The sequence below is a fragment of the Achroia grisella genome, unplaced genomic scaffold, assembly GCF_030625045.1.
Source record: "Achroia grisella isolate CSIRO2021 unplaced genomic scaffold, CSIRO_AGI_Agris_v1 utg319, whole genome shotgun sequence".
Lineage (NCBI taxonomy): Eukaryota > Metazoa > Arthropoda > Insecta > Lepidoptera > Pyralidae > Achroia > Achroia grisella.
This window is the reverse complement of record NW_026712795.1, coordinates 1,215,462-1,359,640: the sequence shown is the minus strand read 5'-3', so window position 1 is coordinate 1,359,640 and position 144,179 is coordinate 1,215,462. Positions and strand designations below refer to the sequence as shown.

At 34.3% G+C, this 144,179-nt stretch overlaps 8 protein-coding genes across 10 annotated transcripts; 6 read left to right on the top strand and 2 right to left on the bottom strand.

Moving 5' to 3' along the window:
• Positions 1-2,383: 2,383 nt before the first annotated feature.
• On the top strand, positions 2,384-2,782 carry LOC131843570 (uncharacterized). Its single transcript, XM_059192242.1, has one exon. The coding sequence runs from the start codon at positions 2,384-2,386 to the stop codon at positions 2,780-2,782; it is 399 nt and encodes a 132-aa protein (XP_059048225.1).
• A 29,919-nt stretch (positions 2,783-32,701) lies between these two features.
• LOC131843553 (uncharacterized) lies at positions 32,702-37,201 on the bottom strand. The gene is made up of 3 exons (XM_059192227.1): positions 36,815-37,201; positions 36,069-36,170; positions 32,702-34,893 (listed from the first exon to the last, which is right to left on the bottom strand). Exons 1-3 carry the CDS (start codon positions 36,953-36,955, stop codon positions 34,453-34,455), a joined length of 684 nt encoding a protein of 227 aa, XP_059048210.1. The 5' UTR covers positions 36,956-37,201; the 3' UTR covers positions 32,702-34,452.
• A 413-nt stretch (positions 37,202-37,614) lies between these two features.
• Positions 37,615-48,419, top strand: LOC131843545 (bleomycin hydrolase). 3 transcript variants are annotated; one of them, XM_059192217.1, is made up of 12 exons: positions 37,615-37,780; positions 38,510-38,667; positions 39,257-39,387; positions 41,534-41,648; positions 42,162-42,299; positions 42,679-42,799; positions 43,124-43,251; positions 43,621-43,748; positions 45,311-45,409; positions 46,349-46,469; positions 47,015-47,125; positions 47,540-48,419. In XM_059192217.1, exons 1-12 carry the CDS (start codon positions 37,693-37,695, stop codon positions 47,660-47,662), a joined length of 1,461 nt encoding a protein of 486 aa, XP_059048200.1. In that variant the 5' UTR covers positions 37,615-37,692; the 3' UTR covers positions 47,663-48,419. The 3 variants fall into 3 exon arrangements, with proteins under 3 accessions (XP_059048200.1, XP_059048199.1, XP_059048201.1); XM_059192216.1 differs by lacking the exon at positions 37,615-37,780 and adding an exon at positions 38,182-38,276; XM_059192218.1 differs by lacking the exon at positions 37,615-37,780 and adding an exon at positions 38,283-38,377.
• Positions 48,420-52,777: 4,358 nt separating this feature from the next.
• Positions 52,778-58,974, top strand: LOC131843556 (uncharacterized). Its single transcript, XM_059192230.1, has 4 exons — positions 52,778-52,862; positions 55,639-55,752; positions 56,347-56,543; positions 58,681-58,974. The coding sequence occupies exons 1-4, from the start codon at positions 52,793-52,795 to the stop codon at positions 58,816-58,818; spliced, it is 519 nt and encodes a 172-aa protein (XP_059048213.1). The 5' UTR covers positions 52,778-52,792; the 3' UTR covers positions 58,819-58,974.
• A 3,215-nt stretch (positions 58,975-62,189) lies between these two features.
• Positions 62,190-64,757, bottom strand: LOC131843552 (uncharacterized protein F58A4.6). Its single transcript, XM_059192226.1, has 3 exons — positions 64,173-64,757; positions 63,560-63,674; positions 62,190-63,004 (listed from the first exon to the last, which is right to left on the bottom strand). The coding sequence occupies exons 1-3, from the start codon at positions 64,520-64,522 to the stop codon at positions 62,690-62,692; spliced, it is 780 nt and encodes a 259-aa protein (XP_059048209.1). The 5' UTR covers positions 64,523-64,757; the 3' UTR covers positions 62,190-62,689.
• A 230-nt stretch (positions 64,758-64,987) lies between these two features.
• On the top strand, positions 64,988-84,755 carry LOC131843558 (eukaryotic translation initiation factor 3 subunit A-like). Its single transcript, XM_059192231.1, has 22 exons — positions 64,988-65,173; positions 65,397-65,625; positions 66,099-66,273; positions 67,465-67,653; positions 67,935-68,039; positions 69,802-70,010; positions 70,870-71,036; positions 71,393-71,530; positions 72,543-72,747; positions 73,234-73,333; positions 73,806-74,035; positions 74,972-75,164; positions 75,332-75,436; positions 76,061-76,190; positions 76,668-76,870; positions 77,274-77,425; positions 79,120-79,388; positions 80,346-80,412; positions 80,826-81,101; positions 81,377-81,461; positions 81,950-82,134; positions 82,657-84,755. The coding sequence occupies exons 1-22, from the start codon at positions 65,125-65,127 to the stop codon at positions 82,730-82,732; spliced, it is 3,537 nt and encodes a 1,178-aa protein (XP_059048214.1). The 5' UTR covers positions 64,988-65,124; the 3' UTR covers positions 82,733-84,755.
• A 2,488-nt stretch (positions 84,756-87,243) lies between these two features.
• On the top strand, positions 87,244-125,573 carry LOC131843548 (uncharacterized). The gene is made up of 2 exons (XM_059192221.1): positions 87,244-87,452; positions 124,387-125,573. Exons 1-2 carry the CDS (start codon positions 87,447-87,449, stop codon positions 125,362-125,364), a joined length of 984 nt encoding a protein of 327 aa, XP_059048204.1. The 5' UTR covers positions 87,244-87,446; the 3' UTR covers positions 125,365-125,573.
• Positions 125,574-127,183: 1,610 nt separating this feature from the next.
• LOC131843560 (phagocyte signaling-impaired protein) lies at positions 127,184-135,831 on the top strand. Its single transcript, XM_059192233.1, has 11 exons — positions 127,184-127,332; positions 127,429-127,653; positions 128,484-128,677; positions 129,234-129,926; positions 130,450-130,660; positions 131,203-131,325; positions 131,843-132,012; positions 132,170-132,360; positions 132,638-132,939; positions 133,315-133,544; positions 135,290-135,831. Exons 1-11 carry the CDS (start codon positions 127,266-127,268, stop codon positions 135,641-135,643), a joined length of 2,760 nt encoding a protein of 919 aa, XP_059048216.1. The 5' UTR covers positions 127,184-127,265; the 3' UTR covers positions 135,644-135,831.
• The last annotated feature ends 8,348 nt before the right edge of the window (positions 135,832-144,179 follow it).

Sequence of the window (144,179 nt, the reverse complement as noted above, 5' to 3'; positions counted from 1 at the left end):
TTACTCGTATTTAATACACATGCATGTTCCCTATATAACTTGGCGTGAAGATATAAAGAGATCTGTTACAACTATCTACCTACAACGCATTAACTATCATACATTACTATCTGGAGCCGCGGCTTTGTGCGAGTAAAATATAACATAATTTTTCTAAAATAAAACAAGCCTAAGTTACTCCTTATTCCATCAGTTACCTGCCAAAAAAGTCCCGTCAAAATCGGTCCAGTCATTTCAGAGATATGCATCAAAAGTAAATAATGTATTCCCAATACCACCTAAGCCTGGCCCATATCTCTTAGTCTAATTTCGATATAGAAGTTCTATTTTATTTATGTAATTCGAATGGCAAACGAAGCCGACGACATGATGGTAAATGGTAACTGTCATCTGCATAATATGTGCAGCATCGCATATGGTGACGCCAATGACTTCCTTCATAGGTTGCCGTTCTGGAGGACTAGGATATCAAGCGAATTCAATACAGACATGACGTCTATAATGAATTTACTAACAATGGTGGTAGTTGTTGTTCACCACCCGAAGATTACCCAAGTGCCTCTTCAAATGTATTATTTCCCCGCCAGCCACCATTTTCCCACCACCTATCGATGACGTAATGTGGGAGAGTCGTAGTCTAACATGACATAGAGGCATAACTGAAGGGCGCCCTCTATAATTTTTATTTCAATAGTTAGTGACAATTCACGTTTTGTTATTAATGAAACAATATCTAGAAAAATCGTAACATGTGATATATTATGGGTCGATATTTTAATTGTCAATATAGTAGGTACGTCAATATTACGTTGTACTGTATATCTAATTGTCTATGTCGTTGCCTGCTGTCTTGCTGAGAAGACGTATTTTATTTACCTACCATTACCTAGATATAGATTATTAAGTAACTTATAAAACTACTTATCTATCAATTTGTCGCTAGCATCTTTATTGGCAAGCTATTAGGAAGACAACAACAAGGTTGTCACGCTTGAGAAAATTAATTAGAAACAAAAGAAAAACTCTCCGATGGCCGGAGAAGAGCAAAAAGTTGATCGTTTGATACTTTTTGCGAAGCTGTTGATCACTTTATTTTGAAAAAAATAAATAAATGGCATTTAAAAAAATAGATGTAAAAAATTTGTATGTCTACTTGGCAACACAAATAGGAAAAGGGTTTTCTTCCTCGTAACTATTTCGTTTTAAATACAAAAAATAAGCTCTTTTTATTGTTTATATATGCAAGGACATATTAACTTAAATAGATTACATTATATTACATTGTAATATTTTTTAAGAATCATAGTTTCAGGTTTTTCAGTATGTATGTTTATTCTGAATCATAAAGAATCAAATAGATTAATTTTGAACATGGGTAGGTAGACACAATGTTTAGATTATTTTTTATGAAATGTATAATGATCCAGTTATGATATAAAAGCTATTACAGAACTTATAGGTTCAAACCCCGTCTGATTGGAAAATTTAATATTTTTTTAAGTACATTCGTACCTAATAACTATGTAAATAATAATAAAATAAAGCTATGTTACGGGTACAAACCCGCTAGGTCTATACAATTACCTACTTGCAGTTACACAATCGGTGTAGATACAACGATTGTTCTCGGAAAGTATGTCCCAATACTTTCCAACAGTGGATGGCTCAAAAGAAGGGCATCTAAGAGGTAGAACAACACGGGGTGGCAAGTGGAAGGACCCTCTAGATTTAGTCGCGAACGCGAATAGTTTGATAAAATTATAAGTCGAATCAATCGAGATTCTTAATTGTAATTAGAATTAAATAAAGAAGTTAATTGAACTTTCTTTGTATTTTTAAAGAACCCCTCACCGACCGTCAGTTCGTAATTGGTACATAAACACTAATTTTTAATGTTAATATTTATTATATGAATAATCATTTATTTTATATAATAATAATTAAATATATTTTTTCAAATATTTTTTATAAACCATTTTAACGTGTGTTTCTTTTTACGCAACTACTGCATAATATTAACAATGAATGTCATCTCACACAAATGTGTCATCTTTTCAGAACTTAATGCGTAATAGTTATACCTACTCGCATTGTTACCATTATCTGTACAAAATCCTTCTGTTTCAGACATCTTGTTAAGATGGAGTTAAAATTATTCATTCTTTCATTCATCAATTAAAATACAATGTTTATTTTATGTTTCAGTGTGTAGTTATGTTTGATGTTTATTTATATATGGTAGTGCCAGTGAAGTATATTAGTACCAGGAGTTAATTCGTGCTATGTACAGTCAACCTCGTACATATGTGCGGTTGCCCGCTGGAAACACCAGCGAGTTCAGTGTGGCTGTAGGCTTGCATCAGGGTACCTCTTTTTGTTGATAATGGATGCCTTGACGTCGGAGATACAAGAAGAGGCACCCTGGTGCTTGCTATTTGCAGATGACATTGTGCTCGTTGGTGAGGAGGAGGCTGGGATACAGAGTAGATTGGTGATGTGGCAGCAAAAGCTGGAAAGCGCGGGCTTAAAAATTAGTGTTTCCAAAATGGAATACATGTTTTGTGATTTTGGCGGTCTTTCCGGCTCTGCAGCCATATCACTAAATGGTGCTCCATTACCGATCTGCTCCGATTTCCGGTATCTAGGTTCTCTCCTCCAAAGCAATGGTGAATTAGACAGGACCATAAAGCATAGAATTAACGCAGGATGGATGAAGTGGTGGCAGGTTACAGCAACGACGTGTGACTCGCATGTTTCTCTTAAGCTTAAGGGGAAAATTTAGAAAACTATGATCCGACCTGCTGTCTTGTATGGACCAGAGTGCTGGCCCGTAAAGGCGATGGATGAAAGACGACTGCATGCAACTGAAATGAGAATGTTGAGGTGGATGTGTGGTGTGACAAGAATGGATAAGATAAAGAATGAACACCGGTGGCACCGGTGTTAGAGAGGTTGAAGAGTAATCGTCTATCATGGTATGGACATGTAATGCGTAGGAACGAGGATAATATTTTAAGAAAGGTGTTACATATGAATGTGGATGGTTATAAGGGTAGAGGAAGGCCGAAAAAGAGATGGATGGACTGTGTGAAAGATGATATGGTTAGAAAGGAAGTAAATAACGCGATGACTGCGAATAGGGATGAATGGAAGCGAAAAACATATTACACCGACCCCAAATAAATGGGATAAGGAAGAAGCAGATGATGATGATGATGGTGCCTCCACTGGTAAACCGTCCGTAAGTTTTACACCAGATGATGATGATGATGATGTTAGTCGTGACAAATTCACCAATAATTTATCACGATGGTTTCCAGAGGGAACCATCGTGATAGGATAGGAAGGGTCGTAAATGTTTACTCTGTGTTATCCGCCTAGATTTATGTATGTATAATACGCTTATTATTAGGATAACACTTTACAACTATATTTATTATATGAAGGTATCCGCAGAAAACCAGCGTCGTGGCACCCCGTCACGACATATACTGAGCGGAGACCTATTTGGTACTGTAAAATTAATATAAATTATTAATATAAAAATGTAAATTAAAATTTAAAAATTATTTTCAGTGTAACAAATAAACAATTTTCTTTCATTCTTTCTTTCTTTCTTTTTCTTTCAAAATAATATTTAATTCAATTAAATCTTATTTATTACAATTACTACTTACCTACGCTATCTATTGTAATAAAACCGGTGTAATGCATTTTTTTATTGTTAACCGGGTCTTAACAAAAATAATTTAATGGCAAATAATGTACTCTTATTTTCCTCTCTCGAAATGAGTGCAACTTACCGAAAAGTCGAGAGGGGTAAATTTATTTTATTTGATTTAGTATAAACATTGTAATTTATTTAAAGTATATAACATGTGCTTTCGGATAGGGACCTGGAGATCTGTATTACAGGTTATACCTATTTCAGAACCAGCTTCTCGCAACAATTGATTGTAGTAATAAATTTATGCAATGTTACTATCTAAAATACTACGCATTTGTTGCCAATGTGTTACCATACCTTTATTTGTTCACAACACTTAAATAAGGGCTAATATCGAAGAGGTGAAATTTCAGATTTAAGCGTTACCAGTTTTAGGTAGATCTGAATCTGCGTTAATAGTTAGTTGGTACAAACGACCTTCTTTATACTCGTAAGTATGGATTAATACTTGCAAAATTGTATTAGAATTCTCGATATCTTCCCCTTAACTGGTACAGATAGGAGTTTTGCGTCATAACTTGTCTCAAGCAGAGGACATTAAATTATGCATAACAGGACATACCTAACCTAAGGGATTGTTTACAAGCAAAAATAAACCCACGCGCTTTGTAAATGTAAAAGTTCTGGGACGTAACTGAAGCGAAACATATATATGTATCTTTACATGGTAGGTATAAAACAAAGTCACCGCCGTTGTCTGTTTGGTTATATATTTAAATTACGCAACAGATTTTAATGTACTTTTCAGCAATGGGAAAGTGATTTAAGGAGTTATATATAAAATATATAATACATGCAAGTTATAGTAGGTATAGATATTTAATATTATGTTATCTGTGGTATAGGTGAAGCCGAGAAATTCAAAGACTTGTAATGCTTCCTTGCGATACCTGGACGGGTCGCTAATATAAAATAAATCACATTTATTTTGATTTGATTAAAATTATATTATACTAGCTGTCCCCGCATATTATAAATTAAATGAAAATAATGGTCACGATTCCTCGCACGGCACAAACATTTGTATTCATGATTATGATTGTTTGTGTCGGTCTGGGTGTTTTCTATGTATATTAAGTATGTATTTATATCTATGTATTTGTATCAGTTATCTAGTACCCATAACACAAGCTTTAGCTATTATAATTATTAAAAAAATCATTATTAAAAAATAGGAATCGGTAATAGAATGGTGAAAATGTGGGGTAGTATGTATTATTTAATACCACATTATTAAAAAAAATGTGTATAAAATAAAAATAAAATGTTAGGGGTGGACAATCCTTATCATTTAGGATTATGAAAATAGACAGTAGCCGATTCTTAGACCTACTGAATATGCAAATAAAATTTCATAAAAATTGGTCAAGCTGTTTCGGAGGAGTATGGTAACTAGTATTGTGACACGGGAATGTTATATATATAAGAATTTCCGGTGTTATATAGAAACATGATGATTGTATATGGCATGTATTGGGTAGGGAAATTTCAATAGAATAAATTTATTATTAATGAATACAAATGACTATATACCACTAACTTATATTATTACAATAGTCAGTACAAGTGGACTCTTGCAGAATTATTTTACTATCATTATATTACACTAGCTAACCCGCATAACTTCGTCTGCGTTTCATTTCCCTACCTTTTGCAATATGTTTAATTGCAGCTCCGCTTTTATTGGTTGTAGCTTAATGTTATATAGCTTAAATTCCCTTCCCCGACAAATGGACTATCCAACACAAAAATAATTTTTCAATTCGAATCAGTAGTTCCTGAAATTAGCGCTTTAAAACAAACAAACTCTTCAGCTTTATAATACATAATATATATATTAGTATAGATTAAAAAAATAACTTTCTGTGACATATATCTAAATTTGAGTTTCAATCAAACAATTTCTAAAAGAATCATCAAAACTGTTCTGTCATTGAACTGTAAAATATTGATAAAATATACACAGAAAATTTGAAAATATCATTGTTTTTCAATATAATTTTAACTTCACGTGGCTTAATTAACAATATTTTTTTACCCTACTTTGTATCTTCGTTTAAAACATTTAAGGAATAAACTTAGTCACTAGATCTCATTCCTCCCATTTACATATGACATATCCCTGTTGATACCCAATAAAGTAGGTTATATACATAAATTAGGAATAAGAATTATGATACACATAATTTAAATTCAAATTCAAAATATCTTTATTCATGTAGGTCTATTACAGACTCTTACGATATGTCAAATCTACCGTCAGTTCGGAATGATATCGAGATGAGAAGAACTGACAAGAAACTCAGCTCATAAATTTATAGGTTATACATATAAATTAGGAATAATAATGATTCAAGTATTGGCCCTTTAGGCACACCCACATGTACAAGAAAATTATTAGATTTACTTACTTACTTCTAAAATTTGAATAAACAGAATAGAATTACATATGAAAAGGTCGTCGTTAGAATCTATTAAAACAGCGTTAGGAAAATTTGCCAAAACAGATGTAGCATAAATTTGGCAAGGGAAATCACTACTCATTATACTATTTTAGTTAATTGACAGGTTCCCGAGTCCTTGAGCAAAATTTTGCGATCTATTTCAAAGTTTATGTTATTAATGTTTTCCGCAAAGGTCGGTAGTGGAATGCCGTATAATAAACAATTATAATTCCTAGTTATTTAACTAATTGGTATTGGTAGTATATGCTCAAACGCATCCTTCGCCTTTCACTAAACGTTTCTGTGAAGGAGTATGTACTTATAGTATACACACCGTGTAATTCATAATAATAATAGTAAACGTAATCTTTTACAAAGTCTCTCCTTGTTTACAAGGGCTTGGTAATATGTAGTATTTATTATCTTATTTGTGGTAAAAAAGAGGAATAATTGCCCTATTGCTACAATGTGATATGTCAAGTTGACCACCACGCGGGCCCTGGAAACTATCGTGGCTAATTCCTGCTAAAATCCATCACAATAGGCTAAACTAGCATGACTTCATACTCATCCTATCATCCTCCTGGCGTCATCTTTACTCATACTTGTATTTGTACTCATGATCAAAACTCTTTTGATCATGAGTACAAAAAGGTAAGTAAAATTTACTATAGTAATGAAACTACAGATACTCTAATAATCGCAGCATATTATGCGCTATCGTGAAATGAAAATATTTTTTTCTTTTTAATGGGATAATATGACTGGAAATACTATGTTAAATATAGAAGATAACAGAAGAATTAAATTGATATATGAATATTTTACTATAGGTAATAAAAAACATAAACAATATATAAAAAGGTGCTGCCTACACGAGAAACAAATGATTCCGCGCAGGTATACCCGTGAGAAATAGTATAACTGTGGTGTACTATTGAGTAGTTTACGAACGAACTGATTCAAAAGAGCACACTCCGAAACGCGACTCAATTGCTCACCCGATCAGTCGAAATACAGCCTGTATTTCGACAACAAAGCAAGGTACTTGGCAGCCAAAATTCTCAGGTGACTATTGTACCCAAGTAGTTTTGCAAAGTCTACCTTGGTCTGAATAATGTTGTTCCCGTTAAATGTTTCTTCGTTAGCTGCTAATAACAAATTGAGGATTCTCATAGCTCTGCTTTTAAGAACTGGTCTGCTTTAATTTCTACTATAAAAAATAATACAATATTTACTTTACAAAGAGGGCCATTCGCTCCATTAATGGTATGGGTTCCAGGGAGTCATTGCGAGAGTTTTAAGGAATCACTAAGACTGATTTACTCTTATTTAGTTACTCAAGCAATTAGTTATGTCTTCATTATCTTGATAGTAATTAATGCTAGTTGGTAGTTTGTATTTATATTTTTTTTATTAAAAATGTAAAGTTACAACTATTGTATTTAAAAGAGCAACACGCAAGTTTCTTCCTCGTTCTTCTTATGATGAGACAGCTTTCCGAATGAGCGGTAAATTAATAAAAAGTAATGACTAGACAAAAGTGCTTCAATGTAAGTTTATGTGAATAAAGAATTTTCATTGTATTCTATTATAGAATAGAGAATAGTCCCTAGAGATTGTTCATTCTACTAATCCTTTTTAGGAGCCATCTAAAGGAACCATTAGTTCGAAAGAGTTGTGAACTAATATACAATGTTCTGAGTCTTAAACCATTATTCACAAGACTATCGTAGTGGGTTTAGGTGATTAGTAACACGGAACGTCCTCGGCATGTTCCCGCTAATTTAGGCAACCGTCTCCTTGTTCCCATCTGGTGTCCATAGTTCATTGAACTACACTTTAATTATTCCACTCATTTTTACTGCCAGTGAGTAATCACACAACGTTTTGTATACAGTTGTAACAATGTTACTAGACTAATATGTTTTACTAGGATTTGAGGTAAAATTTATTTTGCTTGGTAATTTTTAGTCACGTGTAAATTATCTTTTTTTTTATAACACAAGGGACAAACGAGCATGCGTCTCACCTGACGGTAAGTGATTACCGCCGCCCATTAGCACCCGCAATATCAAGGGAGTTGCAAGTACGTTGTCGGCCTTTTAAAAAGGAATAAGCTCTTTTCTTGAAGACTTCAATATCGTATCGGTTCGGAAATACCATTGCTGGAAGGTGATTCCACAATGTGGTTGTGCGTGGCAAAAAGTTTCTAGAAAACCGCTCTGTGGAGGATCGCCATTCATCCAGATGATCAGGATAGTATTTTAGCTTCTAGCGGGTGGTACGGTGGTGAAACTCAGCAGCTAGTATTAATCCGAACAATTCCTCAGAACGCTCCCCGTGATATATGCGGTAGAAAATGCACAGAGATGCAAAATTCACGCCGCTAAGCCAATGGGTCGAGTCTGTCATTTAGACGGTGATTAGCAATGATTCTGGTTGATCGGTTCTGAATATCATCATTTTTTAATAAGACGTACAACGGCATAGATGAGAGGCTGATTGCAGAGAATAAAGTCCAATTTAGATTATCAAGATTATCAATCGGGGAAGGTAAAATTACTATTTTATCCTCGTGTTATCAATCGTTTTTTTCACTGCCTAAGGTTCAAATAATCGAAATAATAAAGTATTAAGGATATTAATTTTATAGATTAAAAGCTGATTGTTATTCCAATTGACATTTAGTCAGTAAATTCTCAAGTACCTATAATCTTTTTTCACATAAATTGTATATATTTTTAATTCTTCTTCTTTCGAATCAATGGCAAACTAAATATATCACATTGTTCATGGACGTAAAAAAATTACATATTTTTTTTAATATCCCCACTTTTCAATTATTCTTTCAAGCTTAGAGCAAAATCGTATAAATAACTGGCAACACTGAGTTGTGGGACTCTTCTGAAAGTAACAGTACAGTGTGAAGACAAGGATTTCTTATTTAATACGTACAGGATGTTTATATCATGTTTAATATGAATGTCCCTGTCTTAACTTGTCAGTAATAACTGAGTAATCAGCTGCAATTTTGTATTTAGTATTTAAGTATATAAAAACAAGATACTATATATAAATATTGCTGACCTAGCAAACAGGACCAAAAAAACAGGGTTGATCATAAAAGGGTGAAAATTTTAAGTTGTTTGTAGATTTCAATGCAAATCGTAATAAAGTAAACAATAATTAAGGGTGGATAATACTGATTCTCAAAACTACTAAATATGCATATAAAATATCATAAAAATCAGTGAAGCCGTTTCGGAGAAGTGTGGTACATTGTGACACGGGAATTTTATATATAAATAATAATAATAATTTTTATTTTGCATCCAGTATTTACAATTTAAATTGTTCCCTGGTACCCAAACTTACTAGAAACTTGTGAAATAATGGTTAGAATTACAATTTATAAAAAGACAATCAAATAAGTTATTAACATAAGATTAATTAATATAAGATCTACTTTACAATAATAATGTCTCAGAACATATATTCACATGGCGCCATCCCTGATATTCTCATAGTCCCGAACGACAGAACTTGTGTTAAATGTACTAGACAACTGATATAAATACAGATATATTTTTTTTGTAAATACATACATAATGTACATAGAAAACTCCCAGACCAATAATCATACTCATCAATACAAATATGTTAAACCATGCGAGGAATAGAACCCGCGACCAACTGAAGTAAAGCAGTGTGCTAAACCGCTAGACTGCCGAACTTGTCATTTTAAACTCTATGGTAGTAAAGTAAAATGATGTTTAACAGTGCACAGGTGATATTTTTACACTTGAGCACTGTTGACGTGACTCAGTGTTGCCGGATATTTCGGTCTCAATAAGAGTACATCTCGACTGCAACACCAGTATTGCAATTGCTACATCACTATTAGCCTGCGTCTGGTCGCTGATATTTGTATCAAGTGGCCTGTTATTTTTAGCCGACTTCAAAAAGGAGGACGTTCCTAATTCGATTTTTTTAATGTCTTTGTAAGAAAATGAATTAACGGCCTTGGTGGTCTAGCGGTTTAGCAGAGCGCTTTACTTCCGATGGTCACAGGTGCGATTCCTCGCACAATGCAATCATTTGCATTCATGAGTACAATGATCAGATTCATGACGAAGATATATCGGTATGGGTGTTTTCTATGTATATAATGTATGTATTTAAATTTAAATAAAAATCTAAGTATTTATATCAGTTGTCTAGTACCCATAACACAAGCTCTCCAGATGGCGCTGTCTTAATTCACCAGGGTTATTTATTATTATTAAAGGAACTGACTTGAGTTATACTTATGTATTTCACGATTTACTGTATACTCTATAAGTATTTAGGCCACGCCTGGGAAACGGAGCCAAATCAATAAACCAAGATAAAAGGGCCAAGTTCTCTTAAATGTATGCGTTATGAATTGCACCTTACTCCGAATAAAATTTTCTTAACATTAAAGGAGTACCAAGGAATTTGTAAAAAGTCGTCTGAGCGGGTAATACAAACTATTATTTTGATTTGATTATTTTGAAATGGCTAAAACCACTTGAATATGAAAACTGTGAAACACTAGTGTCCCCGTATTAGTATTGGTATTAATATTTATCTCTCCTTCTTCTTTTCTTATCCTCTCTCTCACACATACACAACACACACACACACACGCACACACACACACACACACACACACACACACACACACACACACACACACACACTTTGCAAGTAAATAATGATAAGCTTGTGTTATTAACTTATTTAATTGTCTTATTATAAATTGTAATACCAAACATTGTGAATTGTAAGAGGAGGAAACTGGTACCTAAAATACAAGTTTCTACTTAGTTTAGGTACCAGGGAACAATTTAAATTGTAAATATTGGATGCAAAATAAAATTATTATTATTATTATACTAGCTTGCAAACAGCTTGTTTTGTTAACTATGTTTCGGTTGAAGGTGAGATAGATAATGCATTAAAATTAGAGGATACGTAATCCTTCGGAATAGCAACGCATAAATGATAATTATCACACCGCTCTACTTCCAATGGTCATGGATACAAATCCTCACGATGCAAACATTTGTATACAAGAGTTTGATTATTGTCAGTATTTACAAAACAAAACGTATTTAAATATTACTATCAGTTGTCTAGTAACTATAACACAAGCTCTGCTTAACCTAGGCTACATGGCGCTATGGAAGTTGTTTAGAGAAAAATAAATTACTTGTTACCTATAGGTAATAAAAATAAATGTGTTATAACACACTATAACACAAACTTGTTTAACTTGGTACTAGAGGTCGCTGTGTAAGCTGCCCTTGTTTATAGAAAAAAGAAATTCAGATCATCATTTTTCAGATCACTTGATAGAACTTACGTGAGTATGTACTTACATCGAATATTATGGGTTTTTTTGCCTACGCCAACGGTTTACGCTGGCGGGACAGCAATGGAGGATGATAAGATGAACATGAGGTCAGGTCAGTTAGCGCATCGTGACAAATTCACCAACAATTTATCACGATGGTTTCCAGGGTGAACCGCGTGGAGGTCAACTTGACATGGTATATTGCCACTAATAAGATCATCACAATCCCCTTTCCCCCCGTATTTTATTGGTTCATTTTGTGTTAATAATGTAAACATCCTCAATTGGGGAGAAACGGAGGTGATAATAGAACCTTATTTAAGGTGCAATGAGGGGTTGATATTTATAAGAAGCTTTTATAAGGTAAAATAAATAAATTATGGGTCCATCGACCCCAACGGTTTCGTTGTCGGAGCACCAATGGAGGATCGCTTAATTGCTCCGTACAACCGAAACAGCTTACAAAGCAAGCTGTTTGACGGCTGAAATAGGTAAAATTGTCGTACACAAATGACTGGTGTTAAATACTCTACTTGAAATAACCTATACAACGACATAAACTTGCCATGGCGTTTAGTTCTATCAAATGGTTTGAAACACGATATCCTTCAAGAATTTCTTTCAGTTTTTTTACTAGCTACTCGCCCCGGCTTCGCACGGGTGATCATGTATTATATATATAAAACTTCATCTAGAATCACTCTATCTATTAAAAAAAGTAAGTCAACTATGTAATGATGAAGCTATTCATAGATGTGAAGTGGAAGATTTATTTCACTTCAAACTAGCGGCAACTTACGGTTTTGTTAAGGTGTTGAAACGTGATGATAAACAGATCCGTAACAATTTCTTCAAAACACTACAATAGTGAATACATATAAAATCTGCGACTTTGTCTCCTATAAAAAAATAACAAATGGACAATTTCGTATTTACATATTAATAAGGATATAGTATATGTATACGTATAATATTTGATACAGAGAGAAGGCAACCAACCGTTTTGGATTATTTTTTATTTAATATATTTATATATAATATAGCATAAAGGAATTATTATACAAAACTATTAATATTTCAATTATAATTACATTTATAATGTTTTTTTTTTAATAAATTGATATTGAATAATGTAATTGATTGATAAGTAATATTTTATATAATCGGTAATATAGGAGCTTAGATTTAAATATTGACTAAGAAACTCAAATATAAATCTATGTTCATTCATTCATTCATAATTTAAGAGCTACGCTCTTGTCGGTGGAGCTCTTGCCACTTTCCGCGATCTTCCATCATGCTCTTTAATTCTTGATACGACACGACTCCCATTTTGTCCTCAATTTGTTTGATGTAGCTATTCCTTGATCTTCCCCTCCCCCTTTCCTTCTATTTTCCCCTCAATAATAATTTTCATGTAATCATCGTGCCGTATCAAGAGTCCTAACATTTTTCCTCGTCTATTTTCTATTGTGTTCAATATCTGCATTTTTTCTTTTAGCCTGTGTAGTACTTCTTCGTTTCTTACTTTATCCTTCCAGCTATATCTTTCCATCCTCCTCCAACACCACATTTCAAAAGCCTCCAGTTTGTCTCTTTCCTTTTAATTTAATGTCCACGTCTCACACGCATACAAGACTATACTCCAGATATAGGTTTTGTTAGTTTACATACATATATAAGGAGATTATTTATTTTTTAGATTTATGATATAGATATTATATTTAGTATATAAGTATAGATTTATTATTTATTATGAGATCTATATCATAATATATTTATGATATATTATGATATAGATCTCATAATAATACTTCTTCAATAATATAATATCAACCTATATAAATAAAATAAATACAGCACAGCTTATAATTTGGTCTACTATAGAAATCGATATAAAAAGTAAAACTGTTTCTGACACAACTTTGTGTATAACAATAGATATATATAAATAATAAAAATGAATTATTTTAGATCGATATATAATTAATTTTTTTTTTTTTTTCCATATTCGTCCATCTCCTTTTCAATGATGGAACAGGCAAAGATCCTTAGACCGTACAGCCTAGTCTACTTTTAAACTTCTTCATATTTGAACAAGTGATGAGGCCAAAGGCCAATTCTTATGTATATTTATTTATTATGTTTTCATTCGTGTTCAAAATTTAAGTCTTATCCGTAGTCCATATCCTTGTATCAATTATTTAAAGTTTCATCGATATCGAGGTAACGTATAAATATATAGGTATATATGTTTCAAAATTAGTTAGCATGTCTTGGATGTCGCGCGGGATTTTTTCCGGTTTCTTGTAAATGTTCAGTAAATTATCAATAAAGACCAAGCGTTGAATATTATAAGCGGAACATTCGAAAAATATGTGATTTAGGGTCTGACTGCTGTTATTGCACTCTTGACATGCATTTGAATCAATTATTTTCATTCGGCACAAATGACTATTGAATCTAGCGTGACCAAAACGAAGTCGTATAAGGAGTGTGTAAAATTTCCGGTTTTTATAAACTCTAGATTTAGTGAACCAGGGTGAGGAATGAATATTTTTGTTAATGTAGTAAAACCAATTACCCTTGGTCTTTAGCGAAAGTTGCCACTGTTCAATCCATTTTTGACGAAAACTCTTGTAAACTATAGAAAGAATGTCGGAATAAGGTATGGCAACATCCTTGACAACGCCAATGTCATTGTTGGTGATAGTTCTTGCCAGGAAATCTGCGTTTTCATTACCGAAAACACCAATATGTGATGGTGTCCATAATAAAATAATATCATAACACTCCAATGAGAGCTCATATAACATTTGCTTAATGCTATCTATGATATAATTGGTTTTATAATGTAGTTTGTTACTTTGAAGAGCAGTTAAAACGCTCATACTGTCTGTGACAATTAACCATTTTTTGCAATTGCCCCTATCATCTTTTATATAATGTGCATTTAAAATAGCCAAAGATTCTGCTGAAAAAATACTAAATTCTTTATGTATTCTAGTTCCATGACCGGTTCTGATACTTGGTAAGTATAGAGCAAAGGATGTTCTCGATTCGTTTTTAGAACCGTCTGTAAATATGGATTGATGAGTTGAAAATGTAGACAACTTGTTATAAACTTCTTGTTTGGTCCTTAACTCAGAGTCAATTACAATATTAATATTTGGAAATTTACTTTCAAATGGTCCATGGTAACAATTCCAAAATCTATTGCTTTTGTGAATTTTGTATTGCTGATCAATATTGATTGAGTCAGAGAAATCATGAAGTATATAGGGAACTGTTTTAGAATTAGAAAGGGGAAATAAAGAAGTAATATGTTTGAGCTTTTGTAAGAGTGGGTCTTCAGAAAAGGATAATAATTTTAGGATGAATCTTTGTTTTAAGTACCAGAATCTCAGGTTTAATGGTGGTATACAGCACTCTACTTGTAAGGAATTTATAGGGGTTGTTTTCATTGCACCAGTTATGTATCTTAAATTATTATTCTGAAGTACTTCAAGTTTATGAAGCTTGTTTTGGTCAGAACCAAAACATAGATAGCCATATTCAAAGTGGCTGCGAATCAAGGATTTGTACAGCATTAAAAGGATCTTAGGATCACATTTATATAGAGCTTTGATAATATTAAATGCTTTGGAAGCTTTACCTAGTAAATAATCAACATATTTGTTCCAAGACAAATTGCTACAAAAAATAACACCTAAAAATTTAACTTCAGCAGTAATAGGTAGTTGTGAATTATTATATAATATTTTAATGTTTTTGTATGATTTATTAGTTTTAGAAAATATTACTACTTTAGATTTGTCAGCGCTTACATCTAAATTGAGGTATTTAAAGTAATCTGTTAATCTTAACAATGCATTACTTATTATTTCTGTAACTTTATTAATGTCTGGGCCTGAAAAGTATATAACAAGGTCATCTGCAAATTGAAGATTCCTGACATGTGGTCCTAAAATTAAATTAAGTTTGTGTATGTAGAGGATAAAGAGTAATGGACTAAGTATTCCACCTTGACACACACCTTTATAAGAAAGACGAGGTCCTATTAACTGCTTGTTAACTTTAACAAAAACTTCTCTACCATTTAAAAAGTTATAGACCCAGTTTATAATTTTTCCAGGTATACCAATAGAAACAAGTTCCAGAGTGAGAATGTGATGATTGACATTATTGAATGCACCGATAATATCAAAGAATACCCCAATCAAAACTTCATTGCATTTAAGTGCTTTAAATATATCAATATGAAGATGAGTAACACTCTCAGAGGCAGATTTACCTCTACGAAAACCAAACTGATTTGCTGGTAATAAACAATTACTCTCTATGTAGAATTCTAGTCTTTGTTTTAATAATTGCTCAAATATTTTTCCCATGCAGGAGGTCAGAGTTATAGGTCTATAGGAATCTATTTCATTTGCATTTTTGTTTGGTTTTAAAATTGGAATAATACAATCTTTTTTCCAATCGGAAGGAATAAGTGAATCTTTCCACAGTGCATTATAAATACATAAAACAATATTTTTAGAGTTATAAGAGAGGTTTTTTAATAATTTATATGCTATGCCATCGAGACCAAATGCTGTATCTCTTCGGGTAGATATGGCTGCATTAAATTCATAAAAAGTGAAGGGTTTATTTAAATAATTTAATTTGTTACTATTTTCATTAATGTGTGATTTAAATTGGGTCTCGACAGTGTCAGGAGTATATTTTTTAAGAAAATTAGAAATCCAGTTATTATTATTTGAAATCTGACTATATACATAAGTTTTATTGAATTTTTTAACAGTATTCCAAATTTTGGAAATGGGTGTGGTGCGATTAAAATTTTCACAAAACTTATTCCAGCTAATTGATTGTTCTTTTTTAAGTATTAATTTTTTTTTGGCTTGTAACCTTTTAAAAGCAATATAATTTGCCTCTGATGAGTCGTTTTTAAAATTAATATATGCCTGTTTAGAGTTATCTACTGCAAGAGTACATTTTTGATTCCACCAAGGTAATGGAATCCTTTTATTTTTAAAAGAAATATCATTTGTAGAGCTTATGGGTTTTGATTTTGATATACAACATTTGTCTATAGCTAAATTTAAAATATCAATTAATTTAGTATAACACTGCAGGGGTGAATTACTATAAGTGTAAAGTGTAAAATCTTGTAACAAACTATCTGTGGTCTTCTTATACACAGTCCAATCTATAAGATTGTAATTATGAAATTTGGGATAATCTAAGGATTCTGGTAATCTAGAGCAATTGTTATTAATTACTATTTTTGTTATTACAGGTAAATGGTAGCTACCTAAGGGATCATTATGTACTATCCAATGTGAAGCAAGAGATATGCAAGGGGATGCAATAGTAAGGTCAAGCGCATTACTCTGCCATCTGTGTGATCCTACTGTAGTCGGTGTACCATCATTTAAGAGGACCAAGTTGTTACCATCAATACATTCAAGAATGTCACGACCGCGAGCATTAATAGACGAGCAACCCCATGCTGTGTGATGAGCATTAAAATCACCAGCAACCAACATGGGCTCTGGAATACTATTAAGAAGATTACTGAATTTATTTTTGTTAAAACGTGGACTACAATTATTTGGGCTATAAAAACTAACAACTGACATTTCTGTGTTTTTATATTTTAATCGTACCGCAATATTCTGTAAGGAATCATCACTATATGTATCAATTTTACTGAATTCTATACTTTTATGAACTAAAATTGCAACGCCGTTGTGGTCATTGCCTGAGTCTAATCTAACAATGTTAAAGCCTTTAATATTTAATTTATAGTAGGCTTTTAGCCAGGTTTCTGATATCAGAGCAATATGAATATTGTTCTCCAATAGAAAATGTGTAAAGATTTGTTGATTACTTACTAAACTTTGTGCATTCCACTGGACTATTACTATATGGTCCATAAAGAAGTAAAAAATTAAAGAAAGAAAGATTAATCTGGGTTTTTTTTATTCTGTAATGTCTCTAGGAGAACTTGTTTTATATTTTCTGTACATATTGTTTTGTCATTGGTTCTATTCAATGTTATAATTTTAACAATTGATTCTAATAGGGTATTTAAAATTTGGTCAGAATTAAGTAGGGATATAAATTGTGCCGAAGGTGAAGTTTTGGTACTGCCTAATTGAGGAAATGATTTCTCTCTAACAATATCAGCATAACTTTGTACTTTATTTTTATTCTCCTCTATTTTCTTTTTCTTAATAGGACACTGTGATGAAATGGCTATATGATTACCATTGCAGTGACAACATTTGGCTTCGTTAATATTTGCCGAACAGTTTCTGAAATTATGATTATTTCCGCATACTGAGCATCTTTCAGCGTTCTTACAAAACTTAGCGATGTGACCATACCTTAAACATTTAAGACACTGCTTTACAGGAGGTATGTAAGGCCTCACCACAAAGCGCCAGCTATTCAGGTCGACGGTGTCAGGAAGTACAGGACAGGAAAATGTGATGGAGACGGTTTTAGTTGGCTGCATTGTAAAGGTGTTATCATCACCTTTAATACGCCTCATGAATCTGCGTACACAAACAATATTTTTTGAGCTGGTTATATTAGAGTATATTTGTTCGTTCGATAGATGCGTAGGAACATGCTGAACTACTCCAGTTACTTCCGTGGCTGAAGCTGGTATACTTGCCTTTAATTTAAATCCGTCTAGAAATTTTTTATTAACTAAGGCTGCATTAGCTAAACCGGGGCGTTCAAAAATGACGCCGATCTTAAATTTATTCATCCTTAATAATTGCTTAACTCCTTTATTATATTTTTTCAAATTAGTAGCTAAGGACATCATATCCCTATCACCGATTGGCTTATTACTATCTGTACTCTCCATAAATACAATGTATTCAAAGTTTCCACCATCCTCAGGATAGTACCGAACATAATCTGGTATTTGAAATGCCTTATACTTATCCACATCCTCAGGTGCCGATTCCGAGTCAGACCCTAGAAAATTAATATCATCGGATGTATCATCCGATATTTCCTCTTTCTTTTTTCGCTTCTTCCCGCTCCTCTTCGTCATCTTTACTAGTTTTGACTAAAAAAACTCAATAAAATATTATTTTCCAAAACTAGCGCGAAAAAATACGTGTAGTCGCTTTGAAAGTTCCCGCGCTTTTTTCGATATATAATTAATATAGAGACGTGAACTGTCATCGTTACACTACAAAGAAATCAATGACAATTATATTAAAAATAGACAATTAAAAAATTATGTCATAGACAAAAACAAATTAATTTTTCAGTGGATAAAAACTGTTATAGTAATTCGGTTTACCGCTCATATACCTAGCATACGGTTTGTTTGTTTTATTCCCGGATTTAGAACTTTAAACCTTAAATAAATTAAACAATCGTAAATCGGGGTAAAGTCTAAATGTCAAGGTGACAGTAAAAACTTCATCCACGTGTATTGAGGCAAAGGAATAATTTTCAAACTTCCCGTAAACATATAACAAGGACATTCATTATAACTAAATAACGATTAAAGAACACTAAATCAAAATGAAAAGTATAGACCTATGCTATAAATACACCTATCATCACAAATGTGTCAATGTACCAATAACAATCATAAATTTCGTACTTTGATTTTAAAGCACCTACATAAATGGAGCTACTATTCAGTTTATTGAATTTCGGTATGTAGAGGCACAGATGTAGAGGTATGAATAATAACTTCAAGTTATTTTTCATATGCTTCGTAACTTCAATAATGATGCGTAAATGGGAGCACAACAATCACTATTTTTAATAAATGAAATATGTAACTACCATAAATTATATTTCACCTCACATGTGAGTATCGACTCACACTGAGCAAGTAATCACTATGGGTACACAGTAAATGTGTATCTACAGCATATACAAAAAATAGCGGTTTTTCGAGAGAGGAGTTAGCGACGTTCTATTTTTAAAAGAGCGAATTTGAATTTCGAATTGTATTCGGTCACCGTCGTGCTAAATATGCTGTATAGAGGGATGTCCAAAACGAAATCTAAAATTATAAAGTTATAAAGTTTTATTACTTACATCTTTATTTTAATTATTGTTTGGATTTAATGATAAATGTCTTATTTGAAATATTTCTCTGTTTTCTGGTCTACTATAAAGATCTATGTAGGTACTAACAGATTGTATACATCAATCAATGCTATACATATAATTCATTCGTATATTGCACAGTATTGTTTGTTACTCATAATTTTGTGATATGGGACTTTAACTAGTATACATATGTGTCTACTCAATTCCAGAGTCCTAAAATTTGCCAAATAAATTTAAACCCTGATCAGAGAAATTTCGAGAAATGGTATATTTAATCATTTTAATATTTTATGTATTTATTGATTTTAAAATTCGAGAATGTGTATCAGGTACTGGGAGTCTATCTACACACGGTGATTCATAATATTATTTCATTACATATAAATTATTATATTTAAAAAATGGGGTCATAAAATTTCAAGTTTTCAACTTAAGATTTGATGCAATAATATTGCCTAATAATAAGCACAGTATCATAATTATTATGGAAGCAAACACAGTTGTTGTCACCGATTTACAGTCAATTCATGTAAATTTTAAACGATCCAATTTGACTAAACAAACATTTGGTGTCGTGCAAACATTGCATTCAAAAACAGAACAAATAAAATTTTTGATCTTCTACACTAGCTACGTAGTCATAAAATACAATAATATACCTTATAATATAACGCCTAAAGTATATAATAGCATAAACAATACACATTTAAATAGAATCATAAAAGATGAGAAGGATCAAAATGGATTTGGGGTAAGATTTCCCGAACGCACCACAAGTTGAAATAGTTTCATGGACATTTGAATTTGGAATTATGGAACGGCGACATATTAAATTCCATATTTGAAATTCTATTGACCGTTACCCGAGAGTTCTTATTACCTACATTAAAAATCAATTGTATAATACATAGATTGTTCTTGTACTAGATTTGATAAATTATTTTGATGGAACCGTTAGGAGACCGTTAATGTAAACTATGCTCAAGGATTTGCCTAGAATTTTACAGTAATTGAATACATTACTTGTATTTAGAATTAGAAATGTGTCTACCGAAGATTCTAGTTCATTTTGTTATGCTCTGTTGCGTTTTAGTTAGTTTAGTATGTACCTACTATTTGTTATAAATCGTATATGTAAAATCATTAGCAAATGTTAAATATCATTATACTTAACATTTGCTAATAATTTTATAATCCTTTAAAATCGATCCCTCCTGGACTATTCAATAATGGCCTGATCCGAAATTCAAACCCCTAAAGATGTCCTCAGCTAAACATTTATCTTAAAATCACATTTTGTAAAGTTCACCTGCGGCAAATGCTATTAAAATAATTTGAAAAAACATTACATATTTTTTTACATATAATAAATGGTAATATATGTTGAAACAATGTTGATCAAATAATAATTTGAGTAAATAATACCTACATGAATACAAATAGTTACACAAATGTGTATAGTGTACGGGGATCGAATCTAGGAACAATATAAAATATTGCGCCACTGATTACTCCAAATACATAAATGCTTAGAAATACAGTTGAATTCGGTCGATTAAAAAAGCATGAAAGACACTTATTTCAATAGCAATTAAACGACACGTAATAAGGACATCTGCTATATACGTAGTGTTGCAATAATTCTATTGTCTCCATATAGGTTCATACATAATCAGTGCGATTTCCACATCCGACTTGCAATCTTCCGGGAGATCATTTATTCATTGCAGTTACGTAATCAATCGAATGTGATTACAATTTTAAAACTTTTCCAATACGTCTCGAATTTAATTTTATTATCCACTGTTTTTGAGATACGTCGTACTCGTGTACGACTGTTGCTGGTAGGGGGTAGTCTGCTCTAATCACTACGAGTGATTTAATCTTATTGTGTATTTATATTCGACCCTAATAAATTAATGATAGTTGGTAGTTTGTAATCACACGTTTAACTTAAAAATGTAAATTTACAACAATTATTTAAAAGAGTAACACACAAGTTTCTCGCTCTCGCTTGCTCGTTTTTCTTGTGATGAGACAGCATCTGAATGAGCGGTTAGATTAAAAAAATAAGTGATGACTATTCAAATGTGGTTAAAAGTAAGTTTACTTGATTATAATAATAGTTTATAGCTGTTTGGCGACTGAAATAAGTGAGACTGAGGTGCCCACGTGTATGTATGATTATATGTATGAGATACAGTAGGTACATGCACATCACCCACATATATGAACAGTATCAGAGGTGTCTGTGTGTTCTGGAGGACTATGTCATGTTAGTCCTCCTGTTTCTGTATACAGTAATTTCACTACTACCACCTAATGGGTTGTTTGAAATTTAATTTAAATGAAAAATACTGTAGTAATTATAAAATACTATATTATATATTCTTCTGTACCTACTGCTTTATTTTTTTTTAATATGATAGTATGAGATCTGGTTCTATCTAGTAACACGTCTGTATAAATTGTCACAACAAAATTAACATTAACCACAGAAAATACAGACTGCTTGGCACATATTAAAAGAAAAAATAGCTGATTCAAGGAAATAAATCATTCTTAGACGCAACTAAAATAGCAATGACATCGTGTGGGATACATAAACAATCTCTAAATTAAGAAAAGCAACTCACTATCCAATACAAACAATATAAGACACGACACAGCTTTCCGATCATGCTCGCCAACGCCACAACTAAACCGTTTAAAAATCATAAAGTTTAGACTGTAAGAAATAAAATCTTTTGTCTATAGCATAAAGTCTAAAATATAAAATTAAATAATGTGCAGTATTACGCATCGGAGTTTTTCTTGAGTAAATTATTTTTGGACGCCATTCATATTTTGTCACGAGTATAAATTATTTTTCATTAACAAAGTCATCAGTCGTACAGTTTCACTAAATTCTCAGTGTTGCCAACAATGCAAATCCACAAACAGGGAAAAATATATTAATGAAACCACAGTCAGGTCATCTTAAAATGTTTTTTTTTTATTTTTATAGAATTATGCATGAAATAATTCGTATTTTTGTATAATCAAACTACATAATAAATTTATTTTGTTTAATTATATAGATAATTCAAAATTCAGTTCTAAAAAGTAAACAATATATTCTAAGTAACTTATGCAGTGAAATGTATTTATTTTTTAATAACTAATGGTTAAGCCAAATTCTTTGTAACAAAATTATTAATGTTTTATACGGTACATTTAATTCCTTATTTCATTCCTTCTACCTACCCGCACACGTACGTAAAAATCATTCGCCCGCTCCGCCGCCGGCCGGACCTCGTCCGCCGCCGCTTCGTGTACGCTTACATACAACGTTACGAGTGTGTCGCACATAATTAACTGTAAAACCGCCGGAATACAATTGTGCTAATTAATATATATATCAACCGTGAGTACAATTGTGTTTCCCGAACTATTAATCCCGGACAATAAATTCTAGAAATTTTATAAGTGTCCGCGTCCCGCCTACGACGCAAAAAGGAATACGTGCTTTGACCATCTCGGACGCCCTTGTGCCTGAAGCTGAGGTCGAGGAGTGCTACTGAAGCAGACTCTAATGTACCAGGAGGTGCCGGGTCCGTCTACCAGGTACGTACGTGTGCTTTCCTTGTTCCCATTTCGCCCTTTTTTTGTCGTATGTACCTAACCAAAAAAAATATATGAAAAAATATAACCATAAAATTAAAAATCGAAGAATATATTGGCGCGACCAACTAATATACAGATTTTTCAATGCTACTAAAAATTCATTAAGCACCAGATAGAAAATACTAGCAATCACAGGAAAAAATCCTATCAGTTATAGTGGTAGTCCCACTACGAGAAACAAAAATATAACAAAAAAGATTGAGTAAAATACCAGAGTTCAGTCACAAACTGTATGGGGATGCAGTACATAAAAAGGTAAACAAAGCCAATTCAATGTCAACAACGTAACGTTAAGTTAATAAATTGCGAAATATTTTAATAACGTTATGGAAACACGATACCATGAGTCTATATATATGGACAAGATCGCGCGTTAAACTAAAAAAAGAATTGCCCACCAAACGGAAGTTAGTAGCTTTGGTGGTAATCATATTTAGATAGGAACACTGAAATTTCTAAATGCGACCGACTGGAAACACTTCCAGATATATTAACCCACCTTTCTTAAAATGTGTATCATTAATCATTTTCACTTAGAAGTACGCATGTAGTTACGTCAATCCGGAATACATTTTTAGGGATCCATATGCAAAACTCCTCAGATCGTACATTCAATCATCATTGGAATTGAACGGCAATTCAAACGATGATTGAAAGTACGATAGCTTGAGCCGTGGTTTGAACGCATAGCCTCAGTCTGAAGTCGTATCCGTCAAACGGGAGTCGATCTTTAGCCGCTCCATAAGTCCTTCCGCGGGTCTGAAGTGATCTGTGACCTGCACACTTTTTTTATTTTTATAAATGACAGTTCGTTAACATTACTTACTTTTACGTCTCAATGTCTAAATAAACATGCCGTGCATGAAAAATTGAAATAATTAGATACAGTTAATAAAGGAAAGCAAATAATTATAACTAGACAAATAAAATATGTTTCTAAGTAAAATCTAAAAATAAAACAGAAAGGTAGCAAGTCTGGAAATTGACATCCGGGGAAGTTGTTAAAACAAAATGAAAAAAACTAAATCTTGAGAAGTTTACAGAAACTTTCCACAAATAAAATAAGGCTTTTAAGACTGTATTTAGTCTAAATATTATATATTTCTTGTAGAAACATCATACTTATCTATTCCAAAATTGTACAGAACCTTCGATGCCTGAGTCTGACTCACAATGTATCTGTTTTATTCACATTTCATGAAAGTAATGTTCTAAATTTATATGCATTTATTCCACACATGTCTTATAATTCTGCCACAGGACAATGACAACTCAATCTAAGTGTTTTTGTGTTATAAACAGCAATAAATAAATATATAAATATTTTCTTTTACAATATAAAAGAACAACTACAATAATTACTAAATTAGTATAATCTTACAAAAATAATAAGTTCACGCTACAGAAGAATGACTTGAACCAGATTACTGAGTATAACACATAAAGTACTGGTCAGATCAAACAGATAAAGTACTTGATCAAATTTATATGTTATAACGTACATAAAGAACACCAGTTTTCAAATAAACAGGTATCATCAAATGTATTTCACATGGAATAAAGTTCTGAGGTAACACTTATAAAAAATAAAATCAAAATTAAGAACTTTCTCCATTTTTTGAAGCCGGTTTATAATATTCAATTGGTAAACATAGATAATATTTAAAAAAAATATAATTGACAATGATTTGTCTAGAAATTTATATTTTAAATCATTAATTACACTTAGATATATTAAAGGACACGACACGTGTATCTTTTGAAATCATGTTCACAGTATGTATAAATAATTTACCAAATTACGGACCACAGACTGTGATAAGTATATATCCTTGAAAGCGAGACGCCAGAATTACATTCATGTTGAAAATTAGCCTCAAATTATTATATATGTCATAATATTTGGACTCGTGTACGCCCACACGTTTAGTTATTCTGTAGATGAGTCTGATGGAAATTATTTAGATATTTTAAATTGAAATTAAAGTAATGGCTTGTAGACCATCAACTTCCTTACATTACATTCATAACAGCCATACAACACATTGACTGAAAAGGATATTATCAAAACGTCAAATTTATTCGCTTACTAATTATTGATTTGGTAAGTTGTTACATGTAATCTTATCTAAATATATATAACTCAAAGTGACTGATGTAGTGATCTATCAACGCACAGCCCAGACCACTGGATGGATCGGGCTGAAATTTGGTATGCAGGTAGATGTTATGACGTAGACATCCGCTAAGAAAGGATTTTGATTAATTCTACCCCCAAAGTGATAAAAATTGAAATTTTGTATGAAACTTTGTCAATTTTAAATCGATCGGGCTGAGACTTTGCATGCATAAAACTACTATAACGTAGGCATCCCCTAAGAAAGGATTTTGATAAATTCCACCCCTAAGGGGATAAATTAACGCGAGCGAAGCCGCGGGCAAAAGCTAGATATTATATATTATTTATATTGTGTACAATATTAATATTACATACCTCGTCACATATTAAATCTTGCATTAATCTCACTCCTTCTAATATCAACGCCAACCAAACCACAGGCTAATGTACAAAAATGTTTACGAGGTGAATGATTTCTTGTGTTACTGCACAACACTGCATCTAATAATTGTAATATAGCAGGACAATTATGACGATGCCATCTAGTCCCATGCTAAGCACAAGGTACTAGACAAGTAGTACTAGGCCAGCATAACGTCTTACACCTTCGGAATGGCAACATATGAGAAGTGTAACGGTTGTCACGTGATAACGTGCTATCGTGTTTATGCATATAGGCGATGGTTACCCCTTACCATAAAGCAGAACGTTACGTTGTCCATACTTCCAGAGATAATATGAAATTAAAATAAATAAAGTAGCCTAAATTACACCTCATAATATTAACTCTAGGAGAAAAAATCTCGTCAAAATCGGTTCAGCCGTTTCAGAGCTTAGCAAAAACAAACAGACAGACAGACAGATAGACCAAATATTTTTTTTTATTTTTTATATACGTAACATATATACTTTCATATGCATTTAGTGAAAAGCTGGTATTTTGAAATGACTTGGATTATATTTATTTACACAGGTGGATAAAAATCTGTGAGTCTTGTATGTATCTTACATATCTATCTCTATTTAGATAAATTTGAATCACGTTACTATTTATATTTTTTATATTTAGATATAGATTAAACAAACATTGACAAGAAAGTAAATGGTTTCGCTTTAAGGTACGGACTGTTGAATACTTTTTTTTAATTTACTAGGAATATAACTATACTTTAACATATATTACCCCTCCGATCGATCCCCCGTCCAATTCAAACGGGGATCGATATTACGACGGCCTGAGCCGAGCTTCGAACCCCTAGTGGTGCCCTCAGACTAAAGTCGTATCCGTCAGGCAGGAGTTGGCCCTCAGCCGCTCTATAAGTCCTTCCGCGGGTTTGGAGTGCCATCTGCACTCGCCCCCTAACGACCGGTGAAGCTGTAAAAGCCAGCTGCGGACAACAGCATTAGAGTAAACCGAAAAAAAAACATAAATAACAATTGAAATAAATGTACACACATTAACATTAGTCGTTAATGTTCCTATATAAAATATGAATACGGACTGATTTCGTATCTACGTGTACATTTTGCTGTTATGTGGGAGAAATTAAGACTAATTTAATGGTGAACGGTAGTATTAGTATATAATACTTTACCTATTACACAAACTTCAATACCACCCACGTTTTGTGTAACCTCTACAAACCCACACACGTTCTGTCAGGTCCAGCTCGATGCAAATCGATATAAATGTCATCTGAATGTCGAGCGAAAATAATAATAGTTACTATAATAAGTATATGTAGTTTCCCAGTAGCTTATAACCATATTGCCAAATGACTGTATAGTATTCATTCGAATTATTACCCCAAATTTTAGGAGAAATTCATCAGGCATCACTGTTTACAACTCGACTTAAATTACTACTACTAGAGCATCCTTAAACCAATGTCATTTGGCTGCAAGGGAATTTCCAGGGCCGTAAAACTACGTAATAAAAAACTCAACTATTAAGCAAACTAATTTGTTTTTGGCATCTTTAGATTTTTGATTTGAGCAATTTGAAGAATCTGAGCAAAGTTTCTTGTCAGTTCTTCTTAGTTCAAAGACACTCCGAACTGACGGTAGATTTGACATACCATAAGAGTCTGTAATAGACCTACATGAATAAAGATATTTTGATTTGATAGTGAAGTTTCATATTAAGGTTAAAATTAGATTAGGATTATAATGTGATTAAATAATGGAGGTGTGTTTAGACTCGAACGTTAATCAGTATTGTTTACATTACGGCCCACATGCAACTTTGTAGCTGACTTATGGTATGTGGGATTGATGCAAACTGTTATAAGTCATGATACGATATTATAAACACGTACAAATGGGAGGAATAGATTGTTGGTTATGTGAATTAGTGTTAATCATCATCATCACCATCAGTCACTAACAGTCACCATCAGCCCATTACAGTCCTCTGCTGGACATAGGCCTCTCCCAAGACACGCCACTGGGCACGATATTTAGCCCTTTTAATGTTAATAATAACTGCTATTACGTGTATTAGGTATAATCTGTCAGATACAACCCCACGAGACGTCGACTATCGTGGTTTATTCCTCACAGTACATTTATGAAAATATTATGTATACAAGGAAAAACTTAGATAGTTTCAAGAAATTTAAAGACTGTACAAGTAGAAACTTACGCAATAAAAATAAGCTAATTTTACCTAAATGCCGTCTACACAAAGTTAGTAATTCATTTTATGGTAATTGCGTAAGATTCTATAATAAACTGCCAGTATCTACGCTAAATCTGACAGAGAGGCAATTCAAATTTAACATTAAACAAATGTTATGTAAAAAAGCCTATTATAGGATAGATGAATTTATAGACGATTTTTCATACTGCTTTCTTGATATATGATAGCGTAGCGGCTTTTGTATTGATTGCCGCATGCATCCTCAAGTAAAGTGCGAATACTGTAACTACCATATAGTAATTTTGTTAGCTGTGACGTGGTCGAGTCGAATGAGTAGTCATACTCACTAAAATGTCCAAACATGTGGCGCCGTGGTGGGCCGGTCTAAAATATGGTTGAGCGCAGTAATGGCTGGGTCATCCGTCATACTCGTGAACGAGTGCTGCTTTTAGGGACTGGTCTGCTCTTATCACTACGACTGATTTAATCTTATTGTATAGTTATATTTGACCCAAAAAAAATAGTGCTGGTTGGTAGTTTGTATTCACACGTTTCGACTTGTAAATGTAAACTTACAAGGATTATTTAAAAGAGCAACACACAAGTTTCTTGCTCGTTCTTCTTGTGATGAGACAGCTTTAAAACGAGTGGTAGATAAAAAACAAACTGTTATGACTATTCAAAAGTGCTTAAATTAAGTTTATTTGAATAAATGATTTACTATTCTATTCTATTCTATTCCTGATGACTTTGTTATAGTGGGCTAATCGACCCAATCGATTTAAAAACACTGCAGAGGTAATCTGTTATAAGTCATCTGCATGGGTACTTCATTCTCACATATTCCAGCCGTAGCCTTGTTATGTATGTAGTCTTTCGTTGTTGGGTGCAATTAGGCAGTGACATTATGGGTAACATACCATCTTAGTCTTCTGAAATGGCAAGGCATGAGTGATAGGCGACTATACAGTTTACCATTAGGTAGGTCGGTAAATTGTTCGCCATTCAAATTACATAAAAAACGGGTAATAACAACCTTGTTACTTTTTTTATTGATTGTACACTAAAACCTGTAGAAAAGGCGAGCTTAATGCAACATGGTATTCTTTACCAGCTAACCTTTGGGTAGAAAAAAGTTATTAGCCGTCTCATTTTATTTTGTGGAACATAATAATTATTTCATTACTTTTATTACATTCCAGCAACATTGCTATGACAAATACGACAGGAGAGTGAGATGAATTCAAAAAATATATTTATACAAAAAAATATAGTTTTAGTTTTACTACTAAAGCTTGATTACATATATAATTGTACCATCCGAAAAAAACAAAAACAAAAAATACATTTTTATTACATTATTTATTGTACAATATTATCCACTTTATATTATTTGCGTTTATTTGACGAACCGCACTCTATGGAGCGAACCTTTTACCATATAGTGTCCTTACAACATTGTAGGAACTAGGGGATCTGCTTGAAACCCTTATCAATCAGTTACCCTATTAACTATAATAACAGTAATTAGTTGCAAACGATACAACACAGATCATTACAATTATTAAGACGACAAGGCGGGAAGAAGAAGGAAGCAAAGTGTTTGATTTTAATTAATTTTTATCTAATATATAATCTATTTATTAATTTTAATAAAATTGTAATATAAATTAATACAACTAAATTTCCTTTATTACCAAACTATAAGAATTCATTCTTTCTATTTGTTAATAAACATATGGTATTCTTATGCAATATTAATACGATATCTGACAACATTAACTAACGTCATCTAACATTATTCAGATGATTTATTTATTTATTTAAATATAACTCAACAAATAAATCAGCTAATATTTTTATTAAACTGTTATGTATTATTTTAACTACTTATTATTAATTGTTGCTGTATTACTTTAATATTAATATGGTATTACAGATTTGCATATTAACTTTAAGACGCTACAGCAGAATTATCGTCTGAATCATAATTATTATTATTGTTATCCCTATAATTACTTGCCTCATTTCGTATTTCTTCCTCGTTCATATCTTGTGCATTATCCTGAGAATCAGCAAAGAAAGCATCTTTCGAATTTCCTTGTGGTATATACTGAATTGCCTGTTGCGGGTACACTCTAACACCGTCATATACATAAGGCCTTAAAAATTTATATCTACTATAATCTACATTATTAACTGACTGAGATTCTTCATCATTATTTTCTTTTTGTACAGTATCACTATTTAAATTATATTCTGTCTCGGGACTATTAATATTTTCATTACTACTACTCCCATCAATCTCGTTTTCTTCGTCATCACTTTCTATGCGTTTATCTTCTTGTTCTATCGGATTACGTTGATATCCAGAATAATCATCGTTTCCATCATCATTATAGTCAGTGTTCACTTTCTCTTCATGTGCATATTTATAATAACTAGAACTTGCTTGCGTTGATTCAGCTTTGCTGTTTTGATTAATTTTGTTATCTTCATCTAAAGTATCTAAGTCTTCTGAACTATCATTTGGATCATCTTCTGAAACCTCATAAGAATTCTTGTCTTTACTGGTTGACTCTACACTATTAATACTTATTCCGTTATTATTTAAGACACTATTATCATTCGATACTGTCTGTATAGTCACTACAGCGTCATAAGGCACTCCCGTATTACCCATGAATACCAAAACAATGTATTTATAACCTGGACCACCATCAACTATATTAGCTTTCAAGTCTGTACCAAAATCTATGCCACTAACTCTCACATGAGTTATAAGATCACCATCTCCAACTGCAGGATACCTGAGTGCTAGAGATCCTCCCGGTATGGACACTCTAATCTGCTCCGAATTCGTTTTTTCCAATTCTTCATTACCAATGTCTAATAGAAAGACGTAAGGATATTTATGAAATGGATTAGCAGCAGCCAGTACGAGTAGATGAGAAACAATTAGTACAAATAACATTGCGGCTCGTCGAGATGAAACTATAATGATAGGTCATGGAACACTAATCAGATTCTTATATGAATTGATTTCACGGTCCGCACGCCCGGTTTTTATTCGACCGTGGTTATGCATGACAGGTCCAATGTCAAACACATCTTTGAAATAATTGAAAGAAACTTTAGGGAAATTAGTCTCGTTAAAAGTTTCCTTGTTATTGTCGACACCATATCACGTTTTACGTAGCAGGAAGTTCTATCGTGTTCAATTTTTTTTATTTAAATGTAGCACCCTACACGGAAGACCGACTATTTTCTAGTTATCTGTTTAGAGAATAAAGAAAGAGTTATAAAATAGTTCTCACATCATATTTATCGAAATTTTAGATAAATCTATAACTTCCTTTTGTTATATAGATGTCCGCACAGTAAAGATTTCCTGAGAAACAGGATATCGAATTCGTTCGCACACAGTCCCGTGAAATACCTGATATCTTTCGAAAATTATGTGTTATAATTTGTTTAACTAAACAGTTTGTAGACATGTGATTTAATAGAATAGACGAACTGTGTATAAAATTAAACTAGAATACAATATCTTTTGAAAGTAAACAATAGAATAATTAAATATTTTACACATTTTTTGAACTAAAATTCAATCCATCAAATCAATATTCAAATAATTTATATAAATTTTTAATGTAAGTACTACTCAAGTATCTAATATTTTTCTAATTAATTCCATAATAGTAGGCTGTTCTAAGAATATTACGAGACTAATTATTGCGAATCTATGGTATAGTGCAAAGGATACTTATATAATCTGTGTTGATGCATAGAAAATATTTAACTATTTACAATGAATATTTTTTCTAAGGAATTTATTTTAGACATGTTCCTAAAATTAATTCAGAAGTGAATAACTTGTTGAAATGAGGTATGTAAAAGCACCGATAATTATTAAAGAATGTATCACACTATTGCGGAATGAAATAAAGATACACTTCAAGTAAATCACAGCTTTATTTCATAATACACCGAAACTCATAAAATATACATAATTTGTGTTACACACCAAAATATATCACAATTGTGTAATAATTTGCGGTAAATTTAGTTACAACAATACATAATGGAAGCATTAACATTGAATATTTAAGGATAGCAAGATACATCTAGAGAAAAGATTTAAAGTTTACATTAATTATAAATAGATAAGAAATTTATGTATAGCACTCCCAAATATTATAAATTCTGTCTTTATTAAGAGTTAAACTAATTTATTGTCATTGAAGATTAAACATAAGAGTTCTTCTTAACATATTATATATATATATAAATATAGCGATTTAAGAAATCAAATAAGAAAACTGTAATATATAATTAGATAACTGTTTCCCAACGTGGAGTCCATTCGAAAATGGACTCTATATAGCAGCATATAGTGATAATATACGTACTACTATTTTATTAATAATTTTATAGTGATTTTTACTAAAACCTATTAAAAAGTTTTTAATTTTATAAATTATGTTAGTCTCATTTTTAAATACATGAATTCTCAAAGAGTATTCTGTCTACAAAATCTAGAATATACTTAATTAATATAAATAAATATTAGATTACAAATATTACATCAATTATCATAGCCCGTTGTGTAATTTAAGAGTGCTATAAATATATTCTTTAGAGAAGAGATAACGAGTTATATTAATATTGTCTGCAAGTAACAATAGGTAGCATACATTTCTTCCCACTCGAACAATGGATTGTAGGTACCTATATCATATTTTATCAAAGCACCAAAGTTATTCATTACCAATTAATTAATTAGGTATAAATACTACTTAAGCTTCATATATACCATATATAGTTGGTATAAGATTTAACATATACCTATTATTTTTCCCCTCCAATAGATCCCCCGACCGATTCAAATGGGGAACGAAATTACGACGGCCTGAGCCGAGGTTCGAACCCCTAGCGGTGCCCTCAGACTGAAGTCGTATCCGTCAGGCAGGAGTTAGCCTTAAGCCGTTCTATAAGTTCTTCCGCGGGTTTGGAATGCCATCTGCACTCGCCCTTATCGCCAATGAAGCTGTAAAGGCCGGCTAACAGCGGTCAACAGTAGGCCGAAAAGAAACCTATTATTTTTGTAGACAAAGTACTTGTCAAACAAACTATTGATACTTTTAATAGTGTTCCCCGCATCTGTCCTTTATCAGCCGAAAATATGGAGAACTGAGTTCAGAAGTGCAAACCCACGGAAGGATTCATGGAGCGGCTAAAAGTCAACTCCTTTTTTCCTTGGAGTTAGCTCCTGCCTGACGTATAAAAATCATAATAACGCCAATTGTACTGTATTACCAAGTGGTTTGCCGTTTCTTTCTCTGACTACCTCCTAGTAGGGTGTGACGTGTCCTAATTAAACTTTAGATTTATGTTGAATAACTTGAGTATAGAAATAATTACATATACTTACAATTCACAAAAAAAACAATCATTATAATCCAACGCGGTACGTTGAAGCCGCGTATCCAAGTTACTGGCAGCGATGCCTCTTTGAATGGCCTTACTTAACCTGATAACCTCTGGGCAAAGTAGCTACCAGCTCGCGGGTCATAAGAAACCTCGATGAGCCGCTCTGAAATACTTGTTAAAAACAATTTCGCTTCCAAACTCCATGTGCTCAACGTTTCGGCAAATAGCATATTTTACTATATTTTATTTTATACATACTTTTCTTTATATAGCCAGTTCAAAACATAACGCTTCTGCTGTTATAAACGATGAATTAACATTTAGAGAATTATTTCTCGTTCTAAACGTGCATTCTTATGTTCATACGCCTTCTTACACATTATGATACTATATATAAGCTTATTCACATACAATGACCGTCACTAATATAACATTTTCTACAGTACAACTGAGATAAAATTATTATGATAAATACAAATATTATTGTATACTTATAAATGCTCTAATACATACTTAAGTATGGACGCAAACATCGTGAAAATATTTTTGCCTTATTTAAAGTGAACAAAGCCCATTGCAGCAGTAAGAGAAAGAAATATCCAAACTGGATATGAAACATGCTTGTAATGGTAGTCAAGTAGGTCCTTATTTTACGGGACAATTCCTGTACACTGCAGTAGAATCTCAATGTTGAATTGATACTACGCTTAAGGACATTGAAAAGTTCATCTACAGATTTGTACTAAAAAACTGCTGATGATTCATTTTCGAGTTTAGGTATAACTATTAACATATTCTCTTATTATATCCCCGCGAGTATTCATTTTTAAAATATTTTGAAGTAGGTATACAACTTTAAATGTATATCAGCTGTAAGTATCGCAACGCCATAAGTTGAGCATAATTGAAGGTACAATATTCATGACACCAACTTTATCGAAGAAAGGACCTCATTTGTTTGTTCTGCTGATTCAAAGATGTCTGAGCTCTATCTGCTTGGCCAATCATCTGATCTAACTTACTCATCTGTGACGTCATCTGCTTACCTACATCCGCAAACGCCGCCTTACTTAATACAGAATTATCTTCACTTTTTTGCATTTCATTCAAAGTTTCAAGCGCAGAATTTATATCGCCGCCATTTTGCGATTTTCCCGGGCTACGACCGCCATTTTTATTAGTTTTGGCGCGCAATGACATTTCGTTGTCGTTGGGACCGAGGCCTTCGTTAATAGAGATTACCTCTGTGGTTGCTGGTATATAATCTTTATCATAATTTGTTTGTCCTACGTAGCTGGGTTCACTAGAATATGACAGGTTATCTCGAGATGTCAGTTTCAACCGGAAGAAATTTGTGAGACTGCCACATACTCCCTGAAATAAATAGATAATAAACTTTTTATGGTTTAATATGAAATGGTGCACCCTTTTGCGCGTACGATGTACACTGATGGGGTAACAAGTAACAGGGGAAAGATGTTATTATTTTAATCATCATCAGCCCACAGCAGTCCACTGCTGGACATAGGCTTCTCCCAAGTCACGCCACTGGGCACGCGATCTTCAGCCCTTCTCATCCAGTTACTACCGGAACCCTACTTATGACGTCACTCCACCTAGCTGCGGGGCGTCCTACATTACGTTTGCAAATTCGCGGTCTCCACTCTAGAACACGTATACTCCAGCGAGCATCGGTTCTGCGATAGATATGACCGGCCCACTGCCACTTTGACTTGCAAATACGAAAAGAATGTCGGTGACCTTAGTCGAATTACTTCGTTTCGGATTTGATCCCTTAGAGAACTCCAACCATAGCTCGTTGAGCGACTTTGAGTTGGTGGACCAGTCGTATCGTCAGTGTCCATGTTTCGGCATCGTAAGTCGTAACGCACTGGTTATAAACCTTGGTCTGAAGGCTTTGTGGTAGCGACGACGAGAAGACTTGACGAACTGTCCCAAAAGCTGCCCAGCCTAGCTGTATTCGTCTCTTGGCCTCCCTTTCAAAGTTGTTTTTACCTAGTTGGAGCGTTTGCCCTAGATAAATATACTCCTGAACAACTTCGAGAGGAGCTCCATTTATGGCGACCGGTGTCGTAATTTTTCCAGTCCAGCATTCCAGAGATATCCTCCAGCGCGGTTGTAAATAACTTAGGGGATATAATATCCCCTTGTCTTACACCACGCCTCAAGTGGATATGCTTAGTCTGCTGATTTTGTACTCGGATGGTCATTGTGGCAGTATTATTTTAATTCTAATTGCAAATTATGAGACTGCAATGCTTAATGTTTGTCAAAAGGCTCAGATGATATAGTTAAGCTACTTTTTTTTATATCCTTTATATTTAAAATGTATCATTACAACACTTGCACTGAAACTGTTCTACAATAAAAAAACTAACAAACAACACTTTCTTATTAATTTTGGTATCATAATACTGTATACTTTGATTTTATCCTCTGTTAGAAAATATATTATACCAAATTAAAAAACGCTACTCATAATTATTATTTAGTTATTTTCTTAAATTCATGTAATGGTGCATACATACCTTTAACTTGTTTAACTTCGTTTGAGTTGAATCCAAAATAGTATTTAATTCACTGAGACCACCCGTAGCTTCTTTCATTTGATCATCTAACATTGCTGTATTCTGAAAAAAAGTATTGCATATATATTTCTTTCAAATAATTATTACAAACTAAAGGTAGAATACCTTAGCACTCCAAAAAATATATGAGATGTTGAATTGTCTTCTATGTGTGTAGCTTATACTAATTAGAATAGAATCGTAGAATTATTTTAATATAAAATTTAGAGATTCAAATTGAATATTAAATTTCATAAATTACTAATTTTAATTTATTTTTAATATCAGTTAATTCGATTTCAACAATAACTGTTGGTTCTACTAGTTCCTAGGTAGAAGTTTAAAGTTTCTAAGAGGATCTTTGAATAATTAATATGTATACATTGTTTAATTTTGATAATTAATTTAAAAAATTAAATTAATTTAATAAAAAAATATACAATGAATAATATATATTAAATTGGACATAACGACATAATAATATAAAGAATGGGAAGTAACAATCTTTATTAATTAATATTATGTAAGACATTTGCGGGAATACTTATGGGGATTTTTCGTTCGTAACATGCAGCTGTTTCAATTCTTTACTTTGTCACAATAAAAACAATATTTAGTACTTTTTATAAATACAGGCAAAGGAGTAGAGAAAATTATAATAGTAAACTCATTTTTATTTTATTTAATAAAATATTTAAATTGCTCACCTCAGCAGTCTTAATTTCTACTTCTTCGAATTCCACCACATCTAAATGTTTATGTTTCTCCAAAAATTCTTCCTTATCAGGTTTTGGCTGACCAAATAATTCCGCTCTTGTACAAGCATCTTCATAGGCCTTCAATGACATTATTGCTAACACTGGTTTGTTGATTTCAGAGTATTTAAATACATCTAATGAACGTATTCTCAAGATGTCGACTCATTAATTAATCATACAACACTAGACTAAAACGCATTGATAATAGAAATCTATTTCCTACAAATGAACAACTGCTAGTAACTGTAGGAATAGTTAGCTTAGCTTAGCTTGTTGAAAGTATTGATTTTGATGTCCAAGATACAAGTGACTAAAATTTTATTCTCTTCTGTTCTGATTCTGATATCTCTCTTTGATTGGCAAATAATGAAAGTGATATCACCGTTATTTTTCTTTACCGTCAACAGATAACGATCAATTATTTTATGCATTCTATTAAATATTATCGTAACTTAATTCGTAAAAATTACAAATTAAAAATTGGCGCCAAAAATTGCTGGTGTTGCCAATACAAAACTCAAATATGTCACAACAAAACAGTTGTTCTTAAACATTCAAATTAGGGACCATTTTTAGAAATTTTAATACCTCAAATTACTTTTGATTAATTGTTTACTCATATATATAATATATAAATTGTATAAATAATATTACATTAGATTCATTTAAGATATAAATATCAATCAGCTGGTCTTCATACAAGGGCAATGACCGGTGCTGAACTTCGTTTACTAAAATCAAATATTGAATGAGACAAAGAGAGACAAACATATCACTGTATCTCAACGCCGACAGCCGTCAATTTTATAAATATAAATGCACAATAAATGTTCATAAAAATAGTATATTTAGCGGTTCGTAAGTCGTGTAAGACGCCTTATTTGTTGGAAATACCCTCTGCAGCCATGTCATCAAGTAAGAATTATATAGTTTTATTGTTCTATAGTGTAATATAGTGTAATTAAAACATAACCTTAAATTCTAGTTATTAAAAACTCTTTTGTAAACTAATTACTATTCTTATTTACTTTAAAAATTAAAAATAAACAGGTCGAATATATACGCGATAGTGAATAACTGTTGTCACGAAAAACAAAATATGCCTAGTCACTCAAAAGAAGTTATTTTTACTTTTAACAGCAAAAAGGTCAGCACATATTGATTTTTTTTACTGCCCTAATTACTGACTACTTGCTTACTGGTTCCAGAAGGAATACTAAAAAATAAAGATGTTTTCACTGTCATGGTATTGATATTGTCAACTGTTATAAATTTTCAGTATTTTTTACATATATTTAAATAGTTTCTATTCATCATGAAATGAATAAAATAAATAAGTCTACTGTCTTAAATGTTACATTAATAAATCTTATAAAATATTGTTCTCAATTTGTAGTGTCTTGTCACAAAAGTGAGTTGCATTTTTAAAACAAAGATATAAAATTTTTGTTCCTTTTAAAATATTCAAACTGGATTTTAGTAATGGAGACCAGTCAAAGATCTACATGGCCGGTTGGTATCCAAAATCAGTGTATGATTACTTATTATTTAGATTTTATTAGAAACAAAGTATGGCCTTTGCATTAGATATTATAAAAAAAAGTTGTTTTAGTGTCCGATACCTTTCTTTTTTTTTGTTTTTAGAACCATTGAGCTTAGACACTCTGAACAAATTCCGGAGCGATTTCTACGCAGACCCCAAAAATGAATTGGCACAAAATGTTTGTACACGATTTGACCCATTTGAGGTGGCAATCAGCAAGAAAAGAGTGGACAGCTCTCTTCACTACTATAATATTAAGGTAACTGTTATAAGGAAATATAATGTTGCAGTTCATTAAAAAACATAAAAAACCTCTATCTTGATATCCAGGCCTAATGTGTGTTATTTGAAAATAAATTTGCATTTCTTAGATATACAGAGTGTCCCATAAGTAGTAGACCAAAGGGTTATGGGGGGTAGTGAGACCTAATTATCTAACGCAAATACTAAAATTTATAGTCCTAGGTTGTGTAGTTTAAGTTATATCCATAAACTGAATATTAAATTTTACTATATTTCTTTTTTAATTTTATTATTGTTTTTTGTTCAAGTACAACGGGACACCCTGTATATATTTTTTAGCTGATCCAAGAAACTTTTTCTGTCATATAGAAGGGCTGTGTCTGTGACAGACATGTGTGTGTGTTTTTACAACTTTTTCACTAGCACTCAGCTCATATTAGTCATAGTATAATGTCCACAGTCTTTTTTATTAATATGCTATCAAACACTATAAGAATTACTTAATTAACCAATACAAATCTCTGGAACAAGTTCTGCTTAGCCTGGAAGAAGATGGTGCTGTATAAATTGTCCTGAGTTATTATGATTATTATATTATTTAATAGGTGGAATCTGAAGGGAAGCCGGTAACAAATCAAGAGAATTCTGGTCGATGCTGGCTGTTTGCTGCGCTGAATGTCATGCGCCTGCCGTTCATGAAGAAATATGGCATTGAAGAGTTTGAATTTTCTCAAAGGTAACAATTTTTTTTATTGGAATGGCAAACTAGCTGACTGGCCATCTGTCGGTAAATGATAATCGTCATCTATATCTTTGAATATAGATATCACATTATCACGTGATGCGTTTTCTTCTGGAGGACTAAGATGCCATTTCTCCGTATTCTGGTTATTTCAGTACCTCTTACCCTTCTACTGAAACCCATAAGAGAGCAAGCTGCTTGGCGGCTAAAATAATAATAATAATACAGGGAGATATATAAAACATATATTTAATAATAATAATAACTCTTTATTGCACATAACAATGAAATAAAAAACAATGAAAGTAAATGTTTTACAAAAGGTGGTCTTATCGCTATCAACAATCTCTTACAGACAACCTGGTGTTAACAGAGAGTATTTATATTAATAAGTTAGACAGAAGTACCCCTGCAGATGACTTTGTATAGCATATACTTCAATGTGACACACGCGTAACAAATCTAATGTATGTTTATTACCTACTGTAGTAATAAACGTTTATTTATTTTGTTAACGGCTGCGGCTGTGTTATCATTGTGATAGTAATATTTGTTTCGAAAATGTAGGTAATTTAGGAATCTTTGAGAGTATTTTATCAGAACCTGTATCAAAACAATCGGTACTAATTTATAAATTTGTAGATAAAAGTAGGTAAGATTTGTCTTTATAGTAATTAAAGTTTAAATGTAATGCAATTAATTAAGAAGTCAACACATGGCTAACATGCTCACTATTGTGCTAAGCTTCTAAAGAAATAAAGAGAAAAAAAAAGTAGGTATGCTTTTAAGACTATTACCACAGATGGGGTGGTCGGAGGCATGTAGCAATGGCGGTGGGCGCAATGCTTGACATTTACACATTTCGCATTGGACATCTCTCAATATATAGGCGGTAAGCCTACCGACAGCGGCTAGGGTCTAGGGTTAATTTGTTTTCGTCGCATTTAACGCAGTCGGACTAAATTATATGTATATTCCGTTTTTGGTGTTTTCTATATATATTGTCTAGAATCCATAACGCACGCTCTGCTTATCTTGGGACTTTGGCTTTGTGCGATAAATATTTTTATACATCAATCAGGCATGAATGTCAAACATAAAGTTATAACGTTGTGTTATATACCCTTATGTTTGTCATTCATGCTGTGCCTTTAAATGAACTGTTTGTTCGTATAAGATAACAAATATGCTGTTAATATTGCAATCAAAAGATACACATTTATATTCTTTTTATCTGATAACATTCACTTAGCATCAAATCCTGGTAATTTTAAATGATATGACAGACGATTATATTCTGTTTTATCATTATCCTTAATTTTTTATTCCTTTCCCCGTCTCAGGGAAAGGCAAAAGGACTCGGTTTATACAGCCATTGTCTTCGGTAAAAAAATATTTATTTTAAAAATGCTTTTACTCCGTATTTTTTGATGAATGACCGTTACTGTAGCTCAATTTGGAAATTATTATTGGTATTACTATTATTGATTTTATTGTTATTGGTATTATTATTTTGACATTGTTATTTTAAATTTAGATTTAATTTGTTATTTTGAAATTCGACAAAATAATTAATCGTTATGAATAAATAAATAAATAATATTTTGATATTATATTTCCTTCAATTCCTTATCTTCACAATTCATATATCTTCAAATGTTTATATGACATTCTCAAATATACATTTATAAGTTTCTAGGTTCTTGAATAACGTCACCCTTGATAATTGATGATGATCAAATGATTATTCAACGAATAGTTTGACATTGTAAACATATCATCATCTGCTTCTTCTTTATCCCATTTCTTTGGGGAGAAAAACATCTTACGCTGTAATATGTTTTTACTCCCTTTCTTGCCATATCATCTTTCACACGGTCCATCAACAACAACATAAATCCACAGACAACGTAAACATATATTATTACAAGCAGACCCGGCCACGCGCTGCTATGGCTAGGGTTCTGGAATAAAATAATATTGCGACTATAAATTTAGATTTAAACTATCCTATCTTTCAAGTTGGATCAAATTGCATACAATGTGCAAATCAAATTTGCAATAAGTTCAGTAGTTTAGGAATCCTTCGCGGACAAACACCGTGACACGTAATTTTTATATGTAAAGATGATTATTTCAGCTATCTCTTCTTCTGGGACAAGATTGAGCGGTCCCACTACTGGCTCAATAACATTGTAAGCACGGCGAAACAGGGTGAGAAGCTGGAAGGGAGATTAGTCAACTTTTTGCTCAAGGTACCTTTCATTAACCTAAAGATAAATCTTATTTTTTTTATTAAGGGTTTGGGCGTACTTGTTAGACTAGACTTGTAGCACTGCGACATGCATAGATCTATTGTGCTCGTCCGTTGTAGAGTTCGCTGCCTAGGCCCATCAGGGACAAAATGAGCGAGTAGTAACTTTACGAGAGTAAACTTTACAAAGGAGATATATCGTTTATGCATGAGTGGTCTATAACCAAAAAACTAAAAAATGTTTTTTATGTAACTGTAATGTTAATCAAGCTAGCATGTATTTCACTACGTATACCAACCAGCTTGGTTTGTAAGCTCTTAGTTAAAAAGTGAGACAGTGAATATAAGGTACCTTAAAAAAGACAATCATTAGTTTTTTTTTAATCTCATAACTCACACAGTGCCATCTAGTACCAAGTTAAGCAGAGCTTGTGAGTAGACTTGTGGGGACTAGATGACATTGTGTTGAGTGCTCATAGTCCAAGGGTATTATAATTTTTTTTTTTTCAATCAGGATCCCATAAACGACGGAGGACAATGGGACATGATCGTGAACCTCGTGAACAAGTATGGCGTGATACCTAAGAAGTGTTTCCCGGAGTCGTTCAGCTCACGGAAGAGTCTGCATATGAACGCCCTCATTAAAACTAAGGTTTTTTTTTTATTTTTATATACTTGGAATGACAAACAAGATGTAACAAGTAACTATCACGTATAAAATGATAGGGTTCCACCCGCCTGCGACGACAAAAAATTCATAACGCTGACAATATTATCTGATTGCACAAAGAATAAGTGCGTAGCGGTTTCTATATTGATTATCGCATGCCTCTTACTTGTTATTGTGTAATTATTAAATTAAAAAAACATTTATTCCATAGAGCAACACACTAGTTTCTTGTCTGCCTGTCATGGTCTATTGCTAGCAATAAGGCTATTAGTCCACATTGCCAACGGTCCTGTCCCCCTAAATATAAATAAGGATTATGTGTATTCAAATATATTAAACTTTACCTGTTATTACTCCACAGCTGCGTGAATACGCCAAGGAATTACGAGACAAAGTCGAGGCCAATGCGTCGGATGCAGAGATCCAAAACACAATTAGCAAACAGATCGCAGTCATTTACAATATTGTGGCAACTTGCTTAGGTACAGCTGATTGAAATATAAATGTGCTAACCGATCCAACAAATGTTGTTCTGTCACATAAATTAATATAGCTATTAAAAAATAGGGGTTGGTGATAGAAGGGTGAATTATATGTATTTTTGATGCCTTATTATAAATAGTTGTCCAAAATATAAAAAATGCTAAGGGTGGACAACCCTTATCACTTAGGGGTATGAAAATTATAAATTATAAAAAATTTGTATGTTCTCAAAAAAACATAATATTGGTAATAAAATCTCCAAGCTAAGCGCGGTCGCGCAGATACTAACCTTATAATTTATATTTATTATATGTGTCTAACAGGAACCCCACCAGAGAAGTTCACATTCGAATTCTACAACAAAGAGAAGGCCTACAATAATTTGGGACCCCTTACACCGTTGGAGTTCTACGACAAACACGTGCGACCGTTGTTCAACGTCGATGATAAGGTAAAACCGGGGTAGACTTTGCAAAAGTCTACTGGATACCTGTATTTTTTATTATTGAATACAATAATTTATACTTATAATTAGTAAAAATCACGGGTAATCAGTTTACCCGTGATCATGGTGGTTGAAACACATCGGGAACTCAGCAAATAAATATAAAACGTGGTAAGATCTCGTGGTTTTTACTAATTATATATATAAATAATGGCCGCGTCAAGTTTAAAACAGTATAATACAATAATTTACCCAAGAAAGTAGAATAAAAATTGTGTCGAGAATAAGGGATACAACACACGGGTAAATATGTATTATTTTTTGTTCTTATGTTTCTTGTTAGATTATATTTAATTACGTATGTTTTGTCCGTAGGTGTGTTTAGTGAGTGATCCACGCCAATCCAACCCGTTCGGCAACCTGTACACACTGCAATGCCTGGGCAATGTGGTCGGTGGCCGGCAGACTGCATACAACAATCAACCCATCGAGACGCTTATGAAGTTAGTTGTCGTTGCTTTATTCATCATCATTATTTCAGTCCGGAAGACATCCACTGCTGAACAAAGGCCTCCCCTAAAAATCTCTACGACGCACTATGGAAAATGGTAGAACAAAAGCATATCGTAAATGGTTTTTACGAATATCATAATCTGGGTGCTATTTTGATTTAAATAAATACTCAAATTGTTAAGTTATAATATTCAATAAGATTTTGTTACCGAATACGCAACATAATACTATTTTTCATAGTCACAAGTGCATTGAAGACAAAGAAGCCAAACTCAAGACTTTGGGTGTTCACGTTTCAAAACAATATTGTGAAAAAAATATTAGGCACAGATATGCAGTGTATTACATTTTTAGGATGGTAATTTTAATATAAACATCTTTTTAATTTTCATTTAATTTTGAGATATTTGAGAAAGTACTTAAAACAGAACATAAAATTTCATTGAAAGTTATGACTGTTACCCACGTCACACCATCCGCTACTTTTTGTATTAATGCAAGCATTAATGCAGTCTAACTATTCATTAGCAAGATACAAAAAAAATCAGCTGCTGATATTTGCGATTTTAGAAGATATGACAATAAATTGATAAAAGTCGGACGAAAAGTTATACCGGAACTTCCCATCCTAGTTGATTTGACGAATGACCTCTTTTTCAAAATTGGACCTTGGACCAACCTGGATAGTTTGCCCTAAGTGTATGTGTGATCGACAATTTCGAGTGTAGAATCTCTGATTTTTACGGGCGCAGGTACGACACTAGCGTTTTAACATGATTTTCGTCTTGTCAATTGTCGTCAATTGTCTTTATTACTGATCTATAATTTGTTTTCTGTAATTGGAATGAAAAATTGTACTTAGGTAGTGAGTATACCGATGAAATAATTGTATTATTTATTGTACATGAGTAAGTTTATTAGATAGTGTGCTTGCTACGTGGCTTATTAGCAGGGATGTTAGGGAGCTCCGTAACCGAATCCGAAATAAAAGCTTCGGATAATATCGGATAGTGGCGGAGCCTAATTGAGACACGTTATGTAACCATTTTAATAGCTACTTATATTTTACTTTTAAAGTCCTTAAAAAAATAATATCCGTAACCGAAATTATCCGAGACTAACGGATAATCCGAAATAATTTCATATCCGCATCCGTATCCGTATCCGGTATAATAATCATTCCTATATCCGAAACCTATCTGTATCCGAAATTTCATATCCATAACATCCCTGCTTATTAGTAACGCGTAATTCGACGCGGAGTCGTAACGTGGACTGACTTGACACTAAATATGAATCTATGTTATCTGGAGAGTTACTGGGATGGAATGGGATGGGATGGGAATGGAGGATCTCGAGTGTTGACAGAAATATTGTAATATTTCTGTCAACACTCGATCCGTGTAGACACAATACAATGCTATATATATAAATGGTTACTTTATTTATTTATATTTATAACACACACCTTCAATATAGATTGTATTTCTAGAATACAAGATGTCTAAGTCAAACAGTACATTTACAAACAGTATATTTGTATTTTCCTCAGGGCAGTTAAAGACAGCATTCAAGGCGGAGAAGCCGTATGGTTTGGATGTGAAGTCTCTAAGAGATTTGAGAGAAAGAGTGGCCTCGAAGATCTAGACGCGTGAGTGACATCTATTATTTTTAATTTTATTCACACAGCAGTCATATATATATAGTGACTAGCTGTGCCCGCGACTTCGTTCGCTCTTGCGTTGAGCTAGCGACGGAAGCTCAAATATGAATAACTTTCTTCGGTTTTACAATATTTTTCACTGATGCTTCGCTTCTATTGGTCGTAGCGTAATGTTATATAGCTTAAAGCCTTCCTCGACAAACACAAAAATAATTTTTCAATTCGAACCAGTAGTTCCTGAGATTAGCGCGTTCAAACAAACAAACAAACTCTTCAGCTTTATAATATTAGTAGGTACTAATAATTATAGTGGTACTAAGATATATTAAATCCACATCAAATTTCATATAGAAACTATCTGACCCCACAATCATTATTTTGCCATATAAATTAGAAACGCTATTAGAAGAAAGAGGTTGGTGATAGAAGGGTGAAAATTTGAGTTGTATGTATTTTTTTAATGCCACATTATAAAAAATGGCTGCATGGAAGACACTCAAAGCATCTACTCGACAATAAGTTGCTCATGTACAAAACAATCCCCAACTCAATCTGAATGTATGGGCTCCAGCTGTGGGGTTCTGCAAGTGCTACCAACATAAACAAAATTCAAAGAGCTCAAAACATACATACTTGGGGCGTTACCCCCTGGTAATTGAATAAATATTTGTTTATTTAATCGAATTTCTTGTTATTTTGCGGAGTCTATTTCACTACTTGATGGATTTATATTGTTTTGTTTAATTCCGACCGTTATTGAGTCTGCACCGATGCAATATGGGTCGGAATTTGATCGCCATTAGAGAAGGTCGTAACGGTAGTCAAGTTTCCACACCGAATATTTGTAGTCTCACACATGCCAATTGTAACGGAATTAAACAAAATAATATAACTCCATCAAGTAGTAAATGTTTGTTTATCATGCAGGCATGACTACCGGCTGGTGTTCAACACAGATGTGCAGATCGGGCTGGAGAAGGCGGACCGGCTCTTGTACGGCGACTCGTGCATGACCCACGCCATGGTCTTCACTGCCGTCGGCACTGACGTTAGTGGCACAATAGTACTATTTATAGTAAATTAGCAGACCCGGCCACGCGTTATTGTGCCTAACAGTTTCTTTAGATATAAAAATAATTTTCAATAAAATAATATTGCGACTATAAATTGAGTGTGATCCTTCCTATATTTCAAGTTGGATCAAATTGCACACAATGTGCAAATCAAATTTGGAACCGGTTCAGTAGTTTAAAAGTCCATCGCGGACAATCAGCGAACGTCACTAGTAATTTTTATATATAAATATGGACAACCGAGCTTTGCTAGACATATACTGATAGGGGGCTACTTATGACCCCGTCCAATTCAAACGGGGCTGATTGCGATGGCCTGAGCTAACGTTCGAACCCCCTAGTAGTGTCCTTAGAGTAAAGTTGTATCCGTCAGGCATGAGTTGGTCTTCAGCTGCTCCATAAGTCCTTCCGCGGGTTCCACGAAGGCCTAGCCTAGCTCGAAATAAACGCAAAGACAGTTTTATTATATACAAATGTAATAAATTAATATATCTTGATATCGCTTTATTTAACATTTCAGGAACAAGGAAACCCGTTGAAATTCCGCGTAGAAAATTCCTATAGCGATAAAGAATATGACAAGGGATATTTATTACTCACTGAGCCGTGGTTCAGGGAGTTTGTATTCGAGGTAAGGACTTTTTGACAGTGTTTAATATTAAATAACATTATACATTGCCCAGCCCTGGATATATAAATAGGGCGGCAGATTCCAGAGAGAGGACGGTCACTCGATTTCAGAGGATAAAAGTCGAAACACATTCTCTTGTTGTCTCATGGTGTTTTATACTTTATATATAAATGCCTATAGAAAGTCATTCCTATCGAAACCTATATTATCGCGTGAGTGAGAGATAGATGACAGGTTCTTTAACTTAAGGCCTTCTTTACTACAAATGGAAAAATATTATTTTAGAAAGGTATAAAGGTACATGGGGCGGCGGAAATAAAGTGTAAACCTTAATGCGAGGGGCCCGTAGGTACGCACGCTCGCACTCTTGCTACTAGGCTAATACGGTACTGATTTCATACCCTTCTTTATCAGGTGGCAGTCGACAAGAAATATGTACCAGCAGAAGTACTTCAAGTGTTCCAACAAGAACCAAAACTCCTACCGGCTTGGGACCCCATGGGCACCTTGGCTTGCCCCCTCTGCTCCAAAGAATAACGGATGATGCATTTTTTTATTTTATTATGCAACAAGCTTGCGTACTATTTATGAACGTATAAAGAAAAAAAAGAAATAAAATAAAAGAAAATTAAATTGAATCTAGGTTTTTTGTCACTTTTATTTAAATTAGTTGTTGTATTCGGAAAAAAGAGACGTACACTTCAATAGTTGAAACGGGTTTGCCAGGCGTTTTTGTGAATAAACGAGATGGTTAATGGTAATTATTCATCTGTCTAAATATATGTTAACTGACTAGTTTGGGGTGATCAAAAATTGTGGCACAGCCCCTGTGACAGCTACATTTTAATAGTAAAAAATTCGGTTTTTTAAAACTAAATTGAAATGTGATGTTACAACAAAATGAAAGACCTCTCCTAGGGATTCTAGACTACATGATGTTTACACGAACTTTGTGACTCCCCCAATATTTTGTAATACACACGTCACACTTTGTCGAACTCGAGAATGACAGTATATGAGATGCCACCGTCACATTGTATTGTGATATCCTGTGGTTTCATAAGCCGTCGGCTTGTTTATCCAGTTACGTAAAAAAAACCTACGAAATTAACTTACGATAAATGTTACTTACATTGCACGTTATCTCAATTTTTATATACAAAAGTAGACTAAGCTGTATGGTCTAATGATCTTTTCCTGTTCCGTTATTGAAAAGGAGATGGAAAAAAAGTGATTTTTATTACATATATATATGTATCGTAAGTTTCACTGCCATATTTACAAGTACAGATATAGATATAAAGATGCCGTATACATACGTATGTAAAAATTGTACTTTTGATTTATGTATTAGTCTTGTAGAATTACCGTTATACTATAATACTGTGTTCATTGTTCAGTTACCAGAAAATGATAATTATAATGAAATGTAATGATAAATTATAACATTATATTATGTTCATATAAATCTGTCGAATCAAATTATTCATAAAATATTATATAATTAAACACAGTGTAAAATGTTTGAGAAGTGACTACCAAATTTTAGTAATAAAAACCAAAATTTCTAAGTAGTAACTAAAACAGTTGGCTATTTACAATAAGTAGCTGAATTTTGTAAGCATAACCCAAACAATTATTGCTTATTACTAAAGTTTGGTTGTTTCTAGAGTAACCATCTCAGACGTACTGTGGTGGACTAAAGTAAACTCAAAAGCAAATTAATTATGATAAAATATTAGTTCATTATTGTGTAAATCGTACGTTAGAGTTGTCTACTCCGCGCTGCCCCTTAGCATGATAATATGCTTCATAATAAATGGTACTGTAATCCAAATCATGTATTTAGCTTATAATTTCGATATTGTGACTGACCCTGACTACAAGAACATTGTTTGATTTGAACATGCTCTAGTAATAAGGCTGTTTTTTGTATGAATATATTTTTATGTCAATATCTTTTATTTTTTTATGTACCTACTAGTTCTGTGCTTTTGTTCTGTAAACATCTGTTAGGTATGCCAGAACAACAGTAACAGGGATACTGTGAAGTGTGAAGTAGACTTACTCAATAAGTATTATATATTAAATTAAGAAATAAAATATTAGTAAATCAAGGAAAAAATATAATGTCACTTTACAATAATCTGACGAGTGAATCAACAAAATTTTATGACATGTTAGTTTTAAAAATAAAAAGTATAATCAAGGAGGTTTCACAACAGAGCCATTGCAGACGTCAATGTGAACGCATCACTTGACATGTCCTCATTTGGCTAGGCATATCTGAATCCAACTTGGCAGGGAACGAGCCTACTGTCATCTCTTAGATTACTTTTTAAGATAATAATAATAAATACATTTATTCAGCACTAGCTGTACCCGCGACATCGTCCGCGTAAAATAGTGACCTTGACCAAGTAATGAAAAAAATATTTAATGACCTAACCCAATAAAAGCCAAATGAAAAAGTTTCATCGTTTCATCTTCAAAAATGACGACACTTCCATACATAACTCTTTCAACCCCTTATAACCCTTCTATCGCATTCAAAAGTAGCCTATGTCCTTTCTCAGGGTCTAGACTAACTGTCGCAAATTTCATTTAAATCGGTTCAGTAGTTTTAGCGTGTAAGTGAGACTGACAGACAGACAGATAAAGTTACTTTACGCGGTTATAATATTAGTGGGGTATTTTATAAACTAACCCAAAAAAACCAATGGAAAAAGTTTCATAGATCTGGCTTATAAAAATACGAATTTACCTAAAATCTTTCATCCCCTATTTTATTTTACCCCCTTAAGGCTAAAAATTTTAAAAACTTTGATAATCATATTTATTCATAATCACTTAACAGCCTAAAATATAAGTTTCAAGCTTCTACCTTTAAAAATGATAATTCTTACGTACAACCTTATACCTACCATTTCAACCCCCTTGCAACCATTTTTTCGCATCCAAAAGTATCCTATGTGCTTTCTCAAGATCTAGACTAATTGTGTACCAAATTTCACATAAATCTGTTCAGTAGTTTTGGCGTGTAAGTGAGACTGACAGACAGACGAAGAATATTAGTAGGGTATTTAATAAACTAACTTAAAAAGCCAATGAAAAAAGTTTAATAGATCTGTCTTCAAAAATGACGATATTACCTAATATCTTTCATCCCCTATTTTATTTTACCCCCTTAGGTGTAACATTTTTACAAAATTTGACAGACAGACAGAGTTACTTTCACATTTATAATATTAGTAAGGATTACATCAGTATTCGTATTTACAATAATGTTTACTATATATCTTAAAAGCTAAAACATACTGGTAAAGCTGAATGTGTCACCCACTCAGCATTTACACTGTAGCATATCTCCACAGATATCGAAGTTTTCTTAAACGATACAAAGAGCTACAAATATAAATTGACACACAAAATTTTGTTTGTCGATCATATTTGGAGTCTCTTGATCGTAATTCAGGGTAGTAAACTAATATGTGCCGTCTCTCTCTAGCAGAAATTCATGACCCCTCCAATCGATCCACCGTCCAATTCAAACGGGGATCGAAATTATGACGCCTGAGCCAAATTCGCACCCCTAGCGGTGCCTTCAGACTAAAGTCACATCCAACAGGCGGGACTTGGCCTTCAGCCGCTCTGCTTTCTGCACTCGCCCCTTATCGTCCGGTAAAGCTGTAAAGGGGCCAGCTGCAGTCAAAAGCATTAGAGTAGTCCGAAAAAAAAAGAAGTTTAAGTACAATAATAAAAGGTAACACAAAAATACTTGAAAATCATAGACATTAGTCCAGTGGTTTAGGGATAAAAAGGCGACATATAATGACACACTTTCAAATTTATAATAGGTATTAATATGGATTAGTACGGATTTAATATTCCACCAGATATCAGTGCAATCAGTTATCGAACAGTCTGAAATATGCAACAACAAACTGACTCATTGGAAGACACCTGCGATTTATCATCAATATCACCCGTCATAATCGTTGGTTAGGAAACATTTCTGTGATGTGAACTAGTCAATTTGAGTCATTGCATAAAAGGAAAGAATAAGTATAGAATAGAATAGAATAGAAATAATCTTTATTCAAATAAACTCATTACAAGCACTTTTGAATAGTCATATTTTGATTCTACCACTCATTCGGAATGCAGATTCATCACAAGAGGAATGAGCAAGAAACTTGTGTGTTGCTCTTTTTAATAGATTTTTTTTATATAAATAATTACAGTATAACAAGTAAGAGGCATACGATAATCAACATAGAAATCGCTACGCACTCATTATTAGTGTAATCAGATAACATTGTCAATGCTATGGATTTAAAGTTTTACTATAAAAACATTATTATCGTTAACGAATTCTTCAATTTTATAGTAAGATTTTTTGCAAAGGAACTGTTTTATTTGACATTTAAATCTTTTTTAAGTATGCTTTGTATGTAAGCTAAGTATGCTTTGGTACTTTTTTTAAAGCATTAGTTATAAAAAATGTCCCATAATTATGAATGTACCCTAATAGCTCCGTGAAATTTTGTCCGTAGGATAAGCAAGATTTCACACAACATAGTCAGATATTCTTTATGTAAACAAACTTGTTTTAGAATTACACGTAACTGATTAACTCAATTTTCACAACAAGAAAGGACCCATCTTTAACTCATTCGTATGAACAATCTAAGACAGTAAAAGAATTTAAAAAAATGTGCAACACCTTGCAAATTTAATTAATTTTACACAAACTAAATAAACACCATTAGTGCAGTAAAATTTTGAATTAAACATGATATGACCAGTTTTGGCGCAATATATAAACATATGTCCGCAAATACATGAATAATAATATTCAAAAAGAAACTTTAATTTAAGTTGACTTCCCGTCAGGCATGAAAGAAATAATAAAAGATTTGAAAAATGTTTTTTTTCTAAATAACTCAATAACGTTAAGAAATATGAAAAAATATTTTAAATAAAAGTTGTAGAGAATAAAAATCTGCACAAAACAGGTTCCCGCTATCTTCAGGTTACCGCTATCTCTCGGATTACTGGTTTATTATTAGAGTTTCCATGACCAGAGAGTGAATCACGTAGTAATGCAGCAAGGTTTTTTTTCCTTATTTTTTGCAAATGACAGTCTCAAGTCTATTGTACAGTCTAGTCAATAGTATAGTACAGTACGCCTTACTTTTAATGGCTGCGAGTTCGATTCATCAAACACTACAAACATTTGTAGTCATATAATGTTTGTATTAATCTGTATGTTTTTTCTACACATATTTAAGGGTATTTTTAATAAAAAAAATCCTGTCAGTTGTTTAGTACCTATAAAATTAGCTTATGATTAAATAGCGTTATGTGAATTGTCAAATGTCAAGGTAACCTAAGTGAAACATTTGATTATCGGTAGGTGTTATTTATTTAACGGAGAAAATACTTTTTTATTTGCAAACGGTACGATACTATTTTCAATCGACAATCAAACCAGCTGAAAAATACTACATTAAACTGATTCATAGACACCTGTGAATTATCGGTGACTGATAATTATTATCATAATTTATCCACGACTTAGGCTTATCTATGTTGTTTAAATAGTCTTACATTTAATGAAACTTCTTAATTACAATCAAATTACGATTTCAGTGTGTTATTAACATGTGGCGGTTAATATTATTTAGTGCAGTGTTGGCAGTGGCGTACGGACAGACCACTCCAGTCAGTCAATGTAAGTATTAAAAGAATACGAGAATTTCGAACTAACAAAATTTAAGATGTAAACGTAATGAGCCGATTTTTTCATAATCCATGCAACTCCGTCACCGCGTTATATTTCAGATAGTTCTTAGCAATAACTAAAGCTTTAGTTATTGTTGTCATTTATTTATTTATAGTCTTTTATTCAAACGTAAGACACGCTATTTATATTACTAGCTACTCGCCCCGGCTTCGCACGGGTGTACATGTATTATATATATAAACCTTCATCTGGAATCACTCTATCTATTAAAAAAAAACCGCTTCAAAATCCGTTGCGTAGTTAGGGACAGACAGCGACAGCGACTTTGTTTTATACTATGTAATGATTTTTCTGTTTGCAATATATCTAATATTCCTTTCTCGTCTGCTTGCTTGGAAGCAAAGGATATAAAGATCGAGATCTTTTCCATTCTGTTCTATCTTGAGTGATTCTGGACCATAGTTTTCCTGCTGTTTTAACTATTTAATAATAATAATAAGGACATTTATATATTTCATCTTCCCATCTTCTATTTGGTCATCCTCTATCCCTTGGTCCTTATCTTGGGTACCAAGTAGTTATGATCTTGCTTCATTTATCCTTTCCTCGTAATGTGTATCTAACCCAGCGCCATTGTAGCTGTCTATTTTTGACATTTATATTCTATGTTCTAGTTATCTTTCTAAGAGAAGTAAGAAAGAAAATGCCAGGATTAGTACATTCATAAGCTCTAATATCAGGCTACTCGAACACTCCAGACTATTGCTATTGAGTAAAAACAATATGTGCATCTAGGGCCCTCAAACCACTGCAAATTGAACAAACATCTGACAAACCTGGGCCTGCAGATTATGCCAACCAAAAGAGGAAACGCCACCACATAACCTATGTCAAATTCAAATTCAATTCAAAATATCTTTATTCATGTAGGTCTATTACAGACTCTTATGATATGTCAAATCTACCGTCAGTTCGGAATGATATCGAGATGAGAAGAACTGACAAGAAACTCAGCTCGTAATTTTTTTTCAAATAATAGTGGAACATGTTTATGATAAATACAGTTATTAAAATTCAAATTTGGGAGAATAGAGTGACCACCAGCATATGCTATCGCAAAGAACAAAAAATGTAATCAGTGTTCACAACCTGAACAGACCAGTCCCCACAAGCAGCACCCGTTCACGAGTATGACGTATGAGCCAGCCATCATTGTACTCAACCATATTTGAGGGAGCACATCGACCCGGCCCACCACGCCGCCACAAGTTTGAACTTTATAGCGAGCATGACTGTTTCAGGTTACTCCACTACGTCAATTATATTATTTACAGCATAGGCTGTACCGATCACAGTTTTCACCCATTACAATATTAAATTTACATTATTTAATTTACAATATGTCATTACAAAATTTATAATAAGTTTCTTGTGGTTGTAGACCACTCATGCATAAACGATATATTTCCTTTGAAAATTTTACTCTCTATCCTGAGGAGATAGAAACCATCGCTCCTAAGAATATCCTTCAATTCTTGTCGCTGACGGGTCTAGGTAGCGAACTCTGAAAAAGGGCGAGCACAAAAGATTTATGTTGGTCGCAGTGCTACAGGTCTAAGCATCTGACAATACTTCAAACCCCCCAATAAGAAAAGAGAAGTATGCTTCTCTCCATGGTATGTTCGCAAGTTCTTAATTTGGTTTCTTGTTCTCATGTAAGTGCCTATGTTTCCCATCCGCAAGCCACTATTTGGAGTAATAAATGTGTTAAATAGTTTGCCTTTTACTATTATTCTATATTTTTATCTTTTATTATTTCTATGAAGGACCAGTCTTATTTCCAAACCTTCAGCTATTTCTTTATTCATTAAGTTTTTAATACTAATTGTTTGTTATTAATTAGGTAATTATAATTCACATGACCAATTCTCTCATTGGTATTACGATCTCCTATCTTCTCAATTGCCTATTGGTGTTTTACTTAATTCAAACTTAACATTGTCATTTATGATATTTTTTTTTACAAAACACTGTATTAGCATTAATTCATTTTTAGTGTGCTATATTAAAAGTTTATAATATATTTATTTTGATATACAAGTAACTCGATCACACTCTCAAAAACTGTAAATATTTTAATAGTTAGGTACTTATTACATATTTTGTTATATCTACCTACTTGAAAGTAGGTACAGCTAGGTAGAACAAAATAAAGCCCACACAAAAGGTTTGTTTAAAATTTTTTACTTACATACTATATCGTTAACTACATTACATATGTACGGTAGTTACACTCTATGTTATTAGCTATATAGGTAAAAAAACGACAATTGTTTTTTATATATAATTAGATGATGATATGATTGGATGTATACATGAATAGCACTACCACTACTATGTAATATTACGTTATCTGTGGCACTACGAAAGAGACAATTTAATTGACGCCCATGTTGTCATTCGAAAGAACTAGGTTTTTTTTTGCGGTCTTCGTTTCGTCGTAATTCGATCCCCGTTTGAATTAGACGGGGGATCGATCGGAGAGGGGGGCTGAGTCGTTACGACTGCGTACCTATAATTATAATTTCATTGCCATATGAGTCATATCTCACACTTGTTCGCAAGATACTTAGATAGATAAATAAAAAGCTTTATTTTGCAATTACATAGTTTGCATTTATTTGCTGGGCTCAGATGAATACATATATGTAGATATACATATAGAGGTAGACCTCTGGTAAATTACAACTTTGCTTTTGCTCAGGCACTTCTAATGCGGGAGTACTGCCAATTAATACATACATCGAGGACTGCTACGATCCCCCGTGCCTGCTGCCTCAACTAGAGTATGTGGTCATCCACATCGCATTTAGAGCTCGTGAGTATCTATATATTTATAAGATTTAAAAAAATGAAACTCTTGTAAATTTTTGTGTTTTCTTTATTGCCTCGGAACTCTTTCATTTGCAAAATGGATTTGTAATATTATTTTTTATTTTAGTCTGAAAAAAACATATGCTTACAGATAGCGTGGAGGTCGACATGATTCATTGCTAGCAATGGGGTTACTAATCCCCAATATTAAACTCTTTCCACTCCTATGAGATGTAATTGTTGTATAATGGATTTATATTATTTTTATTGATTCCGCTACCATTAGCATGTGTGAAATCACAAATATTCAGTGCGGAAACCTGACCACCGTTACTAGAAGCGTTATGATCTTCTCTATTGGTAATTAAATTTCGACCATTATCGAATCTACACCCATCTGGTAACGTGTAGGTTTCATATAATAGAGCTCGAATATGGAAGTCTAGATTGACTGTTCGGCGGCCAAACTACGACTCTGCCAAACAGCCAACGCTGTTGTATTGGACATATATGCCTGTAATGTCCATTTCAGTTCTTATTTAAGAAATGACAGGCTCTTGTTTGAAGTAATTAATTTTAAAACTTTCGTTTGTTTTAGCACGCACCATGCGTAGTATGCGTACTTTAGCGACGGCTTATCTGTCAGTGATCGGCGGAATAGCGATACCAGTACCTTACGATCTTCAAGAGAACGCCGTTACTTGTAATTTCCTCACCAACACCTACTGTCCCGTGCTAGAGAGCGAAGTCGTCTTGTATACTTTGCACATGTTCATTGAATCCTTCATGCCAGTGGTGAGTACTACTGCTTTAAGTTTTTTTTTAAACACTTGAAGCTATTTCTCGAGTTTCAATAATCAAATATTTCCTCATTCTGATATTCAAATTTGATATTTTGCCAATACCTATATAATATTTTATGTTGTGACACTTGTTCAAGTGACCATCATCCGAGTGCCTTCCTAAGGAGGGTTGGTGTCAGGCAAGCGGCCGGTAACAAAACTAAGTTGAAAACTATTTCCGTAATGTGTTTTAAAAACACATTATAATGCACAAATATTATCATTATCATTCATAATAGTATAAAACAAAGTTGCTGTCGCTGTCTGTCCCTATGTATGTTTAAATCTTTAAAACCCCGCAACGGATTTTGAAGCGGTTATTTTTTAATGGATAGAGTGATTCAAGAGCAAGGTTTATATGTTAATACGTACGAGGGGCGGCTGATAATTTCGCGGCCTAAGGTAGTTAATGAAAAAAATATATAACTTTACATTTTTTAAATTCCAGTATAATCCCTATCAAATGATATACACTTTTCACAAAGTGAATATAGTGCTTTGATACCGACAAAAAAAATCTTTATATTTCTCCTAAACATGACTATCTACGGCTCCCTTCATCTCATTGTCATCCGAATATCTTCGTCCCCGTAGTTTCTTTTTTTAATTTGAAAAAAGGAAGAAGTCGCTGGGAGCCATGTCCGGACTCTAGAGAGGGTGGTCAATTTCTGCAAATCCCGTGGATTTTAAGGCACCTTTCGCAACTCGAGCGGTGTGAAGAAGCGGGCGCGTTGTCTTGCAGAAACAACATCTCGCGCGCCAACTGGCCGCCTCTTTTCTCGACGATTGCCTCACGTGCCTTAGCCAGTAAATTAGCATAATACTGACCGTTCATTGTAGTTCCCTTAGGCAAGTAATTAATTAATAAAATTCCCTCGCTAGCTCAGAAAATGGTAGCATAAGCTTCGATGCCGACTTTTCCACTTAGAACTTCTTTGGTGGCCTTTTTCCCTTTTTTATCCATTGCATCGACTCCTGTTTGAACTCGGGATCATATTGACGGGTTCATATTTCATCGGCAGTCACAATACGATTACAAATTTCATCCAAATCGGGCTGACAGAACGTTAAAAAATCTTTACAGCTCTCTAACCGTCGCTGCTTGTCGATCGGTGTGAGCATTCGCGGTACGCGGTCACAGGGCGACCCGGACAGGGAACGTCTTCACACGTCTCTCTGCCTTGCATTTTAATAACCGAACCCATTGTTTTACTATCGTGTATAAAGATCAGCAGATCATCAGCAGAATCCTGAAGAACTGATGACATTGATTCAAAAATTTCTTTGGGTGTTTTTCCTTTTTTAACGAGGAACTTAATCACGGCGCGATGCTCCAAATTGCGTGAATTTCCAGGTTCTGTTGACATGGCGTTGTTGCTTGTTTCATAGGTAGTGTTTAAGAACAAAAATGAAAAATACCCTCTATTTATACTAACAATGATTCCCTCTACTAGTTGGTATCATTAGTAAGATGATTAGTCATCGTTAAGTGCCTTAGGCCGCGACTTTATCAGCCGCCCCTCGTATAATACATGTACACCCGTGCGAAACCGGGGCGAGTAACTAGTATGGGATAAGGGAAGACAGATTATTGAGGACTATCAGTCGGTTTTATGGAATGGCAATATATATATGGATACATCTACCTACGACAACACGTCATTATGTGACACCACCGGTACCTCATACATGAATGGTACCTAAGTACATATAAAGTGTGCTGTCAACTTACTTTTCATTCTATTTTATGAAACAATATTTATCTGGTTAATTATTTGGAGATCGTACCCGGGACCTTCGGGTAGGGATGATCGATATTAGAAAAACATCAAACAACAAACGTCAACATCGACCTACATGAAAGGAATATAAATATCGAATGAAAAACATTGAAATGGATTCTTGTCGTAATTTATATTAATTTGCGTTTCGAATAACTTTTGTACATAACAACGGTTTCTTAACATCGGAGTTTCGATAATATCGAAAACTTGATATCGATGTGTATCGATTATTGATTATACCAAAGATCGGGAAATAAAGCAGTATGTTAAAGCAGTACACCAAGACTGAACAATTTTTATTTCTAGGACACTTCGGCTGCTATAGAGTTCCGAGTGGTAGACCAGAGTGACAACACTCCTGTGTTCTGTCTACGGACGAACATTAGAGTTACACCACCGCTGGGCAAGGCGATCGCATCTTCAAATAATTCTACGGTCAACTGAAACATGTCTAAACATGCCTAGCAATGTCACCAACGACTGTTTTCATTTGTTTCTTCGCATAGAAAAACTAAAGCACGAGTTTTAATACGATTTTAAAGATAGTTATTAAGAAATTAATTAGGTTCTGGTATTGTTTATATATTATATGCATTCTATTTAAGCTTATAATTTAAACTAATATTCTAATGTATCTTATATGTTGTAGTCAATAAAATAATTATATTATTACATGTGCAAGTGTTATTTATTTTGACGATCTCGATGGTGTAGCAGTTTAGCACACCGCTTTATGTCTAATGGTCGCGGATTCGATTCTTCGCACTGTGCAAACATTTGTATTCTATGATATATGAGTATGATTGTTTGAATCGGTTTGGATATTTACTATAGATATTTTTTTTTGTAAATACATACAAAAAATATATCTATGCATTTATATTAGTTGTCTAGTACCCATAACACAAGCTCTGCATACTTTGGGATTAGATGGCGCTGTGTACTATCTGCGACAAAATCAGTGCAGCTGTTTCAAAGAATAGCAAGAACAAACAGACAGATAGACTAAAATATTTTTAAATAATATTTTGACGTACCCGTATATACTTTAGTATGCATTTATTTTTAATATGTTGCTTATAATAATTAGCAAACACTTTACATATACCCTGTAACTTCAACTGGCTTAAATAGTAAGAGTTATGATTTTGTACGTAATGTAAATAATATTAAATATTATAAAATCAGTTTGTTTGTTTCGTTTACACCATAACCAAATGAAGGACACAGGCTACATTTTATCTCCAGTGACCAGCAGCTGTTTTTTGAACTATTTGATGCTGTTGGCGGTAGCTGGCCTGTGCAATTTCACCGAATGAAAACTCGCCGAAAGACTTATGGAACAGCTCGACAGACCTCTCCTAGACGCCTGAGTTATACGACTTCAGCATAGCACAGCAGAAGTCGTGGTGCTTTCGATCCCCGTTTGATGAGACGGGGATCGATCTGAAGCAAGTTCGACCAGAAACTAGTTAACGATAAAGTACTTATTGTTAACTATATACTGTTCTAAATTTGACACAGTCATTATTTATACGTATGATTACAAAATCACGGGATCTTACCACGTTTTATTTTTATTGAGTTCCCGTATTTCGGCAGTGTTTCAGCAGTGTCAATGGCTAAACGGAATTTCTCGTGATTTACTAACTATACGTATAAATTGTGGTTAACTAACTTTTTTAACGTTAACTATATACAAATCAGTTTAAATAGGTGTTTATATTAGTGAAATATAGGCAGATTAGTCACCGTCACCGTCACCGCTAGCTAACACGTGCATCGATCTCTGCTTCGCATATATTTATCGTTAGAAATATAACGCCGTTTTACGTTATTATTTTCTGATTATTATATTGTTTTCATTTGTTATTTATATTACTAGACTTGAAGGAAATATTTTTAAAAATTCTATTTAATATGTGCAACAATAGGTGCCAATAAAAATAAGATATCTATATTAATAATTTCGTCAAGGGGTACGGTTGACTCGAACGAAACCTTACGTGAATAACAAAACATAAAAAAATGTTGATTATCCGCAAAATTCTGATTATGGAGTATTTCGTTAAATTCTAATGACACTGACAAACAAACCGCAGTCACCATCTTTTCATTTCACTAGTTAACAACCAATCAACACATCGCGTGCGTTCGCGCCAATAAGGTATCCATCACAAACAACTGTGACTCATGTGACTGTGTCAAACTAAACGTCTTGCCAGAAACATTGAGTGAATAATAACAAAATTAAATACTTTTCTTCAGTCGTTTCGCGAAAATATTGTTTTTGACACTTTTTTATGATAAAAGAGTATATGTGTTACATTGTGTTGTGTGTGAGTACAGTGTGTATGTGTTTATTTCTTTAAACCTGAAATTGTGTTAATAAATATATAGTTTTTGTATCAAAATAGATTTTCTTAAAACAAACAAATTACCTTTTCATAGTGTCATATATTATGAAACGAACACCTATTTAAATTATTTAGCTGATTGTAAGAAAAAAATGTTGGATTGTAGATTAATACTATAAAAATTACTATTTGTACGGAAACGACAAAAATATATTTTTATGCTGCGACAAAAATAAATTATAAAATTCTGTTATGGAAACGTATAAACGTAGCATATTAAGCTTTAAAACTAATTTGTTAAAATAAAAGTTTCCGAATAAACAAATCGGTATCGCAGGTACACCACTACCCCGCTACAGGTGGTAACATTATTTGAAAATTTGACATTTAAACCTGTCAATTTAGTCTCCGGGATTAAAAAACAAACTATAACCAAGTATGGCACTTACAAACTAATTCCTAAGCTACTTGGTGTCACTGCGCCCCGCGCCCCGCATGTTTATGGAGGCTCGACCCCAGAGCGGGGCATAGCAAATGCTAACGCGTGGCGAGGGTTGAAAGGAAGAGGAAATGGATAGGTAAAAGAGAACCATTTGGACCACGACGTCGTACTGAAAGAGCGACAGAATTAGGAACACAGCAAGTCAAAAACTCTATCAACAAACCTGTCAAATTTGGTTTATATATTGGGGACAGCGAGATAAATATGTGTTCCAAATTTCATCAAACGTGATATCTCAAACGTTGTGTTAGTTTTTAGATTTTAATGTCCAAAAATCGATCATTTTTGTCACTGACAAAGGGGTCAACTATAGATCAAAATTAAGACCCACTTCCATGACCATAAAAGGAAGTTTTAGTTCAAATTTGGTCATTTAGTTTTGAATAATGATTTATTATTTGAATATAACACATTATGGAAAAAAATATTTCTAAAACTGATCGTAAATTGTTATCTTTTTACTACATATATATTTTGTTAACAGCCGAATCTCCTTGCATTTGGTAAACATTGTCACACAATTGTGGAAAGTGGATACAGCGAAGATAGGCAGATTGTGTTTTTAAGCGAATTTTGTTCTGTTTTCTTAAAGTGAATAAAATAAGTATTTATTTACTTCCAGTTGATGATCAAGAATGGGAAAGATGTTTGCATGAAGCAATTGGTTTTAAATATCTGCCAAAGTAGAGAGTGCTTAAAACAAAAAGGTTTACAGAGAATGAACCTTAAAAGTTATATGTTTTGTTAATTTTTGTTAGTTCATTTTGAATGTTGATTTAAAATAATTTTTTTTTTGTATAAAAACTTTTGCACTTTTTATTTACTTGTTCATTGTGTTTAATAAATATATTGCTACAATGAATTTAGAATCTATGCCTTGCTTAAATATTCCTTGAGAACCGATGACTACAGAAATATCTAACTTTCACCCGAGCGATAGTCGGGTTTCGATAAAATATTTGTGTAGTTATTTATTATCTACTGGTCAATATAAAAACCATACATTACAAATGCAAAGTTGATTTACCTGTAATAGGCCACATATTTTTTATGAATAAGACTGTTAGTGTTTAGTGTATGCAGCAAATAAATGATTATTTATATACTTCACTATCTTTATTTTAATATATAACATTGTCACGAAACAGAAGTGTACCCTCTTATCCATAAGAAAAAAATTATGACAACAAATAATTAAACAAATATTTAACAGATTCAGAACAATTTTAAAAAATTACAAATATAATGACGTTAGCAAAATCGCCGACTTCGATTTGTGGAAGCCATCCAAATTCCATCCCGAGCCCCAAAAGGGTAAGCTGAGTTAATTACAAATATGAGCAATTTAGAGTCTCCTTATTCTCTATTTTTGTCTCGTTTACTATTACATTGTAATAAACAACATGAAAGACACTTATACCATGACTCAAGTTTAATAATAATTTAGTATTGCTTTTCAATATCCATGACAATTTATCACACCATTGCCACTGCATTTGTCTTTATCCAACTGTGATATTGAATTATTCCTTAAAGATCTCAAATACTTCAACTTGGCCCAGACTCCTTGGCACATCCTAATTAACCTTTTATCATGCGTAACTCTGCCAAACTCTGCAACATGACGTACTATTCTTCGAGACAGTTTAAGGTTTCCCTTCTGTGAGAATGATAATGCAGAATAGAGCTGACTCCTTGCTGCGAGGCTATCATCACCGAGCATTTTAGATAGTTTATACTGCCTTATTGATATTCTACCTGCTTCTTCTGCCTGCAAGAGAGAAAATTCTTCATGTACCAGGAGTGGCAAACAAACTGTCCCTTATAAACATAAATAACACCATTGACATTAGCATAATAATGCTGGACCACATCCAAAACATCCACATTCAAGGCAGTTAGTTAAGGTCTATAATGGAAAAAGTTTTGTTGAGCCATGTAAGGTGGTACTGTCGCATCAAGCAGCAACCATCAGACCACATACAAGAACAGTACTTGAACGAAGACATGTTAGACCACCCTCACATGGTTATCTGTTATTAATAGGCACATAAAAACCCCCAAATTAACACCCCATACATCCCAGGACAGACTGTACTGGTGAAGATTGACTAGACTGGGCAACACTAAATAAATGGGACTATGGTAAGGACTATATCCATGGCACCTCTTATGTACTATCACCCCTGAGGACTGAGACAATATGCCAACATACTTTGTCATCTTTCAATCAGCCTGCATAATTATGAAAATGGAATAATTTGACTTAAAATTATAAATCTTGAAAACCAATTACAACTGTTAATATTTATGAATTTATACTTACACAATTTTCAAAATAATCCCCTAATGCAGAGTAAGCTCCACCAAGAGTGGATAGCCATGAAAATGCATTCTCTATTTCAACCCGAGTCCATAACAATATTAACAATCGTTCATTCCTGAAATTTAATAACATTATTATATAAATTCCATAATAATGTACTTACATGAAACTAAAAATTAATAACCATTCAGTTCCATTTTCAAAATATGTTATGTCACACTAGAAGACTCACAAATGACACTTACCATGACAAGGTTAGGAGTCAGGTAAAAAAATCACTAAATTCATGTACTATTTGACATGTTTTTTTATGTTACACTCAACTCAAGTCAGAGAAAGGCAAAGACTGGTTAACCTCCATGCTTTTAAGCTGCAAATATCCCATGTTCTTTATTACATTAGGTGCTTAACTGTTCTATATTTCTTATATATCATATTTTATTTTTCTTAGTCTGTCATGTGTTCCAGTATTTCCAAATAAGATCTATAGTATTTTTTCAAACAAACTAAAGAGTGGTAAATCTGTGAATTATTTGCCTATGCAAATGCTCTTTGGGAGTGCCCTCCTGAATTAATTGGTACTTGAACAACAATAAATTAAAAAAATACTTACCAACCATAGTCTATAATTTCCTGGTCAGGTGGTTCTAAAATCAATTTCAAAAACACAACTCCATTTTCTGGATAGCCACTTATCTTATTCAAATGAGATACAACATTAGTACGATAAACGTCTGATTTATGACATTCTTTTAAAAACGGCTTGAGGAAAAAGGCGTTAACTATTAATTTCCAACGACTTCCATCTTGGTGTTCTTGAATTGTGTCCTGTATTCCAGAATTATCTGGCCCCAAAGCAAGTAGTCTGCATATTTCTTTATCTGGCAGGACTAAACCTTCATCACAAATGTAGCAAATTGTATAAGGACTACGATATAAATAGATATTTATAATCACCTGCATTTTATGGTTATATTAACAATAAAAATCCCTAAAAATACAAAGTAACCGGAATTCTTTACGTAAGGACTAGTTATTGTATCATAGGCTAAAATTATAATTTTAATTAATGTTATAGTAACTTAGGCAAACAAACTTAGTTTCTTTTTTTTTGGTTTGGTCTTCCCATCTCAGGTAAAAAAGGTAAAACTAAATAATGAACATTTTGGATAAGACTGATAATTGATAATAATTAATGTGACATTGACATTTATACTTTATGACTACTACAAGTCATTCAATACAATACACATGCACCATTCGAACACAAATTTTACTGGTGTTGCCAGTTTGGGCGTGTATTTCATACTATTATCAAATTATATTATCTGTGCTATTATCAAGAACCATGCCTTCCAAGGCAATGAGAATAATAAAAAATGGTTTATACTTTTTTTAAATGACAACATCGAAAATTGGAAATTTGAAAGTGGCCATTTTGATAATTTTCTGTCGTTTGACAGATTCAGTCTTCAATGGCCTCAAGATTATTTTAACTTTATTAATCTTCCACAAAGTTTTTGTGAGGCCAAATTCGCGTTAATGAAGTAAAGTCCAACGATAAGATGGCTCGATACGGTCAAAGGCCGGAAAATGCCCTCAAACGGGCCAATGGTTTGTACTCTTCTATAACAGTATGGGAAGTCGTCTACCACGTTGCATGTTGTTATTACGTTGCCTTTTCTCTGTAAAACAAATCCTCTTGATCTATTAAAGTGAAACAAAGAAAATATATTATTAAATTATTATAAAACTAAACATACTTCTATGTTTTTGTTTCTATTAGTCGTTACGTAAAAACATAACCTATATAAACTGCTGCATCATGTCTCTACAGAGTTTATGGATCTGGACAAGCCCGCTCGGGCTCTGGATACCCTACAGGAAGTTTTTCGCAACAAGAAATGGGCCTACAACTGGTCTGAATCAGTTCTTGAGCCCATCATGTTTAAGTATTTGGAACTTTGCGTCGACCTTCGCAAGTCGCATATTGCCAAAGAAGGTCTATTCCAGTATAGAAACATGTTCCAATCGGTGAATGTGGGATCACTGGAGCTGGTTATAAGGTACCATATTTTTTTTATTTAAAATTAATATTATCCGGCATTACCTGAATGTTAATAACTTTGCGAGTTTTGTATATGCTATTAACAACCTGTGGCAAATCAAATTGTTATTAAAATGATTCAAAAAGTGCATGGTTGACCTACGTGGAACATTGTTAGCAATTGGGGTTACTAGTTCCCATTATTAACAATCCCCTTCCCTCCTGTTTGTATAGTTAAAAGTTACCAATCAATCAAACTGATTTGATACAATAATAATTGTGACCAATTGACAAACTTTGTTAAGTTCAAATAATAGCAAGGAGCAAGAGCAAGGAAGCAAATTGAAAATTGATAAAATATAATAAAATCATCAATCATCTTTATTCTATTCCACCTACAACTCTTAATTGTTGTCACATATTTCATATTATTTCTTGTAAATACAATTAGATATTAGTTACTTTCCTTATATTATATTTTTTTATATTCAGAGGTTATTTACGAATGGCTGAAGAACGTACAGAAGCAGCACGGCAGCAGTCAACTCAAGCTGTCATTGACACTGACGATTTAGATAACTTAGCTACTCCTGAGAGTATCCTCCTCAGTGCTGTGTCAGGAGAAGACGCCCAAGATCGTTCAGACAGGACCATACTTACACCATGGGTAAAACTCCTATTTATGTATAATTATAAAATTGAATACTATTTGTCTAATCTATCTATGATAATGGAATTATTCACCTACCTGTGCTGACAGATTATGCTAATGGGGCACTAGTGGATAATCATAAGACTACTGTAGCATCATAACAGGATATTGTAACTATTCAAATGTGACTAGCTGACTTGCCTTGATTGACTGAGGGAGTCATGATTAAAGATATTTTTTTTTCTTATTGTAAGGCTGTTGACAACCTGTAACTGACCTGTAACCTGAAACATATAAATGTTACAGATAGAACATAATTGTAAACAACTGTTTGTTTGACTTGAGAAGTATTACCAACTGACTGGTAATGCACTCTGATCAATGAATATTATGTGAGAATTTGACTTTTAATGCAAAGAATGTCAAACCTATAATCTCTGCTATCTCCATAGTTTAGTTCATATAGACTTATTTGCTATTACCAATAGTGTAAAATAATAAAAATGCTGGAAGTTTGCCTTCAAAATAAATCCTATCTCTAATAAATCAATTGTTTGAGGTAGTAGGCCTTGGAGGGATATTATAACTGGTGGCTAGACGCGACAAACTACATCCTTAAAAGTAGCTTGTGTTAATTTATGCCATCACAAATTATTCTTTAAGAACAATACTATCAACTTTATACATATTTTTTAATAATAATAACAACCTTGCACACTTCACACAGCACCATCTAATCCCATGTTAAGCAGAGCTTGTGTTATGGGTACTAGATAATGGATATGAATACTTAGATATATATTTTTTATAAATACATACATTATATACATAGAAAACACACAGACTGATACCAACAATTATACTCATGAATACTAATGTTACCACTATGGCAGGAATTGAATTTGCAACCATCACAAGTTAAGTGGTGCACTAGAGGGCTAGACCACTGAGGCCGTCGTCATTAATATGAAGCAGCGTAATTATTAGTAATAGTCATTTCCATAAAGAATGACAAATATATATGTAGTTACTTAATGACAAATGTTAAAATAGTTTCAGAACAGTGGACTGCCAAAGATTATAGATTTTATATTGCTATATACCAGTGTTTATGGCAGCCAAACATTTAATATTTTGTATACACAACAGTAACATATATAGAAAAATCAAAGAATTGGAAGTGAATTACCAAGTATGTTATTTCAGGTTAAGTTCCTGTGGGAATCATACTGTCAATGCCTGGAACTGCTACGTACCAATGCTCACGTAGAGACTCTGTACCATGACATTGCTCGCATGGCATTCCAGTTTTGTCTCAAGTACTCCCGCAAAACTGAATTCAGGAAGCTGTGTGACAAATTGAGGAAACATTTGGAGGATATTTGCAAACCTACTGTAAGTGTTTCTTTACTTTATTAAGGAATAAAAACATGAATAATAACTTCTCTATGTCATGTATTTAAATTAAATATTTCATTTAAATAACATTTTTCCTTTTTTTATGAGTTTAGACTAGATTTTTAGACCTAGATTTAAATTTATTTTAAGGAAATTCTAGAATATCCTTTGTTATCTGATTGTTAATTTTTATATCTGTTCCCATAAGAGACTTATTTACTTTATTTTTCTACAATCTAGAGATAATTATTTCATACTGACAAATATATTTTACACAGGTGCAAACTGGAAATGTCAGCATATCTAAACCAGAGACACAACAACTAAATTTGGAAACCAGATTGTTCCAGTTAGACAGTGCTATACAAATGGAATTGTGGCAGGTAAGATATAATAATTGTTATACTGCATGTCATTTTTTTACATTAGCAGAATGGAAATACTATACAAATTAATCTAGTATTACAATAAATCACTATGTGATGTAAATATAAATATAATTAGTACTCTATTATCCGCATTGACTGTATTTTCTGAGAAATAATTTATTGTTAGTGACTTTAGTAACTAAATGGGTTCGATATTACAGTGACACACAGCCCAAATCACTAAGTGATTTTGATTTTCTCTGAAAATACAGTTTAGAGGTTCACCCTTCACTAGTATGCAGGCCGCATTGTTATAGTGACAGAATGAAGTCACAGTTTATTATGACGTCGACTGTACCTACTTAGATATAATTATTTTTTAATTGACAGAGGACCTGACGTAACGTAAAAATATTACTCGTCCACAAAATTGGGATGGGTTATACCTCTCTTTAATATAATAAGTGAAGTTGAATTCAACTGTTAGCAAATGAACATAATATTAAGTAACTCTTTTGATGTTAATATATTTACACTTAATTTTTTATTCTTTAAACTAAATACAAAACAAAATACCTTATTGTTTTACACCCTACTAAATAAATTGTTTTACAACACAAACATTATTATACTGTGTTGTATTGCTAATGTAATCCTCCGAAATAAATCCCATTCTTAATGTTACCATTGTTAGGATATGGTAGGCCTCGGAGGAAAATCATAATCATTGGCTAGACGCGACAGGCTTTGATAATACATGCAAGTCTGTGTTAATTTATGCCAATACAAAACAGCTGTTTAGTACTTTTACAAATGAATAATATTAATATACTAGTTGTGCCAAACGTTATTTTGCGATAAAATTTAAGTACTAATAATAAATGCTATTAAAAAATAGTAGTTGGTGATAACCGGGTGGAAATTTAGAATTCCATGTATTTTTATTCCACATTATAAAAAAAATAAGAGGTGGACAACCCTTATCACTTAGGAGTATGAAAATAGATAGTAGCTGATTCTCAGACCTACTAAATATGCATATAAAATTGCATAAAAATCGGTCAACCGGTTTCGGAGGAATATGGTAACTAACATTGTGATACAAATTCTATTATAAGATGATGTTATAAGAACGACTGATATTAGTTCGATTTGCAATTGTATATAGTGAACTGTATATTTATGACACTAATATTGTGAGCAAGAGGTTGATATAATGGAAAGTCCTCACCTCGCGCTGCGAGGACTGCCGGTTCTATTTTAGCCAGGCTTCCCAGAACTTGTGTGGGCATGTCCGAACTTACCTTTTGAACCGCGTTACTTCTTTACCGCCAAAAGCGACAACACGTTGTCTCTAGATATAGTAGATCAACCTCTTGCGATTATTATTTCGTAACTAAAGTAATAATATATTTATGACCAATCTATAAGATAAATGTGTATATAAAATCAACAATTACGATAAGGATAATCCGCCAGCTTTTCAAAAGATAAAACAAAGAATTATTGCATTGCATAAATTGTAAATAGTGAGGGAAATAGTGAGCATATTTAATATAATGATCTACATACATTTATCATATTTCATACAATTTGATATGAAACTGTTTTGAATGCAAAGTTTTATTACATTCATGGGGAATCTTTATGTTATTTATATTTATGCATTATTTTATTTATTAGAAATTAAATTACTGTTCTGTATTCATTCTGCTAGCAATAATATTATTCAACAAATTTAACTGTTACTAATGGATTACAATCTTTTCTATAACAGGAGGCCTACAAAGCTATAGAAGATATTCACAATCTTATGAACATGTCCAAGAAGACTCCAGTGGCCAAGACCATGGCTAACTACTATGGCAAGCTGGCATTAGTATTCTGGAAGGCTGGACACTGTCTGTTCCATGCAGCTGCACTACTCAAGCTATTTCAGCTGTCCAGAGAAATGAAGAAGAATATCACACAAGAAGAGCTACAGAAGTGAGTAATATAATGAGTAACTTAATTTTCAATGACCATTTTTTGTTTGCTATTCCATCTGGAATGTTAAGTTCAAACAAGTTAATGCCCCAAATGGTGGTCGTAACTGTCACCTGTAATCAAGAATAATACCACAGAGCAATGACCATTTTTTGTTTGCTATATATATGAATATCAGTTCATGTGTATAGGTGGACTGTTAAGTTCAAACAACCATCTTACTTTTGATGGTCGCAGAGTCGATTCCTCATGTGTGCAGCATTTTTATTCACAAGTCTGGATATTTTCTATGTATATTATGTATGTGTTTTACAACAGTTAATTAATAGTAACAATTAAACTATTTTAATATTAATATATTTACATTTAATTTTTTGTACTCTAAACTAAATATAAACCAAAATTTATTGTTTTACAACATAAACACTATTATACTGTTGTATTTGCTAATGTAATCCTCCGAAATAAATCCCATTCCTAATGTTACCATTGTTAGGATATGGTAGGCCTCGGAGGAAAATCATAATCATTGGCTAGACGCGACAGGCTTTGATAATACATGCAAGTCTGTGTTAATTTATGCCAGTACAAAACAGCTCTTTAGTAAGTAATTAATAGAATAACACTCAAGTTTGCTCAATTATGATAAGACTATTTTCCGAATAAGGTAGGAAGTGATTATACAAAAGTACTTAAATTGAGTTTATTGTAATTTAAAAATTCTATTCTATTTACAAAAAAGTAAGCATTTATACAGTTGTCTAGTACCCATAACACAAGCTCTGCTTAGCTTGGGGCTACATGACGCTTTGTCCAGGAATTACTAATTACATAAAATAAATTCATAATGCTATTGCAGAATGGCATGTCGCGTCCTAGTGGCGGTGTTGTCGGTACCATTGCCATCGCTCCACCCTGAGTTCGACCGTTTCGTGGAAACCGACAAGAGTCCTGTTGAGAAAGCGCAGCGACTAGCCGTGTTGCTTGGATTGGCACAGCCGCCAACTCGTACTAGTTTACTCAAAGGTACAGTCATCATGTAATAGTAATAACTAGTGGTCGAAACTAGACCTTATGGCCTTAAGTTATAAGCTTGAACATTATTAAATTTCTATTGTCAAAGACTGAACACAATATTAAAGACAAACAATATTAATCTATTCTTAATTTGAGCACAGACTAAAAATAAACTTATATTAAGTATATTTTTTTATACATGTATCAAAAATAATTAAGAGTATTTTTGATACATGTATAAAAAAATATACTTAAATAGCTATATTACTTATATGTATAGTACTTTAATATATATGGCAAACCAATGTTTTCTAGGTCAGCTCCATCTATATTAAGTTGGTCTGAACAGTTGTGTTATTTGACAGATGTGATTCGCCTGAATGTGGTGGCGCTGGCGTCCCCTCAGTTACAACAGCTGTACTCCTGGTTGGAGGTTGAATTTGACCCGTTGACTATCTGTCACAATGTTAAGGGTGTTATCAAAGCACTGCAAGATGAACCTAGTAAGTATAACCAGATATTGTAACTTTATATTTAATATGTCTAGTACAAATAATCATTATTCATCGCAAGGGGCGTGAGTTCAAATCTTGCTGACGCCAGAATATTTTGTGTTAATTTGTATTTCTAGCAAACTCTCCATAGACAGCATCTATGTAGGGATATCCCCATATATATGGGGACTAGTATCCTATTCCTAGAATGTACTATACCAGGTTGACCTTCCCAAAGTTTCAAGACAATGTATTAGTGTAAGGAAAACCAATATGATTAATTCCCTATAAATTTACTGTTGCTGGCAGCTTGTCCATCGTTATTTTTATAAATTCTATATTAGCCCTGTGAGCCCTCTTAGGAAATATACACATTGCAATTATTAAAGAGTTTCATTAATAGTTGTTGTGTTCCCACTCCAGTCACATTCACTATGATGAGCTGACTGACCTGACCTTAGGCTAACCTTATCATCCATTAGTTCCCCACCAGCGTATACCGTGAGCACAGGCGGATGTACCATTCTATTATACTACTGACCATTAGCTGGGCGGTCAGCTTGTTTGACATTCCAGTTACATAAAAAACAGGGTTTTTTTTGTTATGAATGGGTTTGCTCTTGATCTTACCTCATTTGGTGGGAAATAATGGCGAGACCTATGATGTAGTGCGCTTACCCAGAAGAAATCTATCGACCATACACTCGAAGAAACCAGGGTTGTGTTTATACGGGAACAGGAATGCTGGAAGTGCACATTTAAAATGACGACGCGACCCGTCCAGTGCGAATATGATGAATTTCTACGACATAAGGATGAAGTCGTAATGTTCGTCGTGTAGTTTGGTGATAAAAATATTATTTGTTATATCCTCAACAGTAAATTTAGGTAATTTAATTGAGTTTCTAGTCAATTGGACCTATATACTGAACTAGGGAAAAAATATTATATTAGAAATAAATTGACGTTCATAAACGGCTAAGATGTCCTACATGAATAAATGATTTTTTAATTTGAACAGACTCACCCCTGGCTCAGTACACTGTGGCTCTGAATGACGTGGCCCTTGTCCGGTTGATCCGTCAAGTGGCTCAGTGCTACGCGTGCGTGCAGTTCTCTCGGCTGCTGGAGTTGGCCGGCACCGAGGATCTGTTCCATTTGGAGCGTCTACTCGTCGATTGCGTGCGTCACAATGACATGCAGATACGCATCGACCATGCTAACAAGTAAGAAACTGTTCTGAATTTTAAAACATTTTTTTAACATCCATTATAAGTAGGGTTATTATACTTTTGAGGACTGATTATGATCCGGTTTTTATATGTTTGAAAGCAAACATGATCTAGTAGGTACAAATAAATTGCTGAAATAAGATCATTTGAACATACTTTGTATATACATTATTTGGTACTTATTATTGAAAAATATTTTTCATTTATTGCGAGAGATTGCTTTTAAAAAATACTTAATTAAAAGCAATCCTTCACGATTAGTAGTTTTTGCGTGAAAGAGTAACAAACATTCATACTTACAAACTTTCGCGTTTATAATATTATATTAAGATAAGATCTACCAATGAAATTCAAGGAAGCAAGTAATATAGTACGTACCATGTACCATTCTTATGGGTTGTGTAAATTCAGATATAAATTGTTTTATTACTATATTTTTTTAAGTGTAATAAAATATATATAATTGTGCTTATATTTCAGGTGCGTACACTTCGGCGTGGAGGCTGGCGGTGGCGAGTGGTGCTCCGCTGCCGATGAAGCCTGCGGGGGCGCTATACTGCAAGCTACTCCGGCCGAGCAGGTTTGATTGAATGATATATGATGTACTGTATATATTTGTATGATAATCATTTCACATCATTACCTCTTTTCATGACAACTGGCCGCTTACAGACAAGACAAACACGTTCCATATTTCACCTATAAAATATTCTCATGTCATCTGTCACTCGCCACATACAGCTATAATCCTAATAATATTTTCTAGTATCGATTTCTGTAATTTTTATTAATATACATTTATTATTAGTTGAGGGTCTGTTTTATATTCTAGTATCGATTTCTGTAATTTTTATTAATATACATTTATTATTAGTTGAGGGTCTGTTTTATTTACATTACTATTGCTACCGACCCCACAGACACATCAATTGCTTATCAATTGCTTATAGACATGTATCGCAATCGTTATCACCTCGCCACTATGACGTTATATATAATACACTAACTTTGGAACACGAGAATTTTATATTTAAAATGATTGTTTTGCGCAGGTTCGCGAGCAGCTAGTGCTGGCGGCGACGGTGCTGGCCGGAGCGGCCGGGAAGCTGTTCCCGGCTCGTCGTCGAGCGGACGCCGAACGAGCCCGGCTCCACATGCTGCAGCACTACCACGAGAACAAGCACGCCGAGCACCACCGCGTGCTGCAGCGACACAAGATCATAGAGGAGCGGAAGGAGTACATAGAGCGGCTCAACACCGTCCGCGAGGAGGAGGAGCTCAGGTAAATGATAAACACTTCTATGTTTGTTGTAGATAGATATTTTTTATTTTACAATTTTATAACATAGTGTGTTATTGTAGTAAATTTGTGGAGCCCTAGCCTAAAACTAATTAGAGGCCAACCTAATTATATTATATTACTCAACTAACAAAGTACACCGACCATAAACAAGCGAGGGGGAATTCCCCGTTCCATTCGATAGACGCTCACGATTCGATAGATGCATGGGTTGATTAATCTCAGGGTTGCTTATGATAATTTTTTGATTTTTTTAAATTCAAAATACGGCTACTGTTTTCTGTGAGCGCTGGTGGGGGTTTTGTATCCACCGAGCCCTGGGCTGCAGCCCAAAAAACGCTTAGGTAGATCTGCCTTTTTATATAATTCTTTGATATCATTACTTTTTTTCCTGATGACTGTCTTACAAGACAAACATTCCCTAGTTCATCCATAAAATGAATAATAACTCATGTTGAGGGGTCGGTGGCAATTAATATATAAATAAAATAGACCCTCAATAATAAGTGTATTAAGGAAGATTAAATAAATTGATAATAGAAAATTATATATGGAATAAAGTTATTAATTGTATATGGTCAGTGACGAATGACGTGATTCCATAGTTCATCTACAAAATATTGATTTTATAGATGAACTATAATAGAACATCTCTGTCTCGTGTGTATCATGATGATGACTTGATGTTATCATTGTAAGACTAGACATTATCAGCGCCATAGACCCTGTACCTTCACTGCCATGTCCACCCATTCTGTACCTTCATTGCCATGTCCACCCATTAGTTGAAACGCAGCTTACGAAATAAGCATCTTAGCGACAGAACTAAGCGAGACTGTAGTATCCACGTCTCTATAGACGACTCAGTACTACGTCTACATTCGATTGTTTTCGCCACTAACCTGTCTTCGTATCCAGGCGGCAGGAGGAGCAACTGCGAGCGGCAGCAGCGGCTGAGGCCCGGAGGTTGGAGGCGGAGCGAGAGGAACGGGAGAAGCGCAAGTACGCCTCCGAGATAGCAGCCATGAAGGAGCGTCACCGACGAGAGCGCATGGCCCACATCTCACAGACCGCGCACGGCAAGAAGATGCTGCAAAAACTCGACGAGGAGGTATGTCACTACACAACTTATTGCTAGTTAAAGAATTATATTTAAACATTAACAGTTTACTGAAAATATAGCTAATTTAATGTACAATTTTAAACATTATAAGCATGATAATTATAGTTACCTTTTGCTATCCAATTGACTCATCACTTGACATTTTCGTGATACAGGAAATAAAAAAAATGGACGCAGAAGCTATAGCCCAACGTGAGGCGGAGGAATTGATGAAGGAACGCCGCGAGATGCAGGCGAAATTGAAGTCACAGGAGAAGAAGGTAATGTTTACTATATTCTTAACATATAATGTTTGTATGTCCAAATGTCAGTAATGGTATTCATGAGTCTGAACTAATTTACTTATGTATAATTTTTTTGTAGTAAAATCTTAAAATTCACAATGCTTACGCCATTATCTTTTGATTACACAAAGAATGAGTGTGTAGTGGTTTCTATGTTGATTGTCGCATGTCTCCTACTTGTTACTGTGTATTTGTTTATTTAAAACACACAAGTTTCTAGCTCATTCTTCTTGTGAATGATCTGCGTTCCGAATAAGTAGTGGAATAAAAAAATATGGCTATACAAAAGCGCTTATATTGCGTTTACTTGAATAAAGATATTTTCTATTTATATGAAGTAAAGTAGTCAATGTAGTATTAAAAGTAGAATTCATTTTCAGATTTCCAATATACCTAATGAATTATTGGGTAGAATAATTAATTACGTACCAATTACCAAGAATAATAGATCACTCACAATACAATTCACAAAACACCATCTACTCCCAAACTAAGTAGTTCTCATGCTATGATTGCTGGTCATACTTGAATATATTTTCTTTTTAACTATATTAGAAACATTAAGTAAATTCTATAATTCTTATTTTGTATATCTCATAGGTGGACTATTTTGAGCGCGCCAAACGTCTGGAAGAGATTCCATTACTGCAGAAGAGTTTGGAAGAAAAGCAAGTGCAAGACAAGGCGTTCTGGGAACAACAGGAGGCTGAACGTATTGAACAACTTATTGGTTAGTTGGCGCAATCGTATAGGATTGTATTTTCTATTTTTTCACTCTTTCGATCGTAATAGCGCGTAATGTTTTCCGTCCCTTCACTTTTTGTTTCCAAGCTTTTTTAAGATTATTAATAATCAATACCTCTATAGTTTTGTTCTTGCTCTATAGTCAGGTTTTTGTAATGATGATTAATTAATACAAAAAGGCGCGCTCGATTGAAGGCCGAGAGACGAACGAGAGTGATGAGACGTGTGTGTGTGTGTGTACAGAGGGCCGCGCGCGCGACGTGGCGACGTCGACGCGGCTGTCGCGCATGCACGCGCAGCGCGACGCGTTCAGATAACGAGAGTGATGAGACGTGTGTGTGTGTGTGTGTACAGAGGGCCGCGCGCGCGACGTGGCGACGTCGACGCGGCTGTCGCGCATGCACGCGCAGCGCGACGCGTTCAGATAACGAGAGTGATGAGACGCGTGTGTGTGTGTGTACAGAGGGCCGCGCGCGCGACGTGGCGACGTCGACGCGGCTGTCGCGCATGCACGCGCAGCGCGACGCGTTCGTGGCGCGCGTGCGGGCGGAGCGCGGCGCGGCGCACCACCAGCGCCTGGCCGCGTTCCGCGACATGCTGGCGGCCGAGCGCGACAAGCGCCGCGCGCACCGCCGCACGCAGCGCATCGAGCGCCGCCGACAGGAGGTACTCCATACCGGTTGACTATACGTTACACGGCAGTGGTTTCCGCTGTACATAATATTAGTATTCACGATTATACGAAGTCACCGCTGCTGTCCGGGCGATTGCGATGCAGACTTCGATAGATGTTCATAGTATAGAACGAGCTGAGAATTTTAAAGGTTTGTAATGCATCCATGCCCGACCGGTATGGGCCGCTATTAATTAATAAATATGAAAATCTTCACCCACCTGCGCTAATGGTTTACTGAATTAGTTTCCGTAATAGATCATTGTCTCAACAGGAGACATTATTTTGTCTTTTTTTTACGTAATTTAAGACTTGTGTTTTTGCTGGTTTAACATATCGGCCGGTATGACTGCACGAATCGTCGGAGTTGTAGTAAATAGTGGTGTCGTGTCGCAGTGGTTGGCGGAGAAGCGTCGCGCGGAGGAGCGCGCGGCGGAGGAGGCCAAGCGGCTGCGCGACGAGGAGGAGCGCCGCGAGCGAGAGGAGCGCGACAAGCTGCACCAGCAGGAGCTCGCCGCGCTGCGGGAGCGCAAGGAGCGCGAGGAGAAGTACGCACACACACACACACACACACACACACACACACACACACACACACACACACACACACACACACAGGAGGAGCGCGACAAGCTGCACCAGCAGGAGCTCGCCGCGCTGCGGGAGCGCAAGGAGCGCGAGGAGAAGTACGCACACACACACACACACACACACACACAGGAGGAGCGCGACAAGCTGCACCAGCACACACACACACACACACACACACACACACACACACACACACACACACACACACACAGGAGGAGCGCGACAAGCTGCACCAGCAGGAGCTCGCCGCGCTGCGGGAGCGCAAGGAGCGCGAGGAGAAGTACGCACACACACACACACACACACACACACACACACACACACACACACACACACACACACACACACACACACACCGCGCTGCGGGAGCGCAAGGAGCGCGAGGAGAAGTACGCACACACACACACACACACACACACACACAGGAGGAGCGCGACAAGCTGCACCAGCAGGAGCTCGCCGCGCTGCGGGAGCGCAAGGAGCGCGAGGAGAAGTACGCACACACACACACACACACACACACACACAGGAGGAGCGCGACAAGCTGCACCAGCAGGAGCTCGCCGCGCTGCGGGAGCGCGAGGCGCGAGGAGAAGTTCGCACACACACACACACACACACACACACACACACACACACAGGGCACGCGTGCTGCCCGCGCAGCCGCTCCACCTGCACACACACACACACACACACACAGGACAAGCATGCGTCCAAAACTCTCATTCACACACACACACAGGAGAAGTACGCGCCCAAAACTCACTCACACATATGTTACGTGTCGCTCGCGTTAAATTTCAATAAAAAATATAGTCTATGTGTTATTCTGAATGCATAAACGTTTACAGTATTACAGTAAAATTTCATTAAAATAAGTTTAGTAGTTTTTGAGTGAAAGAGTAACAGACCTCCATAATTACAAACTTTCGCGTTTATAATAATATTTAAAGATAACTGTTTAAGTGCAGTGAGATTTTGCTCATGTATGCTTAAAAATTATTCCTGCAAAAGAAATGTGTATATTTTCAAAAAAAATACTAAGTCTAATCATATATGCTGTTTTTTTTGCTAGACAATTGATTTCGGGAGCACTATCACGCTGCTGGCAATTTTGGGTGCACACACACACACACAAACACGCGCGCGCAACACTGCTCTCACACACATTTATTTTTATTAATTCCACTCCATTCCTCTAATTTATTATGACATAATGCTACTCTCACTTTTACTTATTTTTATTAACTCCTATTTTATTTTTTATATTCAGTGAATTTGATATTTGATTATTAATTTTAGACCAGAATATTCTAGTATTCGTTTTTTGTAATTCATTGATAATTAAGTCTATTTTCTAATTTAACACTGTACAATATATTTACTATGTACCATATAACTCTCATGAATGACACGCATGCAATTGTCTAATAATAATAACTAACTACAAGTTATTTCAAACGGAATATTACCTTTCCCTTTTCACTTTCGAATGGAGATGAAAATTACCACTGCTTAAGCTGAGGTTCTGTTCAGACTAAAGTTGTATACACAGGAGTTGGTCTTACGGTCGATATCAAAATTTAGATACACCGCAATATAATTAAATGACGTGATACATGAATCTAATGCTCGAGTTATTTTACAAAAGGGAACATCAGGAGATGTTGGCGCGAACAGAAGCGAAGATGCGCGCAAAAGAAGCAGAAGTGCAGCGGCGACTTGAAGAACAAAAGTCAGCGACGACGACGACCGGCAGCAGCTGGCGGCGTGGCGGTGAACGTGAAGCCCCCCGTGACCGTGACCGTGACCGTGACCGGGAAGCGCCACGTGACCGAGAAGCTCCGCGTGACCGCGACGACGCCTGGCGCAGCAAAGACACCAAGGAGCCAGAGAAGAAACCAGAGCCGTGGCGACCTAGTAAGTTCTTCCATATCTCTAATTTAATTCCATCAATTCAATACAATATCCAGGATATTGTATTCATTTCCTTGACTTTTTTGGCAACAGTAATCTGTTCTATTGTAACCTAACTATTGTGTGTAGAATTGCTAACAGTAAATCCATGGTATGCATTGTGTATTGCATAGCTCTAATTATGTTTAATTTGATTCCATGAATTAACAAATCAAAATTCCAGAGAACATCAATTCAATATACAACATATTGTATTGGTTTGTAAGTCATCTTTTTTTGGATATTTTTTTTTGGTGCAACTGTAAACTTGTAGTGTAATTTAATTACTGGCGCTTGTATATATAAACTGCGCATAACTAACAGTGAATCCCATGGTATCTATTATGTGTTGCATTTCTTAATACTAAAATGCCATTTCTTAGTAGTCTGTAATTTTACTCGGCAGAGTGAGTACAATTTTTAGGAAAGAAGTTTTTATAACTAGCTTCCGATATGGATCCAGACATATAGTACCATTTTAGGGTCGGCACGCACGTGGGGTGTCACCGTAAGGCACCCCTGATGTTTCAGGTGTCTATAGGCCTACAGTATTGTGCTATTATAGATAAAATTCACAAATTCCTGAGATAGATATATATTAAACATCGAGCTTCCTTGCAATTGATAACATATTTTGAATAGTCTGTTTGTTGTATGTAGCGTTCCTTTGTATTTGATTGCGTAAACATAATATTGTTTTAGACGCGATGAACCTCCTCCTAGGGAAAAACACCAGGCACACCTTCAGCTTCAGGTGTCCATAGGCTATGTTTAACGTTTGTCATCAGATGACCTGTATGCATGTTTGCCACCATCATAGTATAAAAAGTTTTCTTTAGGAAATCTTTATCCTTCTTACTTAAATCTATACACTGTCTGTGAACAATATAATATTGTGTTAATATGTTTGTTTTGTTGTAGGTCGCGGTCGCACGGAGGTGTCGCGCGACGAGCGCCGCTCGCCCGACCGCCGCGCGCGCGACGACCGGTCTGTATACATACATATATACTTTACTTTATGAATTAGCGTTATTGTGCTACAACGGTGAATAGTCAACTAACTCAGCATAAAGCTACAGATAAATCTAGCGCTGATATTTTTTCCTCTTTATAGCCGTTCTATAAAAAACAAGTCTTCACTAAAATTTCGCCTTGTGTATTATAAACATCATAATGCACTTATATCGTATATACGATATATGTTATAGTAATACTATTAATATTTTCTGAAAAAGACTGTATTAAATGTATGCATTGACTTATTAATGCATATATTAGCTTATTTTATTAGCTACAGAGGAATATTACAAGATTTATTTTGAGCGTTGTGCCGTGTTCTTAATTTTTGTTGTATGTAGAGCTCCTTCCTATTTGATTAACTAAAAATAATTACTTTTTTAGACGCGATGAACGTCCTCCTAGAGATGAACGTGGTCCGAGAGACGATCGAGGTCCAAGAGATGACCGTGGTCCAAGAGATGACCGTGGCCCAAGAGATGACCGTGGCCCAAGGGATGACCGTGGCCCAAGAGATGACCGTGGTCCAAGAGATGATCGTGGCCCAAGAGACGATCGCGGCCCAAGGGATGATCGTGGCCCTAGAGATGATCGCGGTCCTAGAGAGGAAGGAGCTTGGCGCTCCGCTGCTACACGTGAACCTGATCGCGACAGAGATAGGTATGTTTAATTGAAAGAAGATTGTGCGCAGTCGTATATATAAGTATATAAATGAGAATTTAATGAATTTACAATGTTATCACGATTAAATTTTCGCTAGAATTGTTTAGACTCCCGAAAGTCTTTTATCGTGCAATCATCGCAGCATTTAGCCGCGAACTGATATTGTATTGTAATTTAATTTTAATCAACAATATAACGTAATTCGATGTTTACATTACATACGTAATTAATCGTACAACCCATTAATTTCGTTTTAAATTTATTTATTTCAGGCCACGTTACGGTGGTCGTTCAAGTGGACCAGAGAGTGGTGGTAGCTGGCGACGAGCGACTGCAGACCCACCATCCGCACCAAATGTATGTATTTTAAGAAAACAATAGGTCACATATGGGCATGTTATGATGAGGAGGGAGGTTCTCCCTTAAAGAAAGTATTTAACATGAACATGGATGGATGGAAAGGGAGAGGTTGATCAAAAAAGAGATGGATGGTGCGAAGGAAATAAATGTTTAACATGAATGTGGGATGTATAAGATGGATGGATTGTGTGAAAGATGATACTTATGAAAGGAGAGTAAGCTCAGATTTGAAGGGCGATAGGGATCAGTGGACGAAGAGGTTACTGCGCCGACCTCAAATAATGGGATAAAAGCAAGGCAATAATGATTTTATTAGGAAAACAATACGTAACTAAAAATTTAAATAGATGTATACACTTTTATATTGTTTTAACATATGTAAAACTAAAATACAAGTTTGTTTTAGCTGCGAAAACTAAAATAAAAAAAAAACTACTTAAAAATGTAAAAAAAATAACAGGAATACTAATCATTTGATACAGCAGGAGCGTTCAGCAACTTGGCGGTCAAAAGACGCGCCGCGTGACGACCGCTACAGGGACGCGCCCCGTGACCGTGACCGTGACCGTGACCGTGGCGACCGTGAACGTGACTTCCGTGACCGTGACCGCGAACGTTTCCCTCCCAGAAGAGACGATAGGGACCGGGAACCACCAAGGAGGGATGATCGGTTAGTGTCATATTATTTTTATGTACCTGCAATGGCTGATACTTCACTGCCTTTATGGTTTAACAGTTTACCGCGCCGCCATAGTTGCGATGGTCGCGGGTTTGATTCCTAGCACGGTACAAACATTTGTATCCATGAGTGTCTATGTTTGTATCGGTCTGGGTATTTTATAATTATGTATGTATTTACAAAATAAAATATCTGTGTAAATATATCAGTAGTCAACTACCGATAACACAAGCCATACTTAGCCAGTACAAGACAACAGAGCTTGAGATATGGTTACTAGACAACTGATAGAAATATTTTTTTTTATTAATACATACACAATATTTATATCTATATGTTGAAAACAACGAGGCCAAAACAAACAATCATACTCAGGAATACAAATGTTTGTAACATGTGAAGAAGAGAACCCGCGACCACTGGTAAAAAGGCGGTATGCTAACCTCTAGACCACCGAAGCCGTCAAATATTTATAAATTGCTTGACATAAATAACATATTTGTCTGGTTGTAGGGACGGACCACGCCGCGACGATCGCGAGAGACGTCCCCCGCCCCCGCGACGAGACGACAAACGTAAGTTTTTATAATAGAAATTAAACTTCTTGATAATAAAGTTATATTCTTCTTATGGCAACTTATAGGTACATGAATGGCATCACGGAGTTTTATCACCAACACTCATAATCTGTATCTGAAGAATGCAGACTAGGGCCCTCACTGGACACTGCAAATTGAATGAACAAATTGCAAACTTAGGCCCATGGACAACAAAAATCTACATATTTTGCAAATCTGAAAAGGAAACGTCACTACACATCCTACGTGGTTGTAGCCCACTCATGCACAAATAAAATATCTCCTCTGGAAAGTGTACGATCGTATCTTGTGGAGATAAAAACTATTGCTCCTAAGAATATCCTTCAATTCTTGTCCCTGACGGATCTAGGTAGCGAGCTCTGAAAAAGGTCGACCACAATTGATCTATGTAGATCGCAGTGCAACCCCGTAATTTCAAAGCTGTATCTCGCCATTCAACTAAAACACAGCTTACAAAAGAAGCTTCTGGATTGTAGTAATATATATACATACATGTGTGACAGCGGGACCAACTCAGATGGTTTTGCACAAAACATACCTCAGTATTTCTTTAAGTAATGTTTCCTTCTCTTGTCCACAGCTCGTGATGCGGAAGACGATGAGTGGCAACCAGTCACAAGGCGTTAAATCTTCGCCAATATATTCACTTATTTTTTTGAGTTCAGTAGTTATTCCGTTACAACTTAAGTTCATGCTTGACGCATATTTTAAACCCTTATGTCTTCTTACCTAACTCTCTCGATTCACTTTGCCGTGTCTAATTTTAATGGAATTCAGTAATGTATATCTTTAGAAGATTTATATTTATTTTTTCTTTTGCACACAAAATTGCGTGGCGGACTTGATGCCTGATGGCATTCTCTACCAGCCAACCGTCGATCAGAAATAATAAGGCGGTGAAATTTTATATATATTATTTCATGTTCTAACATTTTAGGTATTGAAACTTCAAGAAAAGAGTTTAATCGTTCCTTAGAAGGCCGGTATATCACCACTCTGGCGTTGCAGGTGTTCATAGGAGATAAGTTAACATCTGCAATGACGTAGGCCAATTTGCACCTTATGGTATAAAATATGAAATATATCTTTTCCCATTTTTCATAATTAATTATGGGTTTAAAGGGTACACCGAATGCCAGTGTTTATGAAATTTTAGAAATTACACTCAGTAGTAAAATTGAAGAAGTTATCATATTCAGGATTGTATATTTAAATTATCCCATTAAACCATAACATTTCATCCATATCGGCCCAGTCCTCAGTTACGTGACAATCGCATACATAATTAGTATATATATTAAGTTATATGACTATACAATCGTATAGTTCTCACAGAAATTATTATAATTATGATATAAATGGTCATAGTGAAATTAAATATAAATTATACATTTCATACACACAACTGCTGAACCAAAAAATTTATCTAAGTATCTTTTAAGTACTTTTGCAAATATATATACGCATTTAACAATACTTTTCTTTTACTGTCCGTAATCGTATCCTTTTATAATGTACTCGTTTTGAATCAAAGGTAACCAATGTAAACTGTATTAGGCATTGCATCATCACTACTATAATACTAGTTAAGGGTTATACATAAATTGCGCTGTACGGTAATATGGAAGGGGTTCGACAAAGTATGACAGTCACAAAGCAGGAGGAAGAGTCGTCACAAAGTTCGTGTAAAAAAACATGAAATCTAATATCCCTCTCTCTCTTACGAGGTGTTTTTACATTTTGTGACCAGATTTAAAAAATGGGGGTGGGAGTAAACTTTATTATAACTTTGGTAAGAATATAATAAACATATATGGATGTAACAAAGTATGTGTATGTATATCGGACGGTATATATGTTTACAAAGTAATCATTTTTTTTTAATACCTAACTAAAATGAAATATGTCTCATAAAATATACAGTATGACTTTCATTGCAGTTCAGAAAAAATGTTGGCATTAAAAGGTCACCTATTAAAGCGTAAAGATATGCAGGAATTCTGTATAAATATATATAAAGTATAAATCTTGTATAATTGTCGATATTTTACTGTTTTCCGCACTGTAAACAAGTTCATCCAATATTTTTCAATTACTTATTACAACGTTTAATATTTTTTACATGGTTACTTTTGTTTCTATTTTAATATAGGTCAAGGTATAGGAATGCAGGCAAGCACCAGCATTTATCATATTATTTGTACGGTGCAAATAATTTGTACGCTATTCGATTTCATATATCTTACAATTGTGCCACTGTTCATGGAATATATAATATTCATAATTATTAGTGTTTTATTTTTAAATAATAATAATTGGAACTCAAAACATACAAAGTAGGGTAGTATAACGATAAAGGTGACCTTTATCGTTAGTAATAATACCTTCACAATAGTTATCCCAGATGGGGTTTTTTTTCTTATGGAAAATAATGGAATGATACACCCGCTAACAGTTTACACTGGCACAGGATGATTGTGTGAAGTCAGGTTAGTTTGCCCATCGTGATGGTTTTACCAGAACTTGAGTATCCACATTACTAACAACATCTATAATTGCAGTAACTCGGACAATTGCTTTTATTCAAATAAAAAACAGCCCGATCGTGATGTATTTACAACGGTTGATAAAATTAAGACAGCCAACCTCCAGTAGAAGACGGCACAAAGAAGAGAATCCGCGTAGTATATATTAATATATTAATTGAATATATAAAAATATATTATTATATAAAAAAAATAACCTATAATGCAACGCAGCTATAAATTCGTAATAAAGCAATCGTGCAGATAATATTACATTCAACTAATCTCATTACACTTCACAATAATTGGGTTATAGGCGTTTGGTAATACGTATGTAGGTACTTGATGTTTTGTGTGGACTTTTTATCCCCTCGTATGGATTCCCCGTCCAATTCAAACGTCATCACAAGTTACAATGATCATCAAATCATTGTAATTTCGATTCTCGTTTGAATCTCGTTTACGATGGCATGAGCCGAGATTCGAACCCATAGTGGTGCCCTCAGCCTATGTCGTATCCTTCAGGCGGCAGTTGGACTTCAGCCGCTCCATAAGTCCTTCCGCGGGTTTGGAGTGCCATCTGCACTCGTCCCGTATCATCCAGTGAATCTACAGGCCGCCACCGGCCAACAGTATTAGAGTAGTCCGAAAAAATTGAGTTTTTATCAGGTATTAATCCAGTTTCTTTTCATATTATATGGTAGGTATATCAATACATTAAAAAGGTAAAACTATCTATGTGGGATTGGTAAATTTCGCTCCAATCCGTCTAGCCGCTAGATGGTTACGTAGCTATCTAATAATCAACCAAATTCTCTAAATTTTATTTATGTTTTCTCTAGTTCTTCCACTAGTAGCGAAATAAGCATATTCTTATTATATATGTAATAAAAGTCTAACATCTGATTTGGACGAAAATGTACTTGGAACCCACGTCAATATCAAATTCTTTATGATAATTGGATGTGCATAATGCACATCCAAAAAATGGCGAGGCTACCGTCCAAACGGTGTGGTAATAACACATCGCCTGCCCTTCTCTTTGAAAATATAACAACACAAACTTTCCTAAATAGATCCGACCGAGAATTGAAGTGGAAACTTCGTCTAATATAGCATTCCGCCATGATGTTCGTAGCCGTGTAATTTTCTCGAAAGTTTATGGTCATTTCTCGCATGCCACGCGACTGGTCAATACCGCATTGAATGCACCACATACAGCTTGCAAAGGTTTTTTATAGGTGACAATGGAATGATGAACCCGAATGCGCTAATTGTTTACTCTAGCGGGGCACCAGTAGAGGATCACAAAATTAAGTCAGGTCAGTATGGCTAACTTGACATATTGCAATTTCCAGGGGGAACCGCGTGACAATTTGACATGGTACATTATACTAGCTAAGGCGTTATTAGTCCACACTACAAACAATCCCTTTCCCGACAGCTAGGGTTTTTTTTCAGAAACGATTATAGAGTGGTGCACTATCTTAAGCTAACGGTATTTTATCATCCTACGCTAGCGCAGCGAAGGATGACCAAATGAGGTCATTTAATGAATATGAATTTATCATGATGATCTCCAGGAGGAACCGTGTGGCGGTCAATCTGACATGGTACAATGCTAGCAATAGGATCATCCCCTTTCCCCCCGCACGCTAGGGTTTTTTTTCTATGGATGATAATGGAATGGTGCACCTGCCTGCGCTAAAGGTTTGCGCTGGCGGGGCACCAGTGGGGGATGATAAAATGAGCATGAGATCAGGTCAGTTAGGCCATCGTAACAAATTCACCAAGAATTTATCACGATGGTTTTCAGAGGGAACCGCGTGGAGGTCGATCTGACATGGTACATTGCTAGCAATGGGGTCATTAGTCCACATTACTAACAATCCCCTTCCCCCCCGCACGCTAGGGTTAAATAGTACTTAATCTATACTATAGTACGTATACTATCTCCTGTAGACACCACTTATAGCGGCAAGTATCGCGGTCGTTTGGGAAAGTAATTTTTTTCGACAACAGTCGACTATGCATTGGCGCGCTGGAGCCACGCGCCTGTTCACTCAAACCGGTCTCAAATACGATACTTTCCAAACGGGTTAATAATACCCAATAAAAAAAAACTATTATTGTGTACAGTGCACTTACAGGAATATTGGATTATTGCAAGCCAAAGAAAATGAATGTAAGTTACAAACATTTCAGTTGTTTTCCAAGGTTAGGCATTTTAGAAATGCAGTTTAGGAAATCGGACTCGTTTATGACTGTTTGTTATACAAAGAGATCGGATGCTAAATATTATACATATATTGATTTGTAATAACTTTTTTTAGAGAGTTGTTCTACTTTTTAAACTAAATTAATATTGTGTAGAAACAAAAATACAAACAAAAAATGAAATCTTTCATGATTTTTGTTTGTAGTAAATAAACTTTAATCTAAATATTTAATCATTAGTTTATTGTTTTGTAATTCATTTTTAAATATCCAATAACATTATCGTCTCGTAATGTTAAAAAAAAATTATAAAAAACTAAAGAATAGATTTCTATTTTTTTTTAAATACATATTGCCAATTGCAAAACATAAGGGTAGGTCTTTATCGAAATATGTGAAGTTATGTAGACGATATTGGAATTTATTTATAGTCTGCATTACTCTGGATATTATTATAATTAATATTTTTAAATGCGGTTAATATATTATATTTAAAATATGGTTTTAATATATGCAGATAAGTAATCATATATTTTAGGTTTATTATCTAAACTAATATTACAAAGAGGGAAGAATTTATTCCTTGTTTAATGAATAAATTGCAAAAACTACTTACAAATAATTGATGGGCGAGCTGTATAAAATGCAACCTAACGGTTTCATTTTTGCATATTCAACCAGTACATAAAAAGTTAGCAATACTTTAGATACTAAATAAATAAATATTAATTTTGTTTCAATTGTGATTATGTCAGAAGGTATGTACTAACGTACTGTGGCATAACATGTGAGGGAGGCTAAATTCTGATTGTTTATGAAAATACGTGTGAGTAATTTCATGTAAAGCTGACATAGACAATGGAAGGTGTATTATTATTATGAATGAGAGTTTATGAACAAATTCTTAGTGTCCATTTTGTATTTTTTTTTTACAACTGGAATGGTAAACATGCTGATGATCTACGATCAAAGTGATATTCAAACTCTAGTGATATAGCAGACATTGGATTGTTACGATGCCCGTTATACATTTAGACAGACATTGCCTAGAAATTTATAAAGTATTGTGTGAATTCACTGCCCTTCCGATCGCCCATCCAATTCAAACGGAGATCGACGACCTGAGCTGAGGTTCGAAATCCTAGCAACTGAAGGCACCAGTCGTATCCGATGCAGGAGTTGACCTTCAGCCGTTCCTTAAGTCCTTCCGCGGGTTGGGAATGCCATCTGACCTCGTCCCCTATCGTTGGGTGAAGCTGTAAAAGCCAGCTGCGGCCAACAACATTAGTCTAAAAAAAAGAAGTAGAATAAGTTATCGGCTTGTGTACCTTTATATTTTAACTGCGAATCAGCCTGGTTTGAAGGCTGTGTGGAGTTTGAAAGATGAAATAAGACAATAAAATAACAGTATAAAAGTCAATATATTATTTAGTCCTTCCGAATTCCAACGCATTACTGGTATGACGAAGACGCCATTACGCGAAGACGTAATGCTGTTCAACTGTTCATGTTTATAGGAAACGGTCATCATTTACCATCAGGTGTCCCATTGGCTTGCCTGATATTTCAATTAAATAGGTAAAATTAATTTGTTGTGGCGTGTGTCATTGGAATAGTTCATACCCATGTTTCGTACTCTGGCCAGCTACCGGATTTGTTATATAACTTATATATTTTCCGGCCTAGTAATAGATTAATGTAGCAAACAGAGGAAGTGAATAACTGATGTTTAATTGATTATGAATCGTAAATTTCTAAGGTTGTATTCAAAAGTCCTAAATAACTACAGGTTGGACCAGCTCTCTCTCTACACGGTGTTATTTAATGTAGGAATATTACAAAGTTTGATAGTAAAAAAGAAAGTAACCTAATCATTTAAAGAACTTGTTATTATAAAAACAATAATATTGTAATTATATTTATTAATAGTTGTCCGGGGGTTCATCCGCGTGAAATTTGAAGCCTGTCAGAATGCATAATATATATTACTGTAAAATTGTAACAATCAAAACCCTTTCTATCCGATAAAGTTTATAAATACCTAATAGTTTTTATCATATATCTTACTAATATTATAAACGCAAAAGTTTGTGAATATGAATGGATAGAACGATGGATGAATGTTTGTTACTCTTTCAAGTAAAAACTACTGAACGTCTAGTCAGCTAGTCTTTAATATGCAGACAGTGATCAGGTTTTTCAATGTGATATTTTACAGAATCTCAGTACCTACATAAAATAGTAAGACATATTATAGTCCAAATATAACAAGCATTATTAGTATAAATATAGAACACAAACCAGCGTACCTTGACTCGCGGAAAATAATAAAAAAAGTGTATGAAACTATATATTCCTAATTATTTTAGACAACTTCCGAATACCATTCTTCGATGGTCGATAATTTCAATTAAATTAATAATTATTGAGCGTCGTGTCCTAGCAGTTTTTATTCTGAGTTAGAACTAAAAGGTCGTGAGGTCAAATCTGGCTAATAGGTACAATTAACTATCTGTGTTAATGTATATTCATGAGTGGCGCTCTGGTGATGGAAACGACGATAGCAAATTTATCTTAAAAATGATCACGTTCATTCAAATATAACAGTATAAATATGTAATATTATATTCTCTGTGGTAAAACAAAATAAAGCCTTGCTTCCTTCTTACTTTTAAAATTTTTGATCTGTGGATTCAAATATACTCAGCGGAAGGGAAGGGGTTGTCAGGTTGACCTTCACCTTCACTGTCAGGTTCCCCCTGGAAACCATCGTTATAAATTCATGATGAATTTACCTCGATGCGCTTACTGACCTGACCTCATGCTCACCTTATCATCATCCACGGGCCTAGCGCAGGCGGGTGCACCATACCATTATCATCCATAAGAGAAAAATATACTCAAAAAGATTCTGAGACAACTGGATCTGGCTACCCCATCAGAGACATTAGGCGTGACGGTATATAATTATTAAAACAATCGTTTTGCGGTATCTCAACTTATATTTGTAAAGGGAAAGTGGCTACCATCTCTGTGTTCTACTTTCACGGTTCAACCACTATAATTTCAATAATAATTTAATTATACGTATTGCTATTACATTTCAAATATTAACCTACTTAGTAGAATCAGAAGGTTCATAATCCTGTACTAATAACACAAAAGTATCTAAGGATAAATATTTGGATGTTGGATTTTCTTATTAATTGGGGGGTTTGGGTTATTGTCAGGTGTTTGGATTTGTAGCACTGCGACCTACATGAATCTATTGTGCTCGCCCCTTTTCAGATTTCACTACCTAGACCCGTCAAGAACAAGAATTGAAGGATATTCTTAGGAGCAATGGTTTTTATCTCCTCAGGATAGAGTGTAAAGTTTCCAAAGGAGATAATTCGTTTATACATGAGTGGACTACTCCCACATTGATGTGTATGCGTTTCCTCTTCAGTTTGGCAAATTGGATATTATATAAATACACAATAACTACTGAACGGAATTTAATGAAATTTTGTACACCGATGCAGCAATCATTTCTTATACCATCATTACTATCATCATCATCTTCATCACATATTTCAGGACACCATCATCTTCCTACAAGAATCCTAGATTTGCTTCATTATAATATGTTTTGTTCTTTACAGTGGTTTCAGGATTACGGTTTATCTATAAGGTACCTTTATCCTCTAAGGTATTTGTACTCCGCCATCTTTTATCTGATGTTAATACTTTTCATCATCATTATTACATAGTATAAAATAAAATAACAGAGTGATTCAAGAGGAAGGTATATATATATTATACATGTACACCCGGGCGAAGCCGGGCCGAGTAGCTAGTTAAGAATTAAACCGATAATAATAAAAATAAATACATTTATGGTGTCTTTAGTTATAATGAAATCGTGAAGTCGTGACGACGTGACAATCTGTTTGTCTGTTAACGGATGGAAGAATTAGAATGACATGTTCGCAGAATATGTTGTTAAATATGAGTTAACATAATAGCTTACAGAAAGCAGAGAAAATCACTACCCAAAAAGGTTAAACAATTGTGTGTGTTAGTGTGTTTTAATATATGACGTAAGATTAAATGCAAATAATTAAAATTTATATGTTTTGTTTTTATTTTATGTTTTCTTTAAATGTAAATATGGTACTTACATAGAAAAATATCTAATCTCTGTCTGTCCTTGCTAATAATCTCTGAAACGGTTGGAATAAAATAAGACATCTCATTAATATTATAAACGCGAAAGTTTATGAGTATGGATGGATGTTTGTTACTCTTACAAGCAAAAACTACTGAACAGATTGATGAGACTTTACAGTACTTATACAGATGGCGTACTTATACATCAGAATAACATACAGGCTATAAATTTCTCTCGGGTCTAACCGCAGGCACAGCTAATCTATTATATAGATGTCTTATTTGTTGTTGTTTGTTTGTCATTAATACATCATATTTAGACGCCCGACGATCTTTTTCGCGTTTAGAAAAATTAGATTAGAAACTATCGCGCTTAGAACACTTCACTAATATACATAGTTCAACGGGTTTTAACACGACTAATTTTTTGGCAAATAAGGTATTTAGCTCTCTCGATGTTTCGACTAGGTTGCACTAAAGGCGGTCACGAGCTGACTCTTGTCTAGAGAGATATTTTATTTGCCATAAAATTATTCGTCTTAAACCAGTTTAACTGTATTATTAACAGGCAGAATTCTTCGTAGTTTAGATATAAGTATACATACAGGATCGTTCGCTTGATCTAAATCCACTTTAAAACAATTTCGAGGCGAAACGAAGTCGACATACAAAAGAAATCGAATAGTCACGTATATTTTTTGCTATAGAAGTGTATTTCGGCTATTTAGCACCGGTTACAGCGACAAGGCCAATATTACCTATTCGTGACTCGTATAGGCTTAAACTCTCAACAGAATTTAATTTTAGTTGCACGCAAATTTGTAACGAAAGGCGTAAACGTATAGAATTACATTTTCGATTGGCAAATTTTTTATACAAACCAGATGAAGGGACCTTACTACTTATAGGTTGTTGTAAATAATGGTAAAATCCGAAGATAGCTGCTCCGCGTCTTGTCACGGTCGCCATAGTATTGGGCAGTACAACAAACTCAATAAATATAAATAATTAATCGTAATTGTAATCAGGTTCGATAATAATAAAGGAACGTAAAATATATGATGTATGTATTCACAGTGGAATAAAAATTTGCAATCCTTTTTCTAATATAGAAAGTCCACAAGTAACGTATGTTCTTAAAGTATATTTTTTTACATCAACCAAATAGGCGTAAATCAAATCAAATCAAAAATCATTTATTCATGTAGGACATTTTAATAATGCCTATAATACTCATGCTTTGCCATTCCTGCTGATTACAATATCGTTATGACTCCGTAACCAATAATTAAACTGCCATATCTCACTCCTTAAGTATGCTGTAGGTATATCGAATAATTACAGTAACAATAAATAAATTCAAACGGGGATTGAAATTAGAGCCGAGGTTCGAAGTCAAACTAAAGTCGTATCCGTCAGGCGGGAGTTGGCCTTCAGCCGCTCCATAAATCCTTCAGCGGGTTTGGAGTGCCATCTGCACTCGCCCCTACCGTCCGGTTAAGCTGTAAAGGCCAGCTGCGGCCAACAGCATTAGAGTACTCCGAAAAAAAGTTGGATTTTTCTAATAATTGCCTTTACCAATGAACATGGCTTTCCATCCTTTATCCGTCTTATATAACATCGTAGCGACGCGTTCCATAATTTAGACGCCATATTGAATATAAACATAAATTCGTGTTCATCAAATTATAGAGTTTATAGACATGCAAAACATATCTAAACACTTAAATAATCACATAATAGACACCCAACAACAATAGCTTATTACGTAATAATAAAAAAAAACTTTTTAGACCAGAAAGATTGTTATCTCTCTGCATAGAACTTTTCCCAAGTCCATTCATTGTGTCCTTTTGTCTCTTTTTATTGTATGCATCTCTTCACACGATGTAAAATGTTAACAAACTGCATTTACGTGTCACTAAAATAGTAAAAACCATTATTCAAGCAATCTGGTGTTTAATAACTCAATAAAATATAAACTTAAGTCGTCCCACTGAAAATCGGGTTAGTTGGCAGTACTAGATATGCTTAATTATGTAATTATCTTATCTGTGGCTTAATGTTATGTTTCGAATTTAGAAATAGTAATACTTTATTGTTAGGTCTACAAAATAATGCTATTTAATGTCTTTTTATAATAATGTTATTTATTTATGTAAGTAAGAATAAAAGACGTTTTACTGACTAATATAAAGTTCGGAAACGTTTCAGGAACCTCTATTCTTTTTATATTGAAATACATCCCATATTTCCCCTTTAATAGCTAAAAGAATTTTAAAATAGATTAAAGATATTAAATGAGACTACTGATTACATATATATTTCTTTCTTCATAATATTAGTCTAGACAACCTTTCATGGAAGAGGTGTATAGTATATGACAATATACGGTTGGCAGGAAGGTCGATAAGGTAGGAAGAAAATTATAATATAAAAAATTTGACGTTCATAAGCGGCTAAAATGTCCTACATGAATAAATGATTTTTTATTTTGAATATAATATATTTGAATAAATCCAAAAAAGTATATTTATATAATATACTTTATTTGATTTATTTAATTAAAGAAATAAATAGTATAGTATAGTTGTACAAAATGTGAGCAATATGTTTAAGTACAGCATAAAAGTCAAAACGTTGATTCTACTCCTACTTTTATAAGGTATATAGTTGCGTAATTGTAATTCAGCAAACAACAGATTTTTATATTGACTGCGGCATATGTACACAATGTTGCGTGTAGTTTTTTTAACTTCTTGTGTTAGTTGCGTTGCAATTAGGGAATGCAATCCCGACTCGAGATTACAGCATCATTAGAAATTATCATCCCCGGTTCCCGAATTTTTAACATCCCGTCTAAATTTAAAAAAAATGTTGAATTCAGATGACTGAAAAAGCTAATAACTGCTTGTTTGTGATAGTGAGGTTAACTAAAATAACATATTACTCGAAAGAAAATAAAAACCTTTATTCTTTAATCTTACCAACTAAATAATAATCAGGTTGTAAGGAAATTAACGTAGGTAAATTAGGTAATCAAAACAATAAGCTTATTTCAAGGGAATTAGGAAAAAGAGTGATTTTGAAAATGACTCCTTAAAAAACAAAGGGTATTAATAGTTTCATCTGCTAAACGGCATCTAATGTCCGTTGCAATGTACCCCGCTGCTGAGAATGCCCTCTCCGACTCAACGCTGGTTGGCAACAGCGCGGCATATTAATTATGTTTTTATTGCAAAATCGTTTTGTTCCTCCACACTCAAACAAATCCATTTCTTTTTTAATGGTAAATTCTAATTTGTCTAAGCTCGTGGACGTGGATATACGTGCAAAAGGACTTTTAGAAGCTCGCAGAGTTTCTTCTAATTCCTCTTGAAGCGATTTATTAGTTTGTGCAGCACGTAAATTCAAATCTTCTGCAATCATTGAAAGAGGCAAGTCATCTTCGATTAGTACTGCCGTATTAATATCTGCTTGGTTTGATTCTTTACGATATAATAGTGTGATAATATTTTTTATTTCTTTTTCAATCCCGTCAATCTCGAACGGGATCTCCTCATATGATGTGTCGGGATTGATCCCGAAAAATTACACGAGATCTCGCGAGATCGGGATCCCGCGGGATCGGGATTGCATTCCCTAGTTGCAATAGGTGACAATTACAGCATCATTAGAAACTTATATCTCCTGGTTTGAATTGGTTTAACAGGCTTTCCTATATTTGGGTCTAAACGAGTAGGTACCTATAGATAATTTTTTTTGATAGTGGTGGTAGTTACGTAGTGACATTTTTTTTTCTTATGTATGATAATAGAATAGTCCATCTGCCTGAGCTAACGGATTACGCTGGCGAGCCATCAGTGGAGAGATAAGATGATAAAATGATCATGAGGTCGGTCAGTTAGCCATTTCTATCATCGGGCACCTGTTTGCTAGCAATGGGGTTAGTCCCTTCCAACCTGTAGTGACATATTAATTAGTGTTTTTATTTATTATGTTTTTATGTACCGTACATACTTTCATTTTTAAATTTATTTTTTGATAAAAATCCCATGCATATGCATCCTTTCATAAGTATTAAGTGAAAGCTGTTAATTTGCAATTACAAACATACACTTCAGTTTTCTTTATTTGTATAAATTACAGATAGTGTAGGGTAGCCCTTTTGGCACTAGTTCTTTATGGCATAGAGACAAGTATTAAGTGGAGACTTCACTACATGATACCAAATAGTTATATGTACAGTTGTAAGGCAGATCCATTCCAAATAGTCAGATTCGCTTTAAGTACCTATAACTTCCAAACATCAAGGGTATTTCCTCACCTACTTCCGGTGGTCGTGATCAGCCTCACAAAACTGAACGTATGCCATTGCATTGTTCATAGTTTCTTTGTAATTATATCCTGTATAATGTACGTATTGTCATTAATTGTCAACACTTAAAAATACAGGGTTAGTTGTAGAGACTAAGTGGTAAGTGAGGAATAGTCATGATAATGCAATAACTTCGAAAAAAAATTTATACATATTTAGCAAAAAATATTTGAGTATTACACCATTCAATATTATTATCATACTAAGTCAAGTGAGTAAATTTATATGATTAGATTAAACGATCTAAACTCACGCGATCATACGAGTGAGTTTATAAATTGATGAGATTAGAAAATGCCTTTTTGGCAAAAGGTAAAATTTGATATAGCTACACTATGAGTAATTTAAGATTAGTAAGGGTCGTAACTTAGTAGCTTACTACCTAGTCACAAACTGAATGTCGTGTGTTCAAATCTGGGCGCCATCATAAAAGTCAAATGTCAGTTTATACTCTCTACTCTAGTGGTGAAAACACCGACATCAAACCAAACTGATCCGTGAGACTATCGTAGGCTTACTGATATTACGTTCAAGTCACTGAGAGAAATGAGGGTATGTGAAATTTTGAGTTCACCCAATGTCTACAGTTCTTATTATGTACCTCTAACTATTCCACCTTGGATTTTTAGTCTGTTTTCTTTATTTCTCTGTTATTTTGTTTTAATTGTTGTTATTGTTTTAATTTCTGCTCTCTCTCTCTCTCTCTCTTTTCGTACTGGTGCCACTGAAAAGGCAACATTTTTATAGCAGAGAACATGGCATAAAGCTGAGTGAAGTCATATCATTGCTATATCTATATAAAACTCTTATATTTTGTTTATTTAAATTATATATATGTAAATATATATTTTATTTTAATTATCTATTTTTTTGTTAGTTATTGGCTTTATTGACATTTCTCCTTATTATATTTGTAATCAATTTATAAGCTATGTTAGTCAATTACAAAATATATATTTCTCTCCAATATTGTATGCTTTTAATAAGTAATAAAAAAATCTTTTTTTATTTATTTTTATCGTTCTTTCGTACTACTAAACTTGAAAAGTTGTTCTACATATTATTATCATCATAAAATAGTCTTACCTCTCCATTACATACCAATACCACAGAAACAATCAATACCTCCCAGAGCCGTAAAACAGTATAAATAAAAAAAATCAATACCTTTCCAACTGTCAAGTGACAGTGGTAGGAATAGGAAGTAAGTAGACTGTAATCCATACACGTAATTAATTGTTGTGCAACAATTCTCAACCTAGTTACATATGGTATAGGGTAGTAATTTTGATTTACAGGATGTTTAGCAAGACGCTAGTCGACCATGCAGTCAGTCATTCGATTCTACGACAATGTCTGTTTATTAAATCGCAACAAAAACATAATCAACGTTCATTAATACCATGGAAGTAAAAGAATTAACAATATGGTAAAATATAAAAATTGTTAATTGATTAAAAATGTAACTCATCCCATCGATTATAAACAGTTAACGAAATTAAAAATTAATATTTAAAGTTTTTTTTTTATCAAACTCATATATAATACTCATAAACTGGCGTAAATTTACCTCTTTATAATATTGGTATAAATTGAAAATATTTATCAGTTATATAATATACCTAACACAAAATAATATATAAAACTAAGATTTATTTATAAACGAATGCATCTAATTTATACTTAAAACACGGCCTCGGTGCAAAAAAGACTCTTAAATGCCTAAATAAAAAAGGTATAGAACACTTATTGCTTTTTTTATATATAAATTTATAAGAATTAACAATTAAAAAAAAGCAATAAACAATTAAAAAAAATAAAAGCCGATGGTAGTGAAGACGCAGGTTCGATTCCTCGCAACACAGGTACAAACATTTGTATTCATGAAAATCAAAGTATGATTATTTGTAATTATTGTGGAACTAGTTCAACTATCTAAGGTGTCTACCTGTTTTATATATATATATATATATATAGTATATATTTAATACAAAATTTTCCGCTTCCTGAAAGTCTCATCATCTGTATTTATATCATTTGTCTAGTACCCACAACACAAGCTCTGCTCTGCTGTCCAGGGCGACTAGATAATGCCAATTGTTCCGGGTGCAATAAGTGTGATAATTTTCCAGGGAAAAAACTTACCTACTGATAAAATTATGAATATTTTAAACATACTTGTTTTCTTTTATGACGAATATTTACATTAAATCTATTAAAACAGAATGTTTTATACATCACACTATCATTTTTGAATATGTAGGCATAGGATAGTTTATGACAGTTAAGGGTGATGATGATGTTGGATTAATCAAAATTAAAAATTAATATTTAAAGACATTCAGTTTTAGTTATTAATCGTTACTTTCAAATACATAATAACACTAGTTTTTTAAGTAATTATAGAAAAATAGCATATATAATACTCATAAATAAAATCTAATTTTTCGACCTGACGTATTATGTTTATCTCATCATCGTGTGGGCGTCTACTGTTGCCCTTTTATTGCCTAAATAGTCGATAAATCAAAAGGCGTTAGTGCGCGGGGGGAGACTGCATATATCCATTCCATTATCCATTCATAAAAAAAATTGCAATCTACCATTAGTTTTGACTATACCTAAATGAGAAGAATGCAATTTTTAAAATAATCGTGTATAAACTCTCCGGAATGACGACCTTACCTCTCATAATAAATTATCTACATTTTTAATCTACAAAGGTGAAACGGTTAGACGTATATCATTAATTTTAGCTGGCCATCCATTTTGTATATATTTTAATACTCATTCAAAATTGCATCTTTCATAGTCTCTTCTCGAAATTTTATTGGTATATTTAAAACAAATATACGTCGCCTTATCGTTGTTAACTCGTCGCATTAGTTAGAGATACACTGTTCGGTGCACGCGCACTTAATATTACTAGGCGCGGACGACAGAGGCGGGACTCACGGGGCCAGGTACGGTCGCCCGAACAGGTAGTCTGCGCTGTTATCAGCGCTACGTATATATTCTATAATATAACAATAACCACTAAGAAACAACGCATACCGTTGCAACCTGTTCGCTGTTACTTCGTTGCTATTGTATGGTCCAAATATCGAAATTAAGGGCTTATGATCCGTTCTTATTATAAACGGTACAGATCTACCATATAAATATTGATGGTAACGCCGCACACCGAAATAAATGGCAACCTCATGATGTTGAGCGTATCGTTTCTCGGCGGCGTTTAGAGTGCGCGAAAATAAATGGCTTTCGATCCCGTCCGCTGCAATTTGTGACAGGATGGCCACTGGGTGACGCATCTAATAATATCAATTTTGCGTGTGGATCGAAGTGCCATGATTTGTTGACGTCAGTGCCTTTTTTATTGATTTAATAATGTCATGTTGTATGGTCAGTCCCATTTATGAATAGTGCATATAAGGGGTTAAGTATACTCGATGCATTAGGTACAAAATCACAGTAGTTAATAAGCCCCAAAAATGACTTGTATTGGTTAACATTATAACGGCAAATAATTTTATCTGGTGACTTTAAGATTTTTTATGCGTATTGGATTTCGTCCATAAAAAATTGACACTGTTCTTTCTGTAACGTTAATCCTACATTTTGCAGACGTTCTAAATTTAAATTATTTAAATGCTCTGCAATTGTCCTTTCCCGTTATGAGAATTATATTATCTCCGTCCATGCTATAAAAATAGGTTGTAAAGACGACATGTATTGATACACGTAAAATAATTTTAATGTTAATTTTGTGAACTGTACTCCACCGTGCAGCTTTGAAAATAATTCACTGATGGTAGGAAGAGGGTACTGTTCCACTAAAACTGTTTATTAAGACTTACCGAGTAGTCCACACATAATCTAACTGAACCATTTCGCTTTAAGACGGGTACTATCGAAGCATACATACAGGTGTAGAATAAAAATTGATAAAAATAAATGCAAAAGCTGGAAGACTTAAAAAATATAGAAAAGCAATAACAAATTTATTAAATGTACCTAAGCTTCCGAAAATATATTGTTGTTGCAACTGATTAACGGATAAATCTATTTTGATAAAAATTTACTGAACTTAATCTTTAACAGTCAGTTCGTGTGTGAGTTTTACATTTAAAAATATTCCTAAACATACAATTTTTTTACCGTTATATTACAATTGTTTACGAGCGTTTGATAACGACATTTTTAAAATGTAAATTATAATAAAATTCTGAAATCACCGTCACTGCCGAACCGCTAAATTTCAAATTTGAATGGCAAGCTATTAATAAATATTATCACCACCATGGGTTCTCCCCTTAATGATCGTATGATACAACTTACCATCATCATCACTCTTGTCACCGCCATCCACGTCTACGTATTCACTTTTGAACACATTTTACGCAAGTGGCCTTTTTTGTGAATACAATAATTAGCAAATTTGCATTCGGATATATTTGTGTAACCACAGACACTGCACTTCACTTTACCCGTATTTGAGTTATTTCTGGTTTTTGTAATCATTTATATGACTGTCAAGACATCCCTAAGACTACTACTGAGGGCTGCCATAATGCAGGTTCTTATATATAAATGTGAGGGCCGACAGAATTGTGTGTAATCAATCCTAAAATGATAAATTTATCGCGTAACATCTCTTAAAAAAACCGCAGTAAGCTGTCAGACTCGCTGCCCACTGTGTATGGGATTCGCCGGGTTTATGTGTAGAAGTTTGGCGTTCTCCAAATAATACGTTTTGGCGTGAAATGGTCATCCAGAAACGTCAGTCTCTTCATACGGTACCTCTCCAACGTCTTTTGGTATGCTCTGATGCCAGCTTGTACGTGCATTCGGTGAGTGCGCTAAGAAGAATGGCCTTCCTCTTCTTACCCGTGGCATCTGTATGTCCATTGATGTCGTTCGCAATAAAATATTGTAGTAAACGACTTTTATATGTCTTCCACGTCTGTACATTGTGGTCGAAACAACTTAAAATACCAAACTGCGTTGTCGCCATTTTGCTTTTTATTCCGCCAATATGTGGGTACCTCGTCGCCAATGTTAGATATGCGTAGTGAAGACAAGTGAAACGTACACGGGTTCGTATCGCACTGCTTTATTATAAGACAGCTTGACAGCCACATGTACCAACATACCTAACAAAGACTTTTTTATTTTTATTTATTTATTATGATAATGAAATGGTGAACCCGTCTGCGCTAACGGTTTATGCTCACGGGGCATTAGTGGAGGATGACAACACGATCATGAGGTCAGGTCAGGTCAGTTAGCCCATCGTGACAAATGCAAGATATTTTTAAAAAATTATCGCAAGTGAAATACAATAGGTAGTCTCATATAGATAACCTAGTAGAGAGTATTTACACAGAAAGAGAGAAGGTAGGAGGCGCACAATAAATACTACATTTATATATATATGTTTACAAATCAAAATAAAATGTATATCTGGGTATGATCTGTATTATAACGGTATTGAAGACGTGTTAACCCAAAAACCATTATTCTCCTTTTTTCGGCGTCCGAGTAAAATTATCTCTCATCGCAATCTTGTAGTTCAATGGAGATTTACAACTTTCATTCCATTGTATAAATCCCATCATTTGGTCATCTACATACTCTCAGGAAGTTATATAATATTTACCTGTTACATAGTTACAAATTACTCTACATGTTTTTTCCCACGACTGTCATTTTATCTACACATTAAGGCTTTCACATTTCAATTATAGCACATAATTGTATGGTTTTAAGTGTGATTTTTACATGTATTTGATTTTTTAATATTCTCCATTAGATATACCCACTTCCTCTATTAAGGGGAAGTGATAGGGCTAAACTTATAGCTACCGAGGTAAAGTAGGTACAAAGTAAGTATTTCTTACATTGCATGTTGCTTACTACTTGAAGGTTGAGATATGGCAATGAAAACAGGGTGCATCATAGATCTTGAGCGATGGCAACACGTGAAACGCACTATAGGGATTACAATTTACTTTGCGATATCTGTGGTGCTGTTCATGTATATAGGTCATCGGTTATTCTTTATTAACAGGTGGGCTTATTAGAAATGAAATGAAATTTAAAATATTTTTGCCTAAATAGTTATGACCATTCCCATAGGTCACGTATAATTTGTATGAGCACCTCTTGCCTCAATGTAAAAGCATGCAAATTTTTAATTTTTGCCAAATCCATGTCAATTATTTTTTTTACAATTATCATATTATCGTGAGAAATAGTAGGTATTACGTCGGAGACTAACTATACACTCGTACTACTGTAATCTTACCAATATTATAAACGGAAAAGTTTGTGAGTGTGGATAGATGGCTCGATGAAGTTGGGTCGATGCATTTTAGTTATTCTTTCACGCAAAGACTACTGAACGGATTTTGATAAAACTTCACAGTAATAAAGCTTATACATCAGAATAATATATAGGCTATAATTCAAAAAGATATTATGTAAATTCGACGAAATATAATGGTAAATGTCAAGTAAGTGTAATGCAGACGAAGTTGCGCGGGTCAGCCAGTAAACAATATAGTTATTTCATGGTAATAGTTACTGTGAAGTAAAGAAACTAGAGAAAATACAGACACGATCCGTTATCATAAATGAAAACAAGTTTCTGTTCTTGAGTACTAAGTGCTTAAGACTTCACTGTTTCGTTATTCTCTACGACCACTAAACACGCCACTAAGTGCCACCTTTCCCATTCATAGAAAGAGAAAATAATTTATAAACAGCTAAGCCGAACCCACCAAGGTTTGATATATTAGATTTTACAGAGGTAAAATTTGTAAATAGGTACCTATATTTACTGTAAACTATGTTTTCATTCTAACAACAAAATCTAATAAACTTGTGAACGGCGCGTTTTAGTAAAGGAAAAAACTAGCGTAAGAGCTGAATAGAAATGTAAATTGGACTCCAGTCTCCTCAATCATTTGAGCCGCTGTGCGTGAGAGCACTGAGAGCTGAACAGAAAAAAAAGATTATTGAAAATTTACCAATATGTATATGACATTCTCTATTTTCAAAAAATTACATGGATAAAAGAATATTACATAAAATCTCAATAAAATTATTAATTTCTGTATAATAATTTCATGATTGTATTCTAATATACTCTCTATCTTTTAAATTTCGAATGTGGGCCGACATTTTAAGAATACACAGTCAAAAAGAATAGACAACAAAAATTGCTGATGTAATTTTGAACAAAAGTTAAAAACATTGCATCGTATTACACACTTGTTTTTTATTTTTTTAATTGGGTTGTTTGGGCTATTGACAGATGTTTATAGCAATCGCCCTTCTTCAAAAGTTCGCTACCTAGACCCGTCAGGGACAAGAATTGAAGGACATTCTTAGGAGCGATGGTTTTTATCTCCTCGGGAAAGAGTGTAAACTTTCCAAAGGAGATATTTCGTTTATGCATGAGTGGGCTACAACCACATAGGATGTGAAGCGGCGTTTACTCTTCAGTTTGGCAGAATCTGGAGATTCTTGTCGTGCATAGGCCTAGTTTAGCCATATGCTTGTTTAATTTGCAGTGCCCTGTGAGGGTCCTAGTCATCATGCATATGTTGTTTTTACTCAATAGCAGTAGTCTATTGGAGTATTTGAGCGAGTAGCCCGATATTAGGGCTTTCGAATGTGTTAATCCTGGCATTTCTTGCCTGGCATTAAACACTTAGAATTAAGTATTTTATAGGATGTTATTCATCATAAAAATTATCTTTCTCTATATCCAAATAATTGAAACCCATAACGAAATACTCAAAATTACGGATTTTTATTTCAATTATATATTCATTGTTTATATTATGCATTTTTTGTAAATACTCTGTTTCCAAAGGTTGTCTGGAAGAGATTGCGACCACCTTTTGTACTTAACTTTTACTAGCTGCGCCCGCGATTTCACCCGCATGAAATTTATAGCCTACATGTTATTCTGATTAGATGTATGTATGTGTAGATGTATTAATTTTGTTAATTCCTTTTATAATTGGTGCACTAAAGTGTTATATATAAATAAAAATAAATAAATTCCGTAGATCATTTAAGATGCAACAAATAAACTTTCACTATAACTACGGTGTACCTATTGTTCGATTGTGATAAAAAATTTATTCGATTCGGACATCGAATACAAAAAGGAATCGATCATCACGAACTAGTTCTATTTCTTTTGTACTCGATCTCAATCGAAACTTTTGTACAATTGCGTAACATTCGAATTAAGTAGTAATCAATAAGTTGCTACAAATAGCAGAATTGTCGGCGTACATTATGTTATGATATGTGTAGATAGATCTTAGTATTATATAACCTCAAGATACCTAAAGCTCGACGGACAGCGTTGGATGCAAGCAACGCAGGATGAATCATTGTGGAGATTTTTAACGGAGGTCTTTGTTTAGCAAGACGTTTTGGACGTCTTCCGGGCTGAAATATGTGTATCATGGGACCGGACCACAGATCGGAAAGGCTATACCTAACTACGAGGCAAAAGATACAAATTAAGAAAAAGCAATTCTCGAAAGCGAAACTTCGTGGATGGTATAGTTAAGTTAGGTAGATTTTTTTTATCCTTTAATGGGTTAAAATTCAGATACAGTCTCTTGAAAAAAAGAGAGTACAGTTTCTGTGCTTGATTAATTTTTTGGCTCACATTACATTCCGAATTGACGACATCTATATTATTTTCGCGATAATCTCAAAAATACAAAATTACTGAACGATTTGTCGTACGTTTTTCAGACAGAATAATTTCTGAGTAAGGTATTGGTGTATAATTCTCTAAAGTTTTATGTAATTTAATTGAAATATCCGACGGGACCCGTGTCATTTTAATTTTATTTCAAATTTCCGTTGGTTCTATAGGTAGACATTTATTATTATAAGAAAACTAGTACATTTCGAGTATAACAATCGCAAGTTTACGATAACATATAAAGAAATTCATTTTCAAACAATTCATACTTAGGTACAAGTGCACCTTTTCAGATAACAAAGCTATAAAACGCTTGCAAAAATGTTGGTTATAAAATGTACAATGTAATATAATACAATACAAATACCTTTACTGTAGATCATAGTATCTATATGTCTTACTCCGTATCGTATGATAAAAATATATGTATTACATATCAGTATAATAATTAATATAAAAATGTACTAATTAAATATATATTAGATAAGTCCATATATAAGAATAGAAATCATCCATAAATAATGAAAACGATATGTAAAATAACGGAAAATAACTATTATTAATAATAACCATGGGAAAACTTTCACATCACCATTAACATAGAAATACTTATGTCATTTCTTCTCATTGGTATGCTGTAAGAAAATTGCTTCTTGAATACTTCGACACTGTTGTACCTCAGGGCACTACACTTGAGCCTTACCTTTTATATGTATTTGTGTTCCATTACGAAAAGTCTAAAATTAACATTATGTTATCTGTTACTTCTCTCTCCATATATTTTATGTCCGGTTAAATTATTTTTAAACACCGACATGATGTAACCCCGCGTGTCAGTAATGGTTCGAAAATTGTTTGCTATTTTGGACTGTTGTAAAGCTAATGATTATAAACATGTTCCTCGTTTGAGACAATAAGATGAATGGTACTTATGATGTAATAGGGAAGTCGTTACATAAATGTCAAATACTTTTAATTTATTGTTTCTCTTTATGACTCTAATTATTGAATAGAATAGAAAATCATTTATTCAAATAAACTTAATTTAAGCACTTTTGAATAGTCATAACAATTTGTTTTTTATCTACCACTCGTTCGGAAAGCTGTCTCATCACAAGAAGAACGAGCAAGAAACTTGTGTGTTGCTCTTTTAAATAATCCTTGTAAGTTTACATTTACAAGACGAAACGTGTGAATACAAACTACCAACAAGCACTAATTTTTGGGTCAAATATAAATATGCAATAAGATTAAATCAGTCGTAGTGATAAGAGCAGACCAGTCCCTACAAGCAGCACTCGTTCACGAGTATGACGGATGAGCCAGCCATCACTGCGCTCGACCATATTTTAGGGAGCCCATTGACCCGGCCCACCACGCCGCCACATGTCTGGACATTTTAGTGAGCATGACTACTCATTCCACACGACCACGTCACAGCTATAAAAATTACTATATGGTAGTTACAGTATTCGCACTTTACATAAGGATGCATGCGGCAATCAATACAAAAGCCGCTACGCTATCATATATCAAGAAAGCAGTATGAAAATTAAAATTATAACGTTGTCCGCAAATAAACTTATTCTTGCTATATATTGCTATCATCTATAAATTCATCTATCTTATAATAGGCTTTTTTACATAACATTTGTTTAATATAAGATTTGAATTGCCTCTCTGTAAGATTTAGCGTAGACTCTGGCAGTTTATTATAGAATCTTACGCAATTACCATAAAATGAATTACTAACTTTGTGTAGACGGCATTTAGGTAAAATTAGCTTATTTTTATTGCGTAAGTTTCTACTTGTACAGTCTTTAAGTTTCTTGAAACTATCTAAGTTTTTCCTTGTATACATAATATTTTCATAAATGTACTGTGAGGCAACGGTGAGGATATTTGATTGTTTAAAGCATTGACGTAATGACTCTCTAGAACCCATACCATAAATAGAACGTATGGCTCTCTTTTGTAAAATAAATATAGTATTTATATCGGCAGCTTTACCCCATAGCAGTATGCCATATGACATAATGCTATGGAAATAACTAAAATATACAAGTTTTGCCGTCGCCACGTCTGTTAATTGCCTTATCCTTCTAATTGCATAAGCAGCAGAACTAAGTCTACTGGCTAATTTTGAAATATGGGGCCCCCATTGTAACTTCGAGTCCACTGTTATTCCTAAAAAAACTGTATCATTAACAAAATTTACTATTTCATCATTAAGCAATAGCTGCGTATTTACTTGTTTTACATTAGGCAGCGTGAATTTAATGCACTTAGTTTTGTTGGAGTTCAATAATAGATTATTACATGTGAACCAATTTAGTATAGCAGAGATAGCATAATTTACATCGTCTAATTGATTACATTGGCGACCAATTTTAAACACTAACGAAGTATCATCCGCAAATAACACTATATCTGCAACTTTCTCTACCATGTAGGGAAGGTCATTTATATAAATTAAAAAGAGAAACGGGCCTAATATTGAACCTTGAGGAACGCCCATTTTTATATTAGTTCCCTTAGACTTTACACCATCAATATCTACAGTTTGCACCCTATCCTCTAGATAAGTTTTCATTAGACTTAGGTCATTATCTCTAATACCATAATGTTTGAGCTTGTACAAAAGTGTTTCATGATCTACGCAATCAAACGCCTTCGACAAGTCACAAAAAACGCCGAGAGCATCCTGTGAGTTTTCCCATGATTCGAATATATGTGTAATAAGCGCTACGCCTGCATCAGTAGTAGACTTGCCGGCAGTGAAACCATATTGCTGACTGTGAAGCAGTCCGTTATCCCTGAAGTATTTTAACATTTGGTTAAACATAATCTTTTCAAATACTTTACTTAGAACTGGCAAAATAGAAATTGGTCTATAGTTGCCTAGCTCAAATCTATCTCCAGATTTAAAGAGTGGAATTAATTTGCTAAATTTCATTAATTGAGGAAACACGCCATTATCAACACATTTATTGAAAATAGTAGCTAGATAAGGAGCAACAATATCTATGAATGTACTAACTACTTTAACTGACATGTCCCAGAGATCTTCCGTATTTTTTAAATTTAACTGTTTGAATATTTTTATGACATGAAAAGGGCTGACATGTGAAAATTTAAATGTTAAAGAGCAAGGGCTGACATTAGCCTCCAGTAATGTTTTTGCTCGAATTGGAGATGAGTCTAGAGAAGATGTAATATCAATCGGAATATTAGCAAAAAAATCTTGAAAAATATGAACTATATCTTTTGTTGCTGTTATTAACTTATTGTCATAATTTAATGAGAATTGATTGCAGGCTTTTTCAGACCGTCCAGTTTCTTTGTTTATAATTCCCCAGATGGTCTTAATTTTGTCAGAGGACTGATTAATTTGTTTATTTATAAAATTAGATTTAGCTGCAATACAAACTTGTTTGAAAATTTTAGAGTAATTTCTCACATAAGTTGTAAATTTGTCATCAAATCTATATTTTTTTTGATCATATAAATCAAATAAAATGTTTCTACTTTTAAGTATTCCTACTGTTGCCCATTCTGTAAATTTAGATTTAACACAATATTCTCTTTTCTTGAAAATATTCTGGTATTCTTTTGACAAAAGACTAATTAACTTGGTGTAAAGAATATCAGGATTATTAAGACTGACAGATTGTAACTCTAAGTCTAATTTATATTTAACCGTGCTTTTGTATTTATTAATATTGTAAGCATTTATTTGTCTTTTTGATCTTTTATTATTGGTATTTTTTTTAGTCTGATTACTAAACTTAACAACTTGACCACAGTGATCCGAAGGAAGTTTATTTATTATTAATTTTTCAATATACTCACAGTTACAAAAAACATTGTCAAGACAAGTAGCAGTCGTAGCGGTTACACGAGTGGGTTCCTGAAAGACATTACTCAAATTAAAAGACTGAAATAAACTAATAATTTTTGTACATGTGGGTGTATCACAAAGAATATCAACGTTAAAATCACCACACACAATGATTTTTTTACTGCTATTAAATACTTTTTTTAATATATCCTCCATCACCTCTTCAAATACATTATAATCACTATTAGGAGGCCTATAAACACATATAAGTATATAATTATCTAATTATATACATGAGATTTCTGTACAACACTCAATAGAAAGTCTAACAATGTCAGCACGTTCCTTTACTTTAATATTATTTCTTGCAATTATCATAGACCCACCTCTGTTAACTGACTTTCTATTGAAGCAGCTGACAACATTATAATTATTTAAACTGAACATCATATTGCTTTCTTTAAGCCAATGTTCAGTGAAACAGATAATGTCAATATTGTATTTTTCCAAAAATAATTGTATAATTAATTCACTGCCGGGAAAACTTTGTATGTTCTGATGAACAATTACCAATTCTAATTGCTTTCCCTTTGTCTTTGTTAGCAGTTTAAATCTGCAGTCAAATTACTTATATCACTATTTAAACAAAAATTAATAGAATCATTTGTTATGTCACAATTTTTATATTGAAGTTTACCATGTAAACTGTTCATGAAGTCAATATTATAAGCCACTAAAGTGGCTATTTTATTCTTAGAAGATTTAGAAAGATACATTGTATCTTTTGTCAAATAAAAATCACTAATAAAACTATTAGTGTCAAAAAATGTAAAAACGTCACTATGACGACATGTCAATGTATGTAATAAATTATTAAGGTAATGTACCTTATTGTTAATTTTTTTATGATAATGGCTACTTGTATAAGGAAGAGCGCACAATACAATCTTATATACATTCAATTGTAACAAATATTGAATACCTTTAATTATATCCTGTCTATTTAATTTAATACTATTACCTAAAAATAACACAACTGTGGTCATTTTATTCATTTTAGTAGATTTAATTTTGTTAATAATTTGTGCAAATGATGCCCCTGGCATACAGTAATTTAATACATCACCCTTAAGATGATACTTCAATATAGACCCAAAATTACAGCCTATTCTGTCAGAAAACACCATTGTGCTACTTTTAGGAGTATAGTCACTGACACAAATCCCCTGAACTTCATTTATCTGCACAGTTGAAACTGAATTATTATTTGGCAAAGTTGAATGATCACATGTACAATGTTTAGTTAATGACTCAAAACGGTCAGCATTGTATTTACTGACATCAATCAAATCATCCATTGCTAAAATATGCTCCTGGATTTGTTTTTGTGAGATAGTATACTTGTTATTTAAATCATGAAGCGATGATTCTAAACTCTTTATTTTTGAAGTTAGGTAACTTGTATCCATGTCATATAACTTTTGGCTTTCCACTAGTTTATTATTATACTTATTAATATAATCATGCAATTTTAAATTGTTTAAACTAGTTTTTTTTAGCAACTGACCATTTTTGGAACGTTTATATAATATACTCCGAGTCTTAGTTATAAACTTTTTTAATTTTAAATATTTTTAATTTATTATGACTCAACATACATATGTTATTATTATAGTTGCCCTGTGATGTGTCGCTAGTAAGGTCAATCACAACTGGCTGGCTGCATGGAACTGAAGTAGAAGGAGGCATACAGTCGACACTAATAAGCTCATCATATAAATTACTAATCTCATTACTTTGTTGAGATTCAAATTTTGTGTCAAGATCATTAATTTTAAGATATGCCTGCTTTAACTCAAGCTCCAACTCAGTGATACGCCTCAAGGCTTGCTCATGTGTATCACTACATTGGTGAAAGCTACTTAATAGTTCTTGAAGCTGATCCCGCTGCTCAATAACTTCCTGATGACTATTATAAAGTTCTGACAATTCAGATTTTAATTGTGTATTTTTATTTATAATTTTTAAAATCTCATCTTCACTCTCTTCTCTCTCCCTGATCAACTTGTCACTGAGATCTTTGGATGCCTGAAGTTCTTGTAGGGCCACTTTAAGCTTCATCTCTGTTTGCCGCGCAGTTGTGGAACGGGTAGATAGTGACATTATTAAGAATATAAATAGTTACTAGGGAGAGTGAAGTGAGCTATTTCTAAAAGAAGCTAAGTATTACAACGAGAACAGCAGCTGATTACTATACAGTTTAAGTGTTAAAATTGTAAATAAATTCTCCTAGGTATATTATATACAAGTTATATTTGATAAATTGATAATCTAAATAAACGTTTTAACTGAATAACGAAATAAATGTAGATAAATTGTGCTCTTTCCCTTTAAATTATAATAATACAAAGTATAAAAAGACTTACAATTAAATTAGTGGGTATTTTTTCCTTCGACGTATGCAACAACCGATCTTCAATATAATTATTATTAATTTAACTTAATATGAATATTTTATGTAAAACTTGCAATGATTATGAGTTTCTTGGGATAAATCCAACAAACAATTGCAAAATAAGTTTGAATAAAACTTAGTTGTTCACGAACAGTTTGACAGATGGCCGGTACACTATTTGTAATGTCGATTTTTGCAAGTAATACACCACTAAACTGTACACAAACAACAATCGACACTAATTACACTATTAGATCACTAATAACAATATTGAAATTATAATATTTGTATGATAAACAATTAAAATTTATTTATTATTACGGCCAGCTGAAATTGACAATTGTCGTCGGTGTTGCGTATTATTCACTTGAGTGAGTACATGCGCAAAACGTTGCCCGTTTAAACGAAAACCGTATATTGATTGTACTGGTGGTCGCTTAGAGGCATAAATTCGACCATAATTAATTTAAATTATAAGTGTCAACATTATTAAGGTTCTATAGTCAAAGACTATACTTCTATAATCAGACACTGGCAGTCGCTCAGGCAATAAGTAGACTGGTAGACACAAACATTCAAAACAACGTCGCGCTTTCGCTTAAGACCAAACAAAGACATTTCAAAGACAGTCCAGCCATACAATTGATACAACGGCCATACATAACAAGTAACGTTACGTTGTAACACATCGTACATCTACCATTCAGTGAAAGTAAACCTTTTACATTGATGTCGCTTGAAAAACATATTTCACGTCTAAATAAAAAGCTGTGTAAAGTCCGGGAATACTTAATGGATAGTCTAGTATAGCATTAACTATTCTCCAAATCGAAGTCAGTCTTAAACCGAAAAGTCTCTAAAGTTCTCGAAAAAAAAGTACCCTTTTTACGAAAATTGTACAGTTTATATAGAGACGGAATGCTTAATTCTAATATTTTTTAAAAAATTCTGCATATAAAATACATTAAATTAATAAAAAAAACATTACGCACAGTACCATGTATTTGAAACAAATACGCATATACGTATAGTCTTTTTTTTTAATTATGGTCAAACTTCGACTACTGTATGTTTAATTATATGCTAAATTGTATAACAGATGAACAAAAGAGAACAAATTTAGCACTCTAAGGATTCGATTTTAAGTTATCTATTTTGAACCGTAATAAAGTAAATGGAAGTTCTCAATTCAATTGTAGCTACTTACAATTTTGTATAAGAACCGATGTGTATTTGCCAATAAAATAGCCAATTTTGTACCTCATTTGATAAATCGTTATCAATCTAGAGGATAGGTAAGTGTTGTTTTATATGAGATTCTGCTACAACTGCATTCTTGTTTTGTTAAAAAACGAAGTTTATTCTTGGGGAGTTTTTCTTGTCTATGGGTGCACAAAGAAAAAAATTGTCTAGTTATTTTTGTCGATGTTTAGTGTCCGGAAACTATCTTATCGTAAAGTAAAAGCGGCAAATATATTTTTACCTTCTTGTTTTTCTGAACCTGACCAGTAGATACAAATTATTAACGCACGACAATACTTTACAAAAACGTTATATTATAACATTATATTGTCTGTGGCAATGTCATAGATGTATTATTTTTTATTTTTAAAGTAACACCAACAATGCTACATTATAGTGTATTGCCATTGTTTTTTTTTATTTAATTCAGGCTACTAATTGCCTATATTGAAATACCATATAGACTAACATACATAGGAATAATAATAAGAACAACCCCGTTTAAAAAAAACGTTTTTTCTTTACATTATATCCGTATCATCTCCAATGTTATTTATTATAGATAACAGTATAACCAGCTGATACCGGACAATGCTCCGAAACCGTATCTCTTGGCCAGTTTCACTTTCGTACAGTATTCATAGCACGCAAGTAATACGTACTTTGTTCGCATACAAAGCGCGGTCAGTGGGTCTGGCCGACTACCGCTTCCCTTTACACTTGCCAAGGCGTTATGATACAGTTTTTATATAGTGCAGGGCTGTCCCCAGAACCTTAAATATTTTTAGGGGCTATCCACAAATTAAGTCGCACCGATTTCAGTATATTTTCTTCTCATCTTGAAATCATTCCGAACTGACTGTTGATTTGACATAATTATAAGAGTATGTAATACGAATAGAATTGAATTGAATTTATAAATTAAGTGCACAGATTTTAGTCAATTTCAACGGGCGAGTAAAATGTAGGCCTGTCAAGTGTTGGTGGATCTTCGCACTACCGCTACCTTTAAGCCTTAGCCACAAGACTTTATGATACAATTTTTATATAGTGCAGGACTGAACCTTATCTTTTCTTAGGGGCTATTTTGTTTTATGCTAAATGAGTCCACAAATTTTAACCTCCGATAGATAACATAGTAACACCATGGTTACGGCAACATACAACAGCACTAGTTCAATGTTTGTCATATATTATCATTCATGGAGGCCTTCCGATGGTCTTACTTTCCATGGTCGCGGTTTGATCCCTCGCACGGCACACACATATATATTCATGAGTATGATTTTTTGTATCGACGTAGGTGTTTGCTATGGGTGTATCTTACACTGAATAGAAAGTTTATATAACAGAGGCAAAAAATTAAAAAAATAAACAATTATATGATATTTTAGACCCATACCAATATTATAACTGCGAAATTATTTTCCCCTGACTTTTTATTATCTCTTCACAATTACAAAAATGTATCTGGAAATAGTTTATTAACTTATCTGAGGTTTGTATCATGGGTCGAACGTGGAATATACTTTATCTCAAAAAAAAAACAGACGTAGTAGACAGGTAACAGCTATATAACTTACTAGCTGTTACCTAATACTTATTAAAATGTCCTATAGAAAATAACTAGTAATTACTGTTGATATCTAATGACCAGAATTAACTAGAAGTTTAGTTTGTTAGACTTACCTATATACAGGAAACATCTCGTTATCCACTAATTATAGGAAATTACTACTTTGGAACCAGTATAAGTGATTTTTAGTACTAAAACTTTCCATTTTTCTATTAAACGTAATTTAAAATAAAATATTGTTATTTAATAAAAATAATTTCTCTATTATTTATTTATATATAACAAAAAACAATGGATACTTTATACTTCGTCGTCTTGTCCTGTGTTCGACTGATAAACGCGTATATAGACATTTTGTTTATAAATACTTAAATATTATACATAGAAAACAACCTAGACAAATACAAAAAAATAAAATGTATGTCTCGTGAGAGGAATCGAACCTGCAACCAAAGGCAGTGTCAAACCACAGGTTATCCCATAGATATCGACAACCGTACATTGCACATTATTTCACCGGTCGTGGATTCCTTTTTTAATTTAAATAGCTAATATTAATCCTGTAGATATTAATTTATCAAAATCACAATCCACTACTCATCAATATATGCCCATCGTCAAATGAAGACACAATAGGATAAATTAATATTTTTAATCGGACATTGTAATTTCATTTGCCCCGTTGTTTAAAGGGGCATTACAATACGAGTATAGGTACTCGTATATATACTGGAATACGGTTCACTTGTCTGGGATCCTAGTACTACAAAATATTCACAACTTCTAGAAAAAGTACAAAAGAAATTTGCTTCTTATATAAGAAAAAATATGGTTATTACCCATTCCTTTTCCCATCTTTGTTTATAATAGGTATGATAGACATAGATTCATTAGTACTTAGGACGAAACTAATACTTGCTGTCCATTACTGTTTGCTGCTGCGCAACCAAATAGATAATCCCGCAGTTGTAGAACGGATAGGATTCAATATCCCACCGAATTACGTGAGAAGTGTCACCCGTCGTCGTGTCCGACTGTTTGCAACCGCGTCGGTACGCACAAGCCACGCTAGCAATTCTCCTACTATGAGAGCATTGCAATTATTAAATTTATTTTTAGGTAAGGTCCAAGACGCTGACGTATACACAGAAGCCTTGCCTTCCATAATAAATAAAATAAGAATATTTTTATCATTGTATAATTTAAGTAGTAAAAATAGTTTTAAAACATAAATGTGTTGGCAATTAGCTGTAAGTTTATATTCTGTTAATTAATTAAATAAATAAATAAAAATATAGACTACGTACTATAGACTTGGTCCATGCTCTTATTTACGCTTTGTTTTAAATTTTGTTTGTTCCTTGCTTTCTTCGGTTACTCCGCGAAATGTAGTGTGTTAAGTATGTGTGTAGTGCGGGTAGTGCCAGTTCTCTCCTTTATCTTCATACACTATTACATCATGTGTTATGAAGCTTTGGCACACTCCAATATGTCCAGGACTACAGCCGTGTCGCCATCATAATCAATTATTTTTGCCATGAACAACATTGTGAGATCACATTCCAGCAGTGGTATTTCTAAACCTATACGATATTGAAACCTTCAACTCTTGCAATTCGTCCGATGTCGGGCAGAGATTACCCCTGCCCATGAGCACCCTTGCGGCTCACCTGATGGTAAGTGATTACTTCAAGTGAGGTCGTTTGTCCCCTAATCTATAAAAAAAATCAATTAAGTATTGTTGGAATTATAAAAATAATTAAAATAAGTTGTAGGACTTTTGCGCTACCTGGAATTACAATCAATCTGACGCCTAAATTAATTAATTGATAGACATAATAACCAGACCATTACAAGCCGTTACATAAACCTACTTTGCGAAACTGTTGTATACCAATGAACACTAATTGTAATTCAATATGCATCAATTTACAGACAGTCACCGTACTAAATTATTAATTTACATTACGACAAATAAAAAAGTCATCCATATATTTATATAAACGTGAAGAAAAATCTTTGAATACAATATGCATCAATTTACAGACAGTCACCGTACAAATTATTAATTTACATTACGACAAATAAAAAAGTCATCCATATATTTATATAAACGTGAAGAAAAATCTTTGACATTCTTATCAATTGGATCTATATCGAACTGGATTTTATATAGAAAAAAATATAATATAAGAAATTTGAAGTTCATAAGCGGCTAAACTAAAGCTTGTGTTATGGGTACTAGCTAGATAACTGATACAAATACATAGATTTTTTTTTCGCAAATATATACATATTATACATAGAAAACACCCAGACCGATACAAACAATCACACTCATGAATACAAATGTTTGTGCCGTCCGAGGAATCGAACCCACAACCATAGGAAATAAAGCGGTGTGATAAACCGCTAAACCGCAGAGGTCGAGAAAGTGTTTACACAATTTGTTTAATACAATTAAATCTTAAACAGCGATTACAAAGTACATATTCAAAAAAATTGCAAAAAATTCACACGTTTCGTACGCAGCCTAGGTCATCCGTTGCATTTTACATGGTGTTGCCACATGCAAAGCAAAAATAATTGACGATTGTGTGGCAATACTTCTGACCAAACATACGTGAGAGGCATACGAGCACATTCGTATTTTATTGTGCCTTCAATGGCTATTAGGCTATTATATTTAAATTATAAGCATTTGTAACATATGCAAGTGACCGCAAAGGTATTGTTACTCGACCATTTTATTAGTCAGAGTCGGGATTGTGAATAATGAAAGTGATTACTAAATTTGATTTAACATTGGACAGCCCAGTGTAACTGGAATGGCAGTCAAGCTAACCGCCAGCCTTATGGAAAGTAGAAATCATCGCATATACAACAACCCTCCACCAATCGGGGAAAATGGGATTATTAATGTGGACTAATCATCCCATTGCTAGCAATATACCATGTCAAGTTGACCTCCACGTGGTTCCCCCTGGAAACCATCCTGATAAATTCCTGGTGATTTCAGACTTTGAACTGACCTAACCTCATGCTATTTTTTCATCATTCACTGGTGCTCCGCCAGCGTAAACTGTTAGCATAGGCGGGAGCACCTCCTACATCCCATGGCCACACCAACTTTGCGGTTATACTGGCCGAATCTGCGGGGAATGCTGGCTGAAAAGCACTTATTCTCTTGATCTCTACAAACCTCTATGCGCACTCCACCCTTCTGAGGCATCAGACGAAATAATAACGGTCTTCGGTGCCGGACGACGGCTCTCTTTCTCACTATCTATACACAAAACTAAAATTATCAGTTTGTTTATTGAAGGAACTATTAAATTTCTCGCCACAATATACCTAACACAACAGTTAGTAGTTACAAATATCACCTTTGTATATGTATATTGAGTCAAACATTACCACGCCTACGTCGTTATCCCCGATAATCGGTGATAATCTGTTATGAAACTCGGAAAATAATCCTCAAATCGTATGCTTTAGAAACTTACAGCGAAAAACACAAAACATGAAACAATACCGATGTCGGTAAACATTTCACACGTAGCTAACATGGCGTCCAACCTATAAACATAAGGCGGGATGATATTTTTTTAAATGAATATTTATTGAATAGTGCACCCGCCTGCGCTAACGGTATACGAACTGGCCAGGACTAGTGGGCAATGATAAAATGAGGTTAGGTCAGTGGTCATTTCACCTGGAATTTATCACCATAGTTTCGTAGGGGAACCATGTTTAGGCCACCGTGATCTAGCAGGTTCCTAGCAATGGGGTTATGAGTCTACATTACTAACAATCCCCTTGGTATGATTTTTAGATATCACTAAGTTCTGACTTCATCAAGCTAATGTCGTGGAGGTACCAGTGATATTGAGTGATGATAGGATGAGCATAATTCCAGGTCAACTGGCCCGTCATGGGTGAATCCTCCAGGAATTAACTACGATGGTTTCCAGGGAAACTGCGTGGCGATCGACATAATGTAGTACATTATTAGCAATATATAGCTTCATTATTAACCATTCCTAATAATTACATCCTCTCAATAAGGATATTGTTAGCAACAGAGACTGTTAAATATCCCAATTTTAATATGATCTGAATAATATAATTAGAATCAAAATGAACAAAATTTTAATAATGTAAATATAACTCTTTAATGTCGTTCCGTTGGCTTTAGTCCATATTAAAAAAGTAAAATAACTTTGGCGCCAAAATGCTGACCAAAAAATTTGTATTGAGATTATAGAATGATAAGAATTTTAAGAGCAAATATATATTGTTATATTTATTATTTAAATGTATTAAAATATTGTCGATTTGCATGTAATTGTTTGAAGAACGGATTTAAAGATAATAAAGTGATTGTATTTTTATAGTGACTATAAATTTCATTGTTTCAAAATGCAGATACCCTATTAAACAGAGACTATAGATTCCATTGCTAACAATGTCCATATTAGGTCGACCTACATATACGCGGCCTTCCTAGATTAATTTTCAATATTCCTAATAGTGAATACTCGTATTTAATATTATATGACGACCTCGGTGGTCTAGCGGTCTAGCACACCGCTTTACGACTGATGGTCGCGGGTTCGATTCCTCGCACGGTACAAACATTTATGAGTATGATTGTTTGTATTGGTCCCATAACACAAGCTTTAGCTAGCTTAACTTAGGTCTAGATGGCGCTGTATGAATTGTCCTAAGATTATATTATATTATGTTATATATAGGTGCAAAAAACCTATCCATCTATTTTAAAGGGTAGGTAGATACTAGATAGGTACCTATAACTTAATATACGCGCTTCGCTTATAACATAGCGTCGAGTGGACTTTCTCAAGCACGCTGATGTGAGCGTATAGATTTGTTGCATGATTAGTATTATAATAGGTACATATTGCATGGTGTGGGAAAAACGGGTTATTTGTTCCAATAAATAACTTTTCGGGTCACGGTCTTGATCCATACATTGTATAGGATCGATACTACGTATTGCGCCATTTTGTTACATTAAATAGATTAGGATGGATATAAAACTGATATTTTCACATTTCACGAGGATTGCTATTAATGGAAAGTATAGATTTTTTTTTACAAATACATACTAATATCTAATAAAATGTGGAGCATAAGTCATGTAAAGTTGTTACTGTACTCAAAAGTAAAGTAAAGTAAACTTGTTACAGCACACAGTGCATCGGAATTGCTAAAAATATACGTATAGCGGTTTAGCACACTGCTTTACTTCCAATGGTCGCTAGTTCGATTTCTCGCACGGTGCAAACAGTTGTATTCATGAGTATGATTTCTTGTATAGGTCTGAGTGTTTTCTATGTATATTATGTGTTTAGAAATAATCTAAGTGTTTATATCAATTTTCTAGTACCCATAACACAAGCTCTGTTTACCATGGGACGGGAAATTTTTGTGGACAATTAACACAACGCCATCTCGTTAAAAAAAATCTACTACTTAAAAATAAGCGTAACTATATAAAATATGAGTCACGATTATATTTGTCATTAAAACAGTCATTAATACTATAATAGCATTTGTTAACTGACATGCTGTTAAGGGTCGTTTTGAACAATATTTAAGTCGATTAAATCACGTATGGGTTTAGGCTTTTAGGTTCTAATATTAGTTTATAGTCCACCTGATGGTAGCAATGACCTAAATAGCAACTTTTCCCTACATCGTCAGGTTTCCGTACCTTGCCTAATTTATCTACAGAAGATTTTTTTAAACGAATGATAATGCAATAGTGCTCCCACCTGCGTTAACGATTTACGCTGGCAGGGTATCAGAAAAGGAAGACAAGATGAACATGAGCTCAGGGTAGTGGACAGTTATTGAGTTCCTGATGATATTTCGGCATTATCATAACAAAACAACTATTGCCATGCACGCTCGCCATTCAAGTAGATATATGAACTGAGATACTAAATTGACTAACATAGTTTATAAGTTAGTGTTGTCTTTAAGTTTTTTAGATAAGTTCGTAAGAACAGAAAAATGTCAAGCGAAACAGTCCACCAACAATATAAGTGCCTACTTAAATTATAATTTTATCTATACAGAAATAAATATATATTTCTAATTTAGTTGTTTAAGTCTATTCATTGCCTGTCTGTTTATTGTCCTAGTGTATATATAGAAGAATAATGAACCTAAAACTAGAAACCTTAAAAAATATAATACATTGACTAAAATATATTATTAAAAGGGGCCTTTTAAAGCTAGATTCTGAAGATATTTGAATAGCTATACTAATTCTTTGTCCCAACTCTTCGGTCTCCTGTGATGTCGACTAACCTTTTCGCTATTTCCTTAAAAAGCCTTATAGCGCTAGGACCTTACCGACCATGGGTCTCTACACTGAATGGGACAAAATCATATTCGAAGCCTAGACCCCCGTATTTGCCTGCACGGTTGTTATATATAAATTGTTTACTAACATAATATATTCGGATGGATATCCGAAATAAATAAATATAAAGTTACATAGTCATCGCGGGTGAATGACACCTACAGAAAGATGGTTGAGTTACGTCATTCCGTACATTGCAATTAGTCTGAAAGTATGAGTTTCGCTGCCTCATGACACGGCTATTGGTCATGACATTGGTGTTAGGTGATGTTTGTATAATCTGTTACAAGCCAATTCGCAAATCATTATGATAATCATACAGGCAATACCACGATTTCGTGGCATACGAAATGTAAGAAGTCAGAATAGAAATGGAAGTAAATCAGTATCGGATTAGCTTAGAATAGAAAATGTTTCGTAATAAGACCCCACAACTGTTTGAAACACAATACAAGATTTTTTTATTACATTAATTAATTAATTCTACTAATATAATGTTCTTTAATTTGTATGTAGTATAATCCGAGTTTTTTTTAATGGATGATAATGGGATGGTGCAACTGCTGCGCTAACGGTTTACGCTGGCGGGGCACCAGTGGAGGATGATAAGATTAGCATGAAGTTAGCCCATCGTGACAAATACAACCATCACGATGGTTTCCGGAAGAAGCCGCGTGGAGGTCAACCTGACATGGTACATTGCTAGTAATGAAGTCATCAATCCACATTATATGTATATAATCCGAGTAAAATATTTGTCATTAGTATTTTTTTTTAATAACAATAAGCTATGACTCTTCATAAAATTTGCTAGAGGCACTGAGGTTAATATCCCTATATCCTTTGATTTATAATGAAGCTATTGTGGGAGTCGCGTATGCTATTATGAATATACATATGTACTTAAATTCTTTATCCCCTACTACTGACATGCCTCAATACGAGTGTGTAACTTGGGGAATGTTATATATATTAACATAATGATAGCCTATGCCACTATGGAATACGGAAGGGATTGTTAGTTAAGGGAATTAGCAGCTCCATTGCTAGCAATGTATCATGGTAGATCTACTACTATGCGAAAGCCATCGTAATTCCCAATGAATTTGCTGCAATGGGCACAAATTCCTTCACTGGTGCCCTGGCAGCGTATACCATTAGCCCAGGTGTATGCACCGTTCCATCATCAATCATAAAAAAAATAACTGCGGAACACAATTTGATATTTTGAATATTTCTGAAATTCCCACGATAGCAGAATATAACCATACAATACATATAAATGCCAATACAATAGTACTTAACTACTTAAGAGGCATCTAATTATATTAAACGAATCATTGCATGTTCCAAGCAATTTGGTAACCCTGTACTTACATCAATTATTTATTAATTTATTGAAAGTTGTAAAACGGACTGCAAGGTAGCCTATAGATAATATAAGCATCTAGGGAGATGTTTTTAGTAATGGTGACTACATGCTCCGTCGCTAATAATGTACCATTTAAGATTGATCTCAACGCAATCCCCCTTTGGAAACCATCGTGGTCAGTTCCTGGCGGCACACCGTTTTACATCCGATGGTGCGGGTTCAATTCCTCGCATTTGGGATTATTTGTATTGTTCTGGGGAAGTCGTCCTAACCCATTTGGTAATTAACGTCTAGTCTTTAGTGCAACAACCTATTAATATAGAGATTAATGTAATAAAGAGCGTGAATTATGACAATCAATAATATAAAGATGATTTTTAAATTCTTTCGTAAACGTTAGATAAAATTTCATGCAGATTATATTGTTTTATTAGGTTCGAGTAGTAAGATCAAATAACCTCGCCGTAGACGAGTAACTCCTGTTTTGACCGGGGACCATCTTTGTCATGAGGGAAGGGGATTATTAGGACTAGGCCCTATTGTTAACAATGTACCATGTCAGATCTGTCTCCATGCGGTCCCATTTGAGAACCATCGTAGTAAAATCTTCGACCTGACTTGAGGCTCAGAGTATAATCCTCCACTGGCGCACCAGTGTATACCACAAACGCAAGAGATTTTTTTTATAACACAGGGGACAAACGAGCACGCGGCTCACCTGATGGTAAGTGATTACCGCAGCCCATGAGCATCCGCAACACCAGGGGAATTGCAAGTACGTTGTCGGCCTTTTAAAAAGGAATAAGTTCTTTTCTTGAAGATTTCAAAATCATATCGGTTCAGATATACTATTCCATTGCATCATTCCATATTTATCCACATATTTTAAAAATAGAGTGTTCGAATTAGAATTTCTAATTTACTCATTCAAAAATAAACTCAAAACAAATTAAAATATTTAAAAATATAATTGTAAGTTTAACTGATCCGTCGATGTCATTGTGACTCATCACTTCGACTACAACGTTTGATGCTAATTGATGCGATGATCGAAATTTCAACGAATTTATATTTCTTAATTTCATTCTTAATGACACAGTATATTTTTGTAGACTATTGGTACCTTCGGCCCTCGGTTGTGAACCATAGACAATTTCAATTGCAAGCTACAAAAAGTAATTACCGCGTACGGAGAATTTATCAAATACAATACATAGCTTATGTCATAAAATAAAATTTTATTTAATGCCTTACCATGAAAATAGGAATGAAATAAATTTATGATTGTAATAGGTATTATAAAATTGCTGTCAACTGATTCGGTGCAGTGATGTAACATTACGTAAGTCCCATAGAATAATACCATGTCATCGGTTAACTCCATTGAGCTGCAATTCTATTATGACCTAAATTGCAACATATAACGTCTATCGTAACGAATTAGTCTTTTAATATTTGTGTACAAAAAAAGTTAGCCAACAGAATTTTTTTGCAACTTTCTATGAGTAATGCCACAGATAATGTAATTTGGGGTTTTAATGGCTTATGGAGTGGTATCAACGGGATACAAGTGGAAGATAATGGAATAAGGATGAAGTTAGATTAGATTTGTTAGCCCGTCGTCGGAGCTACGGAAGAGTACTCGTGCACATCCGGAGGCCCGGTAGAGTTTGGGGTTTTAGCCGGTAGGAGTCCGGCAGTAGATCACTATGACAAATTCACAAGGAGATATTATATTGTATACTTAAATTATTTAAGTTTACACTATAATATCTCCTCCAATTTAAATTTACAATATAATAATTAAGTTAAATTGTTTTACAATGTTCGTACTTAATTGTGCAAATACATTAAATGCCATTTGTGGCACCTGAATTAGTATTCAGATCAATTAGTAATCAGATTATATCTTAGATTAGCTGTTCCCGCTACTTCGTCCGTGTGGAATTTAACTTAACTTTTCTAAAATAAAAGTTAGCCTAAAGAACTGAATATTATTTGGTTCGTCTTAATTTATTCGTTCCATTAGTACTGGTAGGTTCAAACTAATACATTTATATCCTGCATCATCCCTTATTTCAACCCCATAGGGGTTGAATTTATCAAAATCCTATTTAAGCGAAAGTCTTCATCATAGTAGCTCCAATCTTTAATTTCAGTTCAATCATTCGAAAATCTAAGAAGATTTATACAAAATTGTGGAATGTGAAAAGGTGGAATTTATAAAAATCCTTTCTTAGAGGATGCCTACGTCATTGTAGTTTTATGCATGCAAAGTATCAGCCCGATCGGTTTAAAATTGACAAAGTTTCATACAAACTTTCATCCCCTATTTTATCCCCTTGGGGGTAGAATTGATCAAAATCCTTTCTTAGCGGATGCCTACGTCAGAACATCTACTTGCATGCCAAATTTCAGCCTGATCTGTCCAGTGGTTTGGGCTATGCGTCGATAGATCACTATGTCAGTCAGTCACCTTTGAGTTATATGTATAGATTTAGATGTCATATGCACTCATCTGGTAGATTACATTTAGTAACAAAACAAATTTTGATTACAAAAAAAATTAGAAACCAAGTATAAATTTATCCATTGTTAATAACCATAAATTTGATTAAATTTACATATGAATGCCGTCAGAAGAATTAAGAATTAATTTTATCATCTATGCATTTCCTATTGCCTCAATTTAAAAGTACCTTAAGTCTAAAGTAATAAATATTAATATTAAAAATTTCTATCTTTCCAGATAATATGCTGCCTGACCGTACTGGCCGTTTTATTGACCTGCGTGAGCGGACATGGGCGACTGATTGAGCCGCCTTCGAGGGCATCAGCGTGGCGTTACGGCTTCGACACACCACACAACTACAACGACCACGAACTGTACTGCGGTGGGTTCTCCAGACAGTGGAACAAAAATGAAGGAAAATGTGGAATTTGTGGCGACGCTTGGGACGCACCTAATCCACGCCCCCACGAATTCGGAGGAAGGTTTTACAAAGGCGTCATCGTTCGCAAATACGCTCCAAAGGACACTGTCACCATTAAAATCGAACTGACGGCGAATCACAACGGCTATTTCGAGTTCAGAGTGTGCGATGAATACAAAGGAACGACCCAGGAATGTTTAGATAAGAACGTATTAAAAATAGACGGCAAAGATGGCACCAAATTTTATCCTAAGGATGGCAATAAGGTGTATGAAATGAAATACAAATTACCTGAAGACATGGAATGTTCGCATTGCGTTATGCAATGGCGTTACATCGCTGGTAATAACTGGGGTAGCTGTGATAATGGAACGGAAGCTGTAGGATGCGGTCCCCAAGAGGAGTTTAGAGCGTGCGCAGATATTGCTATAGGCGAGAAGTTCGCTACCACTACAAGGAGACCTAGACCTTCGTACGTACCTCCGAGTAGGAAACCACCAACAGTTCCTACACCAGAGCACACCTCTGGAAGCGCATGGTACGGCATCATGGTTGCCATTGCAGCGCTGTTCGTTGCAGTGGCAGTGCTCGCTGGCATCTACTTGTACTACTACCGAGGTGGGATGAGGATAAAGAATCTTCTGAAGTCAAAGGTCCCTCCGCCGGCACCAGTTCCACCACCAAGACACAAAAGATCTTCGCTATCAAGATCTTATCCGCCAGAATTGATACCTTCGAAAGTAACATCTATTACTGATTCAGGATTCGAAACTGTAGACCTTAGATCTAAATGAGAAACATTACAGAATGGCTAAATGAGGCTTAGGTTAAGTTGACTGTAACGACCTACCACTGCCTTTAGTGATATTTTTACAAGTAGGTTAAATTGTGTTTGAACGTAGACGATGTGATTGAGCCGTGTGTTAAGAGAAATCAACGTTATTACATTGATGTTTGCCTGTATTTTATTTAATTATAATATGAAGATTTGTAAATTATAATTATTTAAATTTTATTATGTTAATAAATTGTACTTAATGTTATTTATTATTTCCCAATCAGTACGGTGCCCTAAATGTTTACAGACAGAATTATGTATGCGTAGCAAGCAAGCTAACATAACGTTAGCGTTAATATTGGCTATTAAAAAATATCTATATACAAATAATTGAACATATATCAAAATTAATTATTTGCTTTTTATGTACACACATGCAGGGCCCTCAACTGCAGCGGGTTCGATTCCTCGCACGGTACAAACATTTGCAATCATGAGTATGGTTGTGTATAGTTATGGGTGATAAATTATGTATTTTTGTAAATACACAAAAAAATGTTATCTAATTATACTTCTAGTCTAGTGCCCACAACACAAGCTCTGGTTAGCCTGTGACTACATGTCACTGTGTGAATTGTCTAATGATATTATTATTTACTAAAGAAAAGTATTTAGAATCGCATATGCGCAGGAGACAATTATTGTACTCGGACCATTGGTATATTTACTTTACTCTTTGACTCGGACACTATAGCCAGTATTTGTGAGTAGTCCTGTAATTGGTCTCACATTTACTGGTTATTTTGACAGCTAACAGCTGAAAGCTGAGTCTCGATTTCAAACTCACGACCTTTGTGGTACAAATCTAAGTAGTGAACCACAAAGCCTTGATTTTATGGCACACAAAACGACGAATAAATATTATTTGACTGATAAAACTAGTAATATTAATACAATTGGTAGGTATACCAGACGATATTTTTGTAGTTTACTACCTACTTACACCAAGTGACCCGGAAGGAATACAAAGAAAGTCACTAATATTTTCCTGTTGTTAACATTGAATATTGACGCATATTATTTTAATAACTTCAGTCAGATAAAAATAAAGATCAAGAAAATTTTGTAGGTACATATAAACATGTAGACTCTTTTCACGATGCAAACATTTTTATTTATGTTTGTATTGATCTGGGTATTTTCTATTTATATTATGTATGTATTTATAAAAAAATTATAAGTATTTATATTCATTGTCGAAAAACCATAACACGTGCTCTGATTAGCTAGAGGCTAAATGGCATTGTGTAAATTGTCTTGGGTTGTTATTATCTGTACTATTAGTGGTGCTTCAGGCGTCCATAGGCTACGGTAACCATTTACCATCAGATGGGCCGTATGCTTGTTTGCCAGCATAGTAGTATAAAAAAAAAAAAATTATAAAATCTTTTTTTCAAATATCAAGAAGATATACCAAACCCTATAGTTGACAGTCTGGTAAGTAGATTACTTATAAACCACTTTCAAGAAATAAATCAGAAAATTAAATTTAAAATTTACCATGTCATAATCTTGTGACTTGTAATCCAGAGTAACCCCGTATTTACGCACGAGAGTATGAATGGACAGCGAAATTGAACGGTATGTCTCTTTCTAGATGTTGTTTTCTAATTGTCTAAATTAATTAAACAATAAACGTTATTTAAGTGCAGTAGAGCTCAAATTCATTTTACGATTCACATTTGTGTGCCTTTCATTAATCTAGGTCTCGTTCTTAGAAATCGACTGTCAAACTGTCAATGTCAAATAATTGCTACAGCCAAAGACAAAAATCGCAAACAAACGTGCTGTGAAAAAGCGTAAAAAGAACTAAAAACGCGTATTATTTAAAGGAAAATATCATTTTATAAATGAAAAATGCCGGTGCGGCCACAGCACATGCATGACGGAGGTATTGTGGAGCGTCGGCTACGTCCCATTTACGGTAAAAACTTCTAGTTCGACTTTTCTATTTTTCGAAACAACCTCCCCGGAGGTGTACGATGCCCATTGAAAATAAGGCAACTTATACATTTTTCAGACTGGTTGGACAATGGAAACAATAAAAAAGCACTTCAGGAAGCAGAGAAAGTGCTCAAAAAGAGCCCATCCTTGCAGGCGGCTCGGGCTTTGAAAGCGCTAGCTCTTTTTAGGTTAGGTAAGGGGCCGGAGGCGCATGCCGTGTTAGATGCACTGGCTGAAGAGAAACCGAGCGATGACACAACTCTACAGGCGATGACGATATCGTATAGGGAGTCCCAACAATGTAAGTTAATATAGAACATTTTATCCTGCTAAAACAATTCCTAATCAGTGCATGACATCAATATCATTAATACACTAATGAATATATATTAAAACTACTATTTAGAATAGACTGTTCTATAGTCATTTGTTCTTTAAAGAATTTATTTATTTGTTCAAATTAATGTATGTTGCAAGACTACAGAATCAACTAAACATGTCGATCCTCTGAATATTAATACTGGTAGTAATTTTCTATATATCTAAGAAATTATAACACTTATTATGTTAGTAATTTAATCAATCAACATTGCAATTTAAATATAGAATATTTATACCCCATCAAATGGAGAAAAGGATGCCTTATATTTAAGCATACAACCGAAAAAAAATCAATAAAGTTTAACAATAAATTGTTAATAATTGTAATTTAAAATACATCATAGATCAAACTGTGCAATAGAATATAAAAAAATAATTGTTGATCTGAGTAAAGATGAAATACAATGCTAGTTTATTTATATTCTTTAGATACTATACACTATTTATTTATTTATTATTATAATGCATTATTCAGTTAGATATAGATTAAGTTATGTTTATTACCAATATAATTGATGAATTATTACAAACTTGCTTAAATGAAAAACTATATTAACCCATCAAGTGATTTTAAAGTGTGCTTATGCAAGTAAGTGTGTTTTTTATTTGTAATAAATCTTTCAGACAAAGACAAACAAGACACATTATCCTAGATATCCTCATATTTTTAAATTTATTTTATAAATCTACTCTTGGCATATTAAATATCTCATCTTGGCATTTAAAAATTATATTTTTTATTTCCCACAGTGCAAAAAGTGTGTGCGCTGTATGAGGCAGCAGTGAAAGTGGAACCAACGAGTGAGGAGTTACATTCTCACCTGTTCATGTCGTATGTTCGCGTCGGTGACCATCGTTCACAGCAGCGAGCGGCCATGGTGCTGTACAAGTTTGCACCAAAGAATCCATACTACTTCTGGGCTGTTATGAGTATTATACTGCAGGTATGTTACTAAAGTTTGTATATGCTGCTATTGATGGACTACTATATTTAAAATTTGCCAATTATAATCAGCATACAGGTATAGAAAAGACTTAGTAATATTGTCAACATGTTAAATTTCTGATTATGGATGAATTTTTGTTACTCCTTCATGCAAAAACTATTGAACTGATTTTGATGATTACAGTAATATAGCTTATGCATCAGAATAACATATAGGCTATATTTTTTAATCAATTTTATATATTGAAATTTTATGTGGGTTACTGTGGGCACAGATAGTGTACAAATATAAGAAAAGGGTTTATTTGCCGTAAAGGTGATGTTACTGTATAAATTACTTCTAAAATTACACCAATTACAAACACAGCATAGATGAGGTATAAAAAATTACATATACAAAGAGATGGAGGTGGCTTTATGTGCCGTATGTGCAGATGAATAAGCAACCAATTCAGCATAAAGCTACACATAAATTGCTGCACTCATATTCTGCTAGCGATACTTCAAAGTATATATTAGTATATGTATTAACTTCTAGCTCTTATATCATACAGGCTAAAACAAGTGATGATATCCCAAAGAGAAACATACTTCTCTCCCTGGCTCAACGAATGGTAGACAATTTTATAACTGACAAAAAAATGGAGGCTGAACAAGAAGCTCGACTATATATCATGATTTTGGAGCTTCAAGAGAAATGGGAAGACATCCTGAAATTTATCCAAAGTCCATTGTATGGACAATTAGTGCCAGGATCAACGGCTCAAGCTTGTATACCATATTTAACGAAGTTAGGACACTGGCGGAAACTTAATTTACTCTGCAAGGAGTTGTTATGGGATAATCAAGATCGTTGGGATTATTACTTGCCATACTTCGATTCGGTTTTCCATCTGATGAAGGAGCCTGTCTCGGAGACTGAAAGTACAGCTGATGATACAGCAGAGAAGTGCCATGAGTTCATATGCCAGCTGGTGGAAAGTATATCGTCAGGACGGAGATTACGAGGCCCTTATCTTGCTAGATTAGAGCTATGGAAACGGTTGTCAGTTGATGGAGACCCTACAGCGTTACTTGGCAGTGGAATGGCATTGTGTGTACAGTATTTGAGGGTGTTTGCAAATAAACCATGTGCCGTGCCAGATTTGAGACCGTATTTGGCGATGATACCACAGCAGGAGAGGGAGGAACACAGCAGAGACTTCCTAACTTGTTTAGGATTTGACGAAAATAGTGAACCAACAACGGTGAGTTATTTTTTACTCCTTTAATGTTTATAATAAAATTTTTACTATTTGTGAATTCTAAATGAACTGATAAATGAAATAAATATATAAAATGAGAACGAGATAGACAGCACGCGACGCCAACTAGCGCATTCCTACGTACTCAATTGTGCGTGCTTTAGCGCTTTTTAAATAATTAGTTATCAACGCAAAATTGCGGCCATTTAACTTTGTAGCAAAAATATAATTATAGGTTTGTTATAGGTATTAGATACATTTTATTTTCTGGAAAATAAAACCTGTGCAACAGAAAACAACCTTCAAATATTTTAATATGATATGCGCAAAACTGTGAACACAAAAAAATATTAAATGACTATGAACAATTGAATGTGAACTAAAAATTAAAAAAACCCATACGATTGCGCGTGCTCGCTGACTGGGCGCGCTAAATCGTGTGCGTTCTTCATCGCATATAAAATAATATGTCGTGTAAACGAAGGTAGTAATTAAACAATTATTTTTTTTATTATTGCAATGGCAGACTGAAGATATCCAACGGCACGTGTCGTGCATCGGCGCGTGGCGTCTGTCGGCGGCGCGGCTGGACGCGTCGCAGTGCGTGCAGCTGGCGGACACACTGCGCCGCCACTACCTCCGCTCCGTAGAGCGGGGACTGCTCACGGCCACCTCCACGGAGCTCTGCGCCACAGATCTCTATGGAATACTCGCCGCGCACCACTACTTCTATGCCGGTAACGTAGAACGAGAAATGTACACAACAAACATTCATCATGATCATTGCTTTGCCTTTATCCTAATATTTGGGTACCAGTATGTCGTCCTCTTCCACTGATCCCAATCTACTGTCATATCTAGTATACTCTCCTTTTATTATTTATACGTATCATTTTTCATACAATCCATCCATCTTTTTTTCGGTCGTCCTGTCGTACACATCTAAACATTATCTGTACAAATGAATAAAATTGTATCTGTAATATTTGCAAAAAAAAGCTTTACATAAGCGTGCCAAACAAAAAGCAGTCTAATTTACTTAAAGCTATTTCTTACAGACATATACGTATTTGAAAATATATAAGGTACTTACATCAAAAAATTAATAAAAAAAATATTGTCACTGTCAGTTTCTTCTGGCTCATATCTGAAACGCCTGGACCTATGAATTAAGATGTCGACGTCTTAAGCTACAGTTGCCAATTCGCGGTCTCCACTTTAGAACACGTATACTCCAGCGACAGTGAGCCAAACTGTATCTGTTTGTTATATTTCATAGCGATGCAGCAACAGAGTTCGTCACCAGTGATGGAAGCAATATGCCTCCTAGAGTTAGTGCTTCACAATTCACCCGCCAACTTTCATGCCAAGCTGTTGCTGATCAAACTTTACCATTTTCTAGGTAAGTCATAAGTAATATTATACCTGATTCGAGAAATTTATTTCTGTCTGAAAGTTTATGTTGTAACGTGTTCATTATGTTTGTACACTTACTGGTAAATTCTTTATTTGTTCGCTGTGATCGTCGATATTGTCGTATCGTTGTGTGCTGTAAAAAAATATTCTATTTTCTTCTAAATCTCACTTCAGTTTTGAGTGGGGAGGAATTAATCTTAAATTTCACTTCGTGTCACTAAGGGGTGGTAAAAAAAAGGTTAAAAAAAAAAGACACGACGTGATCAATAGACAGTCCCTTATGTAACCACGCATCTTTCACAAGTAGAGAATGTTGTAAGGTGACCGCACGTGTTTTACGAAGAGGAGATGTCGTAAGATCGATTGACCGCAGAAGTTTTACGAAGAGAGAACGTTGTAAGGTCGGCGACCGCGCATCTTTTACAAATAGAGAAAGTTGCGAGGTCGGTGACCGCGTATGTTTTCCATATATGAGTGCGGCGGGTGTGGGTGTGCGTGCGCAGGAAACGCGTGGTGCGCGGACCGCGTGTACGCGCGGCTGGAGGCGAAGCACGTGCAGCTGGTGTCGCTGGGCTGGCTGCACGCCGCGCGCCTGCCCGCCGCCGCCGCCGCCGCGCGCGCGCTGCAGCTGCTCGCCGACACCGCCGCCTTCCACGCGCACCACGCCAAGGACGTGAGTACCCGCGCCGGCGCCCCGCCGCCCTGGACTATTTTTCACGGAGCTTCTATTTTTGCTTTGCTCTACGACTCCGTAATAAAATAGTACGCACTGTTATTTTATATTGTACTCATAAAGTATGTTCCGATTGTATTGTAATATTTCGCCACAGAGCGTGGAACACCTGACGTATGCGTACAAGTATGGTACGTTCGAGAAGTTGGTGGAGTTGCGCGCATGGAGCGATCGGCTGGAACGCTGTGCGTGGTGTGCGTTCGTGGCCCGGGAGAGGGCGCTGCTGTCGCTGCTGGCCGGGCCCCCCGCGCCTCTGCACGCCCCCTCGCGACTGCCCGCTGCCCCCACGTGAGTACTACCGGCCCCCAGCGCCCCTGCACGCCCCCTCGCGCCTGCTCACCCCTGCACACCCTCTCGTGTCTGCCTGCCGCCCCACGTGAGTACTGCCAGCCCCTCCGCGCTCTTGCATGCCCCCTGTTATTATTTCTGAATTTTACAGTACAACATTGAATGCTACTAATTTTATTCGGACTGAAACAATATGTTTATTGTCACCAACAAATTCAAAATCTTATTCTTAATTTATTACTTAAGATATGTAGATTGATTGATATAATTGTTACAGTGACAACCGCGATTTAAACGTCATTCTTAGCTGGGAGCCACCCCAATGTCAGGACGAAGAGTTAAAGTCTCGAACATTCGAACAAGAGATGGACTATTTGCGACTAAAAGACGCGTTAGTGTCGGCAATAGCGTTGTGTATCGAGTCGGCCGACAGTCGACCGACGAAGGACAAGCGGCCGCAGTACGAGGAACTCGACACGTGTATAGAGGCCTTTAGTACTGCAATAGAAAAGTGTAAAGAAAAGTACAGTGCGCCGGAGAAAATTAGTATATCGGGTCCTTTTCCTTCTAGAATTATAGGTGAGTTTAAAGTTTTAATAATAAATTGTTATATAATGTATACAATTTTGGCCTTCACGAATAACATCTTACTAATATATTAAACGCGAAAGCTTTTGAGTATAGATGGTTATTTGCATGGGTGAATATCTTGTTACTCTTTCACGCAAAACCTACTGAACGGATTTTGATGAACCTTTACAGCTATAATTATACGTCAGAATAACACATAGGCTATAAAAAAAAGATATGTAAATTGGGCGACATATAATGATAAAGCAAGTGTGATGCAGAAGAAGTTGTGCGTGTCAGCTAGTAAGATATGTTTATTTTAAAAGAGTAGTCCAAGTTGCGGTTTTACAACTGGTCAGTAACAATCAGAACTCCCCCGGGCAGCGTTCGTGAATTCGGAAGTGCCATACCGGGAGCTGTACGCGTGGACGCTGCGGATGACGCGCGCCCTGGCGGCGGCCGACACGGCGGCCGCGCACCACGCCGCCGACCGCGCCGCCGCCCTGCTGCGGGCCGCCCCCGCCGCGCTGCGGGCCGCCGGCCCCGCGGGGGGCGGGGGGGACCACGCCGCGCGGGCCCGCGACCGCCTCGAGCACCTCTCCAACTACCTAGAGGTACTCACCTGTCGCTACATACAGTGCGGCGGGCCGCCCCCGCCGCGCTGCGGGCCGCCGGCCCCGCGGGGGGCGGGGGGACCACGCCGCGCGGGCCCGCGACCGCCTCGAGCACCTCTCCAACTACCTAGAGGTACTCACCTGTCGCTACATACAGTGCTGCGGGCCGCCCCCGCCGCGCTGCGGGCCGCCGGCCCCGCGGGGGGCGGGGGGGACCACGCCGCGCGGGCCCGCGACCGCCTCGAGCACCTCTCCAACTACCTAGAGGTACTCACCTGTCGCTACATACAGTGCTGCGGGCCGCCCCCGCCGCGCTGCGGGCCGCCGCCCCCGCGGGGGGCAGGGGGGACCACGCCGCGGGGGGCGGGGGGGACCACGCCGCGCGGGCCCGCGACCGCCTCGAGCACCTTTCCAACTACCTAGAGGTACTCACCTGTCGCTACATACAGTGCTGCGGGCCGCCCCCGCCGCGCTGCGGGCCGCCGCCCCCGCGGGGGGCGGGGGGGACCACGCCGCGCGGGCCCGCGACCGCCTCGAGCACCTCTCCAACTACCTAGAGGTACTCACCTGTCGCTACATACAGTGCTGCGGGCCGCCCCCGCCGCGCTGCGGGCCGCCGGCCCCGCGGGGGGCGGGGGGGACCACGCCGCGCGGGCCCGCGACCGCCTCGAGCACCTCTCCAACTACCTAGAGGTACTCACCTGTCGCTACATACAGTGCTGCGGGCCGCCCCCGCCGCGCTGCGGGCCGCCGGCCCCGCGGGGGCGGGGGGACCACGCCGCGCGGGCCCGCGACCGCCTCGAGCACCTCTCCAACTACCTAGAGGTACTCACCTGTCGCTACATACAGTGCTGCGGGCCGCCCCCGCCGCGCTGCGGGCCGCCGCCCCCGCGGGGGGCAGGGCGGACCACGCCGCGGGGGGCAGGGGTGACCACGCCGCGGGGGGCAGGGCGGACCACGCCGCGGGGGGCAGGGGGGACCACGCCCCGGGGGGCAGGGGGGACCACGCCGCGGGGGGCGGGGGGACCACGCCGCGGGGGGCGGGGGGACCACGCCGCGGAGGGCAGGGGGGACCACGCCGCGGGGGGCAGGGGGACCACGCCGCGCGGGCCCGCAACCGCCTCGAGCACCTCTCCAACTACCTAGAGGTACTCACCTGTCGCTACACACAGTGCTGCGGGCCGCCGCTGTCGGTGCGGGGGACGCCGCTGCTCCAATCTGTCCCTACACATAGTGCGACGTATTTTGCACGTCAATGTTAGGGAGTAATACTTAAAAATGAAATTATTAATTGTAAATTAGTGTAAACAATTTGCTTACATATTATACAGGACTCCTTACATTCCAGCCGCTAGCTGGCAGGACATTCCTTATTTTTAAATATTTATATTTAATATGAATATACTGATACTCTTTCATTTTGCGCCTTTAATTACTATCGTTGGCTGCGTGATGCTGCCTGGTGATACCAATATTCTAATGCTACATTGTTTTAAAAAGTAAAGGCTTACGTAATGTATAAATGTAAACAAAAATATGTATCGTTTCATAGATTATATAAGCAATAGAATGCTTATGTAAGTGCAGTAATTACTTTACATAATAATTTTCAAAGAAAAATATATTTGTTATCAATTATCCAGTACCCAGAACTCAAACTCTGCTTAGCTTGGGACTAGATTGCACTGTGTGAATTGTCCTGCTTTATTATTTTTATTAATTCGACAACTTCACTTCTGTTTCAGTTCATAGGAATCATCACGTTCTTATTAGGCGTGTGCAACGAATTGACGACACCGTTGAACACTAAAAAGTCTAAAAAGAAAACTAACCAATCCCCTGACGAGGTGAAAACGACCCAACTCCTCAACGCACTGAACGAGACTGTCCAAGACAGCATCACAATTCTAGAAGATATATTCGAGAACTGGCCTCAATATGAGTTCCAAACGACTCTACAAGAAGAATTCTCAATCGTAAATTTAGAAAAATACCAAAGCCCAATCGAGAAGTTAAAGCAAGGAAGGCTAGACATAATAGCGGACGTTATGAATATATTAAGCAAGAAAACAAAGTATTTGAAGAGTCTTATACAGTGAAGTGGCCTTGTCATTTAGGTGCATAATGTCTAAATTATATCGTGGTTGCACTGCCCAAGCGATGCGACATTTTGCTTTTGAAGCGAAATGTAAGAATGGCTTTAGGCAATATCCAATCCAATCCATTATATTGTAGTAATAAAAAATTCACCCTAATAGAACAGATTAATCATTGAACCTTTTATAATTCCGAGCGTGAAACAGAATATATGTATATGTAGTTTGTGATAATCATACATATTGTATGATCCACATCCACGTAGTAAACGTTTTAGTAAAAAAATAACTGCATCCGAATACCGGCGCATTAACAAAAGTAAATTCCTTTTTAAATTAACACCAATAAACTAATATTTGTTACCATACGACAAAGAATTTACTGACGTATTTATTACAAGCGTGAATATAAAATTGAACAACCGAATTTACGATAGAGAATCTTTTATCATTGTATTAATACGTGAAGCAAAAACTTACACCTTTTTTATGAAAATTGCTCGGATGGAGAACTATGAAATTTCACATACTTATAGTTTATATAGATAAATAGTAGAGTACTATTTTTTGTTTAAATATCCATAAAATAATATTACATACACTATTATGTATTCAATACACGCATAGATGTATATATGTTTTTGACAATAGAAATTTAATAATGTTCAAATTTATAAATCATTGGGCAAAAAATCAAACAAAACATAAACTTTTTACTAAGCCATTACCGCTTCGCTTTCGCAGTGCAATATAAACCTATCACAAACATATCTTGTAAATACTCGTCACATACAATTATTTTAATTCCCTTGTGAATAATAAATTTAATTTGCATTGTATATGCTTGATATAAATGGCAGAGTTGTATGGAATGTATATTATGAATTATATTTATTTGATAGAGTTCAAAGACCCGAAACTTGTACTTATATAACGCTGTCGGTATTGTTTCGTTTATTATAAAGACATTAAAACATGGTAAATAAAGACTTATGGTAGGGAATACGGTGTAAGGAATATCTATCCTCAATTGTTATTTGATAAAAACAATGTTCATAATTGAAAATGACTGCCTGCCAACTCATATGCTAAATCTACATATTTCCCAGCTTTTCTTTGCTTGAAAAAAAAACCCTTATGGAGCCCACCCCGTGGGAGAATGGCCCCAGGGTTCTGTGACACTCCTACTCACTATAAACTCTCCAAAGATGTCCCTCGTCCAACGTCACCTAACTCAAAAATGATATGATATGGAAAATGCACTCTAATGTTTTAACTTTAAAGTCTAATTTCAATTTTCATTAAATCAATGGATTAGGGTACATATTCCTTAACCCGGATCTTAGACTATTAGTAAAAAAATTTGTTTGTAAGTATCTCTGTTTCAAATATTTCTGTCGGCCAGTAGCTTGCTTTATAAGTTGTATTGAGGTATGAAGGGAGAGATTACAGAACAGGTAGCATGACGCGGTAATTCTCAGGAATGGCAATATATCATGTCACAGTCATTACATACATGACGTGTTGTTCGTGGTGCTTGTTCATGTATATAAACCACGATTACCACTTACAGTCAGGTGGTACAGTCTGTTTGCCATTTCAGTTGCGCAATAAAATATTTTTGTCATTCGATTGTCTATGTATTAATTATATTTGCAAACAACTCTCTATAAATTTGCAATTGTCGATCAGTTCACACATAACACTTTCAATTTCAATGGTTTTATAAAATAAATTATTGGACAGCGTTACATAACAATTCTTATGTTTGATAATGAAACAAAATGTATCTAAACCAACCTAATTGTAGGAACTGTGAAACTAGTATTATTCTTCAAATGGTTCAAAATCAACTCTTAGGCTCCTCGTATACAATGCCCAAATGCTGCCTAACGTTTCGAAGGCGCATTTGGTTTCTACGCCGCGTCCTCGTCGATGACGCACTAATGGCACGACTGATCGACTGTATATTAGCAGCCTATAGAGTCGACCGACTGTATATTAGCAGCCATTTCGTTTGTTACAATAAAGTGTCTGAATAACCAAAATTAAATAATTATCAGTATTTTATTCTTGTGTATTTTACATGAATTTTATTATCGTGATAGTACTAAATTACGTACTCTTATCCTAGCTGGGTTGTTTAACAAACCATCTTGCCATTGATGGCAAAAACTTATTTTAATAAGTAGGTAACAAATAAATATTTAACTACTAATATAATCTAAACATACTATATACAATGGTAATATCTCCGGTCTGTCTGTTTGTAGCATAAATATTACAAATGTATCTTTTTTACGTACTTACACAGGAGTAGTCACTTTTGCTTTAATGTGACATTACTTTCAACTATTACTAAAAACCAATATTCGTTTCCGATGTATGTTTCTCGAAGTGATAAGATCAAATAATGGGGTCTAACTTACTTGTTTTTACACCTACATTTGGTACAAGTGGCGACTTATTTATGTACTGTCAGCAAAAAAATTATTCTTAGATCAAATTCTTTTAAGGATCATTTTTCTTTTTGCTGTTGTCAAGACTAACTAAACGAGAATTCTGTGAAAAGGTCAGACGCTAGTGTTTATAATACACCTGTCCACAGTTATGGGATCTAGTTGTCACTGAAAAAAATGTTTAAACTGGTCAAGTTATTTTAAATAATTTTTATCCATCACAAATATACAATGAAAAATTTCCCCCTTTATAATATTAGTATAGAGTTACGATTGCATTTTATAAGTGAACATACAAGGAATTTTCAATTTCGGAAAATACTATTTCTTACTTGATAACGAATTGACTGATTACGGAGTAACATATTTATGTAATAAGCTATATCTATATTTCTTATTATCGGCCTTTATACATACCATTTAATATCACCAGGGAAATGTTTTCCAAAATCTTCAAAGAAATGTAGTCACATTCACGCTTTCATGAAGTCCAAACTCGTGTCGGAGTCGCAAAATTCATTGGTGCTCAAAACGTGTGCATCGCTCTCAAGAGATGTAGAAACGAAATTATAAATTGTCTTCTGCCTAATTGTTTACATGATGTAACAAGTTGTATGTTGTATTGTTTATACCTAAGAGTGATGACTTGCTATTTTGTATTTAATTATAACTTATACCATCCTTTGTTGTTTTATTTTCTTACTACTTGTTACCAGTGAGTAAGTCTGCTATTTTTAGATAAAAAATTACAAATGTCCATCCTCGCTGTGCAATCTATCTTTACGTAAAATTTTTTCGTTTGCTTATTAGAATGTAAAAACAGAAGTAGAGAAATATTTATAATTATTATCATTATTTAGTGTCCGATCGAAGTAAACTTTAATTTCATTTAAATATAAATTCGTATATTCATATTCTTCGTATTCGTTAGTAATTTGCTTTAAAGTTTAAATACTTGACGCTGAAAGTAGAGAACGAACAATTACTTAAATTCAATCAATTCATATTTATCGAATAATAGAGCTATTAAGATGACTCCACAGTTATTTATGACTATTATTTATCTGATCAAACTGTTAATTAATATTTACTTTGAAAACTTGGAATATATTTGAAGAAATTTCTCCTCCTTCGTTTTAATTCCTTTAAATTAATTTGATCATATACAAATAATTTGGTTTGATCTTTACGACCAAATAAACAACTTATGCAATATAAATCGTCGTACTAGAGAAATAATATTTTTACAATATAAAAATACTGTTTCTATAGTACAACAAAAATATTTGTTAGAGGTAATGGTTAGTAAAGGGAACTAAAGGCTCTATTACCAGCAATGAACCATGACATTTCGACCTCCACACGGTCTGCCTGAAACTTATCGTGATAAATTCATCACGATAGGCTCACGGCCGACTTATTCCATATACTGAAAGACAATAATAATAGGTCTGGACAATTCACACAGCGCCATCTAGTTCACATCTAAACAGAGCTTGTGTTATGGACCAGACAACTAATAGAAAAACAAATATATTTTGTAAAGGCATCCAAACCAAAACAAACAATCATATTCATGAAGACAAATGTTTGCATCGTGCCAGAAATTGAAACCGCAACTATCTAACCGGCAAGCGATCTTTCAGTTTACCATCGCATACTGTAGCGCAAGCATATATTATATATGTATTTGTGTATGTATACATATAGTATTATATTAATTAAAAATACACATGTTTACATAACTTTTATATTTATTTACAATATTGTACAATACTGTAGCAACATGAATCTTTAGGGCCACTGTACAAAAATACATGATATCGGAATTATAATAGTCATACAGTCTGAATAGTGGAATGTGATGGATTGTATTCATATCATTTGTCACACATGTTTCGTCTTATAGAGTGTTACATATTACTTAATGCAATAAGTTGTAAAATCACTGAAAATAAAGTATAATTATAATGATCCATAATAACATTTAATTAAAAATCTCGACATCCAAAGGAAACAGAAATCACACACAACACAACACTCAGACACTCGAAATTTTGACTTGACATCTTTGATTCAAATATTTTTTTTCTCTATACTTTTTCTACAAATTTCGTTAAACATCTCTTTAAAATAAGTGGTGAAACAACATAGTGTATCTGATAATATTTTCAACTTACATTTAAAAATATATTTAATCAAGTTTCGAGTTCCTAAAACTAAAGGAAAGTATTAAATATTAAAATAAAACATTATGCACCAACATATAACTTATTCTAAATCATAGCCTACAATTCGAATAATGCGTCAATTATGTCTCAGTGTAATTATTACCTTTAGCTATAACTGCAGGTAACATTTATTCTGCTCAACAATATATTTACCAGGTACTTTTACTACTTTTTTCATGAAAAAAGCACTAATTAGAAATGGTAGTTTATCTGATCTAAAATTGAAACCACGAAAGACATTTGGGTTTCAATATCACGATGCAAAAAAAATTATATGCAATGTATTCATATTCTACTTCACCGTGTTTATAAACTTTAAATATTTTCTTTCTTTTTTGTCTACCATGTTAATTAAATTTGACATCTCGCTAATATGTTTCATATTAATAACACTAAAGCAACAACTAAATACATTTATGCATTCGTGAGTTCAGCTTAAAAATTAATTGTATCATAAAATTATATGCACATAAAGTAATAAATAAAGTTGTATTCCTTCAGAACCAAAATAGATTTGTCTTCTTTTTATATTTTTATATATAAATTACTTGAAAATTCTTATTGTGAAAAAGAAATCCTACTTAGAATACTAGTAGTAATTTTCTTACCATTGATAAAGTGTGACTTTATAAACGATAGATACTCAAATAAAAAATATATTTATATTTACATCAAATATTATTTTTTCGTTTTAAAATGATAAGACAAAAAGTTGGCAACCCTACTAATATGCAAGCCTCTTTTTTACTGCTCTTTTTGTTTTCTGTCTCATCTTTTCTCACTTAGTTTGTGTAGAACTTTCATAATAATTTTGTGGAAAAAAGAGATACAGAACTATCGGCTATAAATCCAAACACAATGACGTGGGTCACTACAAAATATTTTTTTATATGAAACAAAATATATATTTATACTAGCTGTCCCGGCAAACGTTGTATTGCCATATAAATTAATAACGCTATAAAAAAATAGGGGTTGATGATAGAAGGGTGAAAATTTAGGATTGTATGCATTTTTGTATGTTGTATCATAAAAAAATAAAAACTGAAAATTTTGTCTAAAAAATAAAAAATAAAATTTAGGGTTGGACTACCCTTAACATTTAGGGGGATGAAAAATAGATGCCGGCCGATTCTCAGACCTACTCAATACGCTCACAAAATTTCATGAGAATCGGTCAAGCCGTTTCGGAGGAGTATGGGAACGAAAACTGTGACACGAGAATTTTATATATATGTAAGATGGTTGCATATTATAGGTTTCCTTCCTACAAAGGTAGTGCCAACTATTAAAACATAGTGTTTATTTGCTTAGTATGTCTGAAGCTGCTTAATTCATGTGACTTCATGTTCTTTCATAAAGCATAAACCTAAATTGTATTTATCATACAATTAATTTGAGATTTATGAATGACTCTTCTAATATTTACACGTTTCAAGATATGTGATTGTGTTACATTTAAATATCACACGTTACTATTTATATTTGAACATTATCACACTAATTTACCATTATTCGCTGATGAAACTGTAACTGAATTTTAAGTATGAGTATATATATATATATATATTTATATATATCAGAATTCTAAGTTATACCGGAAGACTTTTATTTAGTACAGAAATAAATTGTCACAATAGATACATGAGGACTATTCGAACAGAATTTCTTACTCATTATCTAATACCTGATTTTTTTTTATACTATATGTAGGACACTATGAAAACAATGGAAACATTGAACTCGGTAGAAAATAAAAAAAATTCATGACATTAAAATTAGAAGTGTTTACTCAGCATCATGACAACTTCATGACTGTCATTGTGTTTCTGCATTTGTCGATTCTACATACAAATGGAAATTTATTGGATTCCTCCGCGCAATATGGAATCATTATTTTACAAATAAATAAGATATATCGAACAAAAACATTAATAAAAGATAAATAACATATGTTGGATATAACAAATAAATAAATTAGTATACATAACAATTTGGTAGCCTTCCAATAATTTATATTCATCAGGCTAACTGATTTCAAAAGAGAAGGTAGTCTTAAAGATTTAAGTTTTTTTAGCTTCAGGGTGGTCCCATGTAAACTTGGTCATAATCCGTATATAATTTACAATGGATCTGCCAATCCTAAAGCTAAACTTGGGTAAATTTATACATACAATATTGCCTCAAATTTACATATTAGTATTATTAACAATTTTGTATTATTTTTCAACCATACATGTCCTTACATTATTTCAGTTACTGATATCAGTTTTTATTTAATGTAATAAAGTATATTAATATATAAATAATTTGAAAAAAAATACCATAACAAAATACTTAGCAGACAATGTATAATATATGTTTCTTAGAATATTATCTTTTTTATTTACAAAGCTAACATTAATCAGGCATAACTTTTTGTATTTTTTGAACAGACATTTTAAAATCACAGTTAATTTTATCTAGATCTATGGAAATATGATTTTGTGAGTCAATTACAAGTTGGGAATGTGAGAGAAATAAAATCGCAACACAGAAAATTAGCAATAAAATATTCTTACTTTTTTAGCACTCAAACTTCATTCATTACAGTTGTTGAGATCAAGATGCAATTGTAGATAAAATTTTGTCAACTGTCATATTTACAGAATTACAATTATCTATCGTTAATGAATCATTCAATTTCATTATGATTTATAAGTAAGCAATTTACAGAAAATATTTTTTATTACTGGCAATGTAAAATATAAAATAGAAGGTGATGACAACACTGAGATGAAGATTGAGTCTCTAAACAGACGTAAAAACATTGCTATGGAACATTAATGAACAACATATCAAAATAAATTAAAAAACAATCAGAACAAGGTACAAATAGTGAGGAAGCAAATAAAATAATCTTTTAGTTTTAGCAGACTTGTGCTTAACTCTCCGTTTATATGCTAAGCTGTCTTGTAACAGACGCTTTATAAGTATTGATAAATACAATGGTAAACATACTCATGAAAACATTGTTTTGTAAATGTTCTATATTTGGCCAACACACCAACAATGCACACTCTAGCGTAACCTAGCAACCAATACATTGGTCAGTACAATATTTGGCAAAACAACAGATATATTTACAAATGTTTGTGCCACTACAAACTTATTATTCTCATCCATTCGCTTCCAATTCAGAAATTTAAAGATACACATAAATTTGTCACAAATAAAATATCGTTCGTCATTGCAAGTTAATTTGGCAGTGTCATACCTGTTCAATAACAAATGATGGGATGTCACTAGTAGGTATGAAAAAATCAATCACAATTTAAAAAAAATTGTCTATTCTGATATCACGCTTATCTAGTTCCATAAGCGTGACAGAAAGACAAGGGAACAGACTTTTCAGTTCCAAATAAATAAAAATATTACTGATTACATTTTTTATACAAAGTGCTCTGTATAAAAAATATAAAAAGGAAAAAAAAACTACATTATTTTAATCATCATCATCATCGTATTGACACAGAATGTGTTACTGGCTACTTCTAAGTATTATATTAACCGGATATAACGACATTGAAGTGACCACAAAACATGGCTGCTATATCCGGATGGTCGTTATAAGCAGTATATATAATTATTATATTTATTTAGGAATCCATGTATCTTTACATAGTAAAAATAAAGTCGCTTCCGCGTTGCGTAGTTTAAAAGATCTAAGCGTAGAGAAAGCCTTTTTTTAAAGTACGCAAAGGACTGTAATGAAGTTTTCAGCAATAAAATGATTCAAAGGAAAGGTCTATATGTATGCATATATACATTTAGTTATAACAACCGATCCGTTATAACCGAGGCTATTAT

Bases quoted from the DNA above. Each gene is read 5' to 3' on its own strand.
- LOC131843570 (XM_059192242.1), top strand. From the start codon at position 2,384: ATGGATGCCTTGACGTCGGAGATACAAGAAGAGGCACCCTGGTGCTTG.
- LOC131843553 (XM_059192227.1), bottom strand. From the start codon at position 36,955: ATGTCATTGAAGGCCTATGAAGATGCTTGTACAAGAGCGGAATTATTT. The intron at 36,171-36,814 runs GTGAGCAATTTA...ACTTTTTTTCAG, and splicing joins TAGAAATTAAGACTGCTGAG to AATACAGCAATGTTAGATGA. The intron at 34,894-36,068 runs GTATGTATGCAC...TATTTATTTCAG, and splicing joins CGAAGTTAAACAAGTTAAAG to GGAGTATGTGGCAGTCTCAC.
- LOC131843545 (XM_059192216.1), top strand. From the start codon at position 38,186: ATGAATAAAATAAATAAGTCTACTGTCTTAAATGTTACATTAATAAAT. The intron at 41,649-42,161 runs GTACCTTTCATT...TTTTTCAATCAG, and splicing joins TAGTCAACTTTTTGCTCAAG to GATCCCATAAACGACGGAGG. The intron at 42,300-42,678 runs GTTTTTTTTTTA...ATTACTCCACAG, and splicing joins ACGCCCTCATTAAAACTAAG to CTGCGTGAATACGCCAAGGA.
- LOC131843556 (XM_059192230.1), top strand. From the start codon at position 52,793: ATGTGGCGGTTAATATTATTTAGTGCAGTGTTGGCAGTGGCGTACGGA. The intron at 55,753-56,346 runs GTGAGTATCTAT...CGTTTGTTTTAG, and splicing joins CCACATCGCATTTAGAGCTC to CACGCACCATGCGTAGTATG. The intron at 56,544-58,680 runs GTGAGTACTACT...TTTTATTTCTAG, and splicing joins TTGAATCCTTCATGCCAGTG to GACACTTCGGCTGCTATAGA.
- LOC131843552 (XM_059192226.1), bottom strand. From the start codon at position 64,522: ATGCAGGTGATTATAAATATCTATTTATATCGTAGTCCTTATACAATT. The intron at 63,675-64,172 runs GTAAGTATTTTT...ATTAAATTTCAG, and splicing joins GAAATTATAGACTATGGTTG to GAATGAACGATTGTTAATAT. The intron at 63,005-63,559 runs GTAAGTATAAAT...TCTCTCTTGCAG, and splicing joins GGGATTATTTTGAAAATTGT to GCAGAAGAAGCAGGTAGAAT.
- LOC131843558 (XM_059192231.1), top strand. From the start codon at position 65,125: ATGGCTCGATACGGTCAAAGGCCGGAAAATGCCCTCAAACGGGCCAAT. The intron at 65,626-66,098 runs GTACCATATTTT...TTTTATATTCAG, and splicing joins TCACTGGAGCTGGTTATAAG to AGGTTATTTACGAATGGCTG. The intron at 80,413-80,825 runs GTCTGTATACAT...TTACTTTTTTAG, and splicing joins CGCCGCGCGCGCGACGACCG to ACGCGATGAACGTCCTCCTA.
- LOC131843560 (XM_059192233.1), top strand. From the start codon at position 127,266: ATGCCGGTGCGGCCACAGCACATGCATGACGGAGGTATTGTGGAGCGT. The intron at 128,678-129,233 runs GTATGTTACTAA...TATATCATACAG, and splicing joins TTATGAGTATTATACTGCAG to GCTAAAACAAGTGATGATAT. The intron at 132,013-132,169 runs GTGAGTACCCGC...ATTTCGCCACAG, and splicing joins ACGCGCACCACGCCAAGGAC to AGCGTGGAACACCTGACGTA.